Source organism: Pezoporus wallicus, unplaced genomic scaffold, assembly GCF_028554395.1.
Source record: "Pezoporus wallicus isolate ANWC-B61680 ecotype Strahan unplaced genomic scaffold, APGP_CSIRO_Pwel_v1 contig_5231, whole genome shotgun sequence".
Taxonomy (NCBI): Eukaryota; Metazoa; Chordata; class Aves; order Psittaciformes; family Psittacidae; genus Pezoporus; species Pezoporus wallicus.
The window spans coordinates 1,160,459-1,270,093 of record NW_026635973.1 but is presented as its reverse complement, the minus strand read 5'-3'; the positions used below and the strand labels follow the sequence as shown (position 1 = coordinate 1,270,093).

At 39.8% G+C, this 109,635-nt stretch overlaps 1 protein-coding gene across 6 annotated transcripts; it reads right to left on the bottom strand.

Annotated features, from left to right (window-relative positions):
• Positions 1–5,708: 5,708 nt before the first annotated feature.
• Positions 5,709–93,373, bottom strand: DISP1 (dispatched RND transporter family member 1). 6 transcript variants are annotated; one of them, XM_057398795.1, is made up of 9 exons: positions 93,269–93,373; positions 37,520–38,056; positions 27,129–27,194; positions 22,400–22,429; positions 18,219–18,342; positions 16,869–16,996; positions 16,327–16,424; positions 14,163–14,260; positions 5,709–9,364 (listed from the first exon to the last, which is right to left on the bottom strand). In XM_057398795.1, exons 2-9 carry the CDS (start codon positions 38,023–38,025, stop codon positions 5,720–5,722), a joined length of 4,695 nt encoding a protein of 1,564 aa, XP_057254778.1. In that variant the 5' UTR covers positions 38,026–38,056; positions 93,269–93,373; the 3' UTR covers positions 5,709–5,719. The 6 variants fall into 6 exon arrangements, with proteins under 6 accessions (XP_057254778.1, XP_057254777.1, XP_057254776.1 ...); XM_057398794.1 differs by lacking the exon at positions 93,269–93,373 and adding an exon at positions 45,158–45,326; XM_057398793.1 differs by lacking the exon at positions 93,269–93,373 and adding an exon at positions 45,176–45,326.
• Positions 93,374–109,635: the final 16,262 nt, after the last annotated feature.

The following is a 109,635-nucleotide window of genomic DNA, read 5'->3' as shown; positions in this document are numbered from 1 at the left end:
TCCTATATTATAAAATAGATATTTAAAATATTTTTTTAAAAGATACGCTTAAAATTATATATTTAAACAGACTATTTTTGTAAGAAAAAGTAAGGGAGAGTACCTAACCTTTTACTTCAGGATGGCACCAACAGAACTCTCCACAAAGCACTGTCAAACTCATCTTTCTGTGCTGTCAGTCTTTTCAGTGCTGAGTTTACTCAGCCTTCAGTTGCCAATTTCTGTTCATTTTTACCTGGACTGTAAGGACATCCATGGCTTCTCTCTTTGAAAATGGATTTAGGGTCAAACACTAAAGCGTACTAGGAATTATGAGCCAAGAATTCAGCAGTTGCGATACCCCTCGTACACCAACACAGCTCCAGTAACTCCAATCAACTTACTTTTGATTTATACTATTAGAGTTGAATTATTGTCCCAGTGAACCACACGCAGAAGGTGTTTTTTATTCCAAAATGAAGAACTTCACCAGTGAGGGAAAAGGAGAAGAGGTGGCTGATGCAGCTACTGTCCTTTGTTCCCCCCATGCTGCAGGTACCTGGCTGCTCCTCTGTCACCTTCTAAGCACTGCTGTTACAACAAGGGGACCTGGTGCTAGGGCTGGGTGAGGGCAGACACCTCATCAGTCATCCAAAACCAAGCTGTCCTCACGAGTCTTTCATCTGACCTGAAAATGACTTCAAATGTACGTAAACTCACTAATAATCTCAGTACATCATCCATCTTTAGACTATGACATTTCCTAATATTGACTAATACTTAAAAAATATTATTGTATGCAGAAGACATGGCTTAGGTAAGGGTCTGACATTAATCATTTATATTTTAGTCACACTGTTTTCCAAGGATCAGGGGACTGTAATATCATCATCTTTACTAAAGAGTCAGTTATGAATAATCTGCTCCTTTCCTAAGCCACAGAGAAATGTGCTACAATTGCTATTGAGATAAATCTACAGGCAATTTTGGTTAAGGCTTTACAAGGATTTAAGAAAGTTTGTTTAGGCCTCAAAGCAAAGCCACCCATCTGCTCTGAAGACTCATTGCTGGAAGAGTTCAGCTTCTAACACTACCATCATTGTAGCCAGCGTGAGAGCTAGTGTTATCCTTACTGCTTTTAAGGCAACAAATCAGCACCGGTTTTAATTAACAGTTTGAGAACTAAACCTATGAAATATATCTATCCATTTGTGAGTAAAGTGACATTTATCGAACTCTAAACAAATGGAATCCAAACCCAAGTTGGATATATTACCTTTCATACTTTTCAGGAACTAATCAAAATTCCATGTCTCCAGGAATGAGTCTATGCAACCTTCTAAAGTGGAGACCTTAGACTCAGAATACAAGCTGTCAAAGGGAAGCAGCAAAGCCAAGAGTCTTTGGTGTGTAAGACTACTTAGTATTCAGAAGTTATAGCAAGGTAGGACCTAAAAACTGCAGCCTCTCTAAGTTGTGCACTATCTATTTTACAGCCTCCCCAGACCTTAGAGACCTTATTCTGATAGAGTGAACTGGTGAGATACGGAGGCGGGGTAACTGATGCCAGACTGATACAACATATAGAATAAAGAGCCAAAGGGTAACAACATTAAAGTGAAGGCAGTTCTGCAATAGTGACACTGGATCCAAATTGAGGAGAATGAGGAGACTTTTTCTGAACTCAGAAAAGTTATTGCCTTTCTTCCAGCCTCTCTTACTTACGTAGACTGAGCTTTCTTTGCAAAGGCCAGTGTTGTGTCACGCTGTGGGAATATGCAATACTTAGCAGGATGGTATCCCAATGTACCATCATAAATCAAATCAAATGCTAGATGCATAGGCACTTCAGATATTAACAGCAGAAGTAAAATTTAATATAGCTTGCCAGCATGTGGAAAGAATTTGAGGTCCAATTCAATGAAGTCAGTGTGATTTTGGCCTGAATCACCCATCTGCTCCCTATATTAAGTAGTGTAACATTCTCTATATAAATAAAATAAATTCGATTTTGATGATGTTTGACATTTCTTACAGTGCTAAACTTTTTTTGTCATTTGTCAACCTGAATTTCTAGAGCTCTCTTGGACTGACTGCCAGGGCTCCATCTGGCAAAATTAGAAGTGTTCCTAACCCAAAGCATTTAAAAGGATTTCTCCTACATTAGTTAAAAAAAAAGAAAAATCGAATTAAAATGATTGTAGTTGATTGGAAAAAAAGATGGATTTTAATTTTCTTGTAACACACAATGAAACAGTAACTTAAAAAACTTTTTTGCATTTACTATACCAGCTACCTACCCAACCACCAATACCTTGTATGAGGTACCTGCGTTCAGAGTGATTATATATTGAGCTTAATGTAATATTTTAAAAGACTTTTTGTAAATTATTGTACTTTTTTGTTAAACTAATCACTGTATTACCCACGCTATGTGATTGGAATCTGAAAATCACAAGCTCTAAGGACAATACAGACAGCCAAGGTATCTAATACATTAAATATAACTTTTTTCCCCTGGGTGAGGTGAATTTGAAGGAGTTGGTTTCAGGTGTAGGTCCCACTCCCAGAAGATTCTGGTTTGTATACTATAATCCTGAAGAAAACATACTAGCAACTTCAGAGCCACAAACAGATCTCTGTCTTCCTACATAAAGTCTTTCTTCCCTTGGATAATCAAAGAGGTGTCACCTTAAAGGCTCACTTCACATACAAGTCACCATAAAGTCTTCCCTAGACCTTGAAAAGGCAGAAAGCTCGTCTGTCATGTGCCAAGCTACAGGTTATCACTGCCAGAACAGTTACCAAATACCCTGCCCAATTTGGTAAATAACCCAGCATGGGTTATCCATAGAAATAAAGCTCTGCATCTTCTAAAGCCAGGACCCTATCATTTCATGAAGGAAGTACCAGCCAGCACCAGTGGTAGGGCCCTTACCCCAGGTGGGCAGCCTACAAGAGAAGCACTACACTTAGCACTACACAAGAAACGCACACACCCAGATTCACTATGTGAGCCCAATGCAAGGGAGGATCTCAATGACAGCAAATCAGTTAATGGAAATTAGAGTATTCTAGACTCATCAGCTTCCCTTGGGACTTGGCAATCATTGGCAAGTCTTGGAGAGGTGTCTCAGTAGGATCTAATGATCCTTGTTAAAACTTCTTGGAATGGAACAGGATCCCAGCCCTCCACACGTCCTTCTAGCATTAAATTGGGTTTTTTCCTCTCATGAGTTTCCTGGGGATAGAGTAATGCATAGCCTTACCAGCCTTCAACTGTCACTGGAACCAACTCTTCTCTTCCACTCTCCAGGATCTGCACTGGTTTGGATTAGAGAGCCTCTGCATGAGTGGACACAGATGCGGTGCTACATACTAAGTATTAACTCGGTGCTACATACTAAGCATTAACTATTTCAATAATGGCTCCTTGTCCAGCTAAGGGATTGGGAAAGAATAAAGCAGTTAGCAGGGTAACAATGGCAAAGTCACAAAAAGCAAATACACCAATGGTACTGTTCACTAGCCAAGTACGCTAGCCAAGTACTAGCTCATCTTAATCTTTTCTAGGAGTATACTACATCACAGCTCCTTATCTGCCCCATTTTTTTTCACTGTATCAGCCTTTAAGAACATATAAATCATAATGAAAATACAATAGTAATCTCTATCACTTACCTCAGCATTATAAAATCAGTCATTAATTTAAGCAGTCGAAAGAGGCTTCCTTATACAAAATGCAGTTATGGAAAACTGGCTTAGAAAAAAAACCTCACTTTTGAGCTCATCAGCTCAAAATGTCCTGTGCTCCATAAAAGTGCTGGCTGGGGATCTCCCCTAAGGCCCATGTCTCAAAGGCACAGCTGTGAATGACAGCTGATGTGCCAGGCACTACGTAAGCATTACACACTGCTTTAGCAAGGTCTGACTGCAGGTCAATTAAACTACCATAACATCTGCTTTTATTTCAGGAGGATTTATTGCTTAGCATGCTACACACACCCCTCACAGAAACTGTGCTCAAGCAGGTGCAGTGGTCAGGAAGAAAGTCGGACAACAGCAACAGCCCGGTTTATTTCTTATGCCTTTTAATTTCTTTGGATCACTAGCTCTGCAAGTCTTAGCTCTTTATAATTAATGGCCCCTATGGTGTTGAAAGTAAAACCTTGAATCATTTACAAACATTTAGAGAGAAACTGGCTCTGAGTTATGAGTTTTAAAAGAACTTAGTTTTATTTTGTATTTAAGAAAGAATGCTACTCTTCTTAAACTATGTAAAACTATTTTAGTCTTTTATATAGATTTCAACTTCTTACTCTATTCCAGTCACTGAGATATATAAGCACTAACATCACTGCTTCCAGGGAAACCAAAATGGTTTGTTGTACGATACTAATCTATGTCCCTTCAACATGGACTTTACAACAGAAAGTGGCAGGCTGTTCCTCCAGTGATTCATAGGACACATGATACCGCATCAGTCCATAAAATCTATCCTCTGTTATCTGTGTATTGTAAATCAACATAATCAGCATAACTAAAGGATTATACGAAGAGAGATTTGCCATTAGGGTGCGTAGCCATTATGCCATACTACATAATTCCAGCTCTCAAATCCACTCTCCCTGAATGATGAGACCAGCAAGCGTTCCCACGACCAAACCATAGCTGTCATTTGACTAAACCCTGCAGTTACACAAACACAATGTCAGAAATCCAATGTCTTGGTTACATGGTTTAGTTCAGGATTTTAACTACATCTTGGAACTTGCGCGGGCAAGAAAACTCAGAGCACAATATTTTATGTATTTGAGGCTTTGAATTGACTTAATCTGATACTACTGACAGTAACTCTAGAACATGTTTAACTACGCCTTTCTCCACAGCAGATTTACTTCTAATTTCTGTACTTTGTGGGGGAAAAGTTCTGTGCTGCAAGGCCCAATTTTGTAACTCCTGATTTTATATGCATACATGTGTCATACACATGAATTACACTTTTCATGTCATCACTGAGAAGTAAATAATGTTAACTTACTATGTTTCCACCTATATTCTCTGGTATTTAACGGTAAAGACTATACAGGAACTGGCAGAAAGGGCAGTTTAAAATGTTTTACTGCACTATATACACAGATATTCAAAAAGTGCCCTTGACATCCAAAAGCTTTTCTTTAGATTTTGTTAGGCTAAATATTTGAAAGCAATTCCCCAAACAGGCTACCCTGCAGAGCTGGTCTTTCAGACAATCACGATTGCCTGAACACAGTCACAGTCCTGCTGCTGGTTCAAGGTGCGCACAAGCCTGCCAGGACAGCAGTAGAATAAAGGTAAATAATGTACTCTGAAAACATGGCAATCTCAGCCCACCCCAAACATTATCAACCTCATAAGCCCTGGGGAATAAGAAACTCTTCCTTTTCCGGGAGAGTTCCTTTGTCATGCTTTATTTCTTGGGATGGTTTATAAGGAGAACTCAAACTCTAAGGCCCTGGGACAAAAATTAAATTAAGCAGAATCCATATTATGAGTTACAGCAAAAAAAAAACATTCAGGACAACATGAGGTTTTACTACATGTAATGGCTTTATGAAATGTATAAATGTTACTGTTCTATAAAATACATGTTTCATTCCAAAACGCAAACTGTAATTCATATTTATTCAGGATTTGCCTTTTTGGTGTTTTAAGCTTCCTTTTCAAAAGAAAGACACAGAATTCCCAAATTAAATATTTATTATAGTGTTTTTATTAACAAACTTTCATTGGAAAGTTCTGGGCGCATTAACATAGGAGGCACATTGGCTTCGATGTTTGGCATTTGACAGTCAACAGAATTGCACTTCACTGTGATAGCCTTGCTACAGCAGTGGGGATTTTCACGGCAACCCTCGTAGCGAGCCTCTCTCACTGACCTGTTCAGCAGATGGGTTTTATCATTTTGGTCAGCCTTCAAAACCTGGTCATTCTGCAAAGAACACTGATCTATCTTGCTCTCAGCTTTCTTTTTTTGCTTTGACAGAGAGGCTTTCTTGCTTTCAACCCCGTTCGCTTCTGTACCACCCTTTTCATCACGCTTGTCTGCCTGCTGACAGAATCCCTTTTGGTTATTTAATACACTGTTCTCACATTCAGAGCAACGCACTATCAGAGGTCCTGCTTTGTGGCAGACAAACTGTGAGGAGCTCATCACCTTTGGAACAGTTCTAAGGTTCTCCTCTGGGTTTGGATGAGCTTGTGACTCTGTCCTATTTATTCTCTGATGTGCCTGGAACTGCTGCATGGACTGGAGGAAAAAGTTTTTAGGCAGAGAGCTCTGCGTCATCGTTCTTTTGAGCCTTCCTTGAAGGCAACTGCAGTGGAGCACATGCTGGACTGGATGCACATAACCTTCGGCAGCCTGCTGTAAAGCATTTATAGGAGCTATGGAGCTTTGTATCTGTACAGTTCCCTGTGAAGGAGAACACTGGTAACAGAAGGCATCGCTTAACTGTTGGCATGAGTGTGGACTCCACTTCACTGCCACTTGCTTATATGCATCAGGACAGCTACACTGCCTGTTTTGAGAGAAAATTGGGCATATGGTGTGTTGGTCAATAGATGTCTGTAGTACAGCTGAACTACCAACATTTTTTATGCTTTTGCTCACGTCACTATTATAGGTTGAATGCACAGGCATACATGTGTTTTGGGGCCTGCTGCTGAAGAGCTCAGAGCAGATATGAGTTTCTTCATAGGCCACTTTCTCTGCAGGGTTACAAATACCAGTTTGTGACGCCAGAGGCTCAAGCTCATAGTGCTCATGCTCCATTTCTGGCTTTTGACTTCTGGAGTCCAGCTGATACTTGCTAATGGGATGTGATTTATTTTGCCCTCTGCCTCCTTGGCCTCCTGAAAAGGTCTGAGAGAAGGCATTACACCGCAGTTTTTTTGGTAGCGGGATCTGGCCACAAGTGCCCTGGGGTCCAAGGCATCGGCACATGCACTGGAAGAAGAACGTTGCAAAAGCCCAACTAATGCACATTATAAGCATCATGAAAGTGCCAAGTTGCGTGTACGCCAGCACTGTAGAGGGCATCATCATTGCTCCAGCTACAAATGTAGTCAATGCAGCCATTGCAATAGCAGAACCCATACGGCTTAAAGAAAAAATTACTTTTCCCTCTCGGTCAGGGTCAGGGGCTAAGCGATAAGCCACTCCATAATGAACAGCAAAGTCTACAGACAAGCCGACAGCCACCGAAATAGTGACAGATTCTAACACATTTAGCTCCCATCCAAGGAGAACCAGAGAACCTACAGTGACAAAAATAGTTCCAGCTATTGAAACTATTGCATAAAGGCTTATAATTACGTTCCAAGTTGTAAGAAGCATTACACTAAATGCAACAGCAACTGAAAGACCCATGGCAATCAGAGTACCATCAGAAAGACTGTCCTGAAGATCATAAAATTCAAGGTTACTCACAAACCAACCATTGCTAAGACCTTCCGGAGCAGAACTAAGCTCACTTGAAATCCACGAGTCCACCTCCTTGTAGAACTGATGCATTTTCTCATATGCCAGGGTGAAGAGGTAGGTGCTTTGGAACTCCAACACCACCGCCCTGATGGTGTCATTTAGGTCAAAACGAGGCCCTGGCGTTTTACTATCTAAGTGGTACCCTGTGCTTCTTTCTAGCTCCATTATAGCTCTCTTGATACATAATTCAAAAACTTCTTGTTTGTATGGAAAGCTCCAGTGGCTGCAGCACGGGTAAAGAGACGGCTCATCGCAGTCTTGATTTTCCATCCACTGCTTAAATGTTTCGATGAAGCAGCTTGTGAAGTCTTGTTCTTCAGTCTGATAGTAAAACGTTTGATTTCTTAACTTCTGACAGAAACGCAAAATCCAAACCTGTGAAGCTGGGCTAGCAATATTAAAACTGCTATCTAGCTGCAGCTTTCCTTTACTTTTAGGGTTTAAAGGGTCACCATTATCCTCAGGGGTGACACCCCAGATTACTGTTATTGGCATGTGAAGCTCTTCTCCATGGTGGACACGTTCAAACATAAAAAGCTTTTTGTATTCTGCATCATATCGTTCAAATGGGTGAGAAGACCTAAATACCTGAAACTCTGAGAGCTCCAGTGATGGTAATTTCATCTTTGGATTTACACACACGATATATGCTCCACCAATTGTTAAGGCAAGGAACCAGAAAAGCCAAATATATCGAAATCTGATAACAATGCATGGCAAAACTTTCTCAAAAAATATCCTAGATGCTTCTGAAACTGAAAAAATAATCTTGTGGAACATTTGGCACAACACTGTCCAGCAGTTTTTGTTGTTGTATACCCTCTGCTGAGGTTTCTTAAAGCAACTGAAAATATTGAGAAGGTATCGTTCATGTAATACAACTACAGCAGGTAGCCACGTAACCATCAGAACGTAATTCACCAAAATAGCAGTGCCAGCATAAACACCAAAACACCTGATTGCTGTGATATTGCTGACATAATTAGCATAGAAGGCAGCAGCGGTAGTAAAACTCGTGACAAACATGGAAAGAGCAGCGTGCTGCAATGTGATGCTCACCGTCTCAGAGGTTCCAGCATGAGGTTTATCAAATTTTGTGTAGTTCCAAACGTCACATAAAACAAAAGCATCATCTGCTCCAATCCCAACAAGAATAATCAATGCTGTGAGATTCATGAATGGGAAAAACTCAAAATTAAATACTACCCGATAGAGAAAGTAAGAAATAATCAAGGAACTAATTATTGCAAACATAGTCATCAGCGTAATAAACATGGACTTCGTGTATACACACATAACTAATAAAACAATTACAATGGCTATAGCAGGATACACAGTATCCATCAACAGGTAATCTTGAAACAACCTATGTTTTATTCCAAACTCAATCCCTGTGACGGTTGTTACACCATCGGAAGCGTTCCAGTTCTCAAAGTTATCTAGGTAAATGCTCATCATGCTTTCCCCTTTCTCAGTCGGAGAGAAGAGCATGCTGTATTTTAAAGCTGGTAAGACATACTCAGCTGTCTTTGGGCTCAGAAAATCCTTGTCCACCAGGTAGTGAAGGATCTGGTAAACAGCGTTGTACTTGGTACATTTGCGAGGCACGTTTGTACACTTGAGTTGGTCTTTCCTTTTGGCATTCATATCCCAGCAGTCCGGCCCCAGGGTTCCGTTGTAGTAGTATTTGGCACATGTGCGAAGCAGCTTTAGGGTGTGAGAGACATCCCGTTCTACTATTTTTTGACACGATGACCTGTTATTTAGAATAGCAATATAGTTGCCCAGTGTCCAGCTGGGACAGCACGAAGCAGCAGTGGCTCTCTGGCAGAGATCACCAAACTGGGAATGGGATCTGATCTGTATAAAGACAGGCAGGGCAAAAAAATCCAGTTTAAAGTAATAGTCTGAATTATTAGAAACATTCACCCACCAAGCAAATAAAACATTCCAAAGTGATGAAAATTCGCCTTATGGTCCTTTTGTGTTATCGTTTTAAATTCTTATCTCCACACACATTGGTTTTGATCAGTATCCTCTTACATGCAGCAGACTAAAGCAGCAGTAACTCAGTACACTTACTTGTCACAGCAGTGTAACATTGGCAGGAGTGTTAGGAATATTGTAATTCTTTTGTTTGAAGATGCACTGAGGTCTTGGTTTTTTTTCCCCAAGATTGAAGACTATTAATTCTCTTTTATTATCTCATGTTACAAGTCTGAAAATAAACAGCAATGAAGCTTCGTTCTGCTTGGAATCATGTACTGAACTTCCTAGGAGAGTCAGGGGACTTACTATCCAGAAAGACAAGACGTGACAACTTTATAACAACTTCCTCATCTGACTTCAGGCACCCCAAAATAATCCCTGCTGCACCAAGACAACGGTCATGCCTCTGAATAATGCATCCACCATGGGACAAAGTCCCATGAGATGACTAGGGAGCAAAGTGGAGGAAGATGCAGCAGCAGCAAGGCCAGAGAAGTCTCAGGGACATGTGCAGGGAGGTAACAGAGCTGGTCCATGGGGGACAACTGCTTGTTGTCAGCCCAGGGGACTGCCCAAAGCTTAGGAACTCCTACCTGAGCTTTACAGAAATGATGGCAATTTTAACACTTTGGTTAAGGACTCTTCTTAGCTAAATGAGTGTTAATCCTTTATGTGCGTACTCTTTCTTTCACAGATTCAGTTAAAGCCAGATTCAGTTGAATATTCCAGATTCAGCTGAAGCCAGTAGAACATGACTTAAGTAAATACTCATAAGGCAAAACTGAAAGTACCTATAAAATCGAACTAAAACTCTTAAGTAACAAGGTTAGGCCAAGAAAGTTTTCCCAAGTTGGGAAAACTCAATCTTGATAGGGCACAGGGAACAGAAGTCTTAAAAGCCAGAACTTTTGGCTTTTTATACATGACAAATTAGAATTAATCCTTCAAATAGACGTGTGTAAAATTTCAGTCTTAATCAAGTGACATAGAATGCATACATATTAATACACTCACATTAATAAAGCCATGTGCTTAAGAGCTTACAGGAGTGGGCCCTGAAACCATTATCTATGCGTGTTTTAAATTTAGCTGGTTTAAAATATACCACTTTGGGGTTTTTTTTGTTTGCTTGGGGTTGTTTATTTGTCAGCAAAATTGCACAATCCTTCATAATGCAGACAAAAAACCTGCACTTGGGGATTCTCACAGTGGTTCTTTACCATAGCTTTACTATGGACTTGAATCTTGTCACCTGGTTTCTGAACAATAACAAACTGGCATTCCAAAAACACAGGATAATTCACATTTGATTGTTTCCAGATAAAAACACTAACACATGCAAACCCAGGAAAAACTGAACAACCTACTAAATAAAAGGAAGCACTGGAATAGCATATCTGTATTTTTCATGGCACATCTCCAGGTTAATCCTAGGAGGATATAATAGGCAAATTGGGAGGAAAGCACTGTATTGTCTTCTCTATGTATTCAAGTTCAAGATGGGACAATGAGGTTTATATGCTGTTCTCCAACACTTGCTGCAGGCCATAAACATTCACATTCATCAGTAAAGTAGCTGTTGCCAAAGATAAAGTAACATGAGCTGGCAGCTGGAAATTAGAAATTAAAATACAAAATTTAGCTCTGTAGAGCTCATTAAAACACTATGTAAAATAATAATATATTGTAGCACTGGGCTTTGGTGGTGATCCAAAGGAACTGAAAAGGCCATTTTGCTTTTGCCAGACTTGGCCTGCCACTGGCAACGTTTTCATTTATTTTGGATCCAGTAAGGAGACTAAGCTCTGCAACCTGTGTACATGCTGTATCTGTGGGCAGCTCTGCCCAAATGGATCCACACAGTGTGAATCACAAACAACATCGGTTTGGGGAAGCAGTCAGAGATCATTTACAGTCTTTGAAGTTTATAAAATAACTGTTTACAGTTTATAGGGAAAACATTCTACAATTAACAGGTGGGAAAAAAAGGGGCTCTTCTTATCCAAGTAGTAAAAAATTAGAACACTTCCTATAGCTATTTGGTATATAAAGTTTCCATGAAGATTATAGGACTACCATATGCTGAGCAGCTGCAGGATGGAGCCCCTAAGTGTCCGTAAAACATATAGTTAAAGCAGTTACAAGCAGATGTGAATACAATTAACACACGTGGGATGTACTGTTAGCTCATACTAAAGCAAATACTAGTCGGTGCTGAAATCCTGTTTATCATCAGAAAAATGCTAGAATTCTATAGTTTATATTTCCAGAAAATAGCTTCTGATCTTCCTGGCTTGGAATACAGAAAGCTTTGCTACTTTCTTCTACAGAATAGGGTTCCTACACAGGCATGAATTTAACAACAAACATAACCACAGCCAGAAGAGACTGGACTGTCACCCAAGTCACCAGTTTCTTCTGATAGCTGCAGTGCAAGTCAGCATTCTCTCTAGGACTGGCTTCAAAAGAGGGGCATATCACAGCACTTCAGAGTCGTATGATCAATTCATGAGCTTAAAAGGTGTTAGAGGTGCTTAGGAATTGTTAGAAAGTGTGACGATTGTTTAAACATGGCACTTGTAAGTAACAAGCATTTAAAAAAAAAACTAATGAAAGAAGATTCAGCCCTTTTTTATCCCTGAGTATCTAATTTTTATTATAAATTTACATGCACAGAACTACAAGTGCAAAACTTAACCAATCCATTTGTTTTGTCTACTAGCTAAAAATCAACACTGCTATCATGATGCACTGTCATTCCGCTCAGCTGAGATGTTCAATTACTACATTCTTAAGTCAATTACAGGAAAGATCCACAGAAACATTACGTGCAACAATCGCCTCTATAAATACACACGTAACTGTGGGTGTAGCTGAAGTAGCCAACACTTAATTTTCTGAAGTGTTCTTATTTCAAGGTAAGAGCTATCTTTATGGCTACAAGAAGTGTGATGCTTGGTTGGTTGTTTTTTTCTGAAGTATTTTCATCCTTCCTCAGAAAATAATGTATTTCAAATGTACTTGAAAAAATAAATCATTATCAAAGTGTGCAAATAGGGAGGAAAACCCCCAAAATTCCTCAGGAGTAATGCATCCATTAAAAAGATGATTATTCAGAGGTAATTAACTCTTTATTCTGTTATAGAGAAGTATTTTATTATGCATTGCTTTGCAAGGATCTATACTACCTGGGATTTACCTGCACCAGCTATGTGACTAAACTTCTAGGGTCAAATGCAGAGATAACTCAATTTTTACCCTTGTAAAAGGTTATTCCCCACTGTATCTCCTGATTGAAGTGCCGACATGATTACCCCTAGTTCAGTTCATTCAAACTGAGCTGGGTTAGTTTAAATACTGTACTTTGCTCACCTGGCTCATTCTGACTGAAAGAGATAAAGGATAATCACATGAGCCATCCTGCCGGTGCAATAATCTCTGATGGGGAAATAAGGAACATTTCCTGAGCATGTGAGGACAAAAACCACTTACAGCAACAGAGGCCAACCAGGACAAAATGCCTGTGAGCAGACTGCCAAAGGAAATCTGTTACAGAATGTTTCACTACAGCTCAACATTTTAAGCAAGCAAATGCCAGCTGTTAGGAAAAACAGTTTGGGAATTCGCTATATTAATACAGTTGTCTTAAGGGCAACAATGAACAAAACTAACAATGAAAACATTCAACATGAAATAAATGTGGTATAATATGAAGCTGATTCTTTTTGTTTGGGAGAAGAAAGAAAAAGTGGAAATAATCAGATCATTATTAATAGAAGAAAATTACATTGCTTTATCTCCATGCAAAGTCACCAGTTCACACGAATTTACGGTTACTCAGCAGCTCAAAGGAATTCATTCCAGCAAGTGATAAGCTTATATTTTATAAATACACCATATGAATGCTTATTTTATTTTAACCTTTGCAGTTAACTTCCATCAGTTGAAACCAGACATTGATTTCAGAGTACTCAATTATCTTCTAACACATGTAAAAGAAGCTACGTCAGCTCAGAAGCTGGCTATTACAATAGTTATTTTGACTACACAAGGTACTGAGTACAAGGAAAGCCAAGAAAAATAATAACAGGGCCAGACAGACAAAGCCAAAATGTCTCCTTTAATTTTCTCAGTTTTAAAGAGAAAATTAATATTACCCTGAAAGTATCATTATCAACACATGATTAGCTGGGCCGTATTTCTAGCTACTATATCCATGTTCCTCTGATGTCCATCTGATAATCTATTCTCTTTCAACCTAAAGAAAAAGAAAATGCTGAGTGACCAACTGGGTGTCAGAGAAAACTGCATGCGCTATGAGGATGCAGCAAGAAAAGATGAATTATTTGCTGGGAAACAAGAACAAAAATCCATGGAATAATATTCCAAGAGGGAACACACAGCAAAAGTTAAGGCAGTTCTTCCTGCAACACTCTTCCACCTATTCTGGTTGTAATTAGTAGCAAATCCAAATAAATTCCCTTGTACAATTTGTTTTACAATTGGAAGTTGTTTAACTTTGTCTGCATGCTGCCTGACCATTCAAAAAGGATGTGAACAGCGTGAAGTCCTCTCATATGCTACCAGATGGCAACGGGCAGCAAAACAAAGTTTCAAATATGTGCTTCGTATCTGCAAGTTAAACAAATGAAACGCCATCTTCACTTACCCTCAAGTTATCTACATTGCACATTGACTTAATTGCATTCAGATTCCATAAATTCTCTCCTTCTGTTGATGTAAACACCACTCGTGAATAGCGATCACCTGCAATTACAGGATGGGGGGGTTACAGACTGTTTGCGTGTGCCTGGCATCAAAGACTGAGGCAAAATCCCACCATTCAAATGACACAGACAAAAATCTTTGTCAGGTCATGGGAATCCACCTCCTTTTCAAGACGAGCTCTTTATCTGCAGGACTCAGTCCACATGAAAGTTTCAGTTTCGTTAACATGCTTATAGTAAATATCGTATCTTCAATTCTTTATATCACTTAGGAGCTCTATTCAAGCCAACTATCTTCTGAAATATGACAGACAAAAATCAAATGATCTAATCAGCGAACTATGAAATTCTTGGCACAGCATAATGGCAGCACACAGATAATAGTAATCAAAGGCTGATTTAGTAAGTCATTTAGGAATATAAATAATAATTATAAAGCTGTTTCTACAAGAATGTTTTTGCTTTAGAAGCAAATGACTGCAGTGGAAGTTGTGATATCCTTGAGGCGAGTTTAAAGAATTCTACAGTTTAGATACATACAGCTTAAATTACAAATTAAATCACATTTATTGGAAGACAGCTTTTAGGAAAGGAAATAATTACAAAGTGGCTCTGAAATCTTTATGAATAGCTAACAGGGGAAACATATACAAACACAACTATGCAGTACTATGTAACACAATATGGTACTTTGAGTTAAGAAATACTATCATATTAATTACAATATGCCCAAAAATACAAAAGGCTGAATTTTTCCTACTGCTCTGAATGTGCAGAATTTTTGCCTTTCACAAGACTGTAATGAAGACTCGAGGGAAGTGCTCTATGATCCCTGACCATGCTTTAGGATCAAGGAAACAGAAATCTACAGATCCTGGAGCCGGCAAAGACAGATATCAAGAATAATAAAAATGGGTCAAGAGGAAATCAACTATTTTCCTTACATAAAGGACTGGCAAACTTTCCCATAGAATCAACTCCTTCATGACTACCACAACTGAGACTAGGCAGAAACTGTAGTGTAAAGAATGAGAGAGACTACACAGAAACAGTGGGCAGGAGAAAGAGGAGTTAATTCTGCAGCAAGTTGCAGTTAATGCTCAGTAGAGTTTCAAGTACATTTCCTCTTCCTCACACAAGATATGCTCAGCCTAATTTGGTTCTGCTCACAGGAGCAGAAATTAGGACCTTGCTCACATCCTCTCACTTAGATTTAAGACTATGCTGTAATTGAAAAAAAAAAGAAAACCAACAGCACCATAAATCTGTTTTCCACCCTGGTTTTTACTGGTCCTTGCTCGTTCAGATCAAGTAATATAAACAAGTAATTCCACAATTATGTTTTTGTGCTGTTATCAGTCCTCACATATTGGAACAGCAGCAAAAGAGCCCAGGTCATTGTAAGAATAAAGGCAAGATCTCCATCTGTGAATGCATGCTCTCTGCCAGAACAGGAGTTATCAAAGTTTTGCAGTATGCCTTGGAAAAAGGCAGTAATGACTTCTTTTTTTGTCCTCTAGTTTAACTTAGACAGCTTCATAAGCCCTCACTAGTTTAAGGTGGTTTATTTTATATTTATTTTTGGTTGTTTAAGGGTGTATTTTATTGGGGGGGTGGGGGCATTTTTAGGGCTTTGTTTGCCCTTTTTTTCTAAACAAGAAAATTCTGTGTAAGACATGACCTGGGGATGTCTTCTTATGTCTTTCCATACACAGAAAAAGTATTTTGATTTAGGTTTTTTTATAAGTAAGTTAATGGAACAGATTTAACATGACTTCTTCCCTGGTGTGAATTAAGTGCTACCTCTGTAGTCCTATACAAACACCCCTTTTACAATGATCACATTGCCAGTAACTAATAAATGAATCGTTACAGGAAATGGAACCACTTAAAGGAAGCATTTTCAGTTGCTTCCTAGGAAGAGCCAATAGAACATTGCATTTCAACCCCACTTCTTCAGACTTTTGCATTCAGAAAGAAGGTGCCTGTTGTGAATTTGCTAAACATAAAATATTTTCCTAATAACATATACAATATACAGAAGAGTGCAGAAATCATTCAACTGATAGAAGTTTTTAGCCTTCCTAACATCCCTACTCCACTTACTTGGAATATCACAAAAAAATGTATCCTTGTGGAAGTTCCAGTCTGCTTGCCTCTTCTCTCTTTCATAGTGATCATCTGACCATCTGTCATCTTGATGACTGAGAAAAGAACAAATAGTTTATTTCCCTTACCTTAGCAAAGGGATTATTAATAGAAAGAGGATCGAAACAAGTCATACATCTCAATAGTTATTATATATGAGAAAATGTATTTTTACCAACATGACTTTGGTATACAACAACTGGAACATTCATTGCATTTTCTGTTTAAATTAGAGACTTTAAAGGAAACATGATTGAGCTCAGTAGTGAAAATACCCATAATTCAAAGAGAAAACTAAAATAATACATTTTTTAAAGGGCTGACAATGGCACATATATATTTCCATGTGAAAGGCTTTAAGAATTGTGGATTATCAGATTCAATATTTACTGAAATCAGTGGCAGTATATATATTTATGTCAGAGGGTTCTGGAGCAAGCACTAAGTGCACACCAAAAACTCCCAATGAAATAAAATACATTTTTAATACGAATTCTTACCTCTTAGCTTGCTCATCTGCATACTTAAAAGGATAGTTTGCAAGTGTTGCTTTGTATCCTGTGTTTTTCACCATATTGTTCCATGTGACCAATCTCTGCCCTATGGCCGTCCCTCTTGGCTCAAAACCCTAAGAGAAGAGCATCACAAAATTCCATTAATACTTTTCATTCTTTAGCTCAAATGAGAAAGTGGAAACATAATCAAAGTGATGGATAGTTTTCATTATGAAGCATAGTTACTCCAGATGTCTACTTTTAAAGGTAAAATGCTTTCTGACAGGTCAGGAAAAATAATGACCAACCGTACAGAGTGACAAGGGATTAAGAATTCTTGCACGTACTGCTACTCTCCTTGAGAAGTAATGATGATTTAGTCTATCAAATATTCAACACTTAGTTTTCAGAGCAAGGGCATCCTGGAGAGTCCTTTTCTGTATCTCAATTAGCAACCTTTAATGATTAAATATGATTAAAAGCACTCAAGTATGTCTTCTCTACTTCTCTAAGAATAAGGCAAATCTTGAAGTAATTTTGAAAGTGACTGAAACAATTTTAATAATTCTGCTGTTTTCAAGAAATATCCATTACATATGGATATGTACAGATATACCCCACTGTAATGTAAGTAACTTAGAGGGACAATGTATTTTGATTTGAGGATAATAATTAAATAAAGTATTTTCAATAAAAGTCCCAAAACCTACTCCTGTAAAACAGCTCATGAAAAGTAAGAAATGAGCCCAGTATTTAACAGAATCTAATAAAAGTCACTTTGAGTCTTTTAATATGGATATCATTTCATCCTCAGAAGGCACTCTGAATCCCCTTTTCCATAACAGATCCTGCCCCTCACTTTTGGAAACCTGATTTAGAACGTACTGTGTTGTGTTGTACATCTAAAACTGGGATGAATTTAGTTCATCTACAGCAGCTCTGTTGAAGGACATATGACCTTTCAACAGCAAAATGCAGAAGGAATTTAAAACAGTGTATAACATCCCCCTGATGGCAACTGCATCTTCATATCACAGTGAACTGTCAAGATTTAATACTTATTTTTTCAATTAGAAGTATTACAAGGCTCTTTAACAACTCATTTCTTTCATGGGTTCATTAGGCAGAACTTGCTTCTGCAAGCTTGCTACCAGTTGAATATCTCTGGAAATTGATTCCCAAACAGATTCACAGTACAGAGAACCTTTTCAGGCATATTAATGATGAGCTCTTTTCCTCAGTTTAAGAGCACTGTACTAATTGCTGTACTTGCATCTACTGTTTACTGCTATCACTGAAGAAACAGCAAACCAGAAAATACTTATTTGACAGCACAATTCATTAATATTTACCTACCAGCAATGGATCAGAGAAATCTGGAAGATCTGGAACTAATATTCCAACCAGTGCACACACCACTATTAACACAGTACACATGCCCAGGACCACCACGGGCCAGTCTGCTATCAGTGCAGCATAGCTACATGGAGAGGAACAGAGAAAGAGATGTTACACAGCTGAAAGTTATACACAAAATTAATCCATGCCTGTCTAAAGAACCGTGTTGAAACACTGACCTATTTTCTTTGTTATATTTCCAGGAAATTAAGCTAGCTATCATAAATGGATGGAAACCATTTGAAAACAATTTGTTTCTACCCCTTTATTTTACTTAAGTAAGAAAACAAAAGAACACCCCAACATTTTCTATCACATCTCCCTAATGAAACTTTCTATTGTCATATAGGAAAGCTTCTCATATCAGACTGTTACTTTTCTGCCCAGGAATTCTGGCCCAAAATGTAGGCTTTATCCTAGATTTAATTTGTGCTGCTACAGAGATGATTAACTATGAGCTACTGGAACAGCTATTTCTGTTGTTTAGTGCATGTTCAGCATTTAAGACTGTCATAGCAATGATTTACATAAAATGCTTTTATAGTAAAAAATGGGGAAAAAAAAAAGGGCATATATGTGACGTGAAAAATGTTTAAGACTAAACACACTTTTCTGTATGAATACTTTTTCCTTAACTTATACTTAGCTTTTAGGATGGATATTATCCACGGTTGTGGATCACTAGAAAATAGATGCTTTGTTCAAGATTTAATGACAGAAAACTTCAGTTTCTTCTTTGAAAGCTTAAGCTTTTCTAAGAAGAATATCAAAGAGAGGAAAAAAATCATCTTTAAAGTAGAGCCCAATAGAAAACATTTCCTCTATATTTAAAAGTTATTAAAAAAAGCCTCCTCAAACCCTAAATACCAAAGGTCCATAAAATCTGCTGTAAATTCAAAGGCGCAAGGGAGCTGCGATGTGATACATAAACTAGTCAGCATTAATTTAATCTTCTAGTATAAGTCATATTCTTGGATTTTAACTTAGTTAATATTAAATTTTAAGAGTGAAAGAATTTTATATGTAAATGTAGTTTTCATCATTCTCATATTTTTATTTTATAAAAATAAAATATTTATATTATTAGTTAAATTGATAGAAAAGTAGCAGAAAATAAAAATGAAACCAGAAATCTTAATTCCTGGATAATTCCTCTTAACACTAAAGACTTGAATTCATAGAGTTTATGTTTTAAGGGCAACACTGCCTAATCTGGGGAGCAAAGAGAGTATAGAAAGTCCATCAAGTTTAAAAGGCATTAGCAAAATAATTACAGGTTATGAATCATTCAATACTGACACAGTGTGTCTCCGTACACACTAAATATAGAGCAAAAAGATCTGTGCTCTTATTTCTTCCTCAACTCACATGCAACATAACATGACAGTTTATAGCAGTGCTCCTTCACTTATTTCGACTGTCTCACAAGATTATGGTTATTTTCAGTTCTGAGCAACTCATTACCTACACACAACTGAATTATTGGCTGCACAGCAATCTTCTGTCCCATTGCTAAGAAGGGAGGTAATACCCAGATCCTCACTCTAGCAACAGCTTCCCAGTTTTCCAACTGTAAAAGCAACGGCAGTGAGCCAGCTTGTTGCTAACTTGCCCTTGCATGCGGAAACAGGTATGTCTAGGGGTCCAAGAACAGCTTTAAGGAGCAAGGAAATGCAAAAAGCTGGGTGCACCTCTATTTCCCATTAGGGTAAATGTGGAATGATTCTTATGTTCTCACACAAGAGGTTAATTAGCAAAAGCTTGAAAAGTAATCTGAAGTGTAAGTTTTTATTAAACTGAATCACAAAGGGGCAGCTTGCCAAATGAGCAATTGTACAAAGTAAAAGTGAAGGGAAGTAAATGACCTAATAGAATTTTCCTATTTATAGGACTAAATGTTTTCCTAAACACCAAGCTCGATGGACTAGCTATTACAGACATTTGCTCTGAAGTCATAAAAATTACACCCAAAATATTTATTTTCCTATTCATCACTAGTGCCAGATTTATCACTTTGACATGTTGTCTGTACACTTCCATTTTCAGCTAGGCAGACCTTACACTGGTTAAATTCGTCACTCACTATGTCCTAGGTGAGGTGTTTAACATGTTAACAAAGCACAGACAGAAAACAGTAAGTGCCTGTTTACACCTGCACACTTGTCCTATTTCTTGTATCACATACTGCAAAGCTGACCTGGGCTAGATCACCGAAAAAAGAGCAAACATGGCACATTTTAATGTCATTTGTCTGAGCATCATTTGATGCTGCTGAGGGCTCTGGCTCGAACCAAGTTGCCTACAGCCAGCCCTGATCCCAACCCACTGTAAGCGGCAAAACAGATGGCAATGATTTTTCACCCGGTAAAAAGCTATAAAATGAGTTTAGTTACTTTTTATTTTCTGTGAAAAGTAAGCCACTGCCCTGACTCAGGTTCTGTGTAAATGACCACTTGCCTGAAAATGTCTGAGTCCAAAGAAAAATGCTTAAATCACTTCCTCAGACAAGGAATCACATTCAAAAAGGGCATCCTTAGTGCTAAGCACTTTCCTAAATCAGGATAACACCTCCTGCTTTTTGGTGCCTAATTAAAACTACAGTTGGGTAATAAACTGGACATGCAGCTACATGAACACATTATTTTCCTTTTTTCCTCCAAACTGAATAATGAATTCTCAATAACTGTGACACTGACTGAAAGCTCTTTTATTCCATTTCATTGCTTTCAACACAGTTGTTATAATATTATAGTAACACTATTTCAAGCTGCCTTGTACCATGAAAATGCACATAGTTTTCACTCATTTCTTTCCTCCTGGTGTTTTTCACACACCTAAAAATGGTTTGGTTTGGGTTTTTTTTTCTTTTTTCATGTTTTAAACAATTAAAAATGCTTAGGAGATATAGTAAGTAATTCAATCTATAGTTATCTCACCCATTTAGCACCACTAAAAGACCAGTTTCAAGCAATTTGCCCCAGGGTGATCTAAGACCTCAGATACCATCTTCAAAAGGAGAAGGTAAAAAAAAGATACTGTTTGCTTTTCCTTCCCAGGAAGGAACAGTATAACAGGTGGACAGTGTTAAGCTTTCCAATTCAGTACTTACATGCAGAAATATTCAGGTTAAACCACTACCCAGTGTCACACAGAGACAGAAACATACTGTATATTGTGAAGTGATTGCTATGATCTACAGCTATTTGTATGACTGAATTCATATTAACAAACAGATTTATGTAACTCAAAACAGGTATTTAACAAACAGGCCTGCTCCTTACTGAAAGCAAATCCTAAAGGTGGATTATGTTTCTAATGTATTTTCACTTGAAATGGTTTCCTATTGGTTACTATTACTGATGCACTAACAGCTTCAGCTAAGTTGCTCTGTTTTGTATGACTCTGCCATTCTTCAGAGCATATACAGTCAAAGTCACTGCTCATGACTGCATGGGGTTTCTGGCTTTAGGAAAGAGGAAAGATCATTACAATGAAATCTTCTGACCTTTTCTGTCAGGTTGTTTTATCATTACTGATGACACAGCCAAGCTGCTTCTCAGAATAACCCCTAATCAGAAAGGTTCTGAGTCACAGAGCTTTTACGCTTGTGCAGAAAGTGTACATGCACACAGAGAACAGTAGATTGTGATTAAAAATGTTGTAAACTATTTGAAAACAAGGAACACTGAAATCAGCAGAGATTTTAAAATCCTGTCACAGTATGGACAGGATTTTACGGAGACATGTAGTCTCTTTGGCGACCTCCTATGGTCCTATCCCCTTCCTGCTCCCCCAGGAGTCACAGATGTGTGCTTAGGGATGTTAAAAGTGCTTGTCGTCCCTGGCTCCTTCTTTCAGTGTTTATTTAGGGACCCCACTGCAGATCAAGTCTTCTAAATGTTGCTTGAACTTGCTGATGCTATCTGCCTCCACTATCTCCTGTGGCAGTTTCAGAAATCCATTACCCACTGCATAACGAAATACATTCCTCTTTTTAAAACTGCTTTATTTTGATTGCCTACTATTTTCCTTGAATATTCCTTACTCTTGCACCGTGTGTGGAGTAACAGCTTTGCTATCAGCTCATTTACTGCCTTCATAATTCCAAACCCCTCACATGTGACAGTATTAGACCTCACCTTTTTGGTAACTTGAATGGTCTGGCTGGCCTGGAAGGAGGAAAAAAAAGAGAGTAATTGAAAATGCATGAAATATACATGCACATGCCAAGTTAATTCTTCCCACACATGGATAAGCAAATGGATGATAAAAACCAGATACTCTAACATGTGAATTATTTTAAACGGCATACACTCATATTCAACTTAGCCTTTGTCCTCAAAAAGCTGGCAAGACAAACAGTTGTTGGGAAGGACTAATAGGTGATCAATAAAGTTGTGGGGACAATGCAGGTGCCTTCTTAATGTATCCTCTTGGATATTCACTGTTTCCACAGCTCTCACAGCCCCTTCTGCATGCAAAAATCTTAGTAAATGGGCTTTAAATCTCTTCAAGCTTTACTGTCTTTCCATTATGCCACTGCAACTACGTGACAAAACAAATCTTCTCAGCGCAGTGTAAAACCTAGTTTACATAGAACTATCTAAAGTTAACTTTGACTAATCTGGATTACCCGAAAGGGGTAAAAATACCAAACACAACCATTCCCCATCCTCCCCTTTTTCCCATCAAACCCAAACTACATTTCCCTCTGCTTCCTCCACCTGCAAAATATATTCAGTGCTGAACAAACGACGATGATTAAGTTCTTCAAAGTTCGGGAGGGTTAAAGGTCACACCTGCTATCAAACTGTTTTGTTTCGCAAAGCATGCATTAAAAACCCCTCTGTACACCCAGCTGAATTCCAGCAGTGTAACCAATCCCTTGCAGCTGTTGTGACGACTCTATTATACTGGTCAATAGGAAAAAGTTATCCCTAAAAACTATGCCCCCCCCCCAGTTCTTTAGTTATGCTCTAAAATACAGAAATGCATGGTAAAACCGGATCTTTCCCACTTAATTAATGCTGCTGTATCTAATTTTTGAAGTATTACACTTTCTTGTAGCCAGTTTTAATAACATCACTCCAAAAAAGTCTAGACGAGAAATAAAAACCATCCTCATCAGTTTTCATGAGAAAGAAATGGTGAATTCCATTATTTTGCTGGGACAAAAGCCAAGTTGATCTGTGTATTAAATTACCTCCATGCTTCGTTCTCACAAGTTTGATAGCGGAAAGTGACAATCACAGTTGCTTGTGATGGGACTAGCACAACCAAGTTATTACATAAATTACAGTCACTGATTAAAATCTAATCTATGCTCCAAGGGGGGAGAAAGGAAGGGGGAAGAAAAGGACAGGCTCTATTCTCCCGCCATTTACTGCAAGTCTCAGCGCCTATTCAACAGATTCTTTGCTTTATCCCATCCTTTCGTAATGGCAGACTTTAGACTGAGCATTGTACCATTAGGAACCACATAAAGAAAAGAGAAACAGATTGGTCAAAAACCCCAGACGTTTCTCTACACGTACCTGGTTGTCCAGCATCTTTCTATACAACACGGCGAAAAGGAAAAGTGGTGTTTTTACAAAGTGTTGTTATAACACCTGAAAGTTTACTGTAGGAAATAACAGTACCAGGAGGATGGTCCGGGGCACTGGTTTGGACTGGACTACGACAGCTTTAATACCCACCACTCCAGCCTAAATAAGCACTTATAACCTCAGCATTTCTACCAGTATTTTGAACGAGGTAACAGAAAACATTTGCGCCTTTGTGTAAATACCAACTTGAATAGAGGCAGTTCACACATACAAAACATTCCTATTGCTTTACATATTTTTCAGCCTGAGAAAGATGATGACTAGTGCTCTGGCTTCCTGAGGGAACACGCTGTGGCCATTCGGCCACATCCTGGCTTTAGGTTCTCAATGAAGCCAAAGTTTCCTTTCAGTTACAGCACTGAATGAGTTTTCTCATGAGAGTAAATAGATTGGCATGGGTGTAACAAGGGAGTTGAAAGCAAGTTTTACAACCTTCACATCACCTGGACATTAACATGGCACGAAGCCATGTTTCACAAATGTGTTCCTCAGCATGGGATCATTCCAAATGAATTTAACAGTTAATGATAAAAATTGTGGATGGCTTACTGCTTTTGCAGTGTATTTGTTTCATTAACCTAATGCATTTCAGGGGAATACAAAGCTGAATGTGTCAGAGAACAATATGAGTTATAGCACATATTCCAAGACACTCTTTTGCAGTCTTTCTTCACAAATGTCATTTGTGAGAAGGGCAAGTATCCCTCTTCACCTCACACTACAAGGAATAAATGCTAGCTGCTTCCTCAGCAGGTGCAAGAAACCCTGCAGAAGGTAGCCATGAAACAGGAAATTAGGAGAACAGGCCATGTTTTGAAGCATATTTTGAAGATTTCTCTACCTGTGCTAGCAGATACCAATAACCTGAAAGGTTGAAAGAGATACCAATATGATTTTGAATAGGAATATTCCTGCCTACACCAATAGTAACTTCTTTTTTAAGTCTGTTAAAAATGCACTCCAAAACATTTGTACTAACTTATCCAAAGAATACCTTCCTAAAACATGATGAATTCCTATTGTAACTCCTTATATTGCCCTGGCTAAAAGTTTGATTTCTCATTTACTTCGTGCTACTTATATGGAATTAATTTCTATATTTCACAGCATGCAGATGTAGAGAGTGGAGCTCGGATGTAGAAGTACTTTTCCTGTCATTTTCCCTGGAGGAACAACAAACCTGTTGAACTTTGGACTAAAATTACAGCCTCTGGGGTTACTGCCCTGACACAGGGCAGCACAGAGGCACTGCCTGGGACTGTTGTGCCCTGTTCTAAGGTGTAAGGAAATAACTAACAGCACCACAGATAAATCTGACACTGTCATTACAGGTGCTCCTCCTGAAAGGTGCCATCTCCCAGCTGGAACCAGCACTCATTGAGGAAGTGCTGCTCTTCCTCATACTGTTGGTGTCACCAAGCAGTTTATTATGAACCTCCAGGTGACTGGACCACAAGATTCTCAAAAAGACATGCACAACCCTTTGCAACCATGTTCCCTACTTTCTTGCAGGAACTGGTGTCAGATGAAAACATGCTGCTGATAAACACCATCCCTTCGCAAATCCAGTTGAGATACAGGCTCACTGACATTAGAACATGAACAGTGAAACCAACTAGAACTGCAGGGCTCAAACCCAGGTGCGAGTGTAGCATGCAAATGGTGACAGAAACTTGAGTAGGAAAAGCCCAATTTCCAAACAATCATTCAGAGAAAACTAACTGCATTTGGCACTGAGCTGCACAAAACCTGAAAATCAATGTATTTCTCACAGCTATTTATCACAAAGTAGTTGTCATGGGGCTGTAAAGCAATCGCTAACAGTACTGCAGATAAAGCAGCAGCAGAAGCAATCATGACAACTGCTCCAGCAAAACTGGGGATGGAGTAAATGAGAACTGTAGACACTGCAGTAGACCTGTAACACCTTTAGTTTCTGGCAGCACAGACAAACACTTGACAGTTGTGTATGATCTTAATTCTACTTTCCTCATGCAGATATTAATAAGAGGGATGTATTATTTCTCTTGATACCAGTAACATTACAGCCATAAAAACACAGAGCCTATTTGTGAAATAGTTTACTTTTTAGGACATAGACTGTATCTTCTTTTTTGAAGCACTGTGGATACCACAGGTGTCTAAACACACTGATACAAAAATAATATAGCAGAAAACCTTATTTTGCACTCTTACTTTTCACTTATTCACTGGAGTAAAAAATGTTAAGTTACAATAAATACTGTACTTATTGGGGAAGGGGGGAATCAATATAAAGACTCCCCTGTTGAAGGATTATGAGGTGTTTGACCTCAATGCTTTACTTTGCCAGAGGGAAACTATTCCCTTTGTTGGTGGATCTGGTTACAAGAAGCGATAAAACATAGCTTTTTGTCATTATAACACTCAAGGGTAAGCCAAATCCCTGCAGCATAGAATGGGATACGCATCATACTGTACATCTTCCATTAGAACATACAATACAAACTAAATCCCTGTAGGAGGAAAATTCTCATGTTTTCAGAATGTCACTGACCCATAAGAACAGTCTGAATTGCTCTCAAATATCAAGCCAGCTTTTGCTGCTATATCAGATTTAACACCTATGTACTTTATCGTTTTAACAATCACTGCAATCACTCAGACAAATCCAACAGATTAAGTTGCAAAAAACCTTTTACAAGCCTCCCAACTTCTTTTTTTTTTTTGCTATGTGTAGTTTTCCTTGATTCTAATCAGGAGCTCTCTAGATGTTTTTGAACATAGTGTTTATTCTAGTTTTCTGCACTCAGCTTTATTTATTTACATCTTTAAAGAATCAGACAACCTACAGCAGAAGGATGTTGTAAAGATGACAGAGAATTCAATTTCGTAAGTTGCCTTTTTTTAAGGTTTTATTGAAAGCAAGGAAAATGTAAAGCATTTTCTTGTTCTCTCCCACTTAAAATGTTAGGGAACAATCCAAAAGGAATTTTTTACCTCTAGATTATCAGGGTTAGATAAACTGGGACTAACTGCTATTTCATCCCATTACAAAGCGTGAAATCTCAATGTTGCAGCTTTGCTTAATCTTATATTTAGGAATTATTTCTGCTAAGACTATTGTTTGGCATAAAATTAAACAAAATGAAAGTCTTTGTAGCGGAAAGATCAAAAATTAAAAATTGATATGTATATATTACAGATGTCAATGCACATTTTTATAGTTGAGATATCAAGCTTTAGAAAGGTTCTTATCTGCTTTTCTTGTATTCTTACCTACCTGTTCAGTTCCACCTGAGGATCTGCTCTATGATCACAGCAAGTATGAGCAAATAACATTGCCTTTCTGCAAGGAAAACAATTGTAAGGAAGTTGTTAACAATAATAAAATCATTGTCCAAGTGATTCTTGCTCTATCTGATTTAAATTTACTGCGAAAGTATATGCTTTACTGACCTACAGCATGCACACTGGGTAAAACCAGAGTCCTTAAGCACCAGTGGCAAACTATATACTCAACTAAGCCAAGGTCTTGCTCACTTACTTTCTGCTCTGAAATCAATATTAAAAGAGATAGTCTTCAAATCTCCCAGTGACAGACTTCTGGCTTGTGCCAGCATACAACAGGATAATATGTTTCCATCAAGTCAACAGAAAAGGTGAATGCAATCATATTGACATCCTATACACAGGTATTTTCATTTGGAAGTTATTTTGATAAATTTAGTATCAGGGCTGGAAGGAAAGTCCATGAAAAGCAGCTAAGGATTTGGGGCTTGTCTAGTTTTGTACAGTCACAGAACGGTTTGGGTTGGAAGGGACCTTAAAGATCACATAGTTCCAACCCCCAATTTAGTTTGGAGACAGAGGCCAAGGTGTGATCTCACTGCTCTCTACAGCTCAGAAGCGTAAGTGGAAAGGAAGGCGCTGAGCTCTCTCACTAGTATCCAGTGACAGGACACGTAGGAACGGTTTAAAGCTGTGCCACAGGAGGTTTAGACTGGACGTTAGTAAGCATTTCTTTTCTGAGAGAGTGGTCAAACACTGGAACAGGTTTCTTAGAAAGCAGGTTGATGCCCTAAACCTGTCAGCATTCAAGAGGTAACTGGACAATACCCTTAACATGCTTCAACTTGGTCAACCCCAGATTGATAAGGCAGTTTGACTACACAATAGGTCCTTTCCAACTGAAATAGTATTTTCCATCCCAGTATAATTCACTATATGCTAAAATTAAAACTTCTGTAAATATATACTATATGGATGATGAAATTGAAATGCTCCTATAAACATCTTCAGAATTTGTTGTTTTTTTTCCCCACCTCTTCTTTTCCTCACTGCTCCATATGGATGGTTTACATGCAGGAGCCCAGGATTTACTTGCCAAGTCTTCAGCTTAAGGTACCCTAGGAAACAATTTTCCCAATACCGACTCCTAATGCCTTCTCTCTCATCATCAACAACTGCCTAAATATTATTAACTACGAGGAAAGCTCTTTTTCTCAAGAGCACCTACTTGGTTCACTTGTCTTGAAGGGGAAGTAAATCATCTACTTGGTAGGAAGTATTGACAGTGTATGTAGAAGCCAAGTAACATACACCCTAATTTTCTTGCATTCTTCTTTCCCTAACCTTTTCTCCAATGAGTGTAGCCACTTTAAACACAGTTGTCAAACTGTCAAATAAGAAAACTGCCATCACACACACTGAAATTGGATTGTCCCAGCTTTAAATGACAAAGTTTATACATAATATAAAGTGCATCCTTCTTCAAAAGGCTTAATTGAAGCAAAATATATATATATATTCCTTTAAGTTCTGAAGTACTAAGGGCAGGACCACTTATAGCACTGCTTGGCAAGTTAAACAAAAGTTCTGAACTATTCAAGACAATAAAAGAGGGTTAGTAAAATACCACCATGAATCATTACTTGAAAACAAGCCAACAGCTAATTTGGAGCAGACTAATATTATTTCAAGATCCTTTACAAGCCTAAAACTATCAGGCTTTTTTCTTTTCTTGGTAACTACAGTGAAATTAATAAATATGTTCTGGGATTTAAATGATGACTAGAGAAGTTTTCAGCATTTTTATTAGCAGAAAGTTCTTTCCTTAGAAATATTTTATTTCAAAGCTGTTTTATTACACTTCCCAGTTGAATGGAGCAACACAAGGTCATGGTCACATCTTGTATTTCTCTGACAGATAGGAAATTAACATGACCCAAGAAATCACAACATACACACCAGAAAACCTCCATCCCACGATACTAAACAGAATGAAAGAGATGTACGAAAGTGCCTATTTCTATCAAGGTATTTCTCCACAGAGGCTGAAATCCACGCTTTTAGAGGCATTAATGATTGACATTAAGCATATGTAAGTTTTACTCTGGACTAGGGATACTTCAGACTGTCATACACCACAATTCAAGTGGTACATGCTTCAGTCTTCCTTCCTGTGCAGATGTAAGAATTTGTGAATGTAAGTCACCAGGGGGTTCATTTTTGCTCTCAGAAAACCTCCTTTAACTCGAGGCCTTTTCTTGAAGCTAGACTACAAGCCCTTCCAATTGCTCCATATTATTCTCCTGACTATGGGGACAAACACTAGTTTTTATCTTTTTACATATTTAAACTCTTACAGCAAATGAAAGTACAGTTACTTAAGCAATTTTGTTCTAAATTCATCAAAGTGTTTCACTTCAAACATATCTTTTGGTGTTGAGCCGCTGTTCCAATGTCTGTGAATGTAGTCATTTAGAATGCCATAATTTTTTAAATTATATAAACCAAGTGTATATTCAACATAATTAGAAGATTTAAAAGGATTTAGTCAGCAGCTGTACAAAGAAGGTTCTCTAGTTTATGCTGACACTGATGAAAAACTACATATATAATGCAACATCACCCTCTATACCTCTCAGATTAAATTTGTTGTGTTTGCTCAGTAAGCAAACAAAAAGGGGAATATTTACTGAACATTTCAAGCTTTTCAGTGCTGTAGCTGTAGCTAAACAGGCACTGTAAGATTAAACAGACCATTAAACAGATTTAATAAAATCAAAACCATTAACCAAAGTTCATCCATTTGACTGAATGAACACCCTAAAAACTGCAAATGTAGTGCAAGAATTTTGTGGAAAGGTATCCCATTAATATCACTGAAAGTACTGGAAAAGCTGAAGCAGTGATGCATGAGAGCTTTTCTAGTCCAGTACATTCAGCTCTTCATCATTTTATTAAAAAACAAAACCTAATTTCCAAATGGACAGACCAAGCCTTCTGAAATATGACCAGGATTTTTACCTGTAACTCCCCTCACCTGTACTGTTAGTGGCACCATCTCATTTCTGTTTTCATTGATAGTCAAGTCTTTAAGAGACTTCTTTACTCAGCAGATATCCAGGGCAGAAATCTCACAGCAACCTTAGTGCAGCAAAATTAATACCAAATTGCTCAGGCACTCTCTGTTATTTCCCTCTTGCTTTGTATTTAGGGTTTGTTTTGGTTTGCGCATCAATTATTACTTACTAGGAGATGAAAACAACATTGAAATATCAGAAAGGAAGGATGAGTGATTTTGGAAGGAGCTAGAGACAGAGATAACGACAGTAACTTACAAAGAGCTTTCCAAAGTTGACATCCCTCACTCTGCACTTTTCCCCCATCAAAAGGAAGACTGGAAACTTTTCATATTTCAAACCCCATCTACGAGTGCTGAAAAAGGTCACTGGCAACATTTAGTTCAGACATTTGATCTTTCTTCTCTAGTGTTGTCTTGTTTCGCATTTGAACCTTATCACGACCTACTATTAAAAGTGCAAGAGAAAAACTACTCATGGGCAAAACACTCAAACAAGCTGCCATCCTTTCGGCTGTTGTATGGGGGGCGGGTTGACAAATACATGCATATAAATGCTCAGTTTTAAGTCATCTCAAACCTCACACAGATCAGACCTTTTCAAGAAGGAACACAGCCCATGCTGGTTTTCCAGTCAATTTAAGTACAAAAGAAAGGACGATGTTTCACCACTTCCCTCACATTATCAGCTTTAGCCCTTCTGAAGACTGTACTTCAAAGGCCTGGCAGATTGTAGTTAAGTAGTAGCTCTTCTGTTGTTCAAGGAAAGGTGAGGGATACAGGGCATGGGAAATCCATCTTCAAGCACACACAGAACCTGGACTTTGTAAGCGGCAGAGACTAAAGGTCAAAAGAGGGCCAGGCTGGTACTCAGCCACACTCAGACCAGAGCAGGAACCTTCCAAGTCCCTTTTTTTATATTGCAAAACTGCTTGCTTCAAAGCAATCTGAAGTCTAGACAACTATTAATGCTTAATGAGAACAATTAAAAGCCTGCAAAGATCCCCTGGACTGCCTAGTAACTGAGGTTGGGTTTAAGTGCACTTAATATTTTGCTAGGCACATTATTTTTAATTTGGTCAGCCACAGAATTATAAATAGCATTTTTTATTTGTATTCTGGTCTCTGCACGTCAGCCCCTTTACTTTCAGCTCTGTGCAAGACTAATGGAAAGTGCACTGTGGTGTTTGCACAGCAAACAATGCACAATAATTACCATGGGAAGAGTAAATGATTTAATAAAACCAGAAGAAAATGCTAAAGGTATCACACTGAGGGATAACAGAAGACTAGAAGTAAAAAGTAAGCAAGATGACTAAAACTGAGAAAGCACAGCTCTAATTACTGACTGCCATGAAGAATTATTTCCAGGAAACAAAAGAACCAGTTCATTTGTTTGGTCATGGGGAGAGCTCTTCCTCCACATCTGTGCAACAGAGAATCCCACATTTGGACTCAGATTGAGAAGGACGCATGAGAATGTTACACATTCCCTTTCCTTTTCTTAACTACATCAAAATCCCCAAGTATGACACTGGGCTGTTAATGTTGTGACACAAAAGGGACCATGTAGATTGTGATAACTTTCTGCTTCCAGCCTCGCCATTTTGGGAAGCTATTGGCTAAAGAATTCCTATTTTAGCAAGGAATATATAGCTTAAATGAGAATAGAGCCGGAATTTGTATTGTTTCCATACAAATTACCAACATGGAGGAACTCCGGACCTACAGCACGAATCAAGATATCTGCAATATTCTGAACACTGAATCATAGAATATCAAGTTGGAAGGGACCTCCGGGATCATCTGAACCAGCCTTGACACCACAGTAACAGCTTTTGCCTTCTAGTGGCTCAAGGTTGATACAAAGTTTTAGAAACAACCTTCAAAAATCTGACCTAAGCAGTTTGGTTTTTAAAGATACCTACTTTTAATCTTCCTAGAGGAAGGAGCAAGTCTCTTCCTCATTTATAGCACAGTATATGCACGTGTTTCGTACAAAGGACGTTAGCACACATTTCATATAAAACCCAAAGTATCTTTTAATGCATCAAACATAGAAGAAGCTAACAACTTTCAAAAGAAAATATTGAGACAGGTGGGAACTGCTTTGTTCAAAAACTCTACATAGTTCTTGTGGAGCTAATGTTGCTGAAATGAGAGTATCTGAAAATATTACATACACGTGTATATGTATAATCAGCTCTGCAAGCCATGCAGAATGTACTAGATAACAGTTATCCTTTTCCTGGAATCAAGCAGGGAGCTGTTTCATAACAAAGTCTTGTTATTAGGATTGGTATTTGGCAAACATTCCCTTGCTTTTTGAAAAAAACAAGAGCTTTTTCTTTCTTACTGGTTCTAATCTTTATGCCAAGTAACTAGAAGGAAAATATAAAGAGGCGTCTATAATGTAAGAGGCAGCAATAACGCTGCCCTCACTTCACAGCTTTTAATTTCTGAAGATCTGCTTTTTAAAGTATTAATTAAAGTGTAAGCATTCAAGTCTATCTGCAATGCTGTTTAAACAGTGTGCAGCACAGAACTCTCTCTGAGATACAGCAGAACTCAGAATCCCAGAACCAGCAGATAAATCTGAAATGCCAAAACAGTTCAAAAGAAGGCTTAAATCTAACTGAAAGGAAGATGCACAGTAAGTCTGGACATATTAATGCTTTACCAGACTCTACAGCAGTAGGGGTTTTGCCTTGCTTAGAACCGAAATTAGTCTAGCAAGCAAAATCTTTGAATCCAGCAATTCAAACTATCAAAGCTTTAGGACATAAAACTTCCAAACGAGGCAGGTGGGGGACAGGGAACAATTCACATATATCTTAAATATATGTCAAGCCAATGGTTCTGTGAGGCTTTAAACTGATTGTATTTCCATGTTCTAGTTTGAGATGACTGCATGATCATGGTGAGATTATTCTATCCCACATGTCCTTTTGTTCTGTACTTTTTACCAAAGGATCATTCCAATACTTTTCAGAACAGTTGTTTTTACTTATCTGCTTCAGCTAAAAGCATTAACAGCACAGTCTTGAAATGTAAATAATGGTAGGTGATATAGAGCAGCTCTCCTCTGAGCAAAGAGTATTTGTATGAATTTACTGGTTTGATATTGCAGCAGCACAAGTACTACAGGCACTGGCAGTTTAGAGCAGCTTCCTTTTCAGCAGCAGCATCCATCAGTTCTTTCACAGCTCCCTGACCTCTTTCTCCCCTACCTTTTGTCTCCGAGTCCATCGGTCTAAATTGTATCACCAAAGAGAGATCCCAAAAGAGCTGGCACCAAGATTAGTAAGGACACAAGTAGCTTTTAACTGGTGTTTTCCATTTCACATACAAGTCTGAGGGAAGCAGTTCAATTTGGTACCAGAGACAATAAGCTATGCACAGCACTGTTACCCCATGCTTTCCACAACCCTGAGATGACTTACTAAAAAACCTCTGCACATTCTTCCTCTTCTGAATGCACTTACGTTATTATGCACAATGCACTATTTACATGCATACATGTCTATACAAAGAACAGATTTTGAAAAATACCAGGAATGATTTTAAGAGTTTTCTGGTTTTACATTTCTTTACTGCAGCATTCAGTTCTGCTAAAATATGCAGCCCTTCATTACTTGTTTTATCCTCCTTTCATCCCACTAAACATGCTGGTGGGCTGCACAGTTTCACTCTTCCCTAGTGACTCCTAGCTTGGTGTTTCCAGTTGTCAAGCATCAGTCTTCATTCTTCTTCCATTTCTTCAGACTAACAGTCATACTTGGTTCTCCTTTCTCATTTCTGCTGTCTACCTGCAGAAATGTCTATAGAAGCAGAAGGCAGGAAAGCAGGGGCAAAAACTACCCATCTTCCAGTGCCTCTAAGCCTTGCAGTTTTCTAGACATACATTCAGTATGCATTCAGACAAAAAAGGTTACTTCAGCATGAGTCCTCCAAAGGGTCAGGGTGGAAAAATAATCTTCCAATAGTACCTGAAAAGAAAAACTAATCATGCCATGCTCCAAACAGGTAAGTTTAGAAACTGTTGTAAGAGAGCAAATCAATTCCCTGGACAATCACATCCTGATATGGGGAGACAGCTGGAATTTCTCAAGGAGTATTTGTGTGGTCAAGATATTATGCCCACTAAAAAAAGAGGTATGAATATGGCTGAATGAACCACATCTTAAATACGTGCACAAATAGAGAGAACTTGGCTCAAGATCTTCCAGCTTTACAAAATCATCTACAGATGAATCTACGTCAGAATCATTACAACCAACAGCTGAGGTATTTTACCTACTTTTACAATAGAATTTCTTGCCACAATCCCTTTGTAAACCACCGACCATTGCAAATATTTTCTTCTGTGCTACAAAGCCCTTTTCACCCATCTCAAAAAGGTACCAGCTGCCCAGACATTCAAGTTATGGTGTGGGGATGACAGTTGCATGTAATTTAGTTTAAACTTCAAAGCTGAACACATTGCAAAATTCCAGATCCAGTCAGCTTTAAGAGGACAGGACAAGTGTGGCATTATTTCAATCTGTCTTCTTTATATGCTCCAATCTGCAATGATATACCAGAGCCACATTCCTTTAATATTAGGTCACTGAAAAACGTTAAGCCTTGGGCTTCAAAACCTGACAAAACCTGTCGTGCTGAAACAATTGGTTACCTGCCCAGAGCTGTAAGCATTAGCGATACAGTTTGCAGAAAGCATTCACCCCCCTTTATCTAATCACATCTTCCCCCCCCTTAAACTTACAACAACATTTGAATGCATTTTTTAAAAACAAATAACCAAAATGAAATCCAGTTTCATTACACACTGAACTTAATGTATCGTATGAGAACCTGCATTTTAAATAACCCTGTTAAAACATGCACGTGTTAGAAAACTGGATGATTTCCAACTAGCCTCATAAGAAAAGTATCTGAAGAAGAAGCTGTTGTGCAGATTATAGGCTCAAAATGTAATAAAACTAGAGTGCAGAACAAAGACGATGTAAAAATATCACACCCCGAAGCGTTACTCTTCTGTCTATAGAAAGTTACCTAAGCATGTAAAGAATTAATACATATTTATCACCTATTCTCTTCAGCACTGCAAAGTACCAATGAGACAGTTTGCTTCTTCCTAAGCATGTATGTAATCTACCTGCAAGGCTACATCCACTCACTCCCTGCTCTTACCATCTACCAACATGTCTCATTGACAGCGGCACCTCAGTATGACAAACTAGATTCACAATGCAACAGGACACCATTACATTAGACATGCCTTGTATACTATCCAGAGGGAAAAAAAAAAGATCTCTTTGGTTCCATGCTGATTACAGAAGTGATACAGTCAGTTGCATGCACTGTCCATTAATGCAGCCATGGCCAGTTTAAGGAGTTGAAAGTCCAGCTTCCCCAACATGACACGGGACCCAACTCCTATTTAATACATATTTAGAGCTAAAAGAACAAGTACTGGCTACCAGAAGCTGGGCAGCTTTTAGAAGATGGACTCGTTTGATTTGCTGACCTATGAGCCATATTGCAAGTATCATCTGACCAAGAAAACTGATGACCTTATCTAGAAGCAAGTCCAGAAATTAAACAGTAACCACTTGATAGGAATATGTACAGTATCCTAATGCCTACAGTTGAGTAACTAAATACACGTTTTAAAGGCGAGACTGTATCCTCATTTTGACTGCTAACAGTAAGATGAATATTTATCGTAAATCATTACTTAATTTCTGAACATTTATGTACAAATGCACACCATGGTAAGGAAGTACAAGATGAAAAAAGGCATCTTGGCTTAAGATCCCAATCACAGCAGTTCAAACAAAGTCTTTGTATTTATGAAGTGCTATGGAAAACATTATTTTATCGTATCTGCTCTTTTTTTCTACAGTATGCACAGAAATCCAGATTCTGGATCATATTTGTTCCCTCCCTTAAGACTGTGGAATACAGATGAGGTTTAACAGTCCTGCTGCACAGGGAATAAAACACTGAAATCAGTGTGCCCATTCTGACAGTCTGAAAAGTATGACTGATTCTGTAACGGCTCAACATCCTGCATACCTTTGCATGCAAAATTATATGAGAGTTTTCATCTTTACTTAACATTTAAACAAGTATGGGGTGGAAAAAACATGCCTGATCATAAGCAGTTCCAGCAACTGAGAAGATTTTTTCCATTTTCTGGCAGAGGGAAGCTGATTTGCACATTTTATCATTATCCTTATTTTCATCTGCTTTCACCTCAAGGAAAAAGCTTTATTCACTTTGACTTTTTCCACATTACATATTTGTCCCAGACTAATACTCTCAGAAGTTTAAAATTAGTTCATACATTTCATCAAGATAAAATGATTAGAACTGACTAAGATATACTCAGAGCTCCAAGGTTTCAGGCAAGGATGCAGATGTCGGCTGACAGGGAGAAGGGTAGATTTTATTACCCCCCATGAAAATTCGTCCGGTTTGGCCCAATAGCAACTCAGGAAAAAATAACCCTTCATAAAAGCTTAGAAGTGTCTTACTGCAACAGGGAATTTGGCTTTTAGACATTGCCTCTTGAACTGGCTGCTTTTGACCAGGATCTACTGTCTGCAGATTATGACTGTTGCTCCTTATAGCCGGGACTACAGTCACTGGAATGCCAAAGGCAGCGAACAGATAAAAAGGCAAGTTCATATGAAGTGGAGGATAGAAAGGATTAAAACCTGGAACAATCCAGAATTTCTCAATCTGAGCACAACTTTGAAGCTCAGCAGATACACACACTGAGAAGACATGGAGACAACTCACTGAACCAGCTGACCTGACAAAGAAAAAACACCCTCATAAATAGAATTATTGGAAGTGTTTTTCAACACATCTTTTTGAGGAAGTATAAGGTTTGATTAGACTACGCAGAAATAGCAGTTGTGCCAGAGTTTTCTTATCTCCGTATTGGGTTTGTTTTTCTTAGTTATCTCTGTATTGGTTTGTTTCACACAAATATAGATGTACAGTATGCCTTGTAAAAGAGTCACTGAGCTTCCAGACTACCCCCAAGAAGAAAAACATGCTCCCTCCACCCCCCAAAAGAGCTGATTCACTTCAGGACTATTCATGTGGCCCAGAAAAACTAGTTCCCTCACCTGGTTTCTCCAGAAAAGAAAAAAGTTGGTAATACAGCACAGATTAACTTGTGAAAACACTGGGGAAGAAATCTGGTTCATCATCTGCGTGTGTAAGAAAATGAAATAGTTCTGGGAAAGTTTACCCGCTCTGAGAACTAACAAATAAGACAGTCTGCTTACCTTATCCTGGCTACATGTTGCTGCACAGGCTGATGCTGAAAATGGTCAGGCCACTGATGGTGAAGGCAGAAGGATGGGGAGGGCTGAAGACAGCAGGCAGGCTGATATATGGGGGTGTGTTTTTGGCAAATAGATGCTGAATACTCAGTATGTGGCTGCATGCAGCATGAAGTCATAGGAGATGGTGCAGAGCTGCCAACCACCGAATGACATTCTTGCTTGTTATTATGGCTACTTAAAGAGTGATGGTATGGACAAGGGTGGCAGCACTGAGATAACATCTGCTGAGTTCTTTGGTTGTCTAAAGGCAGAAAGGATGGCTTGATTGTACCATTAAGTTGGAGGCAGCCATTTGGACTCGCTTTTGCTCTTGGTGTTTCCTTGGATGGGAGCTGTTGGGCCGTGACGTCTCCATCAGAAGCTGCAACAATACCTGGGCCTGTAGCGTTTGACAAGATGCTGCCATTACTCAGAATCACTGAGTCACTGACGTTGCTCATAGCCATGCTCCCAGTTCTCAATGGGTACGCAGTGCTCCTGAAGAAACAAATAAAGCAAAGTTTACAAAGCTGTGGTGTTTTCAGATGCTTAGAAATAACTTCAGATTAAAGTGAGTAAAGCTGCTCTCTCATCTTCACCTTCCACAAGACAAGGAAATAGAAAGGAGTCATTCACACACTGCCAGGAATGTCTTGAAGAACTTTCATTTGTTTAACAAAAAGTTAAAAGTGAAGTTGCATAAATGCTCAGTGAATAAACCAAGGCATAAGTCAAATGAATAGACACTTAACAGTCCCTGGGTCACAGCTAACAACTAGTGACTGAGATGCATGGGAACAAGAGTAAGTAACAGCCTCTAGTTATGAAAACAGATTTTGGTATAACCTGTGTAACCATCCACACCTTGCACTGCAATTTGCCTGTGCGCTTTGAAAGCCAGCAGGAGACAGGACCACACAGCAGAGGTTGTTTAATAATCATTAATGTGCTGGTTTCAATAACCTCCCTTCCCATCTCAAATTTCTATTGAAAATGAGACATATTTGTATTTTGGAAGGCGTTACTTCATTTAAATAACTCAAGCCACTCCAGCAGACATCTGTCACAATTTCTGGAGGGTGGACTATGGCTTTAGCAGAAGCTCAAAACACTAAACACAACCATGCTCTTCCCAAGCTTCAAAATAAACAAACTCGGGATTCAACTAAGGCTGACTGAGAAACTCATGCTTCTGAGTGACATGTATTCCAAAGGCAGTTAACAAATTCACTGTGCTGTAAATAAAGGATAGTAAAGATTTTCTTCCAAAGCCTTGTCTTTTTCAAGCAGAATGTAAGTAAGTGAAAAACTATTAACACTGGAAGGGGGACCGAGGAGCCTGGCTCAAAATCAGAACTCGTCTGAAGCGCTTGCAGCAGTCAATTTCCCCCCTGGTAATTGGAATCATGTTTTAATAAATAAGTTGGAGATTATTATTTTGATAAATAACACGAAAGGTCAAACATCACACTCAGATAGGAATTTACTTCCCAAGTGACATAGCAGGGGGAGGGAAGAGGAGAAAGAACACTAATTATGTGCTATTTAGAAGACTAAATTAACTCGTGCTTTAAAAAGACAGTTAATTACGACTGCTTTGGCTAACTTAATGTTACCTTTTTAACACTGAATTTAAGCAATTTAATTGCTTACTGAATTTAATCATCCCAAGCCCAAATTGCAAGGCTTGCATTGCAGACACTGAACTTCACAGAAAGACACAACATACAGATTAAAACAGGTAAGCGAGCAAGTTTCTATCTCATTTTCTTCCCCGATACCTTTGCTGAGTGCCCAGAGAGCTAAGCCTGCCCAGCTAGCTGAGCTATTTAATTACCTGAATGCCAATTCTGAGCAGAAAGTGCTTTGCAGAGTGGAATGCTGCCCCCAGCAGCCCCCACCTCCGCGCAGCATCTCTCCTAGACATAGCTAAATCCTTCACATCTGAAGGAAGATTAATCCTCTGCTATTTGTTCTAGATCATGTGCAGAGCCAGATGCCCTGGGAAATCACTTGCATTTAGATAACTGCTCAGAACAGGAGAATATGCTGCTCAACGAGTGTATTCTTTCCAGCCTTCAATTCCACACGTTCCTGCTGGGTACCCCCTACCCTGGCCCAGACAAGTCAAGCCCATGGAGGACTCTCTGCTGAGCACAGAGAGTGAATTCAAGTGGCTGGCTAAACTTTGCTTCAGTCTGAAGAGGTACGTTAGCTGTGTGAAATACCACTGTGTTTGAATAGGCTGTTCCCCTCTCGCACTGTAGGCGGCTTCAAAGCCTGCTGAAGTGGACAGAGCAAGAGCTGACATTAAGAGAAAGCTCCTCTTGAGGCATGTGGCAGCATTTAGGGAATTTCTGGCTACTTGTTTCTATATTTGGGATTGACTGCACAGTGATGCTGTTACATTCTGGTTTCTAAGTTAGTCTGACACATGTATATCACTTGAAAATGCTGTACACTCAAAGTTACTGTCCTGCAGACTACTACTGTAACTGAAAACTAGGTAGGGAAATAATACTCCAAATACCTCACCCACTTCAAGAAGGCAGATGCACCATCCTTTTGCTTTAAGCCCAGGACATCTGCAGCATGCAGCCATTGAGATAACAGGACATAATGTTTAGTAGCTGTTTCAAATCAGTTTATAAAGGAAACGACACATTTACACGCAAAGCATGCATGTGCCAAACAGAGATGTAAGCACACAGAAGCTCGGCAATCCCAGCACAGACACAGAGGCTTGGGACCTTCAGTGCATCTGTGCCCCTCATGAACACCAATACGGGAATTAGAAGTTTTGTTCCAGCCAGCCTCCATTTAATATGATCAAAGATAAAATGCAGTATTCCCAACAAATGCAATATCTACCTACATGCCTTTTGAGTTTCAACAGAGCATTCAGAAAGGCTCATCAGAAACTAATAAATACAAAGAAAAGCCAAGGATCATCATCATCCCTACCACAACATATAACTCTGCCTTTGTTCTCCTGTTGAACAAGGCTATTCATGAACAATTTCAAGCTACAAAAATATTAACAGATCAAGCTGATTCTCTCTTCCAAAGCCTTGAGAAACTATTGAGTTCTGTCCATTTTTATGGAGTCTTCAAGCAAGGCAATGGAAGCACATGCTTATCTTGAAGCTCTTTCAATGCCGTATTAAAGACAGATAAACTACTCTGCATACTTAAGGTAGCCATCCGATTCAGTATTTTATTCAGCCACCACTAAGAACTGGGACTCAAGCTAACTCTTTAGAATGAGTTGGGATGTACATTTGCGTTTGGTTTGGTAGCTTTCCTTTAAACAGATGCTAGATGGTTGATGTCACTTGACAAGTCTAATGTCCTCTGAGTTTTGTTTCACTCACATTTGAGGGTGTTAAAAATTAAGTACTCATGTCTCTCTACAACCAACTGCAATTCCATTGACAGCAAAACTTCACCTGTAGCTGTTATACCAAAATACGTTCTTAGGTTATAGTCTTATCTCTCTGTTGTATTGTCTCCTCTGGCATAACTGCAGTGACTGGGAACTTACTAAGAAATGTACTAACGATAAGAGTTAACTGAGAATCCCTCCTCTAGAGGATGCACAAATAAGCTGGTTAAAATGCAACAAGCACAGATTTTAATAACACATGGGTGTGGGGAATCAAAGAATTTGTTCATCATGAAAAAACATGATGAAAAACATCTAAAAATATGAATCTTTGAAAACACAGTCTTTAAGAACTCTGAATTCTTTCAGTGTTGACATTTATTTTTGCTGCATTCCTCAGACTGCGTTAGTATTTGCTGCTCTCCAATTGGGAACAGCAAACTCTCAATTGAGTGAGATTTTTCAGGCTGATACCAATTTCTACCTGAAGGCTTTGAAGCAGTGGACAGGTATTCTGCATAATGAAGCTGTAAATAATACAGGGTTTAATACAGGCAGCCCTACTTAACTGAAGTTTAAAAACAATTGGAAAAAGTACTCACCTACATGTTTAATACATCACACTTAAGTAGCCACCTCTCTAGCTGGACACAAGGCGTTTCAAACATTAACATCTATTTAGAAATGATGCCAGCTGGACTGCTAAGGGAACTAGAATCATCTTTAGTTACTGTATGCTTGTTAAGGGTAACTGCTAAGAATGCACTTTAGCCACACGGTTCAAAACAGCAGCTTGGAGGACTGTCGTATCTGGAAATTACCTTGGCCTGCAGAGGCGATGGTTTCATGGAGTAACCCCCCCTACTGTTTGCGGGGCCAACAATGAACACAGCTTACCCAGCAGACATCTGCCATCCACTTTAGCAAATAAAGTAATGCTGTACCACACTGAAAATTAGGTAGGATTTGGTGCTCCCCAACTAGCCTGTTCTTCTTAGATGTGGATTAAGTTCACCTGGTCCTCTCGCTGCAACTGAAAGATTAAAACCCCCCATACTTAAAACCCCATTGGTTCAACAACTTCCATCTGGACTTGTAAGGCCTGCAACTGCAACTCGTTGAAGTGCAAATTCAAGAGAGAATGATGTAGTGGAAATTTGGTATAAACTAGTGTATTAGTACAGATAATCTACAGATCTTTGAAGATGACAGAGAACAGCTAACTGTTGAGGGGTCTTTTTACCATATAAGAAAGCAAACAAACAAAGACCTATACCTTGCACTAAACCAAACCTAAGCTGGTTATAAGACTTTACATTTACCATTTAACAGAGGATAAAACTCACATTTCATTTAAAATGTTATCCTAAAGCATCATGCCACTCAGCCAGCTGAACCAGCTTTCCAGACCTGTCATGGTTCTGAGATGAACATGATGTCTGAAGTAACAAAAGTCTTTTCATGTCAAAAGTTCATCTAAACCAGCTGGATTCTAAAAGTAGTGCATTCTTGAAATAAGCAACACTTAACAATCCCAGTGCTACCTATTAAGTCTCCTTCCAGATGAAATATTATAATGGCCTTGTAGTCCCTTAAGACGCTGAAGCTTTTCATTGTGGCGAATGGTCTCAGTGTGTAAACTCAGTTAAACCCTCTCTGGGCTGTTTGCTGTGCCAACCAGTATACAGCCACTCTTAAGGAGGGTTTTCTCCTCCTTCACATCACCGAAATTCTTTACATCTTTGCTATTTCTCAGTGCTTGCAGGAGTAGCAGGTGGTGCCTGGTGGTTGATACTGGGTTTTATGGGAGACGTCTAGTTATCTATCACTGCAATGGTCTTTAGCAAGTCAAACAGCTTTTTCATGTTTTATAGTTGTTGAGCTCTATTTTGGCTCTCAGCTAGGCATTTTTCAAATTCCCTAGCTCTTACCCCTATGTGTTCATATGCGGTGCTTGGTTTCTCTCAATAGCCTGGTTCTTGCTTTTCCATCTCAGCTCTTAACCACTGGGTCTTCCCTGAAAAGCTTTCTCTACACAAAATACAGTCACCTACCAAAACAAGCCTTCCCTGCCCTTTCCATTTCTTTTTCAGGTATTATAGTGTGTTTTAAATATGTGTATTTCACCTCCAAGAAGATTCTAGAATTCTTACTTCATCAGCACACAAGTTTACCTGATATGCTTACTAATGCAGCCATTTTGCTTTGAGGACTGCTGAAATGTAGCTTCTGTTTTTGAGAAATGCCATTAAGGTCAGTTTATTTTCTGCACAGTCCATAAATACTCATTTTCCCAACTAATGTCACCCTATTAACAAGCAGATTTTCAGCAATCTAAGTACTTGCACCACACACTAGTAGTTAGAAGACAATTAAGAAGCAGAAGAGGTTTGCAGAAGAGGAATTTCCCCCCTTCCTTCATTTTATACCAAGAGTTTCAAGAGCTGTTGCAGCCCCTCCATCCTTCTGAGCAGCCTCAGAACTTGAGCAGCTGCCCCATCCTGCACCTCAGACAACATGAGTTCATTTCCTGCGTCGCAGGCTTGCTGGGGAATTGCAGTTCCTGTGACAGGGAGTTTCCACATGTCACCATGCCAGGACCACAGCTCATGCTGCAGATGGGCACCAGCGAACCAGTGCTGCCAAAAGCTGGCACACGAACTGACCCACCAGCAGCAGCTGTGAGGTGAGGGAGCCGGGAAAGACTGAGAAGGATGAGGAAAACAGAACATCAGAAATAGATTTTGCTTTGCTTTTAAGCTAAAGTTACTTCTGGCACAAACAGTAAAACAACAGCAGACTATTTGCAGGGCTTTGACTAAAGAAATCAATAGCAGTGCTTTAACTACAAAGTCTTTTCAAAGTCAGAATTGCCAATAAGTAATTAAACGATAGATAGAAGCAACAACAAGAAGCCCTTAAAATTCTCTTCCGGAAGTTTTGTACCAGCCTAAAATTCTATGAAAAGGCATCTATATAGGTGGGCAAAATGGAAAGAAAACAAGGAACAAAAAGAGCTTCAAATACTCTGAATTTTGGAATGAGATACAGCTACAAGCAGAAGTGATTGGAACAAAACATACTACAAGAAATAACATGCATGTCTCTTTGGAGCAGGTATATCTCAGCACAGTTTAAGAGCATGGTAAGCTGTTAAAAACCACCCCAAACATTTCTTACAACTGCGACTGTCATCACACTAAATCTTATTTACACAACTTGCTGCCTTTCCATTACCATAGGAAAGGCATTTAAGTTTCTGCAATTGTAAATATTCGGGTCCAAAATAGCTCTAATCCTGCTCACACTGAGGGGGGAAAACCAAAATATATCTCTTACTGGATGTAAAAGGAGTTATTCGTACTGAAAGTTCCACAGACTTTGACTTCATCACGCTGTGGGATTAACATCTAAAGTATTACAGTTGTAGAGGGACACACAAGCACTTTTTGAGGACACAGCTCCGGCTATGCCCACTATCATCCTGGCCATATCAGCCTTACCAAAGAGGTTAAGAAACCTCTGGACCATCTGTTTAGAATCAGGTTTCTGTTTTCTGTCCAAATTCAAATGCTACATTTGAACCTCTTTAAAGAATCTGTTACTGATAATTGCACTTCTTTCTTCGTATTTTAATAGAAGCACAACAATTTTACAACGACTGTATATTAAACAAGCAAAGCTCTTGGTGGGAACGCGGGCGAACATCAGGCAGCTCACACCTAGCTGGTAAGCAGAGCGTTCTTCACCTTGAGCTACAGAAGACACAGTTTACACGAGCAACCCAACAATCATTTTCTTCGAAAGCTAAACATGCCATAACTGATTTCTTTCCCTCCCGCTTCATGTCCCATGTAGGTTTTACGTCTCCCGTCTGCTGAGCCAAAAGATAAACTTCATACACCACTTGAATAATAGCACATCTGTTGAAATAGCTGGCTCGCCACCCCTGGGGGTGTTTTTCTTTCTCACCAGGCTCTTCAGCGCTAGGAGGGTCCTAAGCTCTCCGGCATTTCTACCCCGCTGCAGTCTTTTACAAGCCCAGGACCCTCCTTGCATTACAAAGTACCATTTCAGTGTAAATAAATCGAAGGTACACAACAGTCTTAAACCTCCGCGCTAACGCTCGCTGAAAGCCCGAGCTGCTGCAGCTGTAACCTAAAGCACAGCACGGGAGCTCACGGCCAGATTTGAAACGATCCAACACAAGGAACCTAGTTCTCCACGCTTACCAGAGATGATCAGCTCGAGGGAGAAAGCAGCCCCCTCCTCATCCAGGTATCCCCACTCACTGACGGGGGGAGCTGCCGCTCTTCCCGCAGCCACCGGCAGCCGCGCTCGCTTCGCCGCTTGCACAACTCCGGCGCCGAGCGGGGAGCGCTGAGCTGAGCCGAGCCGAGCCGAGCCGAGCCGAGCCGAGCCGAGCCGAGCCGAGCCCTCCCGTCCCGGCGGCAGGTCTGGGAGCTGGCAGCGCCCCGCCGACTCCTCCCCACTGATGCGGGAGCCCCAGGGCGCTCCCCGCCCTCGGTTCCAGCCCTCTTTGATCCGCTTGGTTTGAGGCTGATGTGGAGATGAGCGCCGCGCTCTGCCCGCGCCCCCCTGCCACTCACCATGCCCCTGCTTCACCGCGCATCCTTAGGCGGAAAGCGCAAACAAGCGGCAGCACCTCGCCCCCAGCGTTTGTGAAATATAAAGAGCTGAGGAAGGCGGGACACTGAAAACAGCACCAAGTGTCATTTAGAGAGTTTAAACTCACCTCGGGCCTCATTAGTTCCTGGCAAAGTCTTGTCCCCGAGCCCCAAGCTCTTACTTCATCCTTTGGTTGTCAGGCATTTCTTACAGAATAATTCTGACACTCCAACAGCAACAAAGAAAATCAGTTGACACAATTAGGCTTTTCCACGCACCAGGTTTTCAGATATTTGTACCTTACATGCCTTTTAGTGAGCTTCCTTCACACTCAAGCACTTGAGAACCCAGTAGTCCAAAAGTAAACATATCCATACACTCCTCAGATGCATCTTCTTAAAGGCTTTATACACAAACTGAATTACTACAGACTTCACGCAAAAAGCTGAAAACTGCCTGGTCACTTACAAGCCAAAATGAAACAAGATTGCTGAAGTCTGGGGATATGCGAACCCTCAATTGTAGGACCCCAGAAATAAAGCGACAGGTTGAGTTTTGGAAGAGCTCAGTGTTAAGGTGGCGAACGCTGTCCTCACTCTGCTCACAAAGCTGTATTATGAGGAACTTACAAAACTATTAGCAGGGGAAATGCTACAAGCTGCTCTCAGCCTGCTCTGCCAGGGTATGCTCAAAGGAACTGCTAACAGAACATGCTCACAAGCCTCACGCTTTGGGAGCAGACTCCTGGTTTTTCCTCAGCTCTGCATATCTTAGATGCAAACCTCAGAACTGGCATCTTCCTGGGGCACATCTTATAAACCAGATCTGAAGCAGATCACAACTCACCTGGGACTGGCCTTTCAGAAGAGCTCTTTCCCCGCTGCTGAAACACAAGGCTCTGATTTCAGGGTCAGGATGAACTTGTAGCAAAAGGAATCTCTTATCTACATGCATCCTTACTCCTTGTAAAACAAAAAAAAAAAGTCTTACCAAAGGGAACTCTGTTTCCCTCGGTGTGACCTTAGAATTATTCATCCTGACTCTGGTCTAAGTTTTTACACACAGCAGCTCTTCCTGCTTACTGGATCTGGTCTCTAACAGGTGGTGAAGGACTGTGCGCTTCTCCACATCTAAGGGGAAACATTACTTTATTAAACCACTGTTCCCTGCCTTTCCCACTTAGCTTCAGCTGGAAAATGTCACTTTTCCAGGCATCAGCTGCCCTGTCTCCACCTCCCACATACCATCGGCATCCTCCCTAGAACAACATTTTTCTAACACTGATAGGCTCTCTAACAGAAACCTTGCTTTCCATCCCACAGTTCTTACACAAGAAACTCACGTTCATTGAACAAACAGCAGTACTACAAAGCAGATAACGTTCAACCATAACTAAAAATGGAGGCAGGACTACATTTTGATACTCACTTTCCGAACAGCTGAAACACAGAATAAGCCCAGAAGTGTCACAACAATAATCTCAAAGCTACTTTTCCAAAGACACAAACTCTACACATATCTGAAAAACCTATCTACTAATAAAAGTACTTATTAAATGTGTAAATGTGCCTGTATAACAGGTACTGCATCACTTCTGTTTATTAACCACCTCAAAGAGGTGACAAGAGGCATATATCTCACTGCTTTGATCCCTAGGAGGAAAAGGGCTATCAAAAGCTAAAGGATTAGAGTCTATTAAAGCTCTCAGATTATATGCACTGCACAAAATAGTATTTCTCTATTTTAGCACATCAACTTACTGGACGATAGTAAAATGAATGTATAATATACATTCATAGATTATGCTTAATAAAATGATTCCTGTACAAATTATATAATGTATCATGTATTTGCGTTACAGATTTGTGAGAATTATTGCCTTTCAGTATCTGAGGGGCAATCTGTGAGTGCTTCCCCACGCTACCCTCTGCCCCAGTCCCCCTGGCACACTCCTGGTTTGGACACCTCCATCACACACCCTTTAACATCCCCTTCATTCAACTTTGAATGTTGCTACTCATCCCACTGTTTATCTCCAGCAATATCAGTTAAATGCTGACTTCTTTATTTGTAACTGATCAGGAAATAGGACCGAGCACTGCAGCACATGGACCACAGGTACAGGAACAAGCAGAAAGTGGAAACAAATGGAGGAATTTAGGCTGATTCAAGGCAGATCAGGATGTCGAGTCTAATCTGTAGAAGCCTCAAAAAGATAAACGAGTTAACACTCTGCTCTATCTACCACCTGGAAATGCACATGTGCAGAGAATCTGCAGGACAGCTGCATTACTAATTCAGCCTTGGCTTAAGTCAATACAATCCCTGATCCACCAGAAAGTTCACCTACCTACGGATCTAGCAATGCATTTTCCAAGAGACAGTATTTCTATCATAAAGAAAACAAATTCTCAAAGCTTCACTAGGCATTAAAGAGGAAATGAGCAGAATAAAATTTGACCACTGTGAAGATTAATTATTATTTTTAGATTTCAGTGATTACTTAAAAGTTTGTGATTTGAACTTCAAGGCCTTGAAGAGAGACATGCTACTCTGGGCAAAAGTACTCTGCATGCTCTGATCAAAGAGGAATCCTTTGAACTTAGAGAAACGGGCAAAGCATCTTTTATCAACTTCTGACAATAAGCAGCTTTTTAACTGAGATTTTAAAGTATTTTTCATAGTATACTTAATAAAACCAAGTAGTAGTAAAAATACTAATACAGCTCGCAGAATTCTACAGTACAATCCTTGGGGGGGGGAACCCAAAACACCTCTTATAGAATCATAGAACACAATAAACTAAATCAGAGATTCAAGTAAATCAGTTTGTATAATATTGTCATGGTTTAAGAAGATGAGACTAAAAAATTGAAGCTTATATTCATATTTACAAAGCACAGCTGACATACTCTGTTGTAGTGTATGAAGTCTGACTATTCTCTTTCTTTAAGCAAGGTATCAAGAGTTGCAGTTCTTGTCCATGATCCATTCATAGCCTTTACTAAACTGGAGTTACCCCAGGCCATGTTATCAAGAACCAACAACTTCTGCAAACTTTGGCTGCCCACCTTCAAGAGCTGCTCCCAAGCTATTACCCTTCCAATGATATCAGCATAACATTCTCTGAGCCTTTTCTTGGCTCAGACTCTCAGAGCTTAACATGATGTTAATCACAGATTCTTCTTGTCACAGCAGTGTCTTTTAAGGAGAAAGAAGCTGAAGAAGCTGAAGGACTTTGACAGTGTTGGACACTAATAGGAGAGCTGGTGACAGGTTTGGGTGCTCTAGGGACATTGATGCTGAAGTACTATTCAGGTGCTCAGGGAAAAAGTGCAGAGGCTTTTGAAACCCTTGAAGGCCAGTTCAGGGTACCAGAGGTGCTGCAGAAGTTCTGCTGAATTGTAATGAAATGGGGAGAATGAGGGAATATGGACTATAAGTAAAGAGCTAATGAGAGGTTAAAATGACAGAATGAGTTCTGTACATGGCACGTTTTATAGCTACATTGAATTTTTATTACAATTCCTATCCACCTACAGAATTTCCTGACTGGTGGTTTTAACTTGGACACAATATTCTCTACTACATCTTAGCTGCTAGCGCCATACTCACAGTAGGAAATTTACCAAATGACATGTAAAACAAATAATGCAGTAGGAGAAACATGGTAAGGACCAACCATTTATTTACTGCTTTTTGCACTACCGTGTACTTTTGTGCTGCACTTCAGGTAATACTGAGATAGTAGCAGCTACTTTAATTATTCAGGGGTACACAGGGCCCATAGTGGGATCTTCCAGATTCTAGCAGTACATGGGACATGCCAGGAGCACAGTACTGAGGAAGTTAATTGGATTGAGTCAGTTTGATCCATCAGATTGCTGTCTAGACCACCACTGATTGTGTCACACCTGATAATTCTTCAAGAGATAGCCAAGTGCCAATATGGTGCTCTTGGATCCAGAAATACTTGCTTCCACTCATCCAGACTTTATCACAAAATCTTTCATAACAGATATCCTCAAGAAAGGCTGAGAGTTAAGTGTGTAGAGAGGCTGAAAAAAGCTTTAAGCCTTACAAAGCAGTGTCCTCCAGCAGTAGTGAGAGGGGAAATGTTAAGTACACGATTGCTGATCATGCTCTATTTGGAGTTTTTTAGATAAACAGAGGACTCCTGATGTGCAACTGGGAAATTTTAACTCTCCACACTACATTCAATAAAACAGATACCAACACATTCTTTTAATATGCTGGAAACTGGATGTTTAAGGTCACATCATCTTAAATATCATTGAAAGTCAAAGCACAGAGATCAATTTTGGAGGGCAAAGAGGGTCTTTTATTGTCCTTGAAGTGCCTAGAACAATGGCCTCTCAGTCCCAAGTGTAATTAAAGAGCCAGTTCACTATGATATTGCAAACAACTACATCAGGATTCTAAACTCTTTCCTTTATTGATTGTTTAAAAAGCTCTAAGTACGGTAGTGATATTTTCCAGTCTTCTCCCCCAACTGAAGAGACACACTCCAGCAGTATTTGTCTAAGTTTTTTCATTGAGGTTTAAACCAGGTCATGTGAAGGTTGAGTTGTATGAAATACAAGACCATCTTGGTTTATCTACTTACACAAGAGAAATGCGAACATCAATTTAATGATTTCTTTTCAGTGAAGATCTAATCGAGACAACTTTTATTTTGCATGTTTCCAAAAGCACATGTACTCTGAATTGAAATATGTATCTTGAGGCTCCACAGTAACTCAAAAAGCTATTAAGTTTAAAAATCCCCCACATTGGAAGCAATTATTTACATTGTTAAAATAAAAAGTTATGTATTCATCATGAAAACCAGAAAAAACCCAGATGTGATACTCTGCAAAATACTTTAATATGGAGAGTTAAGACGGTTTTATTAGCATCTAAACCAGTTTTCTGATATTAATAAGAAGAAAACTTGTTAAAAGTACAAATAAATGTGGAAGCAGAATTGAAGATCTCTACTTCTGATTTAGCCACAGCTCACAATGTTCTGAAGGAATGTTTAATAGCTTGTCTTCAGTTGTAGCAGTTTTATTCTTCTCCAAACCCAGCGCTCCAGTAAGTTACATTAAAATGCAGCTGCATAAACATGTTTACACACAGTTACATTTTCTCATTCACATTCCTTTCTCACACGTGTACCTTTTCCACTACGAATTAACTACACTTATCTTATGTAAGCGCACACATGTATAATGTCACTTGTAAAATAGTCCAGACTGACCAGAGGGAAAAACTAACAGAATGCTTTATCTGAGCGTAAAATAAACAAGTGACATAAAAAACAGTAATTCCATCACTTGCACAACACCAGCACTTAAATTACAACCATCATCCTGACGTTACAGTGAACGCAACTATTGCAGTCTATTTTTCTTCCAAGTAAAGGAGAAATGCACATTGACATAGGAACAACTATATTAACTTGTCTGCAATCAAAGAAACAGTAAAGAACTGCACTTCTCCCATCATCTAGAGGAGTTCATATAGCAACAGTCCAGAAAACACAACTACCACTGTTTATTTCAACCAGAGAAGCAAAGAAAAAGTCAGTTTTTCAGATTCATATTCACAGCTCAGGAACAAAGTCTTGAAATGTAAGAGATTCTTTGAAAACACTAAGTTATCAATGACTTTTAAGGTAGGGACCACTGTTTTGCACCTCATTTCAGGGAAATTAATAATGTAACATCAATGTTTATTGCAACTGCGTAAATATTGCCATATAGTATGTTTGCAGTACAAACAGTTATGTGCAAAATAAACATTTATGTTGCACGCATCAGGAAACCATTCATTTTGTTGTTCATTTCATTCATGCTCACAGCGAAGAAAGCAGAAGGTTCTTGCTAGTCTTTTAAGAGCACATTAAGCAACAACTGTAGTTCTGAAGCATTTGTTCTACCTATTGCAATTTCAACCTTCAACCTAGTGCTACTCCTTTGGCTTAGTAAAAGTAACAGGAGAAAGCCCCCTAGCAGCTGCTTCATTATTCATTTTCCTAAAGGATTTTCAAAATTAACTGCTTTAAATCTTCAAATAATGCATGAAAGAGCTTCCCCCCTTTTGTGCACAACCCACACCACACCTTCACATTTCCTCATTAGGAAAGTGAAATAAGCACCAAAGCTAATCTATTTTTCTTCAGAAAAAGAAAAATCTAAGTGTTTGGAGTAAACAAGCAATGCTAGAGCCCACAGAGGAGCTTTTATTTGGTGTGAGCTTTCCCGACACTCTACGGAAGGCCTGACAGACAAGGCAAGAGAAAATGCTATTTGAGCCCAAACTCAATGTTTGCTCACTAGGCTGCCTGCCTGCCAGAGGGTTACCCAAACACAGCTCCTGCAATGGGAAGTCAATCTTTTCTAGCTGTCTCTTAGCAAACAGATGCAAGCCTGGGAATTTCTCATACATTCAGATAAACCAAGAACCAGACCTTTCAGAGCACCAACCTCCACGGCCTCAGAAGATGGCAGATTTCTCTGGACCCTCTGATTTCACACTGCTTAGACTAAACTACAATTATTGCCTCTCATAAGCGAGTCACATCATTTCCAAAGTTCTTCACTAAAGTAAGTTTGATAAGTGTTTGGTTTATGTGCTAGTCTAAGTGAAAAACCTTGAGACAAGTCTAAACTATGAAACACCTAGGTAGCATTCCCCATCATGTTTGGTTTTGGGGTTTAACACTATCGCTACTACCCTTTTTGTATTATGCCTACAGATACTGAAGTGTATTTTCTCAAAAACCTATCTGGCATTTTCTGCCACACAGTTCTGAGCTATAGTCTCATTAGTACCAAACTGCAGCTCTATACCTTCCTGATCAGTTCTCAAATTAAAACAACCTTTGGAAAAGCACAGCAGATACAGAAACTGCATTACAGTTGTATTACAAACCCAGATACATTATTTCTCTGCATGTGGTCCATTTAACAAACCAAAGTTTTATACTGAAGATGTCCAGTACTGACCAAATGTCTAAGACTATGTATTTGAAAGCCCTTCAAATGTGATGGTACCTCTTGAGATTTACATTTAGTAAGTACAGTTGGATAGCTACTTAAAGATCAAATTCAAGACCAGACCTCAATCAGATTACTTCTGTTACAGTCTGTAATGTATGTAGCAAATTCAGTCAGACAATGTTTTTTCCTATCACTACAGCCTACCTATTTTGTATGTCCTCTACATGCTGTTTCTAGGAGATTCGTTGGAACATGATTTCGTTCTCTACTGGTCACGTGAACTGTAGTATCAGATAACTCTCTTCACAAAAAATTAAGGAACCTGAAGAAGCTCATGTGCTTGTAATGTATTTAGGAGTACAGTTTCTTTCCATACCCAGGATTTGTGGATCACGAAGCATTCCAGGACTCTGAAGCAGCAGGACTGATACCTATGTCTGCACAGGAAACCAGGCTACAGGAACTGAGAGAACACTAGTCACTTTAGGTCATTACAGAGTAAAAACATGAAGATATTTTTTCATATCCTGGCAAAGTGAGTGCCTGGGTAGATGCCAGCAGCACCCCAGCTGCAGAGTTAGCACCAGTAATCCACCTCTGTATCAGGGACAGGCATAGAGCAGCTGCAGAAGGCTTCTGGCAGCCCTGCGGCTGCAGCAGCTGCACAGCCATTCCATGGTTAGGAGAAAGGTTTGATCCCTTTGCAATTCCCTCCCTTCCAGCTCACTTAATTGGGCCGTGTACCTGTTCCAGGGCATGGGTGCTGCTAATTTTAATAAAGCTAAGAAATCGCTTTACTACCAGGCCATTGAACCTTTATAGCAGTGTTCAGATATTAAAAGCTGAATTTTCTTTTTACTATTTTAAATCTTATTTAACAGAACAGCCTTGTTTAGTCTACAGTATTTAACAGTCACCAGCCAAATACTGTTTTAATGAGCAATGCACACATAAGATACTGACCTTCCCAGCAAGAACTCGCAGCCCAATCTCCTATTGAAAGCAAAAAGCATCCGCAGATAGATTGGTCTGTTTGTCAGAAGATATTCATCCTTGCATATGCTGTTTCCAAAACAACTTTGATGTAAATCTACCAGCAAAAAAATCTTCCCCAAAGAGTTTGCATTAGAGACAAAGATAAGGAAAAAATAAGCTAACCTTGAGGAAAGCATCTCAGTCAATTTTGGATGACTGGTTCTTCATGCTTGCATGATGTATCTGCTACACTTTTTTCCTCACAGTGAACAAAAAAAGTATCCCATGGATCTGGTGACAGTACTCAAAGCCAAATGCGTACAAGGTTATTGCTAGGCACTAGAAAAGACCCTAATATCCACCAGTGCTCTTCTTGCCTTTCCCGTACAACTGAGTGAGAGATGTGGGGCAGGAGCAGCAATAGCAGTATTTGTGCATGGTGAGTGGAAACTGGTGACCCTCAGCTCCTTGGTTACTAGCATATTACAAGCCAGGGGTGAGAGCAAGCTGCGCATTTCAAGGGGAAGGGGGCAGGGAAGAAGGAAGAGAAAGGAACCTGGAATGCTTGGCCGAGGTCAGAGGACAAGGAATTTCAAAGCTAGGCGATAATTTTAAGAGGCAAGTGTGTTGTCACGCGAGCATGTGCTAAAACGCTCACCCACACACTTCCTCCTCATACATTAGTTTTAATCCCAATAAAATTTCCCAACTTCAGCTCACCACATACCTGGCACAAGCTTGTTTGCTGGCTGAAGGATGGCCACCATAACAGGCAAGAATAACCAGCAGGCATGTGGAGATGTGCATCTTTTAGAGGCACTGATGACTTCACTCTGTTTAGGAGAGTGTATGTGCATAATGTGTATATTATACTGTAAAAGCAGTAGGCTTTAGAGTTGATATTAGCACAAAGTAGAAAGTTATTAAAAATGTGCTTAAGAAAAAAACATACTACACAGAATGTAACTAAAAATGTAAACTGCAAATCAAAGGGATAAGCATGATGCATAATCTCTTGGTGTGAGTTTTCTATAAAAGAAGTTATTGCTGAGCTAGTTTAGAATTCTCACGAAATACCCAAAGCAGAAACAAAGGGCTGTGTTTGAAATGCTTACAAACTGAAATGCCAGTCCCCTACATACACGAACTTCTTTCATTAGGGCAAGATGGAGAAGAACTCAGTGATTAGCATTCTAATTCAATACTAAAACATAGCGGGGTACAATTGGTAAAGCCATTGAAGGCACTTTCCCAGGTTTCTTGCTTTGTTGGTGAAGGACTGCACTTCTTTCAGAGCTAAACAAGTCAACACTTCCACAATGCCATTATCTTTTATGACTTTCTTCACAAGTACTGCATTACTAACCTACTTGCATGCCTACTGGAAAGGCTGAGCAGAGCCATCAATACTGTTCAGTCAGAGCATGACTGGAACAGTGATGCTTCTTGTGCACAGAGCACATCTAAAACATACCAGCCACCATGGGCTAGCTGGCAAGGTGCAGGTAAACACATGAGTAACAGCAGACAAAGCTGTACTCTATTCAAATGGCATAGGAGAAATGTGGCTGCCTTCAGATGGAGGGAAAGCAAGGAAAATGTGCTGTGTGATACCACATTCTGCACAGTACTTAGCAAAGCCTCCTGACTTCAAATATAAAAGAACAGCCAGGTCCTGTTAAATTTACTACTCACCCCCCTTACATTTAAAGATGGAAAGAAATACTTCCCTCAGGAAAGGGGGGCCCAGCTCATAATTTCTGGATTAAACCCATTACTGTTAGCTACAGAATGAAATTATTAGTGACAGGTTCACTGAATTACCCCTTTACAGAGGTCACTAGAGCTTCCTAGAAACCTAAAACTGCCATTGTAAATTTGGCTAATAATAAGTGAGTTTTTTAAACCATCACAATTAGAGGTAAACACAATAAAGAACCTGGTTTAATACCCTAAATTTAGTAATGCACTGAAGTACAATTCGTTTGCATTTTCTTCACTTCAAAGTTATAAACTGAGCAGCACACGACTGCTGGCATGCATCACTACTGCATCAACCTTTTATATCCACAGATGTGGATGGAGAATTTTGATTGACTTTCAAGAGTCATTTCTGGCAGGTATAAAACCCTAGCTGGATGAGCACATTTAAATTAAGATCAACCAGAGGCTTAAAATAGGATTAAACAGAAGCTTTCACCATGCAAAATTCTGATATGAAATTGGCCAATTTCACAAATATCAAGGATCTGGGGAAAAAAAACCAAACCAAACCAACCACCAAACAAGAAACTACATGCACAAAAATCTTACTTTCATTCCACGCTTATTACTGTCATTTTAAAGCTTCACTCAATTATTTACAAAGAACCTTAGACAGAAATTGCTTAAGCCACTACTTTATAGGCTATGTTTAGTTCTGTTTAAGCTTCCAAAACTGCTAATAAACTCTTGTACTGTTTAATGTAAAATACACAGTCCTCGAAGTACAGCCTGTGTTTCCCCCTCCCAGGTAAGTGACCTCATCATTGCATTACAAAGTCCTGTTTCTCTTGCTTGTGCTTTCCCTCACTCTGGTCCTGTAAAGTTTGTGTTCCTAGTTGTACAACGGATGCCCTTGATCCCAATCCAGTGAACAGTTGAGCAGTTAAGAGGCCGCTGCTTGGTGAGAAACCTGAGCTTGAAATCCTTCAGATGGATTTCAGCATAAAATCCAAGTCTTCCTTTCTTTGGAGTTATCAATTGTCCAGCAATTACATCAAAGCACTGCAAGGCATTTGTAGACACTTCTTCACTGCTATTGCAGAGGCACTTGGACACTGGGGCATGCACAAGCTGCATTGGGCATAGCCTTTGCTCTGCAACACACCCGTACACCTTGCTGCTTGGACTGGAGCAAGGAGCTTTGGCCAGGCTTTCTCCACTCCTCCCCATGCGTCCAGGACCTTCATCCCTGTTGTCCCTCCTTAAGCTCTGATCTACTTCGTCAGATGTCACTTTAAGAACTTCTACAAGTAATGACGCTCTACCCTAGCTAAAGCCATTTTGAAATCTCTATTTTTAAACAGGGTAAAATAAACACCTTTAATTCTGCTGGTTCATAAGGAACAGACTGGTAAAATGGTGCTATTGCCAAATTACTGGGGGAGAAATGGAACACCCCACAAAATGGTCCTGATGAATCTTCCATGGGTGTCACTGGTCACAACTGAGCCATGTTCAGTAGTACTGTACAGTACTGTACTGTAGTACTGTACCTACCAAAGTTCTCATAGTCCCACAAGCCTTAAATAGATTTAAGCTGTGCTCTGTTATGATTTATTTTACCAGTAACAGCAATGATGTAAAACGCTGTAAAAAAAGTGCTTGATTTATCAACTGTGAGATTCAATATCACCTTTTGTGCTGGGCACATCTGCTTCAGAACAATGCTGGCAAACACCTCTTCTCTGCTGTGCCAGCTCCTGTATCACTGTGCTACAGAGTAAGACCGCATCGTCCAGTTACCTCCTGGCACTGGGTTTACCTCTTCAGATACCTAAGGCTGAACAGGTAATCTTATTGAAATAAGATTTTCTTTGAATTGTTTGAATTTGCAGAGTACTGTCAGTAAGTGAAGAGGGGACAGGCACTTAAATACTGAAGTGCTTGTCACCCCACAAATAAAACTTCAAGATAACTAATATCCACATAGGTAGGTAACCAAAATACTAAGAAATTCACCAGAAATCTCAGGCACTGAAGTGCTGGAGTGGTCTAAATTATCTCGAAATACTCTTAACCCTATATTTCACCAATACATTTCACTATAGTTCATATGTTGTGTGGGGCCCTTTGCAGCAACTGTTACCTAAATCTGAAGTTTCTGCCAGGCTGTGAGACACTAGGTGATCTGGAATCCAAACTGCATCAAGGGCTGTGCTGAATTACCTACCATCTGGAAACCATAAAAATCAAAATTATATGAAGGGTAACAAAAAAAACCCTATTAAAACATGATGGGGATGGTAAAGTTTGACAGCCTTCCAATAGAACTAACTGGAAACTTGCCTTTTCAGATGACCCATAGAGCAAGCTGAGAGTGAGCTGAGAGCCCTGAGGCATCAGATAAGGCTACCCAGCAGGGTCTCCTACCTGTGAAGGTAAATGCCCTGGAGAGAAACTATTTCCTTCTACAATGAAATGCAGAATTTTGGGGTTTAACTTTTAAATGGGATTAAAAAGAAAAAAATCAACTTTCAAAACACTGGAATTCATTGCAAAAGCACAGCTCCCTTTCTTCAGTCAACTCTATATGGTTTCTCTCTGAAGAACAAAGCACTGTTCAAAATTAAGTTAAAGGATTATTTGGAGATATCTTGCATAAACGCAAGCCAAGTATCAGCTTAAGTTACTATAATGGTCTTTATATAGGCTCGTAAGTCACACGGCAAATTTTGGCAGAAACAGACTTCAGTCTTTGGAACATCCACATTTAGGTATTTGAACACAGTGCCAAAAATCTCCCAAAGATAAGTGAAATCCATGAGGAAAACTGGTTTTAATATCCGAAGAGTTACTCAACCTGAACTGAATTTATCAAGAGAAAGAATACATTTTCCTTACTATTCTGAAGACAGACACATCTTTTTCTGCTCAATATCTAACAGCTGTTGCAAACAACAGATGCAGGAAGTTCTCCAAGAGATTCTACAAAAGAATCTTTCATGGAGTAAACTATTTAGCAACCTATACACCAGCATTTCTATAATGAAATCAATTTCTATGCCATGGTCTTAATTTCGGTTTACTTTACATATGCATCCAACCTGGAGCCTCTAACCTTTACATTCAAGACATTCTCATACCAGCAGTAGTCTTCTGTAAAAAGACTTGTTCCCTTCACAGTGCTAATCTTTGCTCAGTGAAATACCATTTCCTGCAACCTGTCATAAACTGACTGAACAACAACATAGCCCAGTCTGGCAGAATAAGCAAAATACCTAAACAAGAACTAAAAAGGCCACCTTTGCAAAAGTGAGACTTCTTGTCTGTGAAACTGTGTAATTTATTCTACATCAAACAGTTCTGCTTATTCCTTAATCCAAAAACGAAAATGTAACCTTTCACCAAATCACTAAAAAGCTTTTATTTTTCTTTCCACTCACCAGTTTAAGCCAAACATGTCTCAGTATTGGATCCCAAACTTTAATTTCCTTCTACTTCTGCTATTGTTATGCCAGCACTTCTAAATATTTACCCTTCCCAGATTCCTAACATGGAAGGAGCGGGGGTTCTTTTGTAGTGCAGATGATTTGCACAGACCCCAAGTAGTGGAGAAATTCTCACGCTTTCATGGGAGGGAACTGGATTTAGGGGACACTTTGGTCATGACAGGGTAAAGTAATCTTTAATAAATTTAAATTGAAGGGGCTTTCTAACACAGAAATTATGCACATACCTTCCTCATGCACAATGATAAACATTAAAGTTATTAATAAACATTCCTTAGGAAACTGCAGATCTACATTTGTCATAAAGCACAGATGTGATTAAATCGCATCTCTATCTGGAAGCATTTAGCACTAAGCTGTTGAAAAGCTATTTCACCGTATATGCCACTTCAGTTTATCTTCCAAAAAATTAGACTGCCATTATAGATAAGGATTCAGTAAAAGCTTAATCAAAAAACCTAAGGAAAGACAAACAAAATGAAAGCATTAAACAACATGAAAAAGAGAATTAAGTGCCGGTTTTATTGCTAGTGAATGTTTTGGAGTCTCCACAGGGAGAATTTAGCCACTAATACGTAGCAATGGGAAAAACCAGCTTGGTCTTTGCTGGCATCACATGCATTCAGCAAAGTATCAACAAGAGAAATGCTCCATATACTATTTATTTATCAGATCAACCACATAGTCTAAGAAGCCACAGTAAACCTAAAGGAAATGCAAACACAGAAGATACTGTGGAGTGATCTGAGACAAAAGCAGTTTTCCTTTCCTTCTTTGTTTTGTAAGCATAGACTCAGTTCAAATTCTCCTACTTAACAGAAATCTGTTGCTAAGGCATTTATTCCTCCTACTGAAACAGAACAGCCAGAAGGCCAATAAAAACCTGCTAAAGCCATTGATCATGCTATCTCTAGCTGAGGCTGTGAAGAAAAGTATCATTATAGTAGTCTTTAAAGTTGTCAAATTATGTACTCTTAACTAGAAGGAAATCCTTCCAGAAAAATCTTTTTGAGCACTGAGCCTCTTTTGTTATCAAAGCAAACATTCCTTTGTGTGTATATTCCATCTGATAAAACGGGATTTCCCCCTTCTGGCTGCCGAAAACTTGGGGGATAAGAATCTAAATGAGATCATCATCCCCAAATATTGCAGAATTCTTTAAGAATCTGTACAAGTGTATGTAGTAATTGACAGAGGAATATAATGCAACTTCAAATAAGAACAGTTTTCTGCACAGTGGGGACACACAGCTCCTCATTATCCAACTTGGAACGCTAAAAACAGGCAAAGCAGAAAAAAAAAAGAAGGCAGAGGCTGCCAAAATCTACTTTTCAGTCTAAGGCAGAAACAGAATTACAAATAGTTCATAATTCCTATAAAAGCAGGAAAAAAAATAAAATACAATAATTCAAAAGGCTTGGCTGTTACTACCAAACCCATTTCACACAGCTTTGCCAGTCTATCAGTAACTCTTTATGCTCCAGTTACAACACCATTTCTCTGTCTTTTATATGGACTTTTGCTTGTTTCTCATCTTCTGACTCTATTTTTATATTTATCTCCTGTTTTATTGATTTTTCTTAATTACAAAATCTTCTGAATCAGCAGAACCAGAAACCCAGAAGATTAATTTCCAGAAGCAGCAGTCTAGCTAGGAAAGGAGAAATGTCAGCCTCTGTCCTGTAGGCAGTCTTGCTGTGTGAAATACCTATCAGCATAAACACTATTCATCACTGCAAGAAGTTTAGATGTGCAGGACAGTTTTAACATATAACCAAGAGGTTTCTGTGGGCACACAGGTTCTACAGACTCCATTAACTGAGTTTCACCTTTTAACCATTGCACTGACCTGCACATCTGCACCTCCCACAACCTTCAAGTGTCAGGCACCAGAAAGATGAGTTTTCCAGTTCAGGCTGAGATTATTTCAAAGCTGTTTATCTCCTAAGGGAAATAGCTGGAAAACGAAATCAGAAATTTTGTTCATGACATTAGTGAGAAACTGTAATATTCAGAGTTGTCATTAATTTGTTTTTGCAGACTTAAAGTCACCAAGAAAATATTTCAGAAAACCCTTTCTAAATGATTCTTACTGGTAATTAACAATACCGTTACACTTCAGCCAACTACTTTAAAGTCTCAAAAGACTACTGAACAAACACCAGCTATTTATCACCAAAGCCCCTATCTTTACAAAATAAAACACTAAAAAACAGCGCTAGAACTTTAAACCCCTGGGAAATAACTGGATACTGACAAGTTGTAGGCACTTCTTTAACTTCTTTTTGTATCTATAAAAGCTGCTTTAAAAGTCGCAAGAAGGAAAAAGAATTTGAAAAAGAACAATTCTTTACCATTTAAAACTCTTAGCTGAACAGTTAGAGGCCTGTCCTACATGCTTCCTGAAGGGATGAGGGCATATTACCCAACCCCATCTGCAATGGGATCTGTGGTAAGTCAAGAGCACCAGAATTCAAAGCAACTAATGTTCATGAAATACTTCAAATGCTCTCTCTCTTCTGATTATCTAAACCTTGCATTTATCATGAAACTGGCTTACAAAACAGGTAAGCCAAGGTGTGCTGTATGAATTTGCAACTGCCACATACTTTAACATGTTTCTAACAGTATTTAAGAAACTTTTATAAGCTTGACGTCATATTCTTTTAACTAGAAGTAGCGAGAAACAAAAAGGAGAATAAACCTTAATACCATCAACAGCCATACTACACATACTGTATATAATAGAGTGGGTGGTATGTTTCCTGTGGCCTGGTTCTGGGATGCAAATACAACACATTGGTTACTATGTATTTGCCTGAAATCAGAAATTAAGACATTATTAGTATCCTGAAGTACAATGACAGAAAAGTGAAAGAAAACTAGGAGGAAAAGCAAAATTAAATATGGACTCTCAATTTACCTAGTTCATGAGCAAGCTATAGAATGCAGTTGTTCTTATCAAAACTATATGGAGAAAAAAAAAACATGCTTCCTAATGGCATTACTGTATTTTGTCATTTTTCTAAACTGTTAATGAAACCAATACTAACCAGCTATAATCAATATGACAACTTTTCAGGGTTACAATGAGACTTTAGTATTTTTAGGCTTAACACATACCAAACAATGGGAAATATTTCCAAAGATAAGTTTAATCACTAAATCACAGAATCATAGAATGGTTTGGGTTGGAAGGGACCTTAAAGATCACCTATTTCCAACCCCCTGCCATAGGCAAGGACACCTTCCACCAGAGCAGGTTGCTCCAAGCCCCGTCCAACCTGTCCTTGAACACTGCCAGGGATGGGGCAGCCACAGCTTCTCTGGGCACCCTGTGCCAGGGCCTCAACACCCTCACAGGGAAGAATTTCTGCCTAATGACTGATCTAAATCACCTCTCTTCCAGATGCCCCAGGTAACACAGTTGCTGGCTTCAGAACCAGTAATTACCAGAAAGTTTTAAAAAGCTGAAAGAAATCCCACCTTTCCATAATCTCTTAACTGCAGTAACAAAAGGTTCAACACTACTGGAGACTGAATCAAACTTTTTCAAACTCTTCTACCAAATTCTGCGTTTTCCCATTTATCTGGTTTAAAAGGTATACTTTAACCAAATCTGACTTAAAAGCAAACAGATAAGGCAGCTAGTTAAGATGGAAAACTATAGTAGTGCCAAAGTCACGTGGATATGCATCAAAGAAATACGTTGCTAACAGTGAACAGCATCCTTAAGCTAGAAAGGCAGTTCTAAAGAACAGCCAAGGTTAATTTGCACAGTAAAGAACAGTCTTAAAATGGGGAAAAAATATATATATTTAGTTAGTTAGCAGTTCTGTATATAAGTAACATCCAGAACAGGCCACAGATACAAGCTGTTCCAAACAGTTAAATGCCTGATATTCTCATGAATCTTTCCCTCTCCAACACAGACTGTGTTATGTCAACTCTGAAGAGCAGAAGCAAAATGGAACAGGAGCAGAAAAGTACCTGGAAAGAGGTGACAGCCCAGCTCTAGGCAGAATGATGCCACTCTGAAAGGCGCTGTGTAAGGAGAAAAGCAATATGAAATAGCTTTTTGAGTTTCTTGTCAAGGTAAGATTTTGGTGAGGCTGAAAACAATTCTCAAAGAGAAACTGAAAAAAAAAAAAAACAACTCCAAATTAGATTAAAAAAAGAGAATCCGTTCACCAAAAAAGATGCATATACTTACTGCATTTTTCTTCCATCCATCATCACAACACATAACACTATGTCCAGATTTCCTACAATCTAAATTTTAATCAATGCTTTAATTGTCACTAGCAGCTAGAAAGGATGGCACCTTCTGGTCATGGCTTAGTCACTTCGAACACAAATGAGCTGACAACTGTAACAGCAGCATTCCTAGTACAGAATGACTTAAAACCATGAATTCCCTGAGCCCACACAAAGAAACCCTTTCCTTCCTTACCCAGCCAGTGTGACTCATGAGAAACAGCTGACTGAATGCAGAATGAAGTCTCCACTGGAAACCAGGCTCATGTGTTAGATTTGATGTACTTCAGGCAAGTGAAAAACTTCATTATAACATTCCAAACAGGTTTCCAGGAACAGCGGCACACTGCATTAAAGGAAGAGGAGTTGTCAGTTGTAGCAGCATCAGAAAGAAAAACAGGAACATATTTCCTGGGTTTTTTTAAATTGCACTTCAAGAGCTATAGTTACTAATAGCTGCTCCAAGCTGTAAAAACTGCAACCTCAGAGGGCAGAAGTCAAAGCAACCCTGCTGATTTTCCCCGGATTACTCACACAATTAATAAGATCATTTGGGAGGCAGCCTTGAGGTTATCAGAAATCTCTCCTCATATGCCCACAGTAAACTTTTGCAGCATTTCTGTTTACAGCTCTTTAATGAACTGCAGCACTGAAGCAGAAATCCTCCTGCCTGCTAGTAGGTCATGCTGGAATGCAGCTTGGGTATCTACATGTGTCATGTTTGCAATAGCAAAGTTAGGAAAACATGACGCAGATAAGTCTTTAGTCATTTTTCAATACACAGTTCTAAAGTATCTGTATAAAAATGTATTCACCACTAAAGAAATAAATTGCAAAGCTTATATACCAATATTATTACTGATAATATAAACAAATTTCCTAATTATTCACGATGTAATCAAACAGAACATTGCCTTGATATGCCATAGAAAGTCCTCCTTTTAAAACTACTTCGTAAAGCAATAGCTATAGAAACATAGCATGGTTAGGGTTGGAAAGGACCTTAAGATCATCCAGTTCCAACCCCCCTGCCATGGGCAGGGACACCGCACACTAAACCATGCCGCCCAAGGCTCTGTCCAGCCTGGCCTTAAACACTGCCAGGGGTGGAGCATTCACCACTTCTTTCGGCAACCTTTTCCAGTGCCTCACTGCCCTCACAGTAAAGAACTTCCTCCTTATATCCAATCTAAACTTCCCTTGTTTAAGTTTTAACCTGTTACCCCCTGTCCTATTGCTACAGTTCCTAATGAAGAGTCTCTCTCCAGCATCCTTATAGGCCCCCTTCAGATACTGGAAGCTGCTACGGGGTCTCCACGCAGCCCTCTCTTCTCCAGGCTGAACAGTCCCAACTTTCTTAGCCTGCCTTCATACGGGAGGTAGAAACAGTCCAACCAATGAAAGTTTCATAGCTGAACTGAGCCCTGCTTTTTCACGTGCTTCAACACATGAAAAATCCTAAATCTCAGTGTAACTGAAAGGAGACTATGCTACAGATTCTTGTCAAGGGAGGAATCATAGGGTTTTAGCTACAGTCATGTCTTTACTACATTACTTATAGGGTGTTAGCCCAACCACTGCCACTATTTGTGCACGAGTATGCCAGATTCTGAGCACCTGGTTTGATGAAGTCCCCCACATTACTACTTCCACAGAACAAAACAGACACCACTTTGGACACCACCTGCCTGCATCAAACACATGGCTTGACAGGCAGGAGCTCAGACTTCGCTGTGAACTTGTGATGGAAAGTCAGCAGGAGACAAGCAGAACTGGGACGCCAACTACAGCACAGTCTTTCAACATGGCCAGAAGAGTAAGTAGAACCAGGGAGACATCAGCCAGACAAAAATGAAAATACTCATGACAAAGCAGGATCTCAACTTGCTCTTAATGTGAGGGGCTCAGACAACCAACCAGCATTGCTGCAAGTGTGCATTAGGAAGTGTTATGCATTTGAAAGTAAATCTGTTTTTTTGGCCTTTTGTACAAATGTTCTGAGAAGGGAAGGACTTGAAGAGGGTGAACTGGCCAAAGAACCAGAGTAACATTACAGGAGAGCAGAGAGACCAAACGTCATCATCAGGCTTAAGCCACGACATCTGGCAAAGGTATAGGCTGGGAACAGTAATAATAAAATACCCCAAACTTACTGCCCTCCTTAAAAGCCAAAAAGAGGCAAATTCCCCAAAGCAGCCTGTCATACATAAGAAGTTGACTTAACTTTGTTATCAACTTGAGAGAAATCACAGTATTTGTTGAAGGATTTTGCTAATCAGTGCAATCACTGGAGATTTAAGATTATCAGACATTCACTGTCACAGCTTGGAAGAATGTTTTGCAATATCTAACTTCACACATCCCAGGCAATCCAAAACGGATTTCAAAGAAGCAGAAAAAGTAAGGGTCTTTAGCCAGTTACATCTGTTTTACTTGATAATGTAAAAGCAGAACAAATCCAGCACATCAAGAGACAGGGGTAGGACAGATACATGCAAATAAACTTTCCATTTCAAAAGTTAAGTGAAGTCTGAATGTACAGTGGGGTTGTGTGTATCAACTGCTGTACACAGAAGTTCACTGTTAACATGGCAAACTTACTGAGCATCTCAACATGCAAAACCTGTGCCTGTTTTTTCCACATTAGAAACAGCCTTAAAACAGTGAAGCATCCTAATTCATGAATCTCCCCATAGGACATGCAGTTTTAAGAAACCCCATGACATTGCTGCAGTCTGCTATCTAGGTACTGCTGATTCACTAGTCACACACATGTTGCAAAGACTGCTGTCACATGCGACATTCTGCATCCAAGTGCAGCATCTTGTTTGTGTTGGCATGAAGTTCTGCCCACTCCTGACTGATTATGCTTTTTGCACAGGAAAAGATTAAGATGAGTTTTAGAAATTCCTTTGTCAGGACAGATTCTCCCCCCCCTTCCCCTTTTCCAACCAATTTTGGGAACAAGGGGATAGGAAGAGAAACAAAGCTTTTAACAAAGTCTGAGAACAGAGAAACATGGGCACATATAAGTGAAATTAACAGTTAACTACACAATTTGTCCCCAGAAATTTAAGAACAAAGGGTATCTTTTGCTTCCCCTGTGGTGCTATACCACCCAGCTAGGAGAGGTTCACATCCTACCCTGGAAGAGATCCATTGATTTCAGTCCAATCCTAACAGCAGCTCTTGGCCCCATTCTTCTAACATGTTCTGCCATTGGTAGCATGAACTAAATTTGCCACTTGAACAGGCTGGCAACAGCAGTTTGCCTGCCTGCAGAACACTGCTGCCTTCAGCTACCTTTAGCTGTTCTTCTATCTGTATACTGCTTTGTAAGTTTGAGCAAAGTGTCAGCTGGAATACCTAACTAATGGGACAGATGTACACTGGCTCGTAATATCGATGGCAGTAAAGATGAAGCTGATAGAGTAGCTGGTTGTAAATCACGTAGGTTATGAAAGAAAACCACTCTCTTGGAGAAGTCACTTAAAGCAGTGAGATGCGAGGGTAACTTCCATTACCTGGAAATGACAGTCACAGCAATTGTCTCATCTGTCAATCTTGAGAAAACAGACAAAAAGATCTTAAACTATGAAAAGCAGGGTCTGTCCTGGAGATACAGGGACTGGCATCATGGAAGCGCAAGGTAGAAATGGTTTTTTTCTTATCCCAAAAGCCTTATGGCTGGAAACATCTGGAGGCATCCATTAGCTTTATTACAGGGGGTTTTGTTGGCTTGAAGTGCTTTTGAGCACTAGGTGCCTAGAAACAGCATAACTTCTCTCTGAAAGGAGAGTTTGGGGTTGTAGTAATTTTCTTCACATACTTAGTTAATTATTCACCCAAACCAGTCATATCAATAGAGTTTCAATGAAGAACTTCCACACTCTTCTGCTACCTTTCAGCCAGCCACAGAGCTACAAGGGTAACTTCTCCCTACTGTTATCCATGGAGTCCAACTACTATTAGCCCAGCATCTGTACAAGTCCTTGACATTTCCCTGCAATCCCCTCTACAAACAGAGTTTATAATGACTTAAGTACTACTTTATTGGTAACCCTCCCTTAGTTTGTCTGAAACAACTAAAATTAACTTCTGCCTTTCCTGGATGATGACTTGTCAGAATTAAGTTCAACTTGGGAGTTTTAGACCAAGATGCAATTTTTACATAACAGGATCAGTAGGAATTATCAACATTCTCTCCAAAACGTACTGGTTTGTATTTATTATTTCATTTACAGTATATTTAAGGAACAATTTTCAAGTCTCATAAACAAAGTGAAAGAGAACAGCATTTACCCTCTGTATATAAGTGTAGACATTACCAAAAAAACAGAGCAGTTATCAACAAGTAACTATTTAAATATTTAAAATTCTGAGTATTAAAAACAAGAAGAAAATTAAAGTGGCTTTTTCACCTGAAAGCAAGAATTGAGAATTTATAACAGACCAAAACACTAAATATGCTACATGTGGAATGGTTCAGAAAGTAACTATACAGCTTGGAGATTAGGAGTAAGGGATGAAGCTCTCTAACATGCTCTAGTTGATAGCCAGCTTCAGGCAGTATCCACTAAAAAACAAAGTTATCAGACAACTTTTTCCCATCTCATGTAAATCAAATGGACAGCTTAATTTCAGAACTGACAGTCTCAATGAGTCAAGAATTTGGAGGCACATGGGAGCCTCTTTCCATTGCACTAAACCATCAAGGGTTTATATATTTTTTATTAATAGAAGCCTCATTTCTCAGTGTAAAATGCTTTTACTCAGTAGAAACCTCAGGAGAAGTGGGAAGGGAGCAGACTTGCCTCTAAAAATGGCCTGCAGTTATTTCAGCATACCTTGAAGATTACCACCAGGTCAGAAGACTCCCGAGCATATCCCAAAGCCTCTACTACACATTTTGTGCTGGGTGCAGAAAGCTGTGTGAATAAGCAGTGTGAGGAACTGTACGTGTCATGCTGACCTTGCCAACTACATGAATATAAAATACTTTACACTCAGTACCCAAAATGAACTTAAATCTGTATAAGGTAAGTAATCAAAAGGCATGTGCCCAAGCTGATAGCAGATTTCTTATATATTTAAAACCTGGTTTATGTCAGGAATATGGTCTCAAGTTTGTATGTTCTTTAGGTAGAAAATTAACTAGTACAAACTACTTGCGCTCATTTGCAAAGATGACATTTCTGCAAAGGATACTTAGAGAAAGAGATCAGAACAAAGTTGTTCATTCTCAGTATCAGAATCTCATGCCACTTAATGCTTTCTGAATTAAGAAAAATTTGGTTTCATAGAAGAGTAAAGTCTGGATGAAAGTTAATAAGCAGGACCTGGACTCAAAATAGTCTGAACTGATGAGCCTCACAAGGGAAGGAAGGAATCTCAGTGTAAACTTCTATGTGGAGCTGTGCTTGGAATTTCAAAACGGTAATTAAGTATAGACCGCTTCAAAGTGGGACATGTCTACACTGATCACTGGAACTGGAGTGTTGCGGAAGGGGAAAGGCAGTACTTCAAATAGCATTTGAATAAAATATGGATTTTTTAAAAGCTGTACTCTACAAGAAACATAACAACAGACTGACAGAATATTTGAGCAGGTCTGCTTTGCTTTTGTTTTCCAGTTAACATGATTTATGCCCATACACAAATACTCCTTTCAAGCAGAATTTAGCTGTTAGCTTCAAATACCTTAACATAATCAGAATGGTTTTAAACATTAGTTATGCCACGGTTCCTAATCCTTCTTGCAAACTGTAAATCCAGTTTGCGTTCTCTCTAGGTGACCTGAACTTGTCCTGTTTGAATTCAGAAGTATCTAATCTCCCCTGCAGCTCACATCATACATGATACTGCCTTTGTTGATACATGTGTGCCAACATCTCAGCTTCTTTCCTCTGTCTGCAAATTTTCCACTTGCAAACTCCAAGGTTTTGTAGACAACCAAGAGAAAACACTGCTCTGTGTCGCACATGTATTGCATTGCCTGGATTGCCCTGAACATTGATTATTTCTAATAAACTGTTCTTTCACTGACTCCCTCAAAAAGATTTCCAAGCCAAAACTCCTATCCACAAAAGCTAAGCTGTCAATGCATTAATTTCATCCAGTTTGTTTGGTGCAGACGTGGGACTTACACCATTCCTTCCCTTCAATGTGCAAGCACAAGTGAAACAAGTGTTTAATCACAGTATCAGAGAAAAGAATTGGTGACTGGGCTTCAAGTTACCTGATGTTGTAAAACAGTAGCTAACACAAGCAGTATGGAAGCTGACCACTATTTTTGGCAAAAAGGAGTTACAGTTATTATAGAAGATCCAGGTTGTTTAGAAGGAAAGGGAAAATTCACTTGTCTTTAACCTAAAAGTAAATTCCTACTTTTCAGGTTGTTATTTTCAGGGGTTTTTCATAAACTGCAATTCTTAATTTATAATTGACTATACATCCCAATGCCCAAACAGATACATTTGCATTCAAATTACATTTTGTGGACTGGTGTGCACAGACTCAGTGAACTGAAACTTTTCCTGAGATGGTATCAGCCAGTTGCACATAAGATGCACTGTCAGGACTGGGAGTACCTGACAAAAGCCTTGGCTCCCTCTCTGGAGACCTAGGCAGAAGGCAGTATTTCACTTGCAGGATAGAACACACATAAAGCAAAATAACAGACCTGTTTTTTACAGCAGAAAGTGATTTTGACAGATGACCAAATAGGTCACACCTTCAAATAACCACCACAAGATTCAGAGTGAGGTTCTTTTGTTTGTTTTTAAAATGCAAATATACACACTCTTTTACAGCCATAATTCATTCAATGAGCTTCAGAGAAAATATGCCCTATTCTGCTGATTTGCAAACTGACAACACATGCTAGCATTATGCACACCACAATAAAATGAGCATGCTGCCTGCTCAGATGAACATCTCTTCCTGCACATGTACACATACAGAAGCAGCTGCTGCCACTAAATATCTTGTGGAGCTGAAATGCATTCGAGAAACTCTTCTCCATTCCCCAGGCAGGATATGCTCTTATGGACTGCAAAGCTGGATGGAGTAGAAAGTAAATGCAAGTAGTGAGGTGGCTCGTCATCTCCCCATCCCAGCCCATAAACAGCTATGGAAAGATACTCATACAGCTTTGGGAAATTAAAGGACTAATACAAAACATCATCTTTTTCCTCTAACTGGCAAACTAAGCAGCAACACTAAGTGCACACTTTGATTTCACAGCACAGCACAAGCAAACACTGGGCTTCTTCACTAAGCCATTAAAACATACAATTTGCCCACCAGGCTGCTGTAGGAGTAGGCAAAAAAAAGCAGTGTCTGCAATGCTGGCTTATACTGAAAAAACAAGGAGGTGGAAGGATGAGGTAATGGAAAGAAGGAAAGCAGTTTATCACTCCAGTCACTCTCCCCTTGTAGTAGAGGGCTTTGAGCTCGCAGGAACAGCAGAGGACTATGTTCCTACTCATGACCTTGCTTTGAAAAAGTACAGTACAAAGTCCTGAAAAGTAACAGAGAAGCCGGGTGGAGGCAGGAATCTGGCATTCCAGCACTCCCACTCCCAGCTTCAAGGCAGACCGATTGCTGTTTCATAACCTGATCTGCTCTACTTTCCATGAACCAAGAATGCTTAAGAAATTTTAACTTAATCTCTGCTTAATGTCTCAGGTTAAAATCTTGCTGCTGGAATCTTTAATGTCATCAATGACAGTAACAGACCACTGAAAGGGAATGTTTAATAAGAAAAAGAAAACCAAGAATATCCTTGCTCTAGAAGATAAGCCAGAATTCCTTTTTCTTGGGGATTTTAGAGACAGTTTAGTTTGGTTTCTGTGTTTTTAGAAAGGTGTGAGTCTATAATAAGAGATATGACATGTAAATCAGTACAGATATTACACAGTGCTGGTCGGCCTGGTGAACTGAAGCTGCGTGGAGACCTCAGAGCAGCTTCCAGTATCTGAAGGGGGCCTACAAGGATGCCAGAGAGGGACTTTTCTTCAGGGATTGTAACAATAGGACAAGGGATAAAGGGATAATAACTTAAACAGGGGAAGTTCAAGTTAGATATAAGGAAGAAGTTCTTTACTTGTGAGGGTGGTGAGGCACTCTAACAGGTTGCCCAAAGAAGTGGTAAATGCTCCATCCCTAGCAGTGTCCAAAGCCAGGTATAGTGTGAGGCATCCCTCCCTATCGCAGGGGATTCAACTAGATGATCTTCAGGTCCTTTCCAACCCGAACCATTCTATGATTTATCAAGTCATGAGAAACTATTAGCAACTGTACTAAAGCATACTTACTTATGGATTAGAAAAGGCATGGCTGCTTTCTGTAGCTCATGAAATCATCTCTCCTGTAGAAATTGGCTTCAATAGTACACACTTCTGTATATATTGCTGTATATATATGTGTAGGTATTTACATTTCTGTGACTGAAATATAAGAACGATTGTGCTGAATCAATCCCCAAGATAAGGGATTTCTCAATCTTCATAAATGACAAAATACCCAAGTCTTCAAAAAGAAGTATGACTGCTACAAGATGGCTGACTCTATGGGGAATGTTTTTTCTATAAGTTATTTAAGTTCATAACTATGACAGGGCGCTTTATCATTCGAGTGAAGTTTCACATTTGGAGCCCATGCTATATTTTTAAGTTAGGTTTCAGAGGCCCTGTTTTTACAACATCAATTCTGCAGCCATATAGCCAAATTTTCTGATTTCATCTTAGAATCCATATCACACTTCCAACAACTGAAAGTTTTGCATTACTACAAAGCAAGTAAAGTTGTAGACGTGGTTCATGTTGGACACTGCCTTCCCTATCATAGTACTGCTTTGTGATTAAATGATTACATTTGCCATAGCAGACACAAAGAAAACACAGCATACCAACACAGATGGGTACAGACAAGCAATCTCTCTGTGCAACCTGTGCCAGTACTTGATCATCCTAACAGTAAAAGAAGGGGTTTTTCCCCTCACATTTAAATGAATTTCTTGTATTTTAATTGGTGCCCACTGCCTCTTGTCCTCTCACTGGACTGGGATGCAAACAGCAAGACAGCCAGAAGTGAAAACTGCTGTTCAGAAGGAGTTGCAAAACATAGTAAGCTGTCAGAGCAGGGAGAGAAAAGATTGCTCTAATCGTAGGTACTACTGTATTGTTTTCTTTGGAAATGTAGATGGTAAATATTTCTAGTCTGCAATTCAGTCACTGTCCCTTTAAAGATGTTAACCGGGTACTGTGATCATAGGAAGCAGGAAAGCACATACATGCAAGTCTTATTTGCAAGTTTTACGCCATGTTCTGTCACCTAAAAACCCCATACATTTTCCATTTCTCCAGAGAAACCCTGCCAGTATCTTCACTTACACAGCTGTGGTTTGCCTTTCAAAGGAAAAAAAGTTTAATGCTAAATTTCAACTAAGCGTTCCTACAGCCATCTCCAGACTTCACTCCATTACTTACCCAACTAACAAAGCAAATAGAAGGAAGACACGCAAACAAGAAGCCAAATCAACAATTCCATGAATCACAGGGAAATTGCTTTGCTTCCAAGGACTTGATCAATGTTTAAATTAGGCACAGATATAAAGGCACACCCTCCCCTACAGTGCAGGACCTTATCCACCACAGCTTCTACCCAATTTCCATCCCACCCAAGGACATCCAGTAGGTTTTCACCTCTGTAGTAGGGTGCACATACATTTGCACCTGTGTTTTAAATCATTTAATTGTTCTACCTGCTTTGTAGCAGATCAGATATATGACAATTATTAAAAGAAAAATAAGACAATAATTAAAAGAGTCAGTGAAAAATAATTTGCTTCCTTGCTTTTTAAATGTAATTAATTCAACTATTCTGCTTCCAGTTCTTCAGAGATACTAATGGCTCATTTGATCAGCTCTTATTTAGAGAGTCAATTACTGTACTGGTAAAATGCATCTTTAACGCAACAGCCACCTGAGACATCTTCATTGTTGCTCTCCATTGATTCCTCAGGTCCTCTCAAAGGAAAGTTCTTGTCAGTGTTGCAGCATCTTTCCCTAAGCTCCTGCTTTTATTCTTTCTGCCAACGTCCAAGAAACCAATTCCCAATCACAGAATTTCTATCTAACCTTCATCCCAACTCTCCCTAGTAAAACAACACTGTTGTCATTCTGACTATAAGACTTTCCCTGAAGGCACAGGGAGAGGAGGGGAACATCTATATCAAAAGACAATGAGGTTGCTGAAATGACATTAATTGCAAAGAAAAGGAGTGCACCATACTTGTCCTGGGTTCAGCAGTAGCAGTCATTTTTCTCCTTCTTGGTAGCTGGTCCAGTACTGTGTTTTGACTTTCGGCCTGAGAACAGAGCTGATAACAGTGATGTTTTGGTCTGGCGAAGGACTTCGTGAGCCTCATGCTCTGCCAGGGAGGAGGGGAAGCCAGGAGGAAGCAGAGACAGGACATCTGACCCAAACTAACCAAAGAGGTATTCCATAACACAGGACATCATGCCCTGTGATGTATGGAAGTCACCCGGAAGGGCTAGGACTGCAGGGTTGGGTGAGTTATCGGTTGGCTGGTGCTGAGGTGTTGTATTCTCTTCTCTTGTTATTTCCTTTATCATTATTATTATTGGTAGTAGCAGCAGTGGGTTGTGTTATACCTTAGTTACTAAGGAGTAAGGGGAAGGAAAGAAAGAGGGAGGAAAAGGGGAGAGTGAGTGAACGAGCCGTCTGGCTGGGTTTAAACCACGACAATACTATATGGAGAATTGCTGCACAGAGAAGTTAGAATTGGGAATTTCAGTCCTCATTGTCTCAAAGAGTTAAGAAATCTCACACAAATGTGAGAAGTCTCATGAATATGAGACTTGCATGTTATACTCCCACCTTACATTGTTTTCCCCTCAGCTGCCTGCTTCTTATGTGTTTGCATACAGCACCTTTAATTTCTTCCCCGCACCTCATGCTCTATGAGCAAAATGCAGCTGGATGAAGACATCAAGCACTTGGCATGTGGAAACCACAAAGCAGAGGGAAGACAGCAAAGCCTTATTACAGCCAGATGATATTGCTCTTACTGGAGCTCCATGCTCAGGAGTCTCATTAGAAAGAATACTGTTCCCAGTTGCAATGTAACAGCAGAGAGAAATACAACAGAAATAAAGCAAGTTGTCTCCTTGTGACAAGAGAACCTTCAATAAAAATCTAAATTGGGCATCATCAGATCTTTGAAATCAATCAGCCTTTAGGAATTTACTGCCACATGATGCTAAACAGGGAATACAGTGAGATTTAGTGCACTGCAAATTTTTATGGTTGACAAGAACATTTAGCTGCTCATAATATTAACAGCAATGGAAAGACTATTGGAAGAGAGATAAAAATCTGATGTTTAAGACATTAAGCTTTTCATGTCTCTGGCTCAAACCATAACAAATAACTTCACCCTCTCTAAGGTGGTAAAATAAATAAGATCCCTGCCCCATCAGCTCTGGTACTCTTCAACCCCTGAACTTAGCTGCTTCTACTGGCAAAGATCACAAACACATTCTGACTCAAAGGTAGGCCTGACATGCTAGGGCTGGTGCAGAGACGAGGCTAACACGCTGGCTTACACGAGGCTTACACGCTGGGGGTGTAACTTCACCCCCAGCCCAGGAAGCATTTAGCTGCATGCTAAAACATTTGTCTTAATACCATCTTTGAAAATAACTAGCACTGACTAGGTCCTTAATGCCAACAGCTAAACTTATCCATGGTGAGCCATAAGCTGAGGCTGCCCCAGGAAACAGATTCTCCCAACTACCTATCACAGCACTTTCCACAGATCCTGAAGTTTCCAGCAGCAGCTGATGTGAGATGACACAGTACGCAGCCAGACTACAAGTCAAATTCAACCCAGCCATTTCTATATTGTTTAAATGCCCCCTCTATTGAGGGCAGAACTTATTTTCTGTCTCTACTTCTCCCTACACCTCATAGAAGGGTTTGGGTTGGAAGGGACCTTAAAGCTCATCCAGTTCCAGCCCCCTGCCATGGGCAGGGACACCTTCCACTAGACCAAGTTGCCCCAGCTCCCTCACAGGGAAGAATTTCTTCCTAATGTCTAATCTCAATCTCCCCTCTGTTAGCTTAAACCCATTCCCCCTTGTCCTGTTCCTACAGGCCCTTGTCAATAGCTCCTCTGCAGATCTCTTCTCATCCCCTTTAGGCACTGGAAGCTGCTCTAAGGTCTTCCCAGAGCCTTCTCTTCTCCAGGCTGAACAAGCCCAGCTCTCTCAGCCTGTCTCCAGAGCAGAGGTACTCCAGCCCTAGCAGCATCTTCATGGCCTCCTCTGGACTTGCTTGAGCAGGTCCACATTCCTCTTCTGTTGGGCGCCCTAGAGCAGAACACAGTATCCTATATACTTCATTTTTCCTAAACTTGCCTTTTCTCCATCTTTTTAATGGTGCACTCTCTTCCTGCTTATTCTGTTCCTCTACACTTGCAAGACCATTGTTCCTCTTATACATGCCCAGCATTCTGACAGACCTTGTTAAATTAAGGACTTGACTTCTTTCAGCCTGTTCACTACTATTAATTCTTAGTCCTCTACCATCTCTATCTCATCTGTTCTCAAACTACCACAATATGAAATCAAAGTAGTGAATAAATTGGTACAGCAAAAGGGTACTGGACAGCTCTGTCCTATGCTAATAACCCTTCTGATGCTCGAAGCTAGATCTCAAGTTTCTTTTCATGTTAGTATCATCACTAATTTAATATGTACTTTCAGCATCAAGATGATGGTGCTACCAAAAATCTTCAGCTCAGGAAAAGTATCTGCAGTTTAAACAAGGAGAGAGTAAAAATCTTCATCTCTGTTATGATCTTGTGGTCAGATAACTATTACATGGCCTAGCAAAAAAGAACTTAAATATGTTATTGGATTTCTAACCTGTAGCTAAAGGTACCAAAGTAAACATGCAGCTGCAGCTGTTTATTTCTTTTGCTAGAAGTGCTAGCTCTCCTTAGCCCAAATCCCTGTCAATTTTTAGTAGCCCAAATGTAGTAATCTGGTCTTTTTCCAATTGCCACTTAACCCCAAATCACCTATAAGGGATTAAAAAAAAATAAATTCAAAATACAAACACAAAACCCTGCAATTACTCCAATAACCACCACTGTTGGCACTCATGTACCCCAGCCAAGCAGTGACCACAAGAATCCAGCTTGGACATGATGAAGGCCTGGATATCCAGGCCTTGGCTCTCCAACTGACCCCTGATCTCCCAGAAGGTTTCAACAACTTCAGCAAGGTTTCCATTTCACATTATTGTGACTCCAGCACAATGCAGAATAAGCATTCCTCATCTTACAGCACTTCAACGTCCTCCAGCTTCACTCATGAATGTAAAGCTATGGATTGATAGTTTATTTGTCAAAGCCCAAGTCCATGTGCTAGTTTTTATCAGATTTCATTGCCAGCATCTCCCAAGACCAACTCAAATAGTTTCCCAAAAAAGTATTTTTTAAAATTAGATCTTTAAAGCAACATATAACTTCTTTCCCTTAGAAGCAGGATCACTTTTTCTGCAAGTTTAGGATACTAAAATCTCATCTAAAAAGCACACCAATTCCTTGAGTGGTAGATTCTTTATTAATACAAGTTTTAAAGCTCAAAATTGTATCTCTTCCTAAATAAGTGAAACAGCTCTTTAACAAAGCAGCAAATCGCAGCAGAGCATGAAAACTGTTGCTGTCCCCTTTTAGTAGATAATTTGATTTTACTGTAACTACCTTTCACTGCTGCTCTCCTCTCAAAGCTTTCCCATTTCATAACACTCTGGAAACCCAACATCTTGCTTTGCAACAGCCTCGACAGCCTGGCCTATGGCCAACTTGCAACTGATACTACAGTTTAAATACCTTCCCAGCAAAGTTGCACAAACTTCAAAATACTCCGGGCTCAGTCATTAAAATGTTTTTGTTTCAGTTACAGCACTAATGAAGACCAAATGTCTACATTTATTTTAGTTAGCTTAATGGTCCAGGGACTTTAATTTAAGAGAAAGGTCTGAACCAAACCTCATTTACCCAACCAAACAGATTGGCAGTACATTATTCAGAGAGATGGGTAATACTTTAAAGGGATTTCATTATATGAGTGTTTCGGACACAGATTCAATTAAAGAGGCCCAATTAATTGCCTCAATTTGATACTTCTTCTCTAAAGTCCTCAATTCTAGTGCACCCAAGCCTATGCACTTTTAGCTGGAAGTTTACAAGGTTCAGTTTGCAAACAGATTTGACACAAAATTAATGCTACACTACAGGATAAGCTACTGCAAACTCGATGGTTTTCCTGCCCAGATCAGGTACACAACAGCAGATCCTGCCTGAAGTTTAAGGCTTCACAAAGTGTGTGCTTGTAAAAGATTTCACTGTGTTTTGCAAGTGTATCTCTCAGTGAAGACATATGCCACATTCAGTGAACATTGGAATATTCTGGGTGGGAACTGTAGCATACTAAATGAAATGCTTCATACAAAGCTGTCTTTCAGCTAAGAGTCATGACATTCTGCTCCTGGTTTAATCCATACCCTCTACAATTAAGCCAGCTAATTCTCTGCTAAGCCTGTACAAAACCAGCAATCTATAATGAACTGATGTTTCAGCAATATTTTACCCCTAAATTCATTTTAGAATGCTTTGTGCATACTTCTCCACAGCAAAGAATATCAGAGTTCTGCTAAAACATAATAAACACAAGCTGACACAAATATCTACATTTTCAATGACAACATTGTTGACCATAGTCTGTATCTCAAGATATTTGGAGTATGCACCACCTGTTTCCAACCAGTTTCAAACTGTTCAACTGTACCATTCATAGCAGCTGGTAAAAAGTCTAAAATATCAGGGAAAAGAAATAAAAGGCTAACAACAGCTCTGCAGGATTGAGGCAAGCCAGAATCTTGCTTAATATGAGTCATTATAATACATCCAATGCTCTAATAATGTGTATTTGCACTCCTCAGCATTCCCTTTAAGAACATTATAACTCAAAAGTTATCAGTTTCTGTCTGCAAGAATGCCAGCATCTGTAACAAGTTCCTAGGACAGGAGAGCAAGCAAGTTCTGTGCATGTCTTGTACACACTTCAGAAATCCTTCCCAAGTACTCATCCCCAGCATGTATATTCATACTAACCAGCCAGAAATATATAAAATGGAGCAAATAACCTGCTTGAGAGGCAATACCAAGCGTGCAAATGCCAACTCAAAATGAAAAGTTGAGATTCAGTCACTTAAAATCATTTATTCCCTAAAATATTTAAAAGCCTGATACGTAGCAAGAAATTCAAGGTTATAAAGCATTGATCACCCAGGGAGTAGGCTTTATAACATCAATTCTAAAAACATTGCCACTTCATTGGAAAGTGTCAGGTTTACTTACAAGCACTGACATTCCTGCCATGCTTTCAAAAGTACGTAAACCTCTCCCTGTGTAGAAATCCTTCTTTCCAGCATCTCAAGACATAGAAAAGGTAACTTTTCATACCTATATTTTAGAATTTCATGAAAACATCACACATTTACAGTCATTCAATCAATTTTGCTATTTAAGAGGTTCCTTCTACAGGAATTAGAGGAGAATTCTAGTACTAAATAGCTGATAAATGTTTTTTCTGTTAATCCCTGATGGAATAATACAGGAAAAAGTGATCCTGCTAATTACCACACTGAAGTTTCACAGAAAAAACACCCAACATAAAAGGCATTCAAGGCCTTGGTCACAACTTTGAGGTTTATAGGAGATTGACATCACATCAAGAGAACCAGAAGCAAAGAATTCTTTCTCTAAGTTTCAGCTAAACTATCTTTAAAAGCAACAGCCAACATGATTAAACAGTTCAGGTATTTAAACGTGAATGAAGAAGTATGACAATAATAATTTCTTGTTCCTCTTTCTTTTGTAAATCCACACATCTGCTCTTCAGCACTTTAAGAAAGAATCAAAACATCATGCTTATCGCCGTAAAGGAAACAACTATATAAGAGAGAAAAGACTGAGCAGTATGAATTCAACCACACCCTTCAAGAAACTAACTATAAAAATACCATTTCTCAGCATGAATTTTCTCAAACCTGGCAGCCTTACACAACAGTCACATACAGAGCTCTGGCCAGCAAAGAGGTTCTCTTTTGATATTTCGAAGTCAAGAATGCCTCCACTTATTAAACTGAGCCTACCTACACATCTTAATTCATCCTAGGCATCCAGCACAGGAGATTAATAAAGAGCATGCGGATCAAACAAGCAATACCCCCAGAGATCAAGAATAACAAAGCTCTGCAACAACACTGGAAAGAAATTCCCTTTATCATGTGCTGTTTGCACAAAGCAGCATAGAAGTGCAAACTGTCAGCTCTCAGAAGACTCCCACATCCCATCTGCACACAAGGAGAACTTCTAAGTTTCAAATCTAACCTATGGTTTGAGACAAACTCCTCATAAGTGAACCTACTAAACAGTAATATACGTTCTTTCCTCTCTCAAATGAAAATAATTGCATTGAAAGTGGATTATGGAGAAACAATACTGAAGAATTAAAAGTTCCATAAATTAGAATATTAAGACCGATTTTTATGGCTCATAGAACAAGTTTAAGAACAAGGTGGCTGCTCAATATTAACGCACTCAAGAAGAGCAGTCCCTTGAATAAGGACTTTTGGAACAAGGGTACAACATTCTGAGGTATGTTGTCCACACGCTCCCTTCTTTTCCCTCTCGACTCTCTAACACTGAGGCGATTTCTCCTGGTGCATTAAGGGTTAATAAAAAAAAAAACATTTAATAGGGATTGCTTCATGAATATTTAGGATCTTAATGTCAGTCTTGGAAGCTAGCTGTTGAGTCAGGCCAAGAGGATTGATGGAAAATGAGGTAATCCAGCAGATGCATATAGCACTTTGGGCTGCCTTTCCCAGTCACCAACCCAAGTGACTTTTCTGCCTACAGCAGAATTTCCAAGTGTAGAAAACAAAGTGGCTTTTACCTAGAAATCTACTTGGAAAGTAGGTGTGAACTACCATAAATACAGACCAACCCAACAGCTTTTGGTCACTGGTGATTACCAGCAGAGAAGCAGTTTGGTATTGTTAGGAAAACCCCTGGTATAATGAAATAAGCACAGACTACAAAAGGCATTCATCCCTGACCAGCGACATTTATACCATCCTGCTCGATTTGTGGTATACGGACTACATTAGAGCCAGCAAGAGGAGCCATCTCAGGCCTTAAAACCCAAAGCTAGAAATATGGGTTTCTCAGCGATTCCAGTAACGATTCTCACAACTCCATTTAATCCCAGACCTGTGACATTAGCCTCTTTAAATCCATGCCTGCTTTCTTCCCAAAGACTAAAGCTTGCCTCACTGTTCTGCAAGATAAAGGTTCCCTCCGTAGCACACTCATGACTGGATGTTTGGCCATGAAGAACCACCCAGCTAAACTGAACAGGTTCAGCAAGTACAGGATGTGTGCTTCAGATTCTGAATGGAAAAATCAAGATGTTTAGTGGTGGTGGCTGCTAAGCAGTATTTCTCTTCCATAAATCATTCAAGATATTTTGCACTACATCTAGCAAAGCAATGAAAGAGCACTTCTATAACATAGGCATAGTTTGTAACACATTATATATTAAATATAGAAGAAACCCCTTTGTAGAGACATTTCAGGTTTGTGAAACACAAGGCATAAGACTATCACACTTTTGTTAAAATACCTTTAATAAACTTTACATGTGAGAATTTTAAAACAAGCTTGACAGTAGAGCTAGTATGGGAAGTGACTGGTTCACAGCACTGTGCTACACAAGATATTCAGAGAGAAGACCATTCAGAAAGAAGTCTCTTCCCTGCTCAAGAAACTTGCCTTTGATGATGAAGTGGGAGTGGACAGAGCCATTGTGGCTGTGGAGTTCTAGGAGTAAGTTGATCTCAGCATGTACATAAGGCTTAGTTTTACCAAGAAAACTGCTAACTGTTTCTTTTGCCCCATCAAAAGTGCTCACCTATCTTTTATGGAGCTACTTCTTTTAACAGGCATTTTCCTTCCTTACTCATCTTTCTCTTTCCACATGAGGATATTCACCTTTTCATTCTTTTCCATAATGCTGCCTCTTGAATTTTGGCTTATTTGACAAAAAAAACTAACCATGTGTCCTGCAGCAGTTGTTTGCCATGTCCATTAGGACTGCACAGTTTAGAACAAGACAGATAGGGTTCATTTTCTTCAGCTGTCAAACATGCCTGCTCATGCTTCTTCCAATGTGCCCTGGGAAAAGAGTAAGTTAATGTTTGACTTCTTGCTTTAGTTGTATACTTTTTCTAGTGGTTACTTAACAGCAGTCAGGTGTGCTGTGCAGATAGTTCACATGAGCTTGAAAGTCAGCAGTCCATATATCTGAATCAAGATTTGAGAGGTCACATAAACATATTCATCTTTGTAATCCTTAGTTTGGAAGAGAAGAAAAGTAAATGAGTAGTTAGAAAGGAGCAAAGCAGATGGTTCAGAAGGCAGAGAACTGACAGAAACATACTTCAAGTGTTGTTTTCATGCAAGTAATCTCTCCTGGGCATTCGATCGATGCATGCAGAAGTTTTATGGTTTAATTTCCTTGTTATGACAGCTCTTAGCCAGCTAAAATTCACTATCCTCTTTTCCCAGCTCATGAGAAGTCAAGGATCTTTCCTTGCTTCATGAAGAGGCATGAAATGTAGCAGGTTTTGCGGTGGCAATGCTGCTTTCCTCAATTCCTAGGTGCTGCAATAATGCATGTACATTGTCTACTTATTTGAATGCTGATTGACAGGACTCCAAAGTACTGTAGGGCACACAGCAGGGTCATTTTAATGTGGAGGAGGAAAACAACAGCAACCTGAACAACCAACAAGCCAGCATAAAGATATACACATGAACATCTCTGCATTAATTCATTCCAAAGTGACCTTAATCCATTTTGAAAGCAGAATTTACATCCACTGGCCAGTTAACTCCCAATGAGTACAGCATCATTTAGATGCAGAACATTCATTTGAACATAGCTAGTATGAACCTTCTCTACCTCACTCCTCTGTAAACAAACATTTTAAGAACCTGACATATCCATGGCAACTTGTACTGTGGAAACGAGAATTCAACATAACCTTCTCAAAAATTAAGCCTGTTCTTTAACCAAGAATTCACTGAAAGAACTATAAACCCTGTGGGGTGACACTGAATAATAAATTTCAATGCAGACGTCAGTGGAGGCCTCACTTCAAACCCACACCTGCAGGAAGGAGCCTGCAGGGATTTCAGGCTGATGCTACCAGTTTATAAAAGGTATTTCATTGCCCTAAAGACACCCCAAACCCTTTCACTCTTCAACACTGTCGGTTTGTGGGACCAGAACAACATCATAGTAGTGTGGCCCCTAGCCTCTTAAGGAACTTAAAACAGAAATCCATCGGCTAGTTGTGTTGCTATAACAATGCTGAAAGCCAAATCAGTTTACACTGATGAAGTCTCATTTAGAGGAGCTACATGGGATTCCAATAGAATTCAATCTCTGCAAGCTTTCTGAACTCTTATAAATCACAAGCAGTGCCAAACAACTACACCAGCCACCTGAAATCTTTAGGGAAGGAGCTATCTTCAGTAGTAGAGGGGAAGAAAAAAAAAAAGGCAAAAGAAGAAAACAAGAGGCTGCATTTTCCATATACACAGACCAGGGAAAATATAACAGTAAATTCTACTGTCATCAGTATTTTTAACCTGCCAAAATTTTAAATGGTTGTTCCTTAACCTGAAGATACTGTACAAGAAGTCCAACACAATCTAAAAATCCATGAATTTAAACCTTAGGCTAACATACTAACTTTTAATGCAGAAAGATACATATCTGAGAATTTTCCTCTCTGTAGTTAAAGACAAAAAATGCTCCTTACAGCATTACATTCTATGTGTGGAAAAGAGGGCCAGGAATTCAACATGCCCTTCAGCAAATCATTAATTCAACATCATATCTAAGATTCAGATGCTGGCAGTTCCATCTTCCAGGCCCAAATTCCTCCTACCAGACTACACTGCCTCTTCCTCATGCATCTTAATTGCCAGGTTTAAGAGCATGCAAGATAAAGACTGGTATCTGCTCATGCGGGAATGTTTGATTTTATATCTTCATTCTAACTTGGAGTCATGAGCAAAGCAGTCTCAAATCTCAGAATCTGATCTGAAATTTACCATGGTATTGAAGAACCCTATTTTTCCCTTGTCCCCAGAGCAATTTAAATGAAACTGTGAAAGAAAGATGATTCTGGATTCGTAGCCACCAGTACACACTCAATGTATATCAACTGGAAGATATTTACAGTCATTAAATGAAAAGGAGCCAGAAGGTATATAAAGGTATTTCCCCCTTCTCCACTGCAATATTACTTCCCTTTGAAGAGCAGGGAGTGGAAATGAGTAGAGATGTGCAATGCTGATAGCAAGACTCATTAGCACAAAATGAGAAGGTGATTAACATAGGCCCAATGCTATTAACCACTTTGATACCTTTTTAATTTGTATGCCCCTGCTTTCTACAAAGCCTTCTAGGATTTTTCTAATATTCTAATGGTTGAAAAGGAGCTCCATAAATCAGCTAATACTGCCTCTAAGGACTTCAGGAGAAAAGCACAGTCTAGACACAGTTAATCTGTGCCTTGTACGGCATTCTAAAAATGGAAATATCACAGTCTTACCAAGCAATCTGTTCCAGTGGTTCAGAGTTTTAATCCAGTGCCCATTTACACCATCTTTGTTGCAATTTAAGCAAGTTATCAGTGATTCTGTCAGAGTGGCTAGAGCTAAAAACTCCGTCTCACCTGAAGTCAACTCTTCTTTCTCCCTGTAATCTTCTGCTCTTTAAGGCAAACAGTTCTAAATCTTTCTATGAATAAAATAATCACTTTCCTCTGGACTCTTTCTCAAAGTACTTGCAGCAATTCCTATCCTGGTACCATCTGCTGCTAATATTGCATAGCCTTAACCTTTCACTTAAGTCAAAATAAGTGACAGAACCCTGGGGAGTCCATTCAGACCAGGCATCCTCTAATCTGACAGTGATTCACAAAAGTGTTTAAGGTTTTTTCACCAACTTTATGGTGTTTAGAGGAATAATTCTTTGCTTTTCATACAGGCAAAGTCATTATAATAGCTCATTAAACTAGGAACCTATTTATTTCTCCCAAATAAGACTGGATAGCATGTCATGAAAGGAGATTTGATTGCGATCAGGAGATTGTGAATTTCATTTTGAGAAAACCCACATATATGTTTGTTTAACACCTTTCTACTTGAATAGCTTACAAACAGTTTGCATTGGTTGCAATGTTTTTGCACGTGGTCTCCAGTTCTCTAGTGGTTCTTTTCCACCTGCCCCCTTAGATACAGTTACTGGTTTGGCTTCTTGAGTTTTATCTGTTTACACAAAAACTGATAACAGTTCTGAGACAAGGAACCAGCTGAAGCAAAAGAACCTGCTTCTCAAATCTGCACTTTTATAAGTGTTCTTCATTATTTTCCTTATCTAAAGAAAGTCCCTACACTTCTTTTTCTGGGGTCAGGTATAATTACAGCTTATCCCGCAGTAAAGATAAATCTGAAGCAACAAGCGCACTAAACAGTTTTCTCAGCACTGTGTTACATTTCTTTACTCAGTAGCAAGCCAACCCCTTACTCTTCTTATCACCATACATAAACTCTTCTAGAAGTACAGAATCTTAATTGTAGTAAGCATAAAAAGATGCTTTTAGTATCAAACACGCATGAACAGAGAGAGGAAGAGCTGGCCCTGTAGAAAAACTTCTTGAGACAGAAAGACACTAATGTGAACAGCTTGCTGTACAGTATAACGCCTTTGTATCCTGCATTGCTGCTACTTAACCATATTTGCCTTTTAATCTTTATTCTACAATTGTTTAACATAACTTTGTCTCAGTGACGTAAGTCTGTCTCAGTGTAAATCTTAACCGTATTTACAGAAAGAAAGCCATCCCTTAATCAAAGAGTGAAGCCAGGAATGTTAACTGTTTTCCTCAGAAAAGGTTTATCCAAATCTTGTCCCAAAAGGCTGCAACCAAATGATTTCTTCCAATATTTTCACCACTCAGCTCTTTCATTAGTTGTCTGCACCCTAATTTACTGAACACTCACATTCAATAGCCCAGTTTGGTAAACTTGGGAAGCTAGCCTAAGCAAGTAGTTTTCTGCTGGCATAGCACTTTGTGTAGTCTTATGCCATGAACTCATAAGCAGTATTAAGTTCTGATTCCTATTTCCCAACAAGTGCTGTCAGCCTCATCTAGAGCTTTACCCACAGTAAGAGCACAGCTGCTGCATGCGGCAGGCACATCTAACTAAAACTACTTGATACCATTAATTATAGACAGTCTCTCAGGAAGCTGGTATATACAAGTCTAAGTCCACCAAAAGAAGGTAATTGAGAAAGGAAACAAAGTTGCTGCACCAGCTCCCACCACCCCACCTGCCATTCTCCATGCCATAACCACAAGTGCTTGTTTTGGTCCATGTTTTACTGCACTAAATAGTATATTGATAGAAGATCACCCAGAAGCAGCTCACACATAAGAGATAACTCCATATTACTGAGAACTACCAAATATTTACTTTGTTCAATCACTTACTGCATTTCTGTTCCCTACTCTGCCCCAGTCATTCCGCTTAGAGCCGTGGAGAAAATGCAAACACGAATACAAGTTTCCAGTAAAGGAAAAAAAGATACCATAGACCATCCTCTTAACAGGGTTGACAAAAGAAGTGGCATTAAGCCCTGATGAGCAACACAGTCTAATCATTTTGGGATATCATTCAGACCCACTGTTACCAGTTTACTTAACTTGGAACCTCTGATACTAAGGCAGTGACCACCAGACCCTTTCCTGCAACGGAAGGGAAATACGGAAAAGGTTGAGTAGACAAGGGAGAGCTCTGCTAATTACTGTTGAACCTTAAAAGCAGGAAGAAGCCTCAGTGTCTCCTAATCCCATTATTACAGCTCCAGTTTGTGGGTTTGACAGATTTAGCAGCCTAAGTTCTAAATGTAGCAAGGAACTCTGAACAGTATTCAAATTGGCTTTGGGGTTAGAGGAAAAGATGCCAATTTAAGACAAACCAAAGACATGTTTGGCACAAGCAAACAGATGCTAGTTTCTCCTGCCTAGATAGTAAATAAATAGAAATTCGTATACTTCTGAAAGTCAGTAACTTCTTTATTGTATATATTACTGATAAACCCATGGCAAAGATTAGTTAGAGCTTTGCAAAGATTTTGAAAAGCTAAGAAGAGAGGGATAAGCCTCCCCTAATCCATCCACCATCACACATCAGTGATCAAAATCTATTTGCAAAAGAAATCATATTATCTCCATTTCCCCAGAAAGCTGTTTGAGTTGTAGAACTCAACCATATCCAAGGCAATAACAAACAGCCATGTGACCCTGTCGTGGAAAGGCCATGGAAAGAAAATAAATCTGTCTGGAGTTTGCGTTGGCCAAGGCAAATCAATATACTTAGTCATAACTCACCAGCACCACTTACAAAGCAAGTAATTGTTTTCCCACTAATGCCATCTCTACCAGTTTTTAACAGAGAACAAGTTGCCAAAGCACTGAGTTTGCAGCAAATCTTAAACTGGCCTTACTTGACATCAGATGAAGCAGAGAAAAACTTTACTGATGCAACAGTTCAGCAGTTACATAAGAAAAAGCCAGTTATGGTTCACAGTCAATCACAACACTGCTTTCTTCAGCTGTCTCCATGTATAAACATTACTACCCAATGACACATTTACACATATTACACTCCAAACCCCTTGATACAAATCTTATTCATTTTGTAAAGTTTCACTGGCAAAGAAAACCCATGACGACTAATTCTTGCCCCAAAAATTTCTAGCACTATTCAGGATATTAGACTTTATTGTCTCAGAAGTGAGTTCTAAACTATGTTAATGATCTTATTTTTAGTTTTAATAATGATTTGGGGTTTAATTCCATTCTGTTTTTATAAAGGTACCAGCATGACATACATTTCACATGATTTAACTTCAAAGGGATCAGATTAAGTTACTGAATTCTTGCAATACCTACTCCAGTTTTTTTTATGCTATTAAAGAAGCTATCAACAATAAGTGAGAACATATGTTTAAGACTAGGGTAAAGTTTATTCCAAGAGGCAAAAATTCCCTTCAGCTTTACAGAATTATTTTGAACAGCATACGTATTAAAGAAAGTATTTTAGCTTACTTACATATTCAAACTCTGTGGCACAGCACTCTGGAATTTTCTAAGCCCAAAACATCATAACTGCAGCAATCTTTAATTAATTACTTAGTTCTCAAAATCCCCCTCTTCCTTCCTCCAACGAGAAGATAATCTCCACATCACCCAGTGTTTTATGCAACTTCAACAACTGCTGCCCAACAAGGGCGTTTCAATATTTCGTACTTTTACCTTTAGAAATGGATCCATCCTCTCTGCTCTGTTACGGAGCATACTAAACCTTTCTGTTTACTTTCAGCAAACAGAAAGGGCAGAAAATTCCTCAGAAAGGCTTTTAAGTTCACATCAAGCCTCGAAGCACCTTCAGTCCAAGTCTCTAGGTATCAAGCACCTACTGTGCGCTTATTACAACTAACAGGAAAGTTCAAAACTCTGAAGATCACAAATGAGGCCTTGCACATAAAAGGAACCAGGCTCCCAATCCCCCAGCTTTAATTCCAGCACAACCTTGAAGCACAAGTGAAATCTGAGCTGTATCATTCCACTCGCATTCCAGGTAGAATGGATTTTGTGTTTACAAAATGTGTCTGCTCAAACCCCACTACTGATGGTCCATCCTGTGTATAAATGTTTAATCACGAAAGGCAGCCTGAACACATACCAGTGGCAAATGCATCTTCCCTAAGCTAAAACATCTAAAAATCCTTATGTTACACATACAATTAAATATGCCATTGTAAAGAAGTCTTAAAGAGATGTGCCTTGAAAGAACCAATTTCTTAAGTTAGTCATTTTAATGTCTAAAAAACTTTTAAAGTATACTCATTGATCAGACAGGTCCAAGTCACAGGAAGATGATGCGGCTGTACTTATTCAAACCTGAAACAATGCTCATCCATACTCTCTTCAAGCATTAGGAAAAACAACAAATGTGATGCTTCAAAAAAGCAAGCCACAAGCACAATATTAGCTGTGGTAATAAACCTTACTGCCTTTGAGATTTACTCCTTGGTACAGCTCCAACAGGCATGTCTTATCACATGCAAGGATGGCAATGGCATAGAAAAATACCAGGAAGTCTAAAACAAGGCTGTTTACAGCCCTTGACCAACCTTGGTTAAATAAAGGCAGAAGATAAGGAATTAAAGCTCTAGGGGAGGCAGAGATTCTGGACAATCCAGGAAAAACAATAGTTTAACTTCTAAATACTACAGCTCTGCACAAGAAAGCAATACTGCTGAGCATGCAGGCTTCACCCAGGAAAAATAAACTGTTTTCAGATGCCAAGGCAAACATTTTCTCCTATTAAAGCACTTCCCATTTTATCTGCATGTCAAGTTCATTAACAAAGAGAGACTATACAAGACTCAAACACGGTATCCATCTGCTAATAGTTATGGCTTAAATTAGTAATTTTTATTAATTTGTGCTCTATAGCACGAGTTATGTTATAGTACAGACAGCACAAGAGTTTTTTTATCATCCTGCATTTGTCTGTTTCTACAAAAACAACAATGCTACCAATTAAGATATACAGCAAGATCATTCTTCAGAGACCTGAGTACAGAAAGCTAATGTTATTTCAAGTCATATGTTGACTATACCAACCCACAAGAAAGCAAGTTTTTCACCTCTCCCATATAGGATAAAGATGGGAGGTAGGAACAAAAACCAGGGAGTCCAGAAGTGTGTTTAATTCACAGCTTCTGTAAGCTGAGCATCCTGTGACTACCACTCCAGGTTCTGCACCACTGAGGACAATGAGCACGTCACTTTACCATGTCCCACATGAAGGCTACCTGTACCTCTCACTCTGGGCTACATCCCTTAAGCTGCCTCCATACCACAAGTCCCCCAGTTCCCTACCTCAGCACTCAGGTTTTCCCCTCCCAGGGACAGGCTACAAATGTTCCTATACTCATTTCTATCCAACAACCAACCAACCAAAACACCTTTCACCTTTATAAAACTGCTTCATACACTACTCAGGGTTTCCCAGCCACAGAATCCTCGCTGTTATTGGAGCTTTCACCAACTCAGCTGGACTGTGCTCTTTGCTGCCCAGACCACTCCTCAAAAGCTCTTGACTTACTGTATTTGCTGTTCCAGAAATTACATGCAGGAGGGGGGAAATCACTTTTTTGACTACTACAAGCCTCAAAAAAATCAGAATTCATACGGAAAACTCATGTGGTTGCTCTATTAAAGCCAAGCCACATGCACCAGCAGCATTGGTGTATCACACCTCAAGAAGAGATCCCCTTAAAAGGGTAAGTTACTGTAACAGGGATCTCATTTGTACAGTAAAGCTAAAAATTATTTTGCTTTCAACAAAACACCCATCTGTTAATAGTTATTTGCATTAGAAACTTCAGGGTCAGACAAGCAATAGTTACAGATTTTGACTAGTCTAGCATTAGCCTCACTGAATGTACGATTTAGAGGCTACAGCCTACTCTTACATCAAAATAAAAGCAACCTGCTTTCTTAGGGCAGAAAAGCAACCTGCTTTTTTTCCTTTTAATATAAGAACATTTTCACACCTTCCAATACTGTTTAATTTTTGCTGCACTTCACACCAAAGCCCAGACGACTTTGTAAAAACCGTTCACAGGAAGTCACACTAAACTCAGAAATACCATATGGTCGCTGAACAAGAAAATAGCCAAAGCAAATGAATGCCATTGATCACTTTCAAGAGAGATAGTTGTAGGCTTGCTAATTATTTGAGGTGCTTATTATGGATTTCAAAGTTTGGAAGTAATTCTATACTTCTATCCAAGCCAGTAAATCAATCATCTCTGTTAAAGGCTTAGAGGAAAAGTAAAGCTTATTGCTCAAATCTATGGTCAACATATGAGAAACATTACTATGAAAGCCATTCAGAAAGCCTCCTCATGGGAAAGGGTAACATTATGAGAACTAAGTGTTTTCACATGTTCTTTTACCTTTGTTCTTTTATAGTCTTATTTTTCACCTCTTCTACGGCAAGATTTTTTTTGGAGGCTACTAATCTGAATTCCATCTCTTTCTTCTCAAGGCCCCTTAGGACTGCTCTCCCCCATCAATGTCTTTTGTTCCCACTACAGTAATTCTCCAATCAGTCAAAAATAGTTTCACATGGCATTCTCCAACAGAGTCAGAATCTGCAGTGGTAGCAGATTTGGAAAGAAGTGAGAAAGAAATAATTTGAAGGGGAAAACCCCTCCGCTCTCAGAAGTGTTGTAAGCTTGTCCGCTGAAAAATGGAGAACAAGCTTTATCCTGAAGTCGTAATTCTCACACATGACTAAGCAAGAGAAGGCTTCAAACTGAGACCAAGGTGCTGCTCTGTACACAGGAAAGCCCAGACACCAACACTGTTCTCTCCCAGGTTCCATGAAGGCAAACAGTTGCCACTGCCACCCTATGTGTTGCAAACAACCTTAACTCTGCTACAATGAGTTCAAAAGCAGGGTAAAAAAAATAAATAAATTGCAATGACTGGGGCTTCCATCTATTCCCTACATACAGACAATGCCCTCCAAAAGGGGGGAAAAAAATCCCTTCATCTCAAATTATGCTACAAAGTCTCAGACCCTAACAGACTCTTCCATATTTTGCATCACTAAACTATCCAGTCCCAATTGCAACATCCATCTGCTTTTAACTGACCTACACATTTAAGCTTCTAATCTCACAGTAACTAACTGTGTCCTCAACCCAGGCTATTATATCACTACAGGATATTACTCACTTTGCTGTAAAGGAGGAAATAAATCTTTCTGCAGAATTTGATTTTCCTTTCTATTTAATGACTTCAAAAATATCTCGTACTACAATCATGGTGTAGTTCAACCATTCTATGTCTGAACACTAGAATATTAGTGTCAAAGGCTGTTGTTTTGTTACTGCAAGCTTAACATTTAAAGATCACTACTTATGCAAAAAAAAAAAAAAAAAGACCCTGGATGTTTGTCTGCCTCTTTAATTTATATCTCAGTTCACTTGTACATTCAGCATCCCAATGCTAGCTGCAGTTTCTGGGAGCTACTGCAAAACTGAAAAAGCACAAGTAATTTATTTTACATTCATGGTAAAATAAATAGAACTTGTCAGCATTATAAACATTGTAACATACTGTGAATGTTTATAAGCATTGCTGTTTGAGTCAACAATTTAGTGATTACAAACATAAATATTTGCCACAAGAGTCTATAAAAGCCCATGTTTTAAGTATTTATGTTTTCTTAATACACATTTCCCCGCTACAAACATTTTCACACCCCCTTGCATGTTTCACACTGTATCTCTTCCACTTCCATCACTGCAGGCTGCTCACTTCAGACTCTTACCCTCTGCCCCATCAAGAAATCCCATCTTCTTCCCAGTCTTTATCTGTCCCAGCTGCTATCTTGCACCTTTATTCCCATGCAATTCCACCAGACAACACTTCTAAACCTGAGCTCGTTTGTAAGCCCACTGGCAATCTGGATGCCTTATCCTAAGTTACAGGTTTAGATAGTCTATAACAAGCTGCTTGCAATTCTGATCAGACCGCTTTTGTTCATTTAAGGCATGCATACACTACAGACACACTTTGATTAACTATAGATTTTCATCCCTCCCTTGAAAAAAGCTGGCTCTCATTTGCTGACATATAATGTGAACCACCAACCATTCTGCAAAACCCTGTTTTTCACTCTTACCCAGAAGCTGAGAACACAGACGGAGTGCCCTACTGCCTTCCCCACAGAAATGTTTCCAATTAAACTAATATCCTCTTCTCTTCTACTGGGAAAAGGATGGGAAGAGATCACCACGTGCGCTACCCTTCACATAGGGTCTGGAAGCAGGTACAGTGACAACTGGCTGCAAAGCCTGTAGATGCCAACACTAAAAACACGGTAACTGGTTATTTGCACTGAATCCAGAATTTAAAGGTTTTTACACTACTCATCACATACATACCTCTGGACAGACCTCTGCCTTAAGGGTCTCACCAATGCACCTCCAGTGCTTGCCATCACCACTGGAAGCAAGGCTTCAGCAGCTATCAGAGTACTGGTTGTGCAGACAGAAGTCAGGAGTTAACTTATCTTAATTTGTTGAGACAAAGGGTGCCACAAGTACGAGTGCCTGCGAACCTTACGTTCTCACAATCTTTGCTCTTAACAGTTAAACTAGGCAACTACAAGCAGCTTATGCCCGAACAAAGACTAAAAGCCAGTGAAAGGCTGGTCATGATTCAGAACTAAAAAAGTTGAGTCTCTGAACACCTTTTGTAAGAAACAAGCAAAAAAAAAAAAAAAAAGGCCCCCGCTCCCACTGAAATAAACACAAAAATCAGAAGTGGAGGTAAATAACCAATTTTTTACATATTTTACATAATGCTTTAAAACAAAGCTCAGAGGGCACAAGGGCATCGCCGGCTTCCCAGCGGCTGAGAGGCACCGTGACCGGCCGCACATCTCCGCCCCAACGAGAGCTCATCCCTCCACCGCGGAGGGGACGCCAGTATCCCGCGGGTCCGCACCCTCGGGAGCGCCACCCGAGACGAGGGGATTTCTCTCCTGTGCCACAGCCACCTCCTCCCCCGACCTGCTCCAAAGCGCAGGAGGGAGGGGGCCACCTCCCGCAGAGAGACGGAGCGGGGGCCCGCCTGCCCTGTGGGGCTGCAGGCGGCGAGGAGCCGTCCCGGCGTGGAGAGGAGAGGCGGGAGGGCAGCCCGCTGTGCTGAGGGGCCCGGCTGCCCGCCGGAGCCGGCTGCGGCTGACGCGGCCGGTACCGCCCTCCCGCCGCGGGGGCCGCACACCTCAGCGGCGGCAGCGCGGAAAGACCGCCCCGCGGGGCCCGCCCGCCCCGGCGGGCTCCTCTCACCTCACGACCTGGGGCGGGCGTGGAAAGCCGCTGTCCCGCCCGGCGGTGCGTACCTGACGGCTGCTGCCGGCGGCGCGGCCCCGGAGGCGGCTGCCCGTTGTTGTGGCCCGGGTGGCGGCAGGAAGCGAGCAGCCCCCACGACGGCGGCGTCTCCACCGTGGCGCAGTTACCATGGGACGGACGCCCTCTCCCTCCGGAAGTCACCGCCGGGAGGGCGGGGAGCGTGAGGCGGTGAGAGGCGCCATCTTGAGTGCGGCGAGAGGCGCCTGGCTTCCGCCATCTTGAGCGTGGCGCGGCCGTAGGGCTCTGACGTCCCGGTGGGTCTCTGTCCTCCCCGGGGCTGGGCCCATCCCTGGGCTCTGCACCAGTGAGCTCCGGAGGTTGTCTAAAACTCACCAAAGAACGACAGCCTAAACACATAGTTTCAAAGAGATCTAAACAGAGGAAAAGTCGTACCTGGGCTTGAAATGATTCTCTTCAGAGTGAGAAAATTACAGTATGGAAAAGTGGAACAAGCGTAATGCTACCAGTGGAAAATATGTGGGGTTTTTACCTGGAAGAATTAAGTAAACTCAACATGGCTCACTCAGCAGCCATCCTGTAGCTTGAGGTGGCCGCAGAGGATCTGTGGCACCACAGTGGGACAGGGAGCATGGTGGAAGGAGAGGAGCACAATGGCAGCCTAGTTTGGCTCCTCAGCATCACCATGGCTCCAGCAGCCAGGGCAACCTTGATCATAAAAAGAAATGTTAATACTATATATAAAATTACACATACAAAACAATATTATATCTGGGTGGGTAAATCCAGTGCTGAAATCCTAGGAAAACCTTGCTACAGCCATAACTGTGCCATCTTGTGCATATGCTTTAGCTTTTAATTACATGACTGCATACCATTTTGTCCCAAAGGACCTGTGCCTCATTAGTGCACAGAATGGGCTGAAATATGGTTGTGCTGTTACTCAGAGATGTGATTTCCTCACTTTTGAGCACTTGCTTTTGCTGTTGGGATAAAAGTACAACTTTAAAAACTAGAATAAAACACTGGGTAATCTGCAGTGATCCCTTTTACAAGCCAAACTGTTACACTGTCATACCATTGCAAGGGTGATTTGCTCTGTGAAAGACATCCTGAAGCACATGAAACACTGATGGGCCAGGCTATCGATAGTTTGAAAGTCAGAGCTTGCAGTCTGAGTCAGAGACCAGCCCCCCATCCCTCCCCCCTTTCCTCCCCATTCTTCCTCTAGGGTTCACTTGGCATGGTTTTTATTAAAAGCTTGCTTTAATCTTGAGTTCTGACTCAGACCTCATCCTAAATGCTAGCGGCACGTCTCCTGTATCAGCACAGGAGTTTGCGTTTGGTCAGACAGGGGTAGGATCAGAGCATGAAGTGCTGTGAAGCTGATGTTTTTAACTCTGTCAAGTCCAGCACTAGAGACACGCTCGGGAGCACGATGGTGAATGGGAAAGAGCACATGAACCTTATAGGAGGTTTCTCTTCTACAAAACAGCATGAGCGAGCATTAGAGGAGAAGCTCCAGCCCCTCTGGCTGCAGAGGGACTTTGCTGCCAGGCCTTGTTGCTTTATATCATGTTCTGCCACCTCATTTCTGATTGTGCTGATTTCTTCTATGGGCTCAAGCAGCTACTGAGTCATGTAATATAGATTCTGTAATTCCTGTGAAACTTCCTAGTTGTTTTTTTTTTCACAAAATACATCTTCATATATCATATAAATATATACCATTTATGCTTCAGTGATCCTCCAGTGAAGCGCACGAACCACCAGAACTGTGAAGTACCTGTGTAGCCACGCCACAGCTCCTGTCTTCCAGTGCCATCTAGTGCTCCCGGGTGGAAGAGATGCTGTAACTAACGGAATTTCTCTTCATCAGATCGATTTGATATAGAATCATAGAATAATTAGGGTTGAAAAGGGCATAATTAACATCTTTTGGAATTGATAGATGGCACTGATAGAAAGTATATTTGTAAATTAATACAATAGTTTTTTATTAAAAATCTAGGTAATACAGCAGTTCATATTTTCATTTTATAGCATTAAATTCTGACACAGATCTCTCATGTTACAGAATCATAGAATACTTTCGATTTGAAAGCACCTTAAGATCATCCCGTTCCAACCCTCTGCCATGGTCAGGGATGCCTCACACTAGAACCTGTTGCCCACGACTCTGGGGCAACATTGAAATCAACAGCACTCACAAATGAAACATATACATACATATATATATCTCAATGACTTACTTCTGGATATGTTGTTCTTTCTCTGTAACTAATTAGATTGCTTCAGAAAGTAGTGGTCACCAAAAAAATAAATAAGTTTTTAAATAGTACTGAAATAATTTATCACCTTGCTTTGTTTTCACCTCTTCCAAAAAGTAGCAACCATCCAGATCAGAGTCCAGTCAAAGTTGCACTTGCAAAGTAAAACTGCAAGGCTTGGAGCAAGAGATCTTTCAGTCCAGCTACAAAAAGGAGCAAGGTCACTTTTGAAACAACAGACCAAAAATGGGGGATTATCCAGAGAAAATCTGCCTTCAGTTTCTTATCTTTTCTCCCTTGATGACTGGCTTTGCAGTAACTTCTAGTTCTTATTCTCATTCCCAGTCCACAATCAGCAATTAAATAGCTCATAAGCATTGAAATACCCTTGTCTGTCTGTTACTACTTCAAAGTAGTAAACTTAAGAGACAAACATGAGGGTCTTCTAAAATCTCCCTATATTACTGTGCCGAAAGTGTTTAGTGCTAGTACAGATAATTCCTCCTTAAAGATCTGAGATTCTAATTTAACATACAAATACTGAGCAGCAAATACAATAAAAGGAATATGAATACTGAATTTTATGCAATGGCTTTGTGTGTACTCAGGTGCTTCTACATTTAACAAACTTTATCCTCCTTACCTGGTCATGGAAATTGTGAAAGTCACTGTTCTCTGAATTAGTCCATCTCAAAAGGGAACAAAGCAAGCTGCTCAGCTGCTTTCATTCCAGGGAAATTTTAATTTAATTAGAGCAATTTCAGCTCACACTTCTGGCAGCTGTGTTTATCACACTTGCTTCAAAGGATAGGAATTGGCATTGACTGACATTAGCATCAAAGCTCATTTATTCACCCGCCCACATCCTACCAGTGCTTCTGAGTTTGCCTGTTTATTTATCGCTGTAATAACACCACAGTAAATAAGATTTCATTTCAGAGCATAAATGGTTTTTGTCAAAGCATTTAGCACAGACTTCTTAAAATGTCACTGTAGAGCCCCTCATTGCAGGTTTGATGAAAAAGCAGCTAGCTCCTCTTCAGAAGAGATGTTTTAAATGCTGAACAAGGACACAGACTGGGATCCAGAATTTCTTTTTCTTTCCTTTTTGTCGACAACTAGGAAATATGTGTCTTTCAGCAGGGAGGGGAAGTGCTGGAAACTACCTGTCATCCCTTAAGCTGCAGAAGACTGCCCAAGTTCAAAGCCAGATGGTCAGGGGAGTTTTGACCTTGGGGTTTGGGGAAACCATGTGGTACTGAAGACTCAGCTCTGTTTCACAGCTGTTTTGTCCTTGCCAGCTCATACAGAGGCATGAGTGCTGCCCGTTCAGGAGCATACAACCTTCTATCATCTCTGGTGAAGTAGAAGTAGGTTCTTGCTGCTAAAAAACATCTTTTATTTCATATTTTTGCAGCACCTGGCAAAACAGGACTTGATGCCCACTTGGAACTCATGGAGCACAGGAATGAGGAATGATCATAGCTCAGTTGCCTCTTTTGGAGGCACATATAGAACCTCCGCCACATCAAACCAGACACCAGAGGCATTGGCTACAAGGAATCTGCTGCCTACATTGCAACCTGAGCCCTGGGGTAACAGAGAGAAGCCGTTAGGCTGTGGCCCCATGGGCTTACTCTATAGTTATCATCAGTAGTTTGCATAGAGTCATGATTGTTCATGGGTGACAAAATACAAGTAAGAGCAGCTCTGCAAGCAAAGGGATGATGTGGGCATTTTCTGCCTTGTGGTGAAGCATCAAAACTGGTGATGGAAATGGTTGTTCCTCCCCAAAGGTTTATTGTGCTACAAGCAGAACAGTAGTCTCCCCTAGACAGTGTTATCAGCATTGGCCATAGCTGAAAGAAAAAGATCAGAGCCCTCACTTAAAGACGTAATTCAGAACATGAACAAAGAACATCACAGCTATAAGTTGTCTCTCCGGTAGGCATATGATTCTGAAGAGAAGTCGAATTTCAAAAACCAAGGAAAACAGATGAGAGAATGACTAATGAGACTAAATTTCACTGCTTTCACCACAGCATTAGTTTATCAAATCCTGGGGCTTAATAGGCAGCAGAATTCTCATCAGACAACAGTTTTGTATAATGGAAATCATTTATGTTTCGGTGTTTCATCCAGTGCAGAGAAGCCTGTGGAGTGTGCTGGAACATTTATTGATGTTGACCACAGGTTTATACAGGAGGAGTTGAAAGGTGAAGAATTCAACTCTCCAGTGATGAAATTAGGAAGAAACAGAAATGCCAATGAAATGAGACACTCGGCAGCCTGTGAGAATGTGATGGAAAATTCACAGCTTTCAATCACCTACAGCACTTGTTATGCAGAAATAGGCTGAGCTCCCAGTTTTGCTCGGAGGTTATGTCACTTCCAATCTTCACTGTGAGACTCAAGCATGGTTTGTAGTGGCAATTTGCATGTAGATGAATGAAACATCTGCTTTCAGTGATTGTATTTCTGAAAGTTGGTTTTCACTAGTTGAGAAAGAAAACAGCTGGGGGGGGGGGAATATTACTCTTGGAAAAAAATCCTCATGCTCTCAACCATTTCAATCAGTCTAACCTTTTTCTTTTCAAAAGGAAAATAAAATTAGGGTATCACACACAACAGAGCAGCCCTGATTGCATTTTCAACTGACAGCCCAGTGACTGGAAAACTGTTTGTTCCATTTAGCCATCCAGAAACCACACTGGCCCATGCAAAACCAGATTTTGGACATGCTTTTTCTCAACTGTCATGAAACTTTTAGGGAAAAGCATAATTTAGACATCTCTTCAAAAATATTGTCCAGAAAAACTTGTCTTGCATAGTACTTTCCATAATCCATTCTTCCAGATGTTCTTCTCTCTTTCTTCATTTGTACAAGTAATCGAAGGAGTAGTTTAGGACAATACTCAATACCTCATAAGGAGATTACTGAAGCAGGATAACAACTAGGGTAAATAGATTCTTCTTTTATTAGCTTGGTTGATCTATAAAGCCAGTTTACCTTCTTATGAATACCGACTGATACTTTGCAAGACTATTTAGAAATACCAGGATATTCCACTATAATTCCCCAAGCAGGAAGCTTTCCATATTCAGAAGTGACCAGCTAATAACAGATCCACCAGAAAATAAGAGCTTCAGGTAAATGGGAACCAGATGACAGAAGCTCTAACTATCTCCTTAGCTCAAATAAAGCAGAAGATGCATTAAAGGCCATGTTCTTCCTCACAAAACTCCGTTTTCTCTTCAGTGATTTTGTTTCTTATTCTCCAGTGAGCATTAAAATCCTGCTGTGCTGGGCAAAGGGAGGAGACGTGTTACACCGTGGCCTGGTAACAGTTCATTCATAGCCTTAAATTGCTTTAATCAGAGATATATTGGAACAGCAACCTTCACTATTTAGTAGTTGAGAGATTTTGGATCACAATCTGAAACTTCATTAACATTTGCAAAAGCACTTTGGGAGAAACCCACTGTGTCCTTAACTGATCTGTCTTCAACACCCTAAGGTACCTTTTTAAACTATAAGAGTCCATGTCATTTCTCTCGGAGGTCTCTCCACCATCTCCATGGTCCTGAAGACAACACAGTTAAACATGTGTTGGATGAAAGGCAACTAATTTAGGTTATCTTCTGTTAGGAGCACTTAAAAAATCATAGTTGTCCCAGTGTTTCTAGTTACCTTGAGCATAGAGGCTCCATCACATACGGCTGATTTATGGCTGTAGCTTATGTGGTGAAGTAATAACAAGACATTTGCAATACCAGAAGCCACAAAACATAGTTCAAATAAATCCTGAAAAGCAGCAATGTGGAAACACCATCCGTAAATCTGCTGTTATGTTTTAGAAATGGAATAGTTTTGCTGTAGCAGCAGAAAGCTGAGAGAAGTCAGTGTTAGAGCTGGATGGGTAAGCTGCATTCACCTCTGGCTCATGTTTCAAGCAGGGTCCCAGCTGCAAAGCCTCCTGTGCTACCCTTTTCCTCTCTTGCTCCCTCCCCTATGCGAGCATGACGAAATGCTATTAAATAGGTTTATGCATCAAAAAATCAAATTTAAGACTGTTAAAGAGAAATAAGAATAGCATTTGATGAGCAAGAATCAAGTCAAGTAGAAGAGCTCAGAATATGCTGCCAGGGCTACACTACCATTTTTATGTATCCCTTCTTAAAGTAGACAGTCACTTTAAAGAACAAACTGGCACAAGCTGGTACTTCAGGCCTTCAGGGAAGTTATATTGTGCCTAAATTGCAAGAGCTCATGCCTGATTAATCCCTGAAGTTAAAATTCTGTGTAAAACTAACTAATTAGAACTTGAAATACAAGTTTAGACAGTTTCAACAACTTTTGTGGTCCCTTCACTTATTATAGGCATCCCTCTGCAATGCAAAATGAACTTAAAATGAGTTTGCAGTCTTCTAGCCTCACATTTAAACAAATCCCATATTTTCTGTAGACTTTTACTACTAGAATAACTCAACTTCCCCCCAGTTTTCATCCGTCCTTAGTTACAAATTTCACCTGGTTGATATCTCTGCAGGGTTTCCTCAAGAAGCACTGGGGCACACCTTTCATCAGCTAACTGTCCAGTACAATAACCATTGTCACCTCCATCAATAACCAGTCTTTCTGCATAACAAAGCAGGGCAGATTATTTTCTTCTTGGCAGGAATTAGTAAGGGATAATTGGAGTTACATTACATTGTTAGCTGGATCACCCAACAGCCAACAACACTAATAAAACCAGGAGTGCTGCAACAGAGCAATGCACTTTAGAGACCTTCAGTGAGCTGGTGACAGAAAAACACCTTGTAAGTTGGTTTTGGGGAGGGGTTTTGTGTCACTCATATTCACAAGATTCTTCTGTGGTTAGACAGTTTTCTAAGGTACTCCTCTATTTCTAAATATCTTAAGATTCTCCATTTCTTAAGATTTTTCCTTAGGAAGCACTGCTAACCCAAAATTCTGGCCCCAGAACTGGGGCCAGTATTTGTCCCCAAAGCCTAGACAGACATTGATTTCCGGTTGTGCTACTGAACTGACAGAAGTCAACAATGTGGCCATGCACCCACATCACTTTTGCCATGCACCTCCACCTCATCAGTTTGGGGAATAAAACTCCTAAAGTTGTCTCGACTGCTTGATTGTTCACTTTCAAATATCATTTACAATCAAAATCCAGCTTAAATGTGGCAGCTTCACAATGTACAGTCCAGGAGGGCTGGTGTGTGTAATAGGACACATAAACTAACAGTCATACACAAAGCTTTACTAAAGCTTTCAAATAGCTTCAAGTAAAACAGTAAATGAAGTATTACAGAGTCAAATTTGGTCCAACAGTAGATTTTTGGGGGCTGAAATCAGCTTTTAACATCTTCTGTGGCATAAAGCATAATAGCAGAGTTTAAATAAAGCCTGATGAAGCACATCCTCTCCATTCTCCTACGCAAGATACAGATCTTATTTAGCTGGTTCTGTGTCCTGTTGTATTCCTCTTCTGTATATTTGTATCTGGGTTGGTTGAATCCAAAAAACATGGCAACTATCCTTGCAAGGGATTCACAAACTGAAGAAAACCAAAAGGCTAGTAATAACTGGAACATCCTCCTTCTATGAAAGGGCTTTTTGCAACAGGCGTTTTACAGGATGGCAGAAAACTGCGGAGCAATCCTCTGTATGAACACAAAGAATCAGCCAATGAGATGACATAAGGCACAATTCACTTAGTGAAAATCTTCTCCTTGCTTGAGAAACCTCCTTCATAATCCAGCATTTCTGGGATAGCCACATCTCCCGTCCTTCATTCCCTGTACAAAACATCTCTCCCAGACTATGCTTCAATTACACTAATTCATCTCTGTTTACTTCATTACGTGACCTCACTACTACCTCAGAACATCCACTTCCACCTCCATATGTACACCTGATTTGCTCTCTGTAGGGGTTGAGAAATGGAACTGGCATCTTTTACATTTTAGGAGGTTGCTGAGGAAAATTAACTGATTGCAACTGATTACAGGCCCCACCTTCCCAGATGCAGCACTGCCCTGCCTATGGCAAGCTGACAGACATCACCTGGAATAAACCTCAACCCACGCAATTCTTTCAGCTTTCTCAGATAATGTTCTTGCAGCAGTTATTGCTTCGACCCCTTTTCTTTATGGCCTCACTTCCTGTCCCTTGGCCAGTTCTTCCTGCTTCACCGGTCCTTACACCCTCCTACTTGTGCACCATGCTCTCTCTTTAGTTACTCTGGTCCAATCTCAGATGCTTTTCATAAAACCCTAACAGATGTAGCTGAAAAATCAACTTGCTGCCTACTAATTAACATAACAGATTGTAGGTCACACTGATTGCAATACACTAATAAAGTTTCCAATAAGTGTCAGTGACCTTTATTTTCAATTGCTGATAATCTGTTGTTAGTACTGAAGTATTTTGTCCCATGTGGGGAAGAAAAAGACTTCCAAATGCTTGAAAACATAGATAGGAATAAAATAACTTTTTTTCTGTAGTCCATGTTAAAACAGTTCTTTGTTGTCTTCACTGCTGTAAATCACAGAGGAACTAGAACCTTTGAGTCTTGAAATAAAGAGTTGGTCACTGGTTCAGCTTTTGCTGTACCTCTGAACATTTGCCCACGACCCAAATATACAAGTTCAAAGTTAGGACACGTGCTTTGGAGGTTTCTTTATTATATTTTTTCATTAAATGCCCTATTGATGTTGAATAATTGAAAAGGGATGATATACACTGTGCTCATGTATCATTTTCCACCTATAAGTCCTATTCTTATCAGTTGGAGAGAGGGGACTTCGGAGTGCTGCCTGTGGAGCTGGTCAGGATTGCAGGGCAAGAAAAGCTGTTGTCTATAGGACCCCATCCTCAGTCATGGAGAGCTTGGAATATGTGAATGAGGAGTCTGAAGAGTAAGAAACACTTGCCATCCTTTGGCAGGAGTGTTGACCATTCACAGTCACTACAGATGCACACAATAAAAACACTACCCACAGTGTAGCATGCTAAGTGTCCCATGATGTTTCTAGCTGGATACTCTAAGTGAGTTGTCTGCTGACAATCTTGACTCGTCTTTATTCTGTAAAAAATGACATTGCAGAGCATTCAAATACTCATCTATCAGCTCTCCTCAAGAACCCAGGGGACGAACAAGTCCCTATTCTGTACTACATTCCCATGTTGTGCAGCAAATAAAAGAGGACAGACTGCACAGGTATATAAAATACACTGAAAATAGATCATGCTGTCTTGAATGAGTAAATATTCCATGTGTAAAGTCCTCTAGAAAAGTGGTGCATGACCTTGTAATTAAAGCCTGTCATGCTGCATAAGGACAGGGGACTGAATTAAGCTTTCATGGAGCTATTCATACTTTTTTGCTTAACTGATTTTGCCATCATAAGTTGCTTTTTGATGTCTAACTGCAATGTAATAATTTTTATTTATAATCAACACATCACACAGTACTAAACAAAAATTAACCTAAGCATCTGACATAATGCTATATATGGAGATGTGATGTTTATGTGATGTTTAATACCACTGGCAGCAAAAAGTACATTTAATGTGAGAGGATGGAATAACATCAAGTAGCTTCATGTTCTTCAAAATCAGAAAGGTCAGTCATGGCTCTGATCTTATTAGGAAATTAATTACTATTTCACCCTCAGCACAGGGGTTAAAACTGAGCAGGCCTCTGCCTTGGACATTTATACTCAGTATTTTCATCAGTGAATGTGTTGGTGCAATACATGTAGCTGTGAATATATTTTTGCAAATAGCTAAGAGTATCATAGAAAATAGAAATAAATTCAAAAGAATTTTTGTAAAACAAATAGAATCATAGAATAGTTAGGGTTGGAAAGGACCTTAAGATCATCTAGTTCCAACCCCGCTGCCAGGATGTAAGGAAATCTGCCCTTAGACAAGATGGGAAACAGCTGCTTAGGTAGCAGATCTGTACTACTCTGTCTCGGTGAGGCCCAGCTGGAGGCTTCTGTTCTGTTTTGGCCATGACAGCATTTGAAAAGCATGTGGAGAAATGAGAGAAAATCCAGAGGACAGCAATAAGAATAAGTAAATAGCTTAAGGACTAAGACTAAGGCAGAAAGATGCAAAGGGGTGGTGGTGTTTAGTCTACAGATGGAAAAGCTAAGGGGAGGCATAGCAACAGTCAAGTACAGGAAAAGGTCATGAAAGACAAAAGGATAGTTTGTCAATAGGGTAAGAGAGGAACTTGAAATATAGACAGCATAGTCTATATGAAATAAAGAAAACTCTATTAGTCAAAGGATTCAGGAACGTTACAACCACTACCTGGGTAGCTGATGCAGTTACCATGACAAAATGGTCCACTCTCAATTAGAACCATCCTATTTTGATTCTTCTGCAAGTGCTCTCTGCCATGCTGGTCTAACTGTGAAAGTTGCACAAAATTCATAACATACCTAATATACTACACCCTGGTTGTTACTGCCCTGTGTGATAATCAGGTTTTTCTGTTGCCTTCAAATTGGTCTTTTGCTCACACTAAGGCTGGCTCTAGGTATTCAAAACCAAAGGGAAATGTCCTGGAACAGAGCAGCTGCTGGGACACAAGGCAAGAGATTGTCTGAGTTTGACAGTATTCCATGGCCTTGGCAGTGACCTTTATGAAAAGGTAGTTGCTCTCCTGGTCTCAGAGCATGCATGGGCTCCTAGATGTCCCCATGTAAGTAATGACAAAGATGTCCTTTTCAGCATAACCTGATTAAACGATGTACCTTGTTACAGCTCTTCCCATTGTAAAGCTTCAATACCGTTCCTGGGTGCATACTGTTACTGGTCTGCAGCCATCCAGAGGGCTGCTGCCTGGACCAACTTCATGCTGTTGACCAGAAACCATAAACTTGCAGCAAAATATAAACTCTGCTGACCCTCAGTGGCCATAACTTCACTATATACTATGGGATTTCATTGTTTTCTTTATAAATTCAAGAGTGCTTTTGTCCTGGTTCTGTTATGCACTGTATTATAGTTGGGGGGGGGGGAGGAAAGGTATTGACTAACCTGCTAAGGGCAAAAACTGGGGAAGTCCTGTCAGCAGAGAAGAGGATCTGGGTATCACAAACAAAATACCTGACCTTAAGATTATGCAGCAATTCAACAGAGCAAGTGCAATCTTAGATCTAGGAGCTACCAAAATCGACACTGTAAACTGAAGGTGAGTCATTCATTGGGACAGAAAGATTGGAGGCATGAAGCAAAATGATTAGAGACCACTACATGGCTCTAACAGACAGATATGATCCTTGGAGACACCAGGAGGTGCATGTCTGGTTCTGACAGGGAAGACTCAACATGCTCTGTTAGTGAGGTTTCACCTAGAATATTAGACACAAGTCTGGCTTTGAGAGCCAGGCAACAGGAATTTGAATATGCAAGTAATGCCGCAGGGTGACCAGGGGAACTGAAACCCTCTTTTATGAGAGGAACTTAAAGATTAACAGGAGCTGCCACAAAGGTGACTGCGTAAACACACTGACAAAGAAGGATACCCCCTTAGCCAGAGTCCTGCGACATCCCTGAGAAGTTCAGTGGATACCTAAATGATGAGGAGTAGCTGGCTGGACAGAAGAAATGCTGACTGGTGCAGGACAAAGAAATTGTGATCATGAACTGACCTTCCAGGAAAGTAGGAGTCAGCAACAGCTATTCTGGGAACTGATATCCTGTGCCCACTTAAATATCAACACCAAAAAAGTACAGTAACTCACTCATTACCTACCTAAAATGAGCTTCTCTGCAAGAGATCTCCCAGACAGACTGCAGTCAAATCACGCTAAATGCTATAAAACACAGACCAGAATGACAGCTTTTCACCCAAATGGTTCATGTTTCCGTTATAAGCCAACTGACAGTAAACAGATGTTCACCACCACAGCAGAAGACAAGCAGAAGACAAGACAACCCTTAGGCTGACTCCACAGCTCTCAAAAGCACAGTCCCATCTCACAAGCTCCTGACACTCCTCAGGCCACCCCAGCAGCAGCAGTGGCTCTCTGCCAGTCAATCCCACTTTGGCCTCTGCCAGGACGTCGGTAGCTCTGCTCTAACTGGCATTCAGTTGCCTGAAGATTCCACATGCTGCAACAGTAATGAACAGCCACCCCACCACTTGTCTTCATCTGAACTTCCCTGTGTGTTTTACAGCTCTGCCTCTACATTACCTGTTTATTAAACAACCAACAGACCACATTTGGTATCCCTGTGCTTCTCCAAGCTGTTCTTCATAGAAAACTTAATCTAGGTTTTCTAAATTGCTCACTGCTAGGTATGTCTGATGAGGTGGATAGTTGAGCTGCACGAGAGAATCTCCTTTCTGTGTGTATGTTTATACACCAGCTGCCTGTGAGAACTAAGGCAAAACCATAAGGTTTGCTGTGGTTTTAGAAAGGCAAGTCATTTAAGACAGAAAGCCTGTGCTGTCAGAGGAGTTCCCACACACCCCCCCCCCCCCCCAGCTGAAGAGTGCAAGAATGCCAGCTTGCATCAATCTCAGGAAAAAGTGCTGTAAGTTTTGTGATTGAGTCAGAAATCTGAGCAACGTCATCAGCCCAGATGACATGAATGTGCTAGTCACAGAAGTGTGAGACAACTTATCTCAGCTCTCCATCAGCTTTGATCTGCCTGAACTCACAGTTTAGAGAAAATACCCTGCAGACTTTTCCTCCAACAGGGTAACAACACTGAGCCTTGCGTTTTCCAAAGCTACCGATAACAAATGAGTCTAGGACTTGCTACTCAGAATCTGTTTTCACCTTCAGAAAGCCAAATCTCATTTTGTTATGGCTTCAACAGAAAACTTGCAAACACAAACCAAAGCAAGCCATGTGCAGACATCTATATACAATCTGTAAAGGCAGTTATAAAACTGGTTTGAAGTGTCCACTCATCCTCTTTATCCCAATGCTGTTAGCTATAAGCATCATTGGTGGTTATTTCACTTCTTACTCAAATGCACAAGAAAATAAAGAAAGCAATAAAGCATGGAATTCTAGTTTTTTTTCCCTGTCACTTAGAAAGTGAAGTAGCCTGCAAGGGACTAGAAAAAGCCCACAGTAAGACAGATAGGTCTTTTTCAAGGAGTTGGTCAGCTTCCTTAAGTCTGAAGTGTTCTAAGGAACTCATCAGCTGTTTTCAAACATGAGGCAAACTGTGGGTCTTCAGGAGCTCTCAAGAGACACCAGTGACTTTGTGTGAATTGGTAACCTGTTTCAGAGTAAATCTGTTTCAGCAGAGACTGCTGCTGCTAAGATTACCGTCTTTATGGAGGAAAGAAAAACAATAATCCAGCCCAGCAGCTACATGCTAAAATCATGAACCCTCCCCAGATGCTTGGTTGGCTCCATGGTTGAAGGGATGAGCCTGGTGTCAGGAAAAAATCCCTGTGAATTAGAAACACTTTAGTTTCTAAACCAGCGAGGAAAATTTGTCAGAAAGTTGCTCTCCAGGACATTGTCAGATTCCCAATGCTATGCTCAAATTGTCCAGTCTTCACATCCCCATAACATGATTTGGAATGATCAAAATGAAGGAAAAGATAGTTTTAGACAGCCAAACTATTGTTCTCTGAGGTCTATGTATAAACTGAAATCCTTTAAATCACTAGGAAGGAGGAAAAGTTACAGATAATCACAGAATCAGTTACAGATGCTTCTACTGAAGTCAACCTGCATGAATGAAACACCTCCTCTGTAACTTTTTTCAATGGACCTTGTTGAGGGAAGATTTATTTCAGAAAGAAACAGTCATCAGAGTCCAACAGAGACTATTTATTTCTGCTAGAAACTGTGCTAAAGTTTGAGAGGCTAAAAGACATTATGTGTATTTACACTACAAACGGAACAAGCCAACCAAGCATCTGAATACAGAAAGAGATGTTTCCCACAAATCCTATGTTCCCACCTGCTGGCAGTGTAGAGAAGTGACCAGCAAGTAACTTCCCAAATAACCTCTTCACAGAGTATACAGACATTCTCAGTGTCACAGAGCTGTGGAAGCAGTAGGAGTTTGTGCAGGCATAGGAAATCATACCTAAATACTTTTAAAAACCAGAAGTTTGGAAATTCCATCTTTTCTCATTCTGCTCCATGACTTGAAGTGCTTCGTTGTAGCTACTGCTTCCATATGCACTCAATTCACATATCTTCCTCATTTAAATCCTCCTTTGGCATACTGCAAGGATAAAGTACTCTATAATCATTAAATTTGCATTAAATTGGAGAAAGTAACATTCAAGATAAACCATTTTACGTTAAATTTTAAATGATGAAACTAAACCCGATTCATTGAGATTGTTTATTTAAGTGGTATTCTGAAACTCGTGGTTAAACATAAATCTGCAAACTATGAAGCTTAAGATTGCATGGTGACTGTCTGCACAAAATAAGGCTGTGTGGTCAATCTTGGAGCTGATGCCACTGAAGTCTGATTATTGGGAGTACAGGATGGCTTCAAGGTTGTAATCCATGAAGGCACCAAAGGAGGCAGGCCTTCCTACATCAAGGGTCCCCTTAGTTACCATGAGACATTGTTGAAACTGAGAGTATCACCAGCAGGGAAAGATCTGAGTGAAAGCAGAGGTCATTGTGGAAAAGCTTTTCTTTATACTGCACTCAGAACCTGGAGACAGGTACCCACTGCAGGGGCTCTTCCATGCCAGTCACATTCGCTGTGCTTTATTCCTCACTCAACTGGGCTAGTCAGAAGGAAAAAGAAAGAAGAAACCCCAAAGCAGCTCATGCTGCTATGACAATTTGGCAATGACCTTTAGAGGCAGATTACTTCTTTTTTAGAGATAATTAATAAGCATGAGCAGGATTTGTGTTAATGCTGAAACAGTTTAGACACAGAGATGGGATGAAATCTATCACCCCAGAGACAGAAAACTTTCATTTCTGTGCATTGACATGGAAGGCAGATGAACTACAGCCTCCTCTCATGTTCCCCCAATACTAAAGATCTGCTTCATGAGTTTGTTCTATACACAGACAATTAACAGTACATTTTAGTAATGTTTCCCATAAAAAGTCTTACCAATAGCACAGTACTGAAATCAATGCAACAAAATCAAAATGACAGGAAGGAATATTTACAACCACATTGTATCGTTCCAAAACTGCAAGATCAGAACTCTCTAAAGTGCAAAGTTGTCTATATTCTACACAGATACAGGGATCTGCTTTCTTGCTTATAGTATGAACCACCACCACCATTACAGACACACCACATATCCATGCTGAACACTGAAGTGACCAAACGTCATCCTTAGGCTGACAGGCAAAAACTCCTCTACTGAATCCAGTGGGAGGCAGACATCAGCATCCAAGGGGCAAATTTAGTCCCTCCATTGTTGGAGTGTCACATGCTGGATGGAGATTAACTACTGTAAACCAGGAACACGAAACAAGGAGGAAGTATATTTAAATACATGGAGAAAGGTATTTGAATAGAAAACTTACAAAGACCTCAATGGTTTGTTTTATAGCAGATTAAAAGGCAATCACTGCATTTTTTAAAGCACAAAATAGAGGGCCCAGCACGCCATAATTTATTTAGCTGCAGTTTTGTCCTAGTTCAGATTGGACACAAATCTTTAAGGACTATTTATACCAAATAGATTTGCAGGTTTAGCCATGAGAGCCTCTAAAACCAGAGAGAGGCCACAAAACCAGACTCTTGCAGCATTAGAGTATTAAAAAGTCACCATTCAAAGTACCTTATTTTTAAAGATTACTAAAGGAAATCATAAGAGAAGGAATATGGCTGTTACATTTCCAGATTAGCTGGAACTCCCAGTCTATTCACCCATATTCCTAAATATATTGGGCAGTTAATCTACATAGTATTTACAATTACTCTTGCCACTAACCAACAAAACCCAAAGAGAAAACTGCTCATTGACACACAGCTCTCTATACTTTGCAAACTAAACTGTCTCCAGTTTCTTATTTTGGGACAAAACTATCCAATGTTTGCTATAGGACTTTAACTACAAGTAAACAAAGTTTGCCTTGAAAAGCAACACATGTCAAGTGAGTTAGTTTGTTCCATTAGTCTA

Bases quoted from the DNA above. Each gene is read 5' to 3' on its own strand.
- DISP1 (XM_057398795.1), bottom strand. From the start codon at position 38,025: ATGGCTATGAGCAACGTCAGTGACTCAGTGATTCTGAGTAATGGCAGC. The intron at 22,430-27,128 runs GTAGGTAAGAAT...TCCTCCTTCCAG, and splicing joins CCTCAGGTGGAACTGAACAG to GCCAGCCAGACCATTCAAGT. The intron at 9,365-14,162 runs GTAAGTGAAGAT...GTCTTTATACAG, and splicing joins GCAATGTAGATAACTTGAGG to ATCAGATCCCATTCCCAGTT.